This window comes from Argopecten irradians, chromosome 10 (genome assembly GCF_041381155.1).
Source record: "Argopecten irradians isolate NY chromosome 10, Ai_NY, whole genome shotgun sequence".
Lineage (NCBI taxonomy): Eukaryota > Metazoa > Mollusca > Bivalvia > Pectinida > Pectinidae > Argopecten > Argopecten irradians.
The window spans coordinates 41736608-41847972 of record NC_091143.1 but is presented as its reverse complement, the minus strand read 5'-3'; the positions used below and the strand labels follow the sequence as shown (position 1 = coordinate 41847972).

At 36.4% G+C, this 111365-nt stretch overlaps 4 protein-coding genes across 9 annotated transcripts; 2 read left to right on the top strand and 2 right to left on the bottom strand.

Annotated features, from left to right (window-relative positions):
* Positions 1-259: 259 nt before the first annotated feature.
* On the bottom strand, positions 260-18372 carry LOC138333939 (apoptosis regulator BAX-like). Of its 4 annotated transcripts, none has more exons than XM_069282621.1 (6): positions 18209-18372; positions 17712-18064; positions 12909-13208; positions 7914-8031; positions 6971-7058; positions 260-6228 (listed from the first exon to the last, which is right to left on the bottom strand). In XM_069282621.1, the coding sequence occupies exons 2-6, from the start codon at positions 17909-17911 to the stop codon at positions 6068-6070; spliced, it is 867 nt and encodes a 288-aa protein (XP_069138722.1). In that variant the 5' UTR covers positions 17912-18064; positions 18209-18372; the 3' UTR covers positions 260-6067. The 4 variants fall into 4 exon arrangements, with proteins under 4 accessions (XP_069138722.1, XP_069138720.1, XP_069138721.1 ...); XM_069282619.1 differs by having other exon boundaries at positions 6816-7058; positions 18209-18363; XM_069282620.1 differs by lacking the exon at positions 18209-18372 and having other exon boundaries at positions 6816-7058; positions 17712-18129.
* Positions 18373-20797: 2425 nt separating this feature from the next.
* LOC138333937 (protein rolling stone-like) lies at positions 20798-38275 on the bottom strand. 2 transcript variants are annotated; one of them, XM_069282615.1, is made up of 6 exons: positions 38257-38275; positions 34357-34436; positions 26130-26369; positions 25727-25937; positions 25102-25218; positions 20798-24469 (listed from the first exon to the last, which is right to left on the bottom strand). In XM_069282615.1, exons 3-6 carry the CDS (start codon positions 26340-26342, stop codon positions 24090-24092), a joined length of 921 nt encoding a protein of 306 aa, XP_069138716.1. In that variant the 5' UTR covers positions 26343-26369; positions 34357-34436; positions 38257-38275; the 3' UTR covers positions 20798-24089. The 2 variants fall into 2 exon arrangements, with proteins under 2 accessions (XP_069138716.1, XP_069138715.1); XM_069282614.1 differs by lacking the exons at positions 34357-34436; positions 38257-38275 and adding an exon at positions 27553-27709.
* On the top strand, positions 33823-61017 carry LOC138333938 (cation-dependent mannose-6-phosphate receptor-like). Of its 2 annotated transcripts, none has more exons than XM_069282617.1 (6): positions 33823-34029; positions 48437-48654; positions 49377-49579; positions 53752-53849; positions 56892-57015; positions 57241-61017. In XM_069282617.1, exons 1-6 carry the CDS (start codon positions 33854-33856, stop codon positions 57304-57306), a joined length of 885 nt encoding a protein of 294 aa, XP_069138718.1. In that variant the 5' UTR covers positions 33823-33853; the 3' UTR covers positions 57307-61017. The 2 variants fall into 2 exon arrangements, with proteins under 2 accessions (XP_069138718.1, XP_069138719.1); XM_069282618.1 differs by lacking the exon at positions 33823-34029 and adding an exon at positions 37303-38181.
* A 5457-nt stretch (positions 61018-66474) lies between these two features.
* LOC138333936 (lon protease homolog, mitochondrial-like) lies at positions 66475-111139 on the top strand. The gene is made up of 22 exons (XM_069282613.1): positions 66475-67001; positions 68895-68983; positions 69409-69528; positions 70533-70597; positions 71155-71513; positions 71907-71968; positions 73601-73671; positions 74161-74219; positions 74623-74706; positions 78320-78451; positions 78873-78961; positions 79274-79412; positions 81979-82101; positions 82983-83038; positions 83481-83568; positions 84356-84478; positions 86691-86807; positions 93302-93442; positions 93866-94031; positions 94445-94668; positions 95055-95219; positions 110016-111139. Exons 1-22 carry the CDS (start codon positions 66501-66503, stop codon positions 110223-110225), a joined length of 3183 nt encoding a protein of 1060 aa, XP_069138714.1. The 5' UTR covers positions 66475-66500; the 3' UTR covers positions 110226-111139.
* The last annotated feature ends 226 nt before the right edge of the window (positions 111140-111365 follow it).

Here is a 111365-nt window from a genome sequence, read left to right as displayed (position 1 = left end):
GCAAAGACTTCATTTGAAGAGAGTGATGCCTAACTTCAAAGACAGTCAATTACAGTGAACAATTATTCAATTCCTTTGATGTATGTCAAACGACCAAGCCGCACGAGCCTTCAATTTTGCTATGACATATACCAGCGGTGGATATAACGACATTGATAATAACCCCTGGAATTTTGAGGATGATAGTACCATGAATGAAGGTGATTTTGAAAATAACTGCTTAAAATATCTACTATCAAAAACAATTACAACAAATATCCGGTATCGTGAAAAATTTATTTCGATTTCAACATGTACAAACATGATATATTTCTTCCAAAATGAATCTTCCATTCATTAGGTAACAAGCATCAGTGTGATAATCACATTTATACATAAATAACTCAGAAACAATGAATGATTAGCTAAAATTTATACTGCATCCTAACAACTGATCTATGTTTTGTTTAAAGTTATAACACTTGTGTATAGAACAACTGATGAGCTTTCTTTTTTATGGCAATATTGGACAAGGGGGAGACATTACTTAGTACACCAAGTGCCTCTGAAGTAAGGGGCAGACATTACTTAGTACACCGAGTGCCTCTGAAGTAAGGGGCAGACATTACTTAGTACACCGAGTGCCTCTGAAGTAAGGGGCAGACATTACTTAGTACACCGAGTGCCTCTGAAGTAACATTTTTTCTTATGAAAATGAAAGATTGGTTAGGTATGATAAATTATCAATATATTATCATTTACTTGATTTATATATGTTTATATATAATACATTGTACATGTATTTCAAATAGTACATCTTAACCTATTACTATAAAGTAATCTTATAAGATACTTTCAAGAAACTGGATTGACTAGTAGTGAAAAATTATCTATCTAATGTCTTATATGTAAGTAGTGACAAATACTAAATTTTAAGGTTCCAAATTTTGCCTCAAATGTACAGGGTTTGGTAGTTGACAAAATATTGGACCACAATTTGTTTCATTTTATGTATATGTGTGCAAACATGTAAAACAGTAATGCATGTACATTTGTATATCTAATTACTCAAGCTTAATTATGGTGTAATTAATTAATAAGCAGTTCATCATTAACAAACATTTAAAGCAATAATTATGTGTATCTACATGGTATATAGGGACTGTATGTCAAAGAAGCTGCTACTTGAAAATCAAATATGAAACAAGCACAACTACATCATATGTATTGTCCTATCACATAGCCACTTCATAATCACATGATTTCAGTTAAAGATGCTCCACCGCTGACAAATGGTATTTTTTCTCTATCAAAAACAGGAGCAGACCATTTATTATTTTTCTTCGGTTGCAGAAGTTACTTACTTAACACCATTACCACCATTGAAAAGATAAAAATATTAAAAACAATTAATTGCTTCCCGAAAAAATTCCCTGGAAGTATGTCCTATATGGAATCAAGTACTGGTTGCGCATGCACAAAAAGCAAAATAAAATATTTTATATCATTTTTTGTGTTAATTAGACACATACACACACGATTTATTACCATTGTTAAAACGATGAGTACCGTTTATGCTCTGGTGGCGATGGAGCATATTTAAATGTCACATGACCAGCGTGGTATCACATGACCAATCTATTATCACATGGGTGGTGAAAAAATTAAGGATAAGACAATTAAAACTGATAATTTACATATTCCATAGGATTACTATCACGGTTGTTGTACCCCTAGACTATGTTATAGTAAAACTGAAGGTTCTGTGTGCGACTAAAGATGAGAGGTAATTTGATGTACATAAAACAAAATTGGTTGATCGAATATTGGTATTATGTATGGCTTTGAAATGCCTTCAGTTTTATTGATATAGTCGAGGTGAACTAGTTATATAAAGACAGTGATGATAACCCCTGGTATACTGAGGATGGAAACTGACTGAAGATTCTGAAAGTTGTTCATAAAGATGTAGGTACACAGTCAAGTACCAATACAAACACTGCGCTGCATGTCAGGAAAATGCAAATAAAATTTTCAAGTGAGACTACTACCTTCAGTAAGGAGTTAGGTGCCTACAAAAGGCATGAACATAATGTTGAAAGTTATGAAGAATAGTCAGTGATTTGTTTCTGTGAACTCTAGCTTTCCTATGCCATAAAAACCAGGCATATCCTTCATGACTATAGCTGTTCTCTTTGTTATACTGATGGTTCACAGACAAGCAATGTAAATAAGGAAACTAGTCATCATAGGGCACATCAGAAACATATATAATCATTTTTCTTCAATGAAATACTTTAATATAGAATGTTGATATCATAAACTACAAAATTTATATTACTTGAGCAAAAATAATATACCGGTATTTGAAAACTTCTATTTGGCCTCCTACCCACCTATATCACCCAGGAATTACAATCAACTTGCACACATTCTTCATATGGAAAGCATGAATGATGCCATATTGATGAACACTTTTCAATACAAGACATATGAAACATATTTTTTTCATATTCAAAAATAAAGTACTCCCCACCAAGTTGTATTTCAGTTGGGTTTTTTTTTGGGTTTTTTTTCAAATTTACATTGGTTGCATGCATTGGTTAATTCTTCTAAAGTCCTCTAAATAATAATCTGAGAACTTAACTCATTATATTCTATAACTAATATTAGACAAAAATTGAGCAATGAACACATAGTTTTGAGATCAATCTTGTGATAGGTTTACCCTTGTGCGTTGTTTTGTATTTAATACCTTAGTTCTCGTTCACTATAGCTTCTTCTATTGTTATTGTAATACTTTTCTAGTTTAAAGATTTATGGTTTTTGTCAACATAACCTCAAATAAATAATATGGGTATACTATAGTGCACACCATGAATATAATTCAGAAGTTAGACACAATTACATGTAACAATGACCTCCTGATCTGAACTATAACCTTTTCAACTGTCCAACAATGACCTCCAGATCTGAACTATGACCTTTTCAACTGTCCAAATCTTTACATATTCAAAGGACTCTGACTATATATATAACCCAAAATGTAAAACATGAAAAAATACAAATTTCAATTGTTTTAGTTTGCAAAACTGAACAGAGATCCCAGGGGGATCTTGGCGTCCACCAAAGAATGATCTATGTCTGACAATGGAAAGAGGGATCTTTTCCCTGCTTTTCAAACTTTTTCAAACACACTACATATAAAATTTGAGATAGATCGCTATAGTACTTTCTAAGAAATAGTGGTAACAAACTTCAACAATGAAATTCAAGATGGCGGCTGTGCAGCCATCTTGTTGACCTATCAGTTACAAAATGCAATATGCACAACTAGGGTCCTAGGGGAACCTACCTATGAAATTTGAGAAAGATCCCTTCAGCACTTTCTGAGAAATAGCAGTAACAAACTTTGATTATCAAAATCCAAGATGGCCGCCTGTTGATAATGTTTATTGTGCTCAATAAGTGTGTGTTTGCTATGAATCTTGTCATTTTTTGTATCCTTAATTTAGAGACTAATACTAATATGTTATCAATACTTGGTTTTTAATACCTCCATCTGCCAATATACATGTTCTAATGGAATACAATGTATTTATCTAAAGGTACTAATTGTATTCTGAGATCATTGATAATGTAACCGATTGTCTCAATTCACTCCTGCTTCCAGCAAATACTTTCATGGTAGACTATAAATACTGAAGAAGTAGACAGACAACCAACATACATACTGTATGTGTAATTAATATTGGTGGTCCTTTTTGACAAGAATGATTTTTGCAAAGAAATATACAAAATTTAATAAACATTTTGTACTAAGGAGAGACAATTCATTGTGATAAAATTTTATCAAAACACAACAAAATCATCAAAAATAAACAAAAACTATTGTTCAGTTATCAAATTTGGCCAAATTTATGTACAAATCACTTGTATTATCACTGTTTAAATGATTTTACAAAGTAAAAAAAAAAAACACAAAAAATATCTGGTAAATGAAAATATGTAATAATCTTTGCTAAAATACAATTCATTGTGATTATTTACTAAACTACAAGCAGGCTAGATTTTAAAGTTAAACCCAAATTAATTGACTATCACTGTTTAGATATACGGCTACCTTAACATTCATAATAATTAAAATACTTAAATCAGTCTAATGATATTCCCCAATTCAAAATTGTCCATAAGTACATAAAGTTTAAAAATCTTTAAGTACATGTACCTGTTGAAGATAGTATTGGACACAATGTATATGTGGTAGCAATTCAGTGTTCAGAGCTGATATACATGTATATGTACAAATTGACATTGACAACTAGCTACCTTGTATCATCTTTGAATCAATTCAGGAATGCGAACAATAGGGTAGTTGACATAACTTCAAACTGTGCACCAGGTACATGTATACCAAACTCAATACATGTGGTACCAACAGAAATTTGACATAACATTACAATCAAGCTTATTTATCGTATACACGTAGTTGTATATTTTCGCATTTACAGTGTATTTTGATATTTATATGCAGGAAAAATGTTTCCATATTCGTTAATTTCTAAAAGTAGGTTGTTTTACTGGTAAATCTTTCCATTTAATTATGAATATTTAAGTCCACAGAAATGAACTTGGCCTGAGAAAATTTAATTTCCCCACAAATAAAATCAGCATACAGGACCATCTGAATGACGAAGCACCAGACTGTCGTCTAAATTAGTAACTAATTACATACCACATACCTGGTTATTAATGTGGGGATGACATTTTCTAAATTTTACCATGGTTGTTAAAATTTGATCCACAAAATTTGAATTCATTAACATTTTAATTTTTCAGCTTGAGCTCAGAAATTGCTAAAAATTTAAAATTGGAATATTATATAATAATGGTGATTTTGTGTAATAATCTGTGATTAAATACAATGAAACTGAAAAATGTTTAGATTTTAGATGTGACATTCTATCATTAGAGCGATTACGGTATCTCACTATAAACTATAGCACTTCTGTCAAAATATAAGTTAATTTATATACATTTGTAAATACAAGATATTCTCAGTAAAACATGTTTTCATGCTTAACTGGATAGCATTTACCTTGCTAATTAATTAGTACCAAGTAAGGATTGATTATGGAAGTAATTTGCACAATCCCTGAAAATATCCCCCCCCCCCCCCACAAGTTTTGTTTTTCAAACTTGGCCCCCTTTCATACATATAGTATAAAATTATCTAGAGAAAACAAAAACTATAAATGTCAAATTTAAATTCTAGTATAAAATATAGCACGATGTCTGTGGTCATATTGAAAATATCCTAAAATAATTTTTCAAGTGAAAAAATAATGGAATTTACAATTCAAGTCCACTTTTTAAATGTGCAAAAATATATTCAAAAGTTGAACATCTAGCATTAATTTATTAAACATTCTAAAACACATCAATTTACCTTTCTGCAAACATGAAATCATTCAAAGTTGTTCTTTGTTAAATTTTGCTGATATGATAAAAAAAATTCTTTTCCATTTTAATGATATTTTAAAATTTACACAAAACAGTTACAGTCAAACCTGCTATAAAGGACACCTGTCTATAAAGGACACCTGTCTATAAAGGACTGATTCATCAACCTCCATTGGTGCAATTTATAATATATTTGACCTCTGTATAAAGGACACCTATCTATAAAGGATTGATTCATCAACCTCCATTGGTGCAATTTATAATATATTTGACCTCTGTATAAAGGACACCTATCTATAAAGGACTGATTCATCAACCCCCATTGGTGCAATTTATAATATATTTGACCTCTGTATAAAGGACACCTGTCCATAAAAGAACAATTGTTATGTTCCTTTGGTGTCCTTTATAGACAGGTTTCACTACCTGATATCATGATTTCGGAGATCCAGATTACATCAGAGACAAAAGCCAATTTCCACAAATCTCACTTTCCAATTCAATTTCTGTCGCTGGTTTGGCATTACTCGTTATCATAGGAGCAATTAAATATTCGTAAAAGTGATAAAGTGACAAAAATTGATCATCTTCATCTTTTCTAGTATTCATTAAGTGCACATGGTGTTTAGATGGTGAAATTGATGTGTAGTTTGACTTTCATAATTGTGTTGTCTATCCAGAATTCCTGCGGATGATCATCCTTCCAATGGTGAAGGCAAAAATACACACTGCACCCACCATTAATATATTGGTAAAGAGGCGTCCAGATGTTCTCATCACTGGGCCCTGAAAATTAAAAAACAGATTCGCTGATCAGAAATACCCAAGTACATGTATACATGTTTAGAAATTGTATTTCTTACCAAAAATTCAGTATATTACTGTCACTTTTACAAATTTTCGGCCTCTTCGCCATCCTCGGGCACCTGGGCCCAGTTTCATGGACATTTCTTAACTTTAAGGAATCCCTTAACTTAAAATTCTCCATAGGAAAGCAAATATTTTAAGGAAGGTTCCTTAATGGAGAATTTTAAGTTAAGGAATTCCTTAAGGTTAAGGAATGTTCATGAAACTGGACCCTAGAAACAAAAATCAGCTATGTAAAATCCATCTTCTTCATATTTCTTATAAACACATTGATTACGAAACAAGTTATACAACTTATGCTAATCACTCTCAATGGCCTGGATGTAAGCGCACGAAGGATTTTAGTGTGGGGGGAAACCAGAGTTCCCTGAGAAAACCCATGTGATCAGGCAGGTGACTCCTTTTCACATCTGTTCACTTCAGGTGAAAGGCGAGTGGCTTAACCACCACACCATCCAATCATCCTTCTTGATATGATGCTGTGGTTGTGAAAATTAAACTCTTACCCATCCACCTAGTCTCTCTATCCACTCAGCCACTTTACTGGTTATGAAGCGTGTTGACCACTCTATGAACCTTTTAAATAAGTCTGTGGCCTTGGCCTTAAGCGATCGGATCACAATATCAGAACAAAAAAAGAACAGGACTACAAGTCTCTCACGCGTTATAGCAGACGACATTCCTCCACTGAAAAACAGCTCTGATAACATATCACTGAAACTTTCATAGGTCGCTGAATCCATGTTCACCTGAAAATGAAAGAAATTATTGAAATTTTTTATAAGCTGATTATATATTAAAGAATATCATTCACCAAAACGTAACAATTTCTCTAAACATGATAATCTGATCATGATCAACTCCATTTTTTATTAAAGTTCCAGTTGTAAACCATTTTGTACATGCATCTATTGATCCAGTTATATATATATATACATTATAATTTGAGGTAGTGTAAAGTTCAGAGGTTTCATTATCTTTCAGGAAAGGCGGTACAACTGCAATTTCAGAGTTACTTTTCTATACTATCTGTATGCTATTTAATGTAATTTAGCCAAAACCAGGAGGTACCAAAGCCAGGTTTAACTGGCAAAATGTACTTAGTACTGCCCGATATTGAACACCCTGTGTAAATTTTGCATAATAAACATGAACCTAGCTAGCTAGTACCGTATCATGAAATTTATTGAATTATATACATTTTTAGTTACTCAAGTGAATTTATTCCTTTTAAATTACAGTAAGAAAATTTGAATCATGCTTGGACCAATGAAATAGCTCAAATATAAAGATAAAATACACAAGTTTTACTGAATACTATCAAATATGCATTATAGCATTGTTATTCCGTCTTTGCATATTACAGCGTTAGCTCCCTTACAGGTAGGTATCGATTGTTACTTCCTTATTTTGTTAGCACAATTCATGTTGTTTTCTCCGAAACGTATGACATTACGCTCGCAAAGATATGACGTCACAATCAATACCTATCCCAGCCCCGCAAGTGCAGATAACTCTGCAAATTTGGAATAGGAACTCGGAACAAAGTTAAAGAAGACCTTCCAATAAAACAATAAAATATTTCATAAAGAGAAAATACTGACGCCTCCAGCCCGATTCTTTATGCGCTGCCGTTCCTTGGTCTGAGCAAATTCGTCAGCCATGACTCGGAGTTCCCGGCCATATTTTGCCCAAGTTGGATTTTTATACCCTTGTGGGGTACTACAAAAAATCAAGTCATGAGCATAATTAGTAAGCAATTGGTCCTTCATCAAAGTAGGTACCTCAACGAATATTGTTCTAACAAGAAATTTCAACTGATCTGCAGATGCCAAATAATGATAAACTATGTTTTATTTTTGATTACCATATCTTTTTTTTTTGCATTTATAGGCAGTGCTTCAAAATGCTACTTTGTTGGCATTCAAAGGACAATGTATGGTCTGTGTCCTTATTGACCCCGAAAGCCATCAATTTCTTAACTAAATGGTAATATATAAGTAATGCTGTTGTGTCTAAATACCTAGGACATCCCTAGTACACCTATTGTGGGAGCTTTCTATCATTATAGTTCTAGTTTCCAATGGTTACCATCTTAAATATGCATAAGATTTGCCAAATTTGAAGTATTGCCATTTTTGCCCATTTTTGTTAGAGTTTTCTTTAAGAAAAAATTCAGTACAATCTTCAACAAATTTAAACTCAACATTTACTGTTGATCATCTGTTTATTTAGGAGAAATACAAAGTTTGTTCAAGGATCTGTCCTATGATTTAATTTCTAGAAATTTGATTAATTTATGCATATTTCGCATTATTTCGCATAGCTACCATGGCAACTACATCTGCAATGATACACAACTATATCGGGAATGAACTTGACATTTGAAATTCAATATTTCACTAAATAACAGGTTTGAAAATTTGATAGACGTAGGGGCTAAAAGGACCCAAACCATATAGTGTTTTTTAGAGAAATATTAGTATATTGCATTTCATAAATACCAAGAGATTCCATTAACCAATACAATTATAAAGAAATAGTTACAATACATCTAGGAATATATTCCAATACTCTGAACAGACATAACTTTTTTACCTTATCAATGTTGATGACATCAGATCATCAGGCACCTGTAGATGTTTACCTTATCAATGTTGATGACATAAGATCATCAGACACCTGTAGATGTTTACCTTATCATCAGGCAACTGTAGATGTTTACCTTATCAATGTTGATGACATAAGATCATCAGACACCTGTAGATGTTTACCTTATCAATGTTGATGACATCAGATCATCAGGCACCTGTAGATGTTTACCTTATCAATGTTGATGACATCAGATCATCAGGCACCTGTAGATGTTTACTTTATCAATGTTGATGACATCAGATCATCAGGCACCTGTAAATGTTTACCTTATCAATGTTGATGACATCAGATCATCAGGCACCTGTAGATGTTTACCTTATCAATGTTGATGACATCAGATCATCAGGCACCTGTAGATGTTTACCTTTATCAATGTTGATGACATCAGATCATCAGGCACCTGTAGATGTTTACCTTATCAATGTTGATGACATCAGATCATCAGGCACCTGTAGATGTTTACCTTATCAATGTTGATGACATCAGATCATCAGGCACCTGTAGATGTTTACCTTATCAATGTTGATGACATAAGATCATCAGGCACCTGTAGATGTTTACCTTATCAATGTTGATGACATAAGATCATCAGGCACCTGTAGATGTTTACCTTATCAATGTTGATGACATCAGATCATCAGGCACCTGTAGATGTTTACCTTATCAATGTTGATGACATTAGATCATCAGGCACCTGTAGATGTTTACTTTATCAATGTTGATGACATCAGATCATCAGGCACCTGTAAATGTTTACCTTATCAATGTTGATGACATCAGATCATCAGGCACCTGTAAATGTTTACCTTATCAATGTTGATGACATTAGATCATCAGGCACCTGTAGATGTTTACTTTATCAATGTTGATGACATCAGATCATCAGGCACCTGTAAATGTTTACCTTATCAATGTTGATGACATCAGATCATCAGGCACCTGTAGATGTTTACCTTATCAATGTTGATGACATAAGATCATCAGGCACCTGTAGATGTTTACCTTATCAATGTTGATGACATAAGATCATCAGGCACCTGTAGATGTTTACCTTATCAATGTTGATGACATAGGATCATCAGAGATCATCAGGCACCTGTAGATGTTTACTTTATCAATGTTGATGACATCAGATCATCAGGCACCTGTAAATGTTTACCTTATCAATGTTGATGACATCAGATCATCAGGCACCTGTAGATGTTTACCTTATCAATGTTGATGACATAAGATCATCAGGCACCTGTAGATGTTTACCTTATCAATGTTGATGACATAAGATCATCAGGCACCTGTAGATGTTTACCTTATCAATGTTGATGACATAAGATCATCAGGCACCTGTAGATGTTTACCTTATCAATGTTGATGACATTATCAGGCACCTGTAGATGTTTACCTTATCAATGTTGATGAATAGATCATCAGGCACAGATGTTTACCTTATCAATGTTGATGACATCATCAGGCACCTGTAGATGTTTACCTTATCAATGTTGATGACATCTCATCAGGCACCTGTAGATGTTTACCTTATCAATGTTGATGACATCAGATCATCAGGCACCTGTAGATGTTTACCTTATCAATGTTGATGACATAGGATCATCAGGCACCTGTAGATGTTTACCTTATCAATGTTGATGACATAGATCATCAGGCACCTGTAGATGTTTACCTTATCAATGTTGATGACATAGATCATCAGGCACCTGTAGATGTTTACTCATGTATGACATGTCAGCATGACCTATGAGACATTCATCAGGCACCTTAGATGTTTACCTTATCAATGTTGATGACATAGATCATCAGGCACCTGTAGATGTTTACCTTATCAATGTTGATGACATAGATCATCAGGCACCTGTAGATGTTTACCTTATCAATGTTGATGACATAGATCATCAGGCACCTGTAATATAACTTTTTTACCTTATCAATGTTGATGACATCAGATCATCAGGCACCTGTAGATGTTTACCTTATCAATGTTGATGACATCAGATCATCAGGCACCTGTAGATGTTTACCTTATCAATGTTGATGACATCAGATCATCAGGCACCTGTAGATGTTTACCTTATCAATGTTGATGACATCAGATCATCAGATGATCTCACCTGTAGATGTTTACCTTATCAATGTTGATGACATTAGATCATCAGGCACCTGTAGATGTTTACCTTATCAATGTTGATGACATCAGATCATCAGGCACCTGTAGATGTTTACCTTATCAATGTTGATGACATCAGATCATCAGGCACCTGTAGATGTTTACCTTATCAATGTTGATGACATAAGATCATCAGGCACCTGTAGATGTTTACCTTATCAATGTTGATGACATAAGATCATCAGGCACCTGTAGATGTTTACCTTATCAATGTTGATGACATAGATCATCAGGCACCTGTAGATGTTTACTTTATCAATGTTGATGACATCAGATCATCAGGCACCTGTAAATGTTTACCTTATCAATGTTGATGACATCAGATCATCAGGCACCTGTAGATGTTTACCTTATCAATGTTGATGACATCAGATCATCAGGCACCTGTAGATGTTTACCTTATCAATGTTGATGACATCAGATCATCAGGCACCTGTAGATGTTTACCTTATCAATGTTGATGACATCAGATCATCAGGCACCTGTAGATGTTTACCTTATCAATGTTGATGACATAAGATCATCAGGCACCTGTAGATGTTTACCTTATCAATGTTGATGACATAAGATCATCAGGCACCTGTAGATGTTTACCTTATCAATGTTGATGACATAGATCATCAGGCACCTGTAGATGTTTACCTTATCAATGTTGATGACATAGGATCATCAGGCACCTGTAGATGTTTACCTTATCAATGTTGATGACATAGATCATCAGGCACCTGTAGATGTTTACCTTATCAATGTTGATGACATAGATCATCAGGCACCTGTAGATGTTTACTTATCAATGTTGATGACATCAGATCATCAGGCACCTGTAATGTTTACCTTATCAATGTTGATGACATCAGATCATCAGGCACCTGTAAATGTTTACCTTATCAATGTTGATGACATTAGATCATCAGGCACCTGTAGATGTTTACTTTATCAATGTTGATGACATCAGATCATCAGGCACCTGTAAATGTTTACCTTATCAATGTTGATGACATCAGATCATCAGGCACCTGTAGATGTTTACCTTATCAATGTTGATGACATAAGATCATCAGGCACCTGTAGATGTTTACCTTATCAATGTTGATGACATAAGATCATCAGGCACCTGTAGATGTTTACCTTATCAATGTTAATGACAGTAGATCATCAGGCACCTGTAGATGTTTACCTTATCAATGTTGATGACATCAGATCATCAGGCACCTGTAGTTGTTTACCTTATCAATGTTGATGACATAAGATCATCAGACACCTGTAGATGTTTACCTTATCAATGTTGATGACATAGGATCATCAGGCACCTGTAGATTTTTACCTTATCAATGTTGATGACATCAGATCATCAGGCACCTGTAGATGTTTACCTTATCAATGTTGATGACATAGGATCATCAGACACCTGTAGTTGTTTACCTTATCAATGTTGATGACATAGGATCATCAGGCACCTGTAGATGTTTACCTTATCAATGTTGATGACATAAGATCATCAGGCACCTGTAGATGTTTACCTTATCAATGTTGATGACATAGGATCATCAGGCACCTGTAGATTTTTACCTTATCAATGTTGATGACATAAGATCATCAGGCACCTATAGATGTTTACCTTATCAATGTTGATGACATAGGATCATCAGGCACCTGTAGATGTTTACCTTATCAATGTTGATGACATCAGATCATCAGGCACCTGTAGATGTTTACCTTATCAATGTTGATGACATAGGATCATCAGACACCTGTAGATGTTTACCTTATCAATGTTGATGACATAAGATCATCAGGCACCTGTAGATGTTCCCTGCTGATTTCGTCATAAACAAAATGTTCAAACAGTTCTTTGCTTTCCTCCTTAATGTCCTCTTTTTTACCAAAGTGTGGAGGAAAACTAAATCCACTATATTCATTTCCTGGCATTACCAATGGAGTTAAGTTCATGGAATTCCGTCTTTTCTCTGTAAACGACCGGTGTCTCTTCCTCTGGCGGACCACAGAGCCATCCAGTGTGTCGTCGCTTTGCTGACCACCGTCTCCTTCTGTTTCCATATTCATCCTTGAAAACAAACAAAAAACATTTATGTTGGCATATCTGTTTAAAATCTTTGTATATATGTGTCAGTGATAGAATTCATACCTCCTTTAATGTTTTAAAATAAGCTTTGTTCCTTATATGATGCAAGTACATTATTCTGATTTGTGTGTTTGTGTGAACACAACAAAACAGGAGAAACAGATGGGTCTGATTTGTTGTGACTTTTTAGTTGCGATGAAGTAGCTCTGACAGAAGCTTTCTGACAGAAGATCAGTGTCGGGACTGGAGTGGAGGTAGGGTATATGATTTATTGCAGTTTGATGCATTTATATTTATATCTTGAGATTTCATCATAAAATTGCTATCAAAGGTAAATATTTATAAGCATTGAACTGAATTCAGGATCAGTTGGCAATTATATGGGAGTATGAATGTCAACTGGACAGCAGCATGAGCTGCCATTAAGCTGACATATCATTCATACAAAAATTGCCAACATCAAGTGGATATTGGACTGGTAAGGGTCACTCACTGCATGGTGACCATGCATTAGGTTCTGTGAGCTCAATTCCCTTATTGGTATAAAATGTGCATCTGGCCAGTGTTCAGAACTTCAGAAGTCCTGAGTTTGAACCCCAGTCTGGCTGCTACACGTTCTCCTGTCGCGAATTCAACCTGTTTCAAGCAAAATGTGAGCAAGTATGCTTATCAAAGACAGGGAGACACGTACTGTATCTTTAGTTTAAAATTGTATTTCTCGTGGCAAGACTTGAAGATAGTAGAAAGCTCGAGGAGTGCAGGAGAATTGGACTGAGTCGATCACCATTGACCAAGTTTAAGCTGTTCACTTGGTAGAACATGATCTATGCATTATGAGGTCCAGGGTTCAAGACCCTAGTCTGGCCACTAAATTTTCTCCTCTCTGATCGATGAGCAGGCCTGTTTTCATTTCATAACAATTTCAAGATTAGGTGGTCTAGAAGCCACATACTTAGTCCTAGCTGCTTCTGGTTAAGGTAGCTTTATCCTGTACAGAAAATCAGTCATAGAAATCTAATATGATATTGGCATAACTTCAACAGTTCAAATATCTTTATCAATTACTGTTTATATTGCCAGTTTGGTCTGAAAGTCACTTTTTAAAAAGCATACATCTTTTGACAGAACTTTAGACATATGTGCCATATCTGGATAAACTAACAGTTTGTAACCATTGTCCACTCCATATCCAAATCTGAACATTCGATTTTGATAATGAAAATACGTATGGGACCTCATGAACAATGGTGAAATGACGAATATCCATTTCACTTGTTTGACAGCGATAATGTATCACATATTGTACATAAAAATAACACACAAAATTTTCTAATCCCATATATCACACACTTCCACGAATCAGAGCTCTTCAAACAACCATACTCACTTCTTCAAACGAGTTTCCCCCTTTTCTTCGCACTTACAACTTTTCAATATGGCGCCCAAAACAATCTCCACTCAACTTGGCGGAAATCCCCATATTACATAAGCAATGTTTTGGTCTATAAATAGAATGGGTTATCACCATTGGAGTACATGTCTAAACAAGTATCATGATGTAATTAGGTCTGTTTTGCATTGCCCTGTATGCGTCTGAATACAGATGCTATAATAATATTTTATGGATCGATATCGTTTCAATGTGAATGCTAAATCGAGAAATGATGATAAAGGACACGGTTTAATTTAGTTCTCTTTACCTCCCTTGGCCTGCTGCAGCAGCCTACATTGAAAGTTGGCATGTTGCCAACAATTAACTGTTATAAGTTTCATTAGTCCGCTAAACTTGCCTATATTATTAGGCTTTTAAAAAAATTATCTAATATTTATACATATTAAAAAAGCCTAATAATATAGGCAGGTTTAGCGGACTGAAGTTTAATTTGCCTACTGTAGCTTAATTACTTTTTAAATAGTATCTATCCGTTATTTATAAAACAAACATAAGACAATGCATCCATACTCCCGTGCATCCACGACATTTTCATGTTAAGAATGAATTAATTAATCAGATAAAGTTTATACACAAAATCTGTGAGAAATGATCTTTTTACCTGCATCGCAAAGTACATGTATAGGGCTAGTCCGCTAAACCTGCCTATATTATTAGGCTTTTTTATTTATTTTTTTTGCCTAATATATTAGGCCAAAAAAATTAAATTAAAAAAGCCTAATAATATAGGCAGGTTTAGCGGACTAGTATAGGGCCATAGTATTGGGAATATGTTTTACACCAGAGATTTAAATAGTATATATTAATTATATTTAAATCTCTGTTTACACCAACTAAAGTTATTCATAGGCCTGATTTATATAATTAAGTGAGATATCATATACTGTACAACCTCATGATCAAATCAAAGGCAGTCATAAACAACATGAAGAAGGCATCCGCTAAAAAAATACGCCGATCGCCAAAATGTCTTCAAATGATGGGTACAGGCCTAGCTAGGTGAAATTCCTCACTGAATAATTTCTTGGCTTCATTATAGATGTACAAAAATACTATTATATATCATACGTTAGCGTTATTATGACTTTCTATTCTGTCCATTCGCATTCAGTTCCACGAATATCAGTTACGTGTAATTTTAAGCTTTAACATTTTTTTTCTTTGCAGATATTTAACGAGTATAAGAGGCATGTAACTCTACATGTGTGTAGGGGTCCTTATAAGAAAATCTTAAATCTGCCACCATAGCAATGTGTCAAATCTTCCAGATTGCAACACATCTATATAGCATAGCAACCATGAACCTGTTTCGTTGTCATGGACAATACAAACATCCCCGTGCCCAGGTGCCAAGTGTTTCATATCACAGGGACCTGGCACGATTTTTTTAAAACTAACAGTATATATATATACATATTATAGTATCAAGGGTATGAACTCGGCGGTCGAGAAAAACGGACCTATTTTTTTTAAAACCGTGATTATTTTAATAAATGGGTTCTATACAACATTGACGGATATCTTACCTTAAAGAGAAATAATTTATCTTTCCATTGAGTGCTTGATGAACAAAATTGGCCAAGTATTGACGAAGTTATGGCTTGATGAATCGGGAAATTTACGAAAAATATGCTAGGTAGACATTTCCCTGTCCGGTCGAAATGTCGTCTCGGCTCTAATGGGCACCTCAAAAACCAAGCCATAATCACGAAATCCGACAACGAAGAAACTATTCAAACAGATCGACTATGATATATTACTGGGGTGTACATATATCCCACCAAAAAATTCGAAATACTCGTCACCTGATGCATTTATGGAAATTGAGTCAGAAATGATCAACCATTGCAATAATAGCACAAAGGTAGCCTTAGTGGGAGACTTTAACGCGAAAACTGAACAGAAACAAGATTATATTGTACCAGATCTTCTTGATATTTTGAACATAACTGAAAATGATGATCTCCATAAAAGTATGTATGATTATGAAAAATTGATCAATAATGATATACCTTTACAACGTTCTAGTGAATGTACTTCGAAATCTAATAATTATGGTAATAAACTATTAGACTTCTGTAAAAACAATAATATGTATATAGCTAATGGTAGAATTGGGTATGACCGACAAACGGGAAGATTACTTGTCATGATTCCTCTTTGATTGATTATATGCTGATCACCTCAAACTTATTTAGAGTTATTGAAGACTTTAAAGTACTTGATTTTAACCCGGTACTGTCTGATGTACATAACAGAATAGAATTTAAATTTACTAGTGCGCAGGTTGAACAGAACGTTAATAATCATGATAAGGATAAAACCAGCAGTTATGTGAAGTGGAAGGAAGAACTGAAAAATTATTTCACTAATTTCATAACAACTGACGAAAATAATCAATTCTCTGAGTTAGAAGAATCTTTAAAAGATCTTAAAACTAAACAAACTAATCTCGTAACAAGCACAGAAATTGATAATATAACCAAAAATATTAGCGCCTTATTCACTGCCGCTGCTAACAAGTCATTTGGACGTAAACTAATACACAAAGTCAGAAGAAATAGTAATAATAAACCATGGTTTACGGCTTATTGTAAAACACTTCGTAAAGAATTTCATACGGAAGCCGTGAGGGGACATTCTGACTTTTGATTTCTTACTTCTAACTTCTTAACTAATTAACACAAAAAAAGTAATAAAAATAAATTTGGTGGATGCGTAATCAGTAGGTTCGTCATTCCATATATGGTACTAGTATATTGCTAAGGACTTTTTTGGGGGGATGCAGTTAATTAGTTTTTCATATTTATCTTCAATTCAATTCAAAATATTTTATTGAAAACAAAAGGATTGGATAACAGGCAGGTAGTGCCTAATAGACATACATTTACATGAAGTATCATGTATGCTCTGTTGGCGGTGGAGCATTTTTGGAAGTATTGATGTGAAAAAAAACTCTCAAAATATTAAAACAAAAAGAAAATCAAAGCTGAGGCATTTCACACGTCATTTTCTGCATGATTGCTTTGTACATTTGGCTTTTTTCTATGCTCTTTTCCTTTCCCGGTTTTTCTTGTCCGCTCTTGCTTTGCTTCCATATAGCGGTTTTGTTTAGTGGGGGAAGACGTCTCGAAGGAAGATTTCCGGACGGGAACGATGCCTGAGAGTATGTATACTGACTACCATATTCTGGGGCACCAGGTAGAATAGATGAGGGGGAGGGCTCTGACATATTGACAACAAAAGCCACACCCCCGCTGCCTTTCTTGGGATCGATGCCTTCAGCTTTCAGTTGACATTAAACTGTCTGTTGCGTCATGCGAACGCTGTTTTCAGCATATGATCCAAGGAAGTGTCCGGCTTTCTCTTCAGTGATAAACCTGACCTACAAGATAAGCATAAATAGATATAAACACGTGAATAACAAATGGCAATGTTTGTAATATTTTAAGAGAAGCTTTCTTCGCATTGTGAAAATTAAATATATTCGTCGTTCTGGAACACAAAAATAGACTTTCAGAATAACTACCTTGTACCGTTTTCTTCTGAACAGTAATCGTAAAGTTTCCTGTATGTTCTCTTCTCTTTTGGAATTGTTGCATCCCATTTTCTAACAAAATATAGGCGTGATCAGATCAATGTGGTTATGTTGCGACAATCTGCGCATAAATACGAATAGTATTATGACGTCATAAATATAATGTTTTCTGACGTCATAATCAGTTTTTAAAACAAGGCAATCTTGATAGAGCATTCGGGTATTGAAACTCTGTTGGTCATTAGGCAAGTGTAATCAAAGAACTTCTCGATTTGAAGACAAACCAATCAACAGATCATCGCAGGAATGGATACCACATCCTACTTATAAAACCTATATATCAGAACAATGTCGTCACTGTTGACAGAATGGTTCAAATTATTTAACATTTCATTAACAACATGTACAGTAAATGGCAAGATTGCAAAAAAGCCCAAATAGCTGGTTTTGTTTTATTATTCCATTCAACAATGTCGTCACTGTTGACAGAATGGTTCAAATTATTTAACATTTCATTAACAACATGTACAGTAAATGGCAAGATTGCAAAAAAGCCCAAATAGCTGGTTTTGTTTTATTATTCCATTCATACAGCGGCTATGATTTAGTTTGACGCCAATCGTTTGTGATTTTTTTGGAGATGGGTCAATGTTATTCAATTGATTGCATATTTATAGACTTGCACAAAGCATTCGATACAGATCCAAACAAGCGAAATATCGCCATACGAATCAATTATAAAACATGGAAACACTGAAGGGTAAACTATCTGGTGTGAGAATTCAGCAGGAGTTTTACAGGGATCTGTTCTATGGCCTGTTATAGTGAAAGATATGCAGTTTTGCTCAATTTTCATTTTCCATGTTTCATTCGATTAAATCAAATGTCTTCATTTCTGCATACTATACTCAGTATCATTTGTCTTTTCATGATTGCCGAGTTGTTTGCATAATTTTGACATAATGTCAGACACCTTTATCAATGGAAATAGGTCAAGGGCACACTTAGTCCGCTAAACCTGCCTATATCATTAGGCTTTTTTAATTTTTTTTTTTTTGCCTAATATATAGTCAGCTCGCGGTACCTCTTAAAAATGTGAAATCGTAGGCCAGATTTGGCCTACGCTACGTCAGCGGCATATTTCTAATATATCGTCCATGCAATGCCGGGAAAACGTACACATACCTTTATATTGGGATCTTATGTACTCCTTTGCCCCCATGTTACATCCCATTTATGAAATTAAACAACAGTGAACAATGAAATACTTCCGAGACCCTTCTATTTCACACATTTGTAATGGCCGCCGTATACACATTTAGTAGAGCAAACGGCAGCCAATCAACTTCGCTTCCGGTTTTATTTTTAAAAAACCACGTGTAGTTGAAAGATAAACAAAATGCTAGCCAGTTACAGTTTTTAAAGTAAAATCATGGTCGCGTACACGACATGTTGTCAAATATTCAAATTGAACACGACTATTGCTGGTACCGCATCACTTTCGCGATATTCACGTTGCATATACATGTAGCATATGCACGGTAGAATTTTGTTTATCTTTCAACTACACGTGGTTTTTTTAAAATAAAACCGGAAGCGAAGTTGATTGGCTGCCGTTTGCTCTACTAAATGTGTATACGGCGGCCATTACAAATGTGTGAAATAGAAGGGTCTCGGAAGTATTTCATTGTTCACTGTTGTTTAATTTCATAAATGGGATGTAACATGGGGGCAAAGGAGTACATAAGATCCCAATATAAAGGTATGTGTACGTTTTCCCGGCATTGCATGGACGATATATTAGAAATATGCCGCTGACGTAGCGTAGGCCAAATCTGGCCTACGATTTCACATTTTTAAGAGGTACCGCGAGCTGACTATATATTAGGCAAAAAAAAAAAAATTAAAAAAGCCTAATAATATAGGCAGGTTTAGCGGACTAGGGCACACTGACAATGGAATAGGTCAAGGGCACACTGACAATGGAAGTAGGTCAAGGGCACACTGACAATGGAATAGGTCAAGGGCACACTGACAATGGAATAGGTCAAGGGCACACTGACAATGAAATAGGTCAAGGGCACACGGACAATGGAATAGGTCAAGGGCACACTGACAATGGAATAGGTCAAGGGCACACTGACAATGGAATAGGTCAAGGGCACACTGACAATGGAAATAGGTCAAGGGCACACTGACAATGGAATAGGTCAAGTGCACACTGACAATGGAAATAGGTCAAGGGCACACTGACAATGGAAATAGGTCAAGGGCACACTGACAATGGAATAGGTCAAGTTTACAACGAATAATCATACCCTGCCTCCACTCTGACACCGACCATCTCAGAAAATTTCCGTGCGTCGTTCAGAGCTACTCATTGCAGCTACGTCAAGGTCAATGACAATAAAATAGTTCTAGGTCAAAAAGACAATGAAATGGCCAAGGTCAATTATTTGAAGGTACTTTGTAGCCTTTGGGCCAGTATCAGTAGATATGGCTTTATCTATGACAAAAGGCATACACAAGAAGTCACAAACGTTTTATCTCTGGCGAAGAAAAATATCAGAAACAAATCTATTTACTCATTTTACTTTTATTATTCCATTCCAATAAACATTTAAACATCATTGTTGTATTCTATAAATCAATACAATAGTCAATACAAGCACTGGTGGTAATTGTAATCAGCCAAATATACAAGGTTTGGCAATAGTTTACTGGCACGACTAGGACAATCTTTGTATCCTATATACACATATTTATGAAAGAACTGTATACATTGGCATGTACATGCTTACATTGATAATACTGTTGTATTATACTTCAATATGTGCGTAATTCACAAAAGATTGACACAAGTTCATAAATCACAGTTCATATGCACAGATAAAGGGAGGTAATTACCGGTAAAAGTCTTGTTCTCTATAGCTGATATACAGCTACTGCATACTTTTTTTTACTTGGTATCGTAATTTCAAAATGGTTATCACCGTATTCAACCCAAAAAGTGCCCCTACCCCTTGAGTTTCACTCACACGAAGACTGAAACTATGAAAACCTTATGTAAATTGAATAAAGGCTTACTCTGTGCAATCATTTTGTGAAATGTTAGCACCAACTTGGTCCAATTAATTATATATATATATATATATATAAGAACCCCTTCATTTTTTATAATCGCCCTAGGCACTTATTGGATCAAAAATTGTAGGAATACTTTTATTATCAAGACAGACTAAATGATTATTGTTACCCCTCTTTTGAATTGATTAACATTGCTAGCATCATTTAATGTTCCACATGTAATCTACACAATAATAAAATGCAGTGCTGGTTGATCAAGGTAATCTTCGTCATTATTTTTAAATTGCCAAAAAGGCTCGGTACAAATGCAGAGGGCTAACATTTATGGGTCATTTTGCAAAATATTTCAAGACAAAACATAAACAAAATATTTGCTTCAAAGACAAAAACACAGTTTTGTAGGCATTTACAAAATTCAGACAAAGAGATTCTACAAATACATGACCGATACACTACTGCGTATACATAGTGAAACCTCAACAATACCATTTTTTAAATAAGATGTGTAAAAGTACTAGAAAGGATTCAATAATCTGAACGTTTAGAATCTTTACAAAACTGCTGAATTTTTTTAACTGTCACCCCTGAAATTTCATAATGGGCTGTTCTAGTCTTTGATTTAGGAGAGTCTAAATATATCTTCAGGGGTGAATGAGCTAAAGCAGTTAAAGTAGGTTTTTTATTATTTTAACTTCATGTATAATTATGTTTTGATGTATTTGATTACATATATTGGGAACATTTTCATGCCATGGATTCAAATATAGAAATCTTTGTACACTTGCCAGAACAGTCTAGGCTCACAAATTTTTACAATAACAGCTGGATAAAATCCATCCAGACAGAGATGTAAATAATTGTGTGACAAAATGGAGCACTCCACAGTCAAATTAAACCATGTAAAAGTATATTTTGTTACAAATAGCACAGCAGTACACAGGGAAAAAATAATCTCAAATAATAAACATCTCAGACTTGACTAAATATGTTGCATTGATATGGCAAAAACACACTGAGTTGAGTAATATGGTACAATATATAGATTAGGATACAAAATAGGTATTTTAAGTTATAAGCTTTTCATAAACCACCATGAATACACAAATTTTCTGAAACCAAAAACATTCAGGAAACAAGCCAAAATAATACAGCTAACTTACCCTTTAAGATAACTTAAATTAGATATCGAAAAATTGAAATCAATCTAACATTAAGCAAAATACATACATATGCAAAAATTGTTTTCACATCAAAGTTGAAATGGGACGAATTTTAGCTTTGAGTTGATTCTAAGGTCCATGAATGAAGACATGTCTGAAGATATATGGTAAACAGTAGTTATATTTCATCTTAAATTCAGAATCCTCCTTTAATGCTGTTGAAATATCTCTAATATTTACTATGCAGTACCGGGATATAATAACAATATGCTTATCAAGATTAAAGAAACTGCAGTAGTCATATATATATGTAGTAATTATACATAAAATACTGAATGAATACAATTGTATATCTAAAGATTATATGCTTTTTGGAATTCATGTTAAGACAGATTTTTTTTCCTTTTAAATAAATGATATATTTAATGTATATATTTCCAATAAAATGATATTCTTTTCCTCTTTCACGCAGGTTAAAATATTTCCTAATTTATGTGGTCTTCATATCTTATATATTGTGTCTTTTATGTATATTATATGTGAATAACTCCTAATGCTATAGAAGTATATTTTAAATATGAATGTGTATCCATAGTAACATATAGATAATAGATAGTCTATTGTTCACAAATCAGTTTTCTGATTTTATATGTATGTTTTATAAACATACATGAAATGTTTTGAAGCTTGTTCCAACGATAGTGTGCCCTCAAATATTATGTATACACAGATGAAAGACAAAAATCACACAAATTCACATGAAGCTTTTACATCAAGTAACATTGTCAGTTACATATCAATATATCAAATGCACCAAATAAAACAGAAGGTAAACCTACCCCACAGCCTTGGGTAATACTGTATTTGCCATTATAAATGTCTCCCACCTATATAAAAGAAACACTCCCATCCCAGAAATTTCAATTTGTTGAAGCTAAGCTGACGTTTGTGTCTAAATTGCAAAATGTTTCACTCACAAAAATAAACCATCAATAGGGTATTGAAAGACTTTTTGTCCTATGCGTCGCTTCATTTTCGAAATTAACTTTTTTTTTATATTTGCAATGGCAAATACAGTGTGAACTCCATTATAATGGAATGTTATATACAGCTGCAGAACTCCATTACAATGGAATGTTATATACAGCTGCAGAACTCCATTATAATGGAATGTTATATACAGCTGCAGAACTCCATTATAATGGAATGTTATATACAGCTGCAGAACTCCATTATAATGGAATGTTATATACAGCTGCAGAACTCCATTATAATGGAATGTTATATACAGCTGCAGAACTCCATTGTAATGGAGTGTTATATACAGCTGCAGTTGATAGATTCACAACACAGCGAGTATCATGAGATTGATACACATCAAACATTTAAACGACTAAAGCACTAAGCTTCCAAATTCACTTGATGAAATTCAAGATGCCGTGGAAAAAAAAGAGCACGATGCACATTTAATATCCAAATATGGAATATTTACACAAGTACAAAAATAATGCTGCAAAAGCAAACTCAAAATAGGGAATCTCATTTGTTTGTTATATCAATCACCAATAGGCAAGAAAAATCAGAAAAGGGAAGTCAAAAATATACACCATATTTACCAATAACATTTAATTATTGACTTTTGTCATTGAATGACGTTTGTCCATGGTCCTCAAAAATCTATGAATGAATACCCTAAACCTATACAGGAAGAAGATCATGCTGTGTATGAGAGGGGCTACTAGCGCTGCTATAACGACGATGTAGGCCACGGCAACACCGGGTTTTTCGCCATAGTTTAATGGTTTATAAATGTATGGATGTCCTTGATGGCTTGTGCCGCCGGCGAGGAAGTATAGTACTGTAAAGAGGCTGTATATAGTGCCGTATATACCTAAGTATACAGATTGTAGGAGTCGGATAGGAGTCCTTGTAACTAACATATCTACTAACACAAACACAGCGTTTACACCATGGCTGTTCAGGTTAATCAAGGTGTACCCAGATCCTGCAAAATAAAATAAATTCAAGTAAGCATTAATACTAGTAAATATATTGCTAATCTAGCCTCCTCGGTAACTCTGGGTCAGAAATACATCATTTAATAGTTATAAATATTAGTGTACTAACTGCCTGGATTACCGAGGTGCACATCTCGGAGTCGTCCAAGACCAACTTGATTTGTAACATTCTACTTTTAGAATGTTTGTAGCTCTTTTGCCTCTGGAAGTTCATTATCACTTCTTTTTATGAACTGACTGATTATCTAATCATGAGGCTTCCCTTTTAAGATGAACACAAATCAAGTTGACCGTTGCATATGCATCAACACTGAATTATCTCCCTTGCCTAATGTTAGGTAGATAGTTTTATCATTCCTGAAGCCATCTTAAATGACATTTGGCTGTTAATAGAATGTTAGTTCCTGGGATTACTATCAAATATCAATGTTGATTTTATAGACAATACATGTTTTTCATTGTTTATTTCATTGTTATAATGTTATTTAAAGTGTGCATCATATTTGCAAAAATAAAGTATGACTTTAGTCTTCAGAAATGTATTGTTAGTGATAAAGTTCTTCTTATCGGCCAAGTCCTAAGTTTCCCATCCATTGTCAATATATATGAATATACTTACCATCATATGCTATAGTCCAAAACAAGATGGTCACTATTTGAGCAGAGCCAGCAGTTATAATGTGTAGTAGCCACTGGAGTTTGATGCGTGGTGTGTTCCGTAGTTCTGCATTTACATCTGTAAAGTGTGGCAAACCAACAGATGCATGTTAAAGTTTCATAATCAAAATATTAAAGTAAGGAAAATAAGTTGAAATGTTCAATTTAGATTACTTTATCATAGGTTTATTTATACATGAGTATTCTCTGGATTTTGAGTTCAAACTATGTTCACCAGGTACTCCAACTTTCCTGGAACTCCATGAGAGTCTCTAGGAGGAATTCCAATGTGGATAACCCAATTCATAGCCAGGGCCATTTGAAGGTGTGATAGGTTTAGGAGGTGGATGGAAGTTGGAGTACTTGGAGAATAACCACCAACCTATGGTCAGTATCTGGCAACTGATCCAACTAAAATCCCATAACCCTGAGAGATGAAGTACTAGCTACAATTACAGTTTGACAAATACATGTTCACTTCATATTGTATTGATAGCAATGACAAGTGCACTCCATTAAATTTATTAAGTGATATTTTCTTATGAACACTGTCAAAATGTTTTGAGTATTATCACCAAAGTTCTTACCTTTATTTTCCCTCTTTAAAGCGATATAATGCCAGACATTGACAGCACGGAGGATCTGACAGAAGGTGAGGATATAGAATGACCAGTACGTGAGCATGATGAAGATCTTCCAGCCGAGGTTACCACCAAACGCTGTGTAGAATACCATGAGGGAGAAATAGAAGGCCACAATGGTCCTGTATATAGCGTAAGGCACCGGGTTGTCACTCCACTGGAAACCGAAGATCAATATCAAGTACATTGTTAATATCATTTATCCTGCAACCACATAGATTTTTGCTGTATTTCGTATAGACAAAAACCAGCTGTATTTTAGAATTTTATTACCATTATTAAAATCTTGGGATAGACATACACATCATGTTATCAACACATGTTTGAAGACCTTTCTTTGCTAGTATACCTGTGATAGCACAAAATCTTCTGGACAGTCATGATCCAATCCGTAGCGAGGTTCGTACAGTTCTGAGGATCTTATCCCACTCTTTGACGAGGGTCTCCCTTTCTTATCTGTGAGCGAGTAGTATGCATAGCGAGTGTATGTGGTCAGAGCGCGGTGAGCCATCCGCATACCACCATTGGTAGCGTCAACAAACTTGGCAGTTATCTTAAACATCACTAGGCTTATGGCTAAACGCACCACCTACAACATAAAGAATACAAACATTCGAAAATTAGTCATGAAAATACAAATGTACATAAATTTGAGCAAAAGTTTTCTTTTCCACTACATGCCTTGGCAACATATTTTAATTGGTCAATGTTAACATATACCAAGATTTAGGCATATTTGTACACACCAAAGTATGGCATGGTTATATATGAATGATCATGATCAAGGGGTTGTAAAGGGCATGAAACCTATTATATGGATATATTTGTGGTTTTACAATCAATTACATTTGATGTCAAAACCAATTTCAAAGCATTTACATTTGATGTCAAATATTTTAACATCTGAAGTATGTATTGATCATGAGTTCTAAAATTTCTGTATCCGGCCAATAAATATATCTGAATCATTACATATGAATTATTTATGACCATAATATCTTTGCGGACATGAATATATATAGTGCTGGGCCAGGCTATACAACAAAAATTGATGAAATGTGGACTAAACAATCCATAAGAGGAGTATAAATGAAAGTGCTCAAGCTTAAGGTGTTTGAAACGGAATCTAGTAAAAAAAAAAAAATATCTTTATAGTCCAATGAAAAATATTTAGTGTAATCTTAACACATTTACACAATTTTTTTTCTGATATTGCAGTAAAACACAGGTAAGACCTTTCTTATATAAAGGCATTTGCTCTTACTATTTTTCCTGTGAACACCATCTTTAAAATCAAACATGGCTTCCAAATGTTTATCAAGATCAAACCAGGTTAAGTTCAAGAATCAGATTCTTAACTAGTTTTTCAAACAATAAACCGGAATTAGTATATTTGAAACAGATTTGTCCTAAATAGTGTACAATACACATTACAGCCAACAACTTAGTATCCATACTTTATGTGTAATACATGCAATTGTCGGTTCATTAAAAAAAACCAAAAGATGATTCACACATGTACACTGTCGACTACCAACAGTGAGAACATGATTACATGATCTTTTGTTCTTTTCCCCTTCTCAGTCATCAATTATCCTTTTCTGCCTCAAGCTTTTTTGAGGGATTAATAAAGAAAACAATTCCTCTTCAATTGATTTTAAACCTCGGTATAACATATACATTTGATACTAATGTATCACACAAATGTTTGTGATAAAATCTCACTTTAACGTCACTATATACCAGTATATTCTATCACAATATATACAAACCTTCTCCTTTTCTCCTTCCTGAATATCACTTCCTCTGTATATTACAGTTAAATGGTTAGGTGTACAAGAGAATGACATATCATAAACCTACACCACAGATTTTTGTCCAGGTATATATATACGTCGACAAAAACAATATGTACACTGCAGGCTTGTGACATTTCACCACTGACATCATTAAAATTTCCACAGCGGATGCAATTACACTTGATAAGATGATAGTGTACGTGAATGAATCACATATTGTACTTGGGTCAACAAAGTCAAGTGCCAGTTAATACACACGAGGATGCTATCATGGCAGAAAATGAGTTCAGGATAAACTCCTAGGCTATATATGTTGTCTTCTCTTGACTAGAGCTTCAATTTTTAAATGTCCTATTATTATTAACAGCCAGGGTCACTAAATTAAAGGACATGCAAGTTTCGTTGGTGGAGGAAAGCCAGAGTACCCAGAGAAAAACCACAGACCATGGTCAGTACGTACCTTGCAATTTCCCCACATGGGAACTCACAACTCATGATCAGAACTCGAGGTGGAGGGCTTGTGGTAAATACTGTTGGGACAACACTTACAAAGTTGTTTGTGTCAGGTTCCATTCATGCTAAAGGTCGAAAATGTCAACTTTTGTGGAAAAATAATGTAGCACTTTGAATTTGCAAGGTCCATATTTCGTGGTTTCCTTAACAGGGGTTAATTTTATAAGCACATGATATACCAAATTAAAGATGCTCCGCCGCCGACAGAGCATAAATGATACTCATCATTTGAACAATAATTGGGGTTTAATCATGTATATGTATATCAATTAAAACAAAAAATAATATAGAAATAATTTGTTTTGATTTTGGTGCATGCGCATTCAGTACTTCATTCCATATAGGATATAGTGTCAGGGAATTTTTTCGGGATGCAATTAATTCTTTTTTATATTCTAAACTTTAAGTAAAATTAGAAGCTCAACCTTTTCAATGGTGGAATTGGTGTAAAGTAAGTAACTTTTGTAACTGAAGAAAAATACCAAATCGTCTGCTTCTGTTTTTGATAGTGAAAAAATACCATTTGTCAGCCGTGGATCATCTTTAAGTATCTGTATGTTCTCCAAAATTAAACAAGAAATTTCTGTAAGTTATAACCGCACCTTTAAATATCATACATGTATCAAAGATTCCATAACGGGACATATATAATTAAACATGTATATCTATATACATATCCCAATATCATGATAAAAGCATAAAAAGATCTGTATTTGTATATTGTACTTACAGATGAATATTGTAGGTATCTTCTAGTGATCTTTATGTCTTCAATAACAAAAATATCACCAGAAAGGAGGAGACCAAGGAGTTAAAATACTGTCAATATTTACAGATCTAGAAAAACACTAGTACATATACTGTTAGCTTCCTACACCGAACCAATACAATGAAATGTCTTGATGTCAGAAAAAAGTGAATACGTCAATGGTTATACGAGTACTTACGGTGTCCTTTTGTTGACTGTGGTGGTGATCAATATTGTATACATACCAGCATACACACCTGAGTTTTACACCTGAGTTTTATGTCATAATACACTATAAAGCACATGTGTGTACAAATGAAACCTTTCTCTCGGTTTACCTAAGCTCTTTCTAAGCTAAAAACTACAATTGCCAACAATCCTATAATACAATTACATTGTTAGTTATTCAGGCCAACTGAGTACTATCAGGTTATTTTCAAGGAAGTATGTATACCTATTGTCTTATTTAATGATATTATAATCATTTATATTCAAACTTAAAATAACATGCTGTTAACAATGAAATATACAGGTATATATCATTTATATATATACATAATTTTGAAACATTTTCAAAAATTAAATTGACTTAGAATTAACTCATTACATTCTCTGAGGCCCCCTGAAAACGTATATACCGGGTATTTGGATTCTTCTTTTCGGTATAGAGGGAGAGTTCATTATAGACAAGGGGTGAGTGAGTTAGTTACCGTAAGTAAAAAATGTCAGTACCAGCTGCCGAAATTCTGACTGGAACATCATGTGGATTTCAAAGTCAAACCCCCAAATATAGGACCCCTCAACCACTTCATCACTGCAGCCTCAATAATTTGGAGACTGAGTTTTATATTCATGATCAGTGCACATGATATTGACTTGCTTTATACTATAAATTAGCCTTAATTATGTATTGGGTACACAGGTAGTTTGACCAATTGACCGAATTACATTATCCTGTTTGTAAACATAAAATTCTTTAATATTTTTTACATGGACTAAGACTAAGCCAGTATTTAACATATATTTTCCCAAAGTAAAGAATGCTTTCAATTGCCAAAAGATTACTGGTAAAATATAATAGACAAGAGGCCCAGAGGGCCTGTATCGCTCACCTGGTTTTTTGTTAGTAATTATCACAAGACTCTGAGTCTCTGACAATTGGAAAAATAAGCAAAATTGACTCCCAAAGTTTAATTTTGAATCACAACCATACAATGATGCTATTGATACCATACAAATATGCTATCCAATACATAGGTTCAGAGACAAAGTAATTTATATGAAAGTAGTAGCCTAATTGACCTTTTTGACCTCGCATAAATTAACCACTTTTGACCCCACCCTTCAGGCCCCCGGGGGGGTCAGCCCCATCATTTGCAAAATTTTGAATCCAAACCCTATAAGGATATAACCATTGCATTATGAGCGTAATCCCATGTTAAGTTGCAGAGAAAAAGTCATTTATATGGAAATTGACCACTTTTGACCCCGCCCCTCAGGCCCCCGGGGGTCAGCCCTATCATTTGCACAATTTGGAATCCCCACCCTATAAGGATGCTACCATTGCATTATGGGTGCTATACCATGCTTATTTGCAGAGAAGAAGTCATTTATATGGAAATAGCCAAATTGACCCCTTTTGACCCCGCCCCTCAGGCCCCCGGGGGGTCAGCCCTATCATTTGCACAATTTTGAATCCCCACACTATAAGGATGCTACCATTGTATTATGGGTGCTATACCATGCTTAGTTTCAGAGAAGAAGTCGTTTATATGGAAATAGCCAAATTGGCCCCTTTTGACCCCGCCCCTCAGGCCCCCGGGGGGTCAGCCCCATCATTTGTACAATTTTGAATCCCCACCCTATAAGGATGCTACCATTGCATTATGGGTGCTATCCCATGCTTGGTTTCAGAGAAGAAGTCGTTTATATGGAAATAGCCAAACTGACCCCTTTTGACCCCGCCCCTCAGGCCCCCCGGGGGTCAGCCCCATCATTTGTACAATTTTGAATCCCCACCCTATAACGATACTACCATTGCATTATGAGTGCTATCTCTTGCTTAGTTTCAGAGAAGAAGTCGTTTTATGGAAATAGCCAAATTGACCCCATTTGACCCCGCCCCTCAGGCCCCCGGGGGGTCAGCCCCATCATTTGTACAATTTTGAATCCCCACCCTATAAGGATGCTACCATTGCATTATGGGTGCTATCCCATGCTTGGTTTCAGAGAAGAAGTCGTTTATATGGAAATAGCCAAATTGACCCCTTTTTGCCCCGCCCCTCAGGTCCCCGGGGGATCAGCCCCATCATTTGTACAATTTTCAGTTAGTAGCCCATAAGGATGCTACCAGTCAAATTTTGTTGAAATCCGACCAGCGGTTATGGAGAAGAAGTCGATTGTTGACGGACGCCGGACGCCGCGGTATCCCATAAGCTCACCTCGGTCCTTCGGACCAGGTGAGCTAATAATAAGGAGTGATACTAGAAATATGTATGGTAGGAGTAGATCAATGCCCAGTGAGACCGGGGTTTGAATCCCAGGCAGACACTCTGAACAAACGATATACTAGATATACTACCATGAGCTACTTGGTCGTCAGCACTCTACGGTACCGAATCTACAATTGTACAAATTGGTCTTTAATGACTCAAACACAAAATTCAACCTAAGTTCAGGTATCCCTCTGTTAGCTATAGTGTATTTATTCCAATGCTTCAAACAGACACCAATTAAATGTAATAGAAGCAGAAAAATGACCTGTCATGAAAGAAGCTTATAAGCTTGATAGTGTTGTACTGATGATCGGCAAGAATCGATTAATTATTAGATGAACCTCAACTGATCCGATCATCGATTCAAATATTTCATAATCGATTAATCGGGTGATTAATAAAACTCATTGTAAATAAAGAAAATCCTCTTTAAAACAGTAAAATATAGTCTGATTGAATCACTCATGTCCTTAATTTAATCATTCCCTCAATATCTTGTCAAAATATGGAATGAAAAATTTGGTAAATTTTTTGCACAATCTTTTTACAGCCTAAGACTATGCCATGAAGAGCAAAATAAAATGAAAATCCAACTGATTAACTGAACCAATTATCGGATCAGATAAGTCATCCGATTCCAACTGATGATCGATTATGATTTTTTAGCCGATTATACAACACTAAAGCTTGATCAGGATTCGAACCAAGGATCTTCAATCACTAGCCAGACGCATATGTTAGACCCAGTCTTGCTACACTCCTCCCTCCTTTGAAATTTCTCAAAGTCTTCCCCCTCAATGGCACAGAAGCTCGAGAGCCTTATATATATATATACACCACATTGGGTATTTTGTTGGTGTCATTAGATTGTAATAGGAAAGGAGAAAATTAAGTAACCAGATAGACCGGTAGCTCAATAGTAAATTTTATACATTTTAGATCCCAAAATGATGTGGGTCAAGTTTAATGATAAGTCCCACTATCTGATAATTGTGATGTCATATTTTGACATAATTTAATTTGGTGACATCATATTATAAGCCATGGGACTATTTGAGAGTAAATCACACACTTATACCCACATCGTTTGGGGATCCAGATCTATAGCTAGAAACCCTGTGTATTACTAGAGCATCTATCTTTCTTATAGATAGTGTTGGAATTTCCACAGCTGAAGTATCGGAGTGTCTCGCCTTGTTCATATAGTAGGGGTAGGTTTGTAGCAGGATTGGACTGGGTGGATCATCAGTGGCCAGGTAGCTCAGTCGGTAGAGCACTCGGCTAGTGTTTGGAGGGTCCCAGGTTCGAATCCCGGTCTGGACGCTACATTTTCTCCTCTCCTGTTACAGAATTGGCGCCCAAATAAATAACCCATGGTGGTGGTGTTTGGAAGGGTCTCATATGTCTTCGAGGGCGAAGACTCCGTGAAAGTTGGGAGGAGTGTAGCGGGATTGGACTGGGTCGATCATCAGTGACCAGGTAGCTCAGTCGGTAGAGCACTAGCTAGGCTAGTGCTCTGAGGGTCCTGGGTTTGAATCCCGATCTGGCCGCTAGATTTTCTCCTCTCCTGTTACAAGTTATTATATTTTCATCAAACCAGAAGCAGACGCCTGTGCTGCGACGTCATATATGTTCAAATTTCAAAGAGGTCTATTCGGACTTGGCACTCTCTAAACAAAAGCATGTGGCACTCAAAGAGTTAAACAGAAACCTCTTATATAGGCCTTACGTTATACATATATACATTTGTATATGTATATACATAAAAAGAAAACACAACTATAAAACAGTTTTTTTCCTCCCTAGCGCTTTCTCGGCTCATGTAGGTCTTCAGGGGTTTGAATTCTTTTATTTGTAAAACATGATGTCATAGTACAATGACGTCATAGTAAGATTACGTCATAACATGGTACATAAAGATTTTGTGAATGGTTCTGGAAGAAACTAACAAAAACATGAGGACAAAATAAAAACTAATATGAAGTTCCTTTGTCCCGTTCTGAATTTAGCAGGAATGGAATTGAGAAAGAGAGTTACATTACACCGACAACAAACGAAAACAGACCATCTCAGATATTTAACAGTAAACGAACATTTTCATATGTCTGCTGTAATGATAACTTTTTTTTATTTTACCAATATATCAAATGTCTAATTCAGATCTTTTAAAAAGAGAAAATAAAGAAATGTATTTCATTCAACTTATGAAACCTGTGATAAATTCAGAACGGGACAAAGGAACTTCATATTAGTTTTTATTTTGTCCTCATGTTTTTGTTAGTTTCTTCCAGAACCATTCACAATATCTTTATATGTTTCTGCTTTAAACTGAATTGAATTAGGCTGCAATATCAAAGATTTTGTCAATTTTAGCGCAGAAGGTTATTTTGGCACAAAAATACAGCACATTAAGTCATTTAAGCTTTGATTATGCTAATATTGTCAATATTTAATACTCAACCAAAACTTTTTAAACATTCCCGCCTACATCGGTCACGAGACGGGGAACACATGACAAATGAAAATGGCTGCCAGGCGTCCAAGGCAATGGGAAGTGTGGACTGTCGTGTTTCTAGGTATCTGGGCATCGGGATGTGTATCAGCAACAACAGGCGATGTTGCTTATAAATTTAAAGCACAAGAAACATGCCAGCCCCCTGCCTTTGAGTTCGACATCCAGAATATCACAAACGGGTAATCATTCTTACATTCTCCGATTTAGTCGCGTATTTATTGTATTTTTGTTGTGTTATTTTGTTTTATAGAGATCAGAATGTAATTTCAGTAATGTTTGGCTGTAAAAACATCGAATTATGTATCGTCAATACAATTAGAAAATACATGAAACAGTTGTGTCTCGATATATGCAAATCAAAATGACGAAATATTTACAACAAATTGCCTGACAATGAACTGGGTCAGCGATGTTCAGGTCCGCAAAACGCCGTTTTATCTCTTGGACTGATGTTATTTAGATGTATTATGCTATAGTAAAGTAAATATGAACTAACACTGACTTACATAATGTATGAAGATGGTCCCTTTCCACGGAAATAGCTGTAGGGAATGAGGTCACACGACCCCAACTCGAGAATTTGTTGTAGTGAAACAGGGTTTGGTCGAGTTGTCTCAATTATCGGAATGCCGCTGTTATTCGGGATACCTCGGGTATCTGTGTGCGTCCGATAGGTAGTTGACAAATCTCGCCAGTCTTGAATCCAGCACCAGCCAGTTAACACGTGAATTACGTATATATTTAGTATTGACATTGACTATGACTTGTATTGACTATAGATGACATGTATGTTTATGCCTGTACTCGCCAAGAGCCACAGTTCCTGGTGAGTATACTTTTATTATCAGTGACCGTGTAGTTTCATGTGTGGCATTGCACGAGGTTTTACAACATTGGCGTCGTCGCAAATTACGGACCTGGCATTTTTGTCGAGTTTGAAAATCACGTGCATTGTCGCCATTTTGATTTTTCATGTGTCGCTGATAATTTTTGTGAAGTATACTGCTGTTGCAAATTTATTTCACTGTTTTGTTATTTTACAAACAGTGATATTTGAGGCTCATTTTTGTATGTAATTTTTGCTGTTTTTGTGCAGAAAATTTCGTCTGCATAACTTCATGTCTTGAGGCTATTTTTGTATTTTATTGAGTGAATTTCTTGGCATGTTTGTGATTGTCATTGTTTGACAATTTACATTTTGTTGGGTGTTCACTTAATTAATTGTAATTTAGCCCTTAAGATATTATATATTTGATATAAATGTTTGTTTACATAGCTTTTTCAGTAATATTTTTTCCAAAATTTGCTGATATTTTGTGAGAAATGCTAGTCAATCTTTGACAAGTTATTTTTCGCATTGCTGTGTAATTTCGTGTGTTCTAAAGTTCATTCTTTTGAGTAACACGATACGTTGTACTGAAATGACTGCCACATCAGAGTCTTTTCTTAGGGTAAGAGAGAAGGTAGTGGAGACTGAAGTGCCAAAGCAATTAATGGAGCTTGTGGACTTTGAGCCCAATCCTGACTATGATAATGAGATGGATGGTGCCGAGGAATACAGGTTTCAGCTCAGTATTAGTGAGGAGGAGAAGCCAGCTACAGCTGATAGGATGAACACTATTCCTGTCATGGCTAGCACTACACCTTATGGAAATGATGTGATACCACAAGTCTCGCACTTATCAACATCACCCATGCCCATACCGGTGAGTAGCTATCCATTAATGGCAACTCCTCAGCAGCCAACATCTATATACCCAGGCACTTACAGCGGTAACCAAGGATGTATGCCGGTGAGTAGCTATCCATTTTTGGCAACTCCTCAGCAGCCAACATCTATATACCCAGGCACTTACAGCGGTAACCAGGGATATATGCCACAGGGATATATGCCACAGGGACAGCACTTTCATCACGTTCCACCTGGAAATGGTATGTACCCGACTGACCCATTGAGCATGTCCAGGCCTAATGGCGTGTATGGTGGAATACAACCCCCATACATGTCACAACCACCACCAGGGTACTCTCATGGATACCAGATGTTCCCCAATGGATACTGGCCAGGTATGTACCCAAACTATGGATACCCCACGCCTCCACCACCAGGATATCCAACACCTAGTCCACCGCCTGGATATACAGCCCTGATGCCGCAAGGTCAAGTACTACCTCAAGGACAAGTTCTACCTCAAGGTCATCTTGGAGAACAACCCTATGATCACTTCCAAGGAAATCTTCAAGATGTACGTCCAGGACAACCCCAAGGTCAGGTTCCACCTGAAGGTCAAATTGGAGTACACTCTCAATGTCAGCACCAAGGGAAACTTGAAGCTGAATACCCAGGTCAGTGCCAATATCAGCCTGAAGGTCAGATGACTCCTGAACAAGATCAAGTGTCATCCCAAGGTGAACTACCAACCCAAGGTGAGCTACCAACCCAAGTTCAGGTACTACAGGAACATCAACCTGGAGAACAGTCAGTGAACCTGATACAAGGTCAGCCTGGATACAAACCAAGAGATCCAACCCAAGATCAGCATGTAGACCAAACACAAGATCAACCTCATGGGGAATTATATGATCAACTTGAGGGTCTTGTCCAATATCAACCTCAGCCAGCACCTGCACATGGACAGCAAGCCCCAGATGGGATTGATTCAGACTCTCTGGATGATACCCCTCCAAAAGGTTTAAAGTTCAACGGTGACGATTACTGGGTGGGCTTTAAATACAAGTTTATGAGGTATGCTGAGGCAAGAAACTGGACCCTCAACGAGATGAGAGACCAGCTATGTTGGAGCTTAGAAGGCAAAGCCAGCGACTTCTATGCTTCAGCAGTTCAACATGACGGGAGTCTTGGGTTCAATGCTCTGCTACAGAGGTTGGAGAAAAGGTTCGGAGGTCTGATGTCACCGGACACAGCACAAGACCAACTGTCAACTTCTCAGCAGAATGTTGGCGAATCCATTGATGACTGGACAGATAGGGTGATGCAGTTAGCATTACGAGCGTACCCTAACTTACCTGAAGAGTTTATGATGAGCCAGGCGATCAAACGTATCTGCCATGGTTGCATGGACAAAGACGCAGGACAATATGTTGCTAACCTCAATCTAGGTTCTGTCGAGCTGGTGGTAAACAAGCTAAAACAGTTTCAGTTTAACCATCAGTCGATTTATGGCATTAAAGACACAGAGATTTCTCTGTCCAGCAGCCAGGAATCAGACGGGGGAAGCAAGAGGATACCCACTGCTAACATCTGTCAACTAGACCAATCCAAGGATCCCACAATAGACAGACGAATAGACAGCCTGGATGAACGCCTGGAACACATGCAGGCTGATCTCCAATCTCTGCTGCGCCTTCTGGAGTCATTAAAATCAGAGCCCAGATCAGCAAGCAGCTAAAACCTCCCCCAAGAGACAAGACACCAGCATCAGTCCATGGTAAGATCATGATCAACATGACCCCAAACATTGAGTCAGATTTTACTCTTAATTCCTGATAAATAGTTTGGTCTACACAGGAATTTGATTTGCGCGGTGCTGGTGTGAAAGGTTGGGGCTATGTTTGCGGTTGTAATTACGGTAAGCAGGCTCCAATCATGTTAGAGAAGATCCATCTGACACCAATTTTGTGGGAGAGGGAGAAAGGCACTTGGAGAAAATGCTCGAATTCAGGATTATCTAAGTAGCAGCATTATCTCTAAAGTGTTAAAGCCAAAGACTCCATGCCACCTTCATGGATAATGGTATTGTAGAAAGCACCTGTTTCAAGAAATGAACTGTGCAACAACACAACAGAATTCCTGCTGGTCAGCAGAAGTCTTGGAGCATGCAATCTACAAAACCACATTATTGGTTAGCTTCATGCCGCTGTATAGTTGTGAGCTGAAGCTATACTTTTTTATGATGTCTCATGTCATTAGTTATCATCGTTATGCGCGGAGACATAATTATATATATGCGGACTGTCACAAGGTCAGAGGTCATACTCAATACTCCTGGATACAACATCTAACAGGCAATAACGTTGGGAGCTTATACTTAGCTTCCGATGAAGGAGGAACCTTAAAACGGGGAAGAGTGTAGTGAAACAGGGTTTGGTCGAGTTGTCTCAATTATCGGAATGCCGCTGTTATTCGGGATACCTCGGGTATCTGTGTGCGTCCGATAGGTAGTTGACAAATCTCGCCAGTCTTGAATCCAGCACCAGCCAGTTAACACGTGAATTACGTATATATTTAGTATTGACATTGACTATGACTTGTATTGACTATAGATGACATGTATGTTTATGCCTGTACTCGCCAAGAGCCACAGTTCCTGGTGAGTATACTTTTATTATCAGTGACCGTGTAGTTTCATGTGTGGCATTGCACGAGGTTTTACAACAATTTGTTGACAGAAAATGGTTTAGGTGATCACGTGGGACGACCAATTTTGTTGTAAGAGTTACCTCCCGTTGCTTACTATCATGTCCATAGATTTGATAAAATGATAGGCCTACTCAAAACTAAAATTGGTCATAACAACTAAAAATAACAAAAATATAATTAATTCAAGACAATAAATTGTATAGATGTTTCCTTTTCCTTGACAATACTTTTAATCTGGAATTTTGTGTATTTAATAAATCATCAGATTTTTCTAACATTAGATATTGCACTGTTTGTCATTTTTCCTTAATAGAATAGTTATATACCCATGTGATTTGATCCTTTGATGCACATTAAAATAGCTGTTTAACTGTACACTGTTGCTGAGCTGCCTCCAGTTTTACTAAGAGATAGTCCAGGGGTGGATTATGATGTTAGTGATAGTAATCCCTTGAGTATCAATCGTCTGGATGTATCATAATAGGAGATGAAGAACTGCAGCAGCCAGTCACCAGGATTTAAACTGGGAATGCTCTACCGATTGAGCTACCTGGTCACTGATGATTTACCCAGTACAATATGACTTTCTATGTTCACAAGTTTTCGGCCTTATTGACTAATATGCTAATCAGCTATTGATGATTCAACTAGTTCCTTCATTTATGAATTACTGGAATTATGTCACAACACTTGCACACCTGCTCATATTTAGACTAAAAGTATATATTTAAGGAATGATTTTTATTGTTTGTTGTTTACTGGTGTGTAAACTTCATTTTTTGTCCAGATATTTTAAAATGTTGAAATATCTGTACAAAAAATGCAGTTTACACACCAGTAAACAACAAACAATAACAATCATTCCTTATATTTACATTTCGACCGACCATTTTATTAATAATTAAGTGTTCAAATAGATAAAACTCTGTTTTTTCAATGGTATACGATTGTGGGAACAGCCGGTCAATTGATGGAATCCCGGAACAGCTGGCTTCAATTTGGCGGGAAATGTTGTCAAATTCAGAGAGTACACAAAATATAGTTCCACATTAACTTTATATTTTTTCATCCCATTTATACAATATTTGCTTAATATTTCATTTGCTGATATATAATTAAAGATTAACATTACATTCATACATGCAGTATATTGAATATTTTTCATACAGATACAATAGGCATAATCGGATGCGCATTCACACTACTTGCGGAAGTCAGTGTTATGGTGTGTGTATTCTTGCGCGGCAACCACTGCGTTTACGCAAGTGTAAACGATTTCGGAGTTGGTAAGGTTATATAGCAAAGAGAAAACGGAAATGTAAATATATACATGTATACTTTATTTACCGTGATTATTCCCCCTCCAGAAGGAGCTGAAGTTGTATATACCCCCCATCCCAGGGATTTAACAATGTTTTACAATGTGTGATATGTTCATTACAATGTGTGATATGTTCATTACAATGTGTGATATGTTCATTACAATGTGTGATATGTTCATTACAATGTGTGATATGTTCATTACAATGTGTGATATGTTCATTACAATGTGTGATATGTTCATTTCAATGTGTGATATGTTCATTACAATGTGTGATATGTTCATTACAATGTGTGATATGTTCATTACAAAGTGTGATATGTTCATTACAATGTGTGATATGTTCATTACAAAGTGTGATATGTTCATTACAATGTGTGATATGTTCATTACAATGTGTGATATGTTCATTACTAAGAATTCTATCCCAAATTATATAACATTCATGTTATGACATGTATAAAAACTTGTAAGTACTGAAATTAGTTAAAATATGGATGATTTTTTTGGTTGTTTTGTTGTCCACATCTTACATTTCAGACCCTAACATACATGTACCTAAAAAGTGGCTCCTGTGTTAAAATTTTCTTAGCACCGTGTCGCTTATTACAGCAATTATGAGAGTTATATTGGCCTACTGTCAATTTTGTAAGTGAAGAGATTTAATATTGTATGCTCGTATCTTTCATAGTTCAATAAACCCCAAGGGCCTGTAACAGAAGCCATATTTAAAAGTATTGGTAGCAATTATGTAAAGAACACGGTCATGATATAAAGGTCATACTACTCAAATGGCAGTTAATTCTGTAAAGATATAAGAATGTGGTAGTTTAGTAAGGAATGGACTGTATGCAGCATATCATAATTGTGATTACTTCTGTAATGGCACTATATGAGTTTTCAATTTACCTTAAAATATAATTACACACTAATTAAAATGTAAAGAACCTTTTAATTATGTTTGACACTATATTCTCATACTTAAATTATAACTTCATGAAAAATAAAAAATAAAAAAAAGAAATATGAAAACAATTGTTTTATTTATCATAATACATTGTTTCAGGCATGGAGATTTTATTGCAAATCATTTTTTCATAATAATCGACTATGCATAAATTCACATCACAATTAGATCTACAACTCTGTTGTGCTATCTGAGTAGCTCCAACAAATTCCTTTTATTGAATGCTTGAATGACTATTTGAATACATCATTTCATCCTGGGAAAAAAAATTACAAATAAGTGCATGATTTATATATATACTTACCTTTATCAGGAGGTGTATGATCATGGTAATTAAGTTGGTAGTTCAACCAGGGGTGTAGTAAGTTCAATATCACATGATTATAAAATCCAATATTTGCAGATTATTTTCCTAATTTCTTATAACTACTCTTTCTGCACTTGTCGTTTGTACCATTAAAAATAACAACAAAAAAGTGATTGATACAGCTGTCAGTAAAGGTATCTTAAAACATATATCAAAAAACGATATCCTTCTCCGAGTGGATCCCGACCACTAGGTTAACAGATCGCCACATTAGCTTTATATGTGTATGTCAGTTAGTCCCCAAAGTATATAGAGTGTTATGGGTAGATGTAATGGATAGTGGCCCGAGGGATATTTTCTAGCTTGTTACCAGGTAAGTTTAGACATTTCTTGTAATATATACATACAGAACCAAAGATCTTCAGAAACACATAGCTACCCTAACTGTATACATCGGTGATTCTATGTACAACTTCCTTGATGAGCTGTCATTCTGAAGGATAACACTCACCAAAAGTTGTGATGGATGTCCAGAAAATTACATAGTTCTCAAGAAAGTGAAAAGAAAAAAGTGCTCACCACAACCTAGAGGTGGAGGGCTAGTGGTAGAATGTCAGACACCTTAACCACTCAGCCACTGTGACCCAGAGGTGGAGGGCTAGTGGTAAAATATCAGACACCTTAACCACTCAGCCACTGTGACCCAGAGGTGGAGGGCTAATGGTAGAATGTCAGACACCTTAACCACTCAACCACTGTGACCCAGAGGTGGAGAGCTAGTGGTAGAATGTCAGACACATTAACCACTCAGCCACTGTGACCCAGAGGTGGAGAGCTAGTGGCAGAATGTCAGACACATTAACAACTCAGCCACTGTGACCCACAGTGGAGGTGGAGAGCTAGTGGTAGAATGTCAGACACATTGACCACTCAGCCACTGTGACCACTCAGCTACCACAACCTAGATGTGGAGGGCTAGTGGTAAAATATCAGACACCTTAACCACTCAGACACAACAACCTAGAGGTGGAGGGCTAGTGGTAGACTGTCAGACATCTTAACCACTCAGCTACCACCACCTAGAAGTGGAGGGCTAGTGGTAGAATGTCAGACACCTTAACCACTCAGCTACCACAACCTAGATGTGGAAGGCTAGTGGTAGAATATCAGACACCTTAACCACTCAGCTGCCGCAACCTAGAGGTGGAGGGCTAATGGTAGAATGTCAGACACCTTAACCACTCAACTACCACAAGCTAGAGGTGGAGGGCTAACGGTAGAATGTCAGACACCTTAACCACTCAGCTACCACAACCTATAGATGGAGGGCTAGTGGTAGACTGTTAGACACCTTAACCACTCAGCCACTGTGATCCAGAGGTGGAGGGCTAGTGGTAGAATGTCAGACAACTTAACAGCTCAGCTAAAACAACCTAAGTGTGGAGGGCTAGTGGTAGAATATCAGACACCTTAACCACTCAGCTGCCACAACCTAGAGGTGGAGGGCTAATGGTAGAATGTCAGACACCTTTACCACTCAACTACCACAACCTAGAGGTGGAGGGCTAATGGTAGAATGTCAGACACCTTAACCACTCAGCTACCACAACCTAGAGGTGGAGGGCTAGTGGTAGACTGTTAGACACCTTAACCACTCAGCCACTGTGACCCAGAGGTGGAGGGCTAGTGGTAGAATGTCAGACATCTTAACCACTCAGCTACCACAAGCTAAGTGTGGAGGGCTAGTGGTAGAATATCAGACATCTTAACCACTCAGACACCACAACCTAGAGGTGGAGGGCTAGTGATAGACTGTCAGACATCTTAACCACTCAGCTACCACAACCTAGAGGTGGAAGGCTAATGGTAGAATGTCAGACACCTTAACCACACAGCTACCACAACCTAGAGGTGGAAGGCTAATGGTAGAATGTCAGACACCTTAACCACTCAACTACCACAACCTAGGTGTGGAGGGCTAGTGGTAGAATGTCAGACATCTTAACCACTCAGCTACCACAACCTAGATGTGGAGGGCTAGTGGTAGAATATCAGACACCTTAACCACTCAGACACAACAACCTAGAGGTGGAGGGCTAGTGGTAGACTGTCAGACATCTTAACCACTCAGCTACCACCACCTAGAAGTGGAGGGCTAGTGGTAGAATGTCAGACACCTTAACCACTCAGCTACCACAACCTAGATGTGGAGGGCTAGTGGTAGAATATCAGACACCTTAACCACTCAGCTGCCGCAACCTAGAGGTGGAGGGCTAATGGTAGAATGTCAGACACCTTAACCACTCAACTACCACAAGCTAGAGGTGGAGGGCTAGTGGTAGAATGTCAGACACCTTAACCACTCAGACACAACAACCTAGACGTGGAGGGCTAGTGGTAGACTGTCAGACATCTTAACCACTCAGCTACCACCACTTAGAAGTGGAGGGCTAGTGGTAGAATATCAGACACCTTAACCACTCAGCTACCACAACCTAGATGTGGAAGGCTAGTGGTAGAATATCAGACACCTTAACCACTCAGCTGCCGCAACCTAGAGGTGGAGGGCTAATGGTAGAATGTCAGACACCTTAACCACTCAGCTACCACCACCTAGAGGTGGAGGGCTAATGGTAGAATGTCAGACACCTTAACCACTCAACTACCACAAGCTAGAGGTGGAGGGCTAACGGTAGAATGTCAGACACCTTAACCACTCAGCTACCACAACCTATAGATGGAGGGCTAGTGGTAGACTGTTAGACACCTTAACCACTCAGCCACTGTGATCCAGAGGTGGAGGGCTAGTGGTAGAATGTCAGACATCTTAACAGCTCAGCTAAAACAACCTAAGTGTGGAGGGCTAGTGGTAGAATATCAGACACCTTAACCACTCAGCTGCCACAACCTAGAGGTGGAGGGCTAATGGTAGAATGTCAGACACTTTAACCACACAGCTACCACAACCTAGATGTGTAGGGCTAGTGGTAGAATGTCAGAAACCTGAACCACTCCGCCACCACAATCTAAAGATGAGGGCTAGTGGTAGAATGTCAGACACCTTAACCGCTCAGACACCACAACCTAGAGTTGGAGGTATAGTGGTAGACTGCCAGACACCTTAACCACTCTACCACTGTGATCCAGAGGTGGAGGGCTAGTGGTAGAATGTCAGACATCTTAACCACTCAGCTACCACAACCTAGATGTGGAGGGCTAGTGGTAGAATATCAGACACCTTAACCACTCAGACACAGCAACCTAGAGGTGGAGGGCTAGTGGTAGACTGTCAGACATCTTAACCACTCAGCTACCACCACCTAGAAGTGGAGGGCTAGTGGTAGAATGTCAGACACCTTAACCACTCAGCTACCACAACCTAGATGTGGAAGGCTAGTGGTAGAATATCAGACACCTTAACCACTCAGCTGCCGCAACCTAGAGGTGGAGGGCTAATGGTAGAATGTCAGACACCTTAACCACTCAACTACCACAACCTAGAGGTGGAGGGCTAGTGGTAGAATGTCAGACACCTTAACCACTCAGCTACCACAACCTATAGATGGAGGGCTAGTGGTAGACTGTTAGACACCTTAACCACTCAGCCACTGTGATCCAGAGGTGGAGGGCTAGTGGTAGAATGTCAGACATCTTAACAGCTCAGCTAAAACAACCTAAGTGTGGAGGGCTAGTGGTAGAATATCAGACACCTTAACCACTCAGCTGACACAACCTAGAGGTGGAGGGCTAATGGTAGAATGTCAGACACCTTAACCACTCAACTACCACAAGCTAGAGGTGGAGGGCTAGTGGTAGAATGTCAGACATCTTAACCACTCAGCTACCACAACCTAGATGTGGAGGGCTAGTGGTAGAATATCAGACACCTTAACCACTCAGACACAACAACCTAGAGGTGGAGGGCTAGTGGTAGACTGTCAGACATCTTAACCACTCAGCTACCACCACCTAGAAGTGGAGGGCTAGTGGTAGAATGTCAGACACCTTAACCACTCAGCTACCACAAGCTAGAGGTGGAGGGCTAGTGGTAGAATGTCAGACACCTTAACCACTCAGCTGCCGCAACCTAGAGATGGAGGGCTAATGGTAGAATGTCAGACACCTTAACCACTCAACTACCACAAGCTAGAGGTGGAGGGCTAGTGGTAGAATGTCAGACATCTTAACCACTCAGCTACCACAACCTATAGATGGAGGGCTAGTGGTAGACTGTTAGACACCTTAACCACTCAGCCACTGTGATCCAGAGGTGGAGGGCTAGTGGTAGAATGTCAGACATCTTAACAGCTCAGCTAAAACAACCTAAGTGTGGAGGGCTAGTGGTAGAATATCAGACACCTTAACCACTCAGCTGCCACAACCTAGAGGTGGAGGGCTAATGGTAGAATGTCAGACACCTTTACCACTCAACTACCACAACCTAGAGGTGGAGGGCTAATGGTAGAATGTCAGACACCTTAACCACTCAGCTACCACAACCTAGAGGTGGAGGGCTAGTGGTAGACTGTTAGACACCTTAACCACTCAGCCACTGTGACCCAGAGGTGGAGGGCTAGTGGTAGAATGTCAGACATCTTAACCACTCAGCTACCACAAGCTAAGTGTGGAGGGCTAGTGGTAGAATATCAGACATCTTAGCCACTCAGACACCACAACCTAGAGGTGGAGGGCTAGTGTTAGACTGTCAGACATCTTAACCACTCAGCTACCACAACCTAGAGGTGGAAGGCTAATGGTTGAATGTCAGACACCTTAACCACACAGCTACCACAACCTAGAGGTGGTGGGCTAATGGTAGAATGTCAGACACCTTTACCACTCAACTACCACAACCTAGGTGTGGAGGGCTAGTGGTAGAATGTCAGACATCTTAACCACTCAGCTACCACAACCTAGATGTGGAGGGCTAGTGGTAGAATATCAGACACCTTAACCACTCAGACACAACAACCTAGAGGTGGAGGGCTAGTGGTAGACTGTCAGACATCTTAACCACTCAGCTACCACCACCTAGAAGTGGAGGGCTAGTGGTAGAATGTCAGACACCTTAACCACTCAGCTACCACAACCTAGATGTGGAGGGCTAGTGGTAGAATATCAGACACCTTAACCACTCAGCTGCCGCAACCTAGAGGTGGAGGGCTAATGGTAGAATGTCAGACACCTTAACCACTCTACTATCACAACCTAGAGGTGGAGGGCTAGTGGTAGAATGTCAGACACCTTAACCACTCAACTACCACAACCTAGAGGTGGAGGGCTAGTGGTAGAATGTCAGACACCTTAACCACTCAGCTACCACAACCTATAGATGGAAGGCTAGTGGTAGGCTGTTAGACACCTTAACCACTCAGCCACTGTGATCCAGAGGTGAAGGGCTAGTGGTAGAATGTCAGACATCTAAACCACTCAGCTAAAACAACCTAAGTGTGGAGGGCTAGTGGTAGAATATCAGACACCTTAACCACTCAGACACCACAACCTAGAGATGGAGGGCTAGTGATAGACTGTCAGACACCTTAACCACTCAGCTACCACAACCTAGAGGTGGAGGGCTAGTGGTAGAATGTCAGACACCTTAACCACTCAACTACCAAAACTAGATGTGGAGGGCTAGTGGTAGAATGTCAGACACTTTAACCACTCAGCTGCCACAACCTAGAGGTGGAGGGCTAATGGTAGAATGTCAGACACCTTAACCACTCAGCTACCACATCCTAGAGGTGGAGGGCTAATGGTAGAATGTCAGACACCTTAACCACTCAGCTACCACAACCTAGAGGTGGTGGGCTAATGGTAGAATGTCAGACACCTTTACCACTCAACTACCACAACCTAGAGGTGGAAGGCTAATGGTAGAATGTCAGACACCTTTACCACTCAACTACCACAACCTAGGTGTGGAGGGCTAGTGATAGAATGTCAGATACTTAACCACTCAGCTACCACAACCTAGAGGTGGAGGGCTAGTGGTAGAATGTCAGACACCTTAACCACTCAGACACCACAACCAAGAGGTAGAGGGCTAGTGGTAGACTGTCAGACACCTTAACCACTTAGTTACCACAACCTAGAGGTGGTTGGCTAATGGTAGAATGTCAGACACCTTAACCACTCAACTACCACAACCTAGATGTGGAGGGCTAGTGGTAGAATATCAGACACCTTAACCACTCAGACACCACAACCTAGAGGTGGAGGGCTAGTGATAGACTGTCAGACATCTTAACCACTCAGCTACCACAACCTAGAGGTGGAGGGCTAGTGGTAGAATATCAGACACCTTAACCACTCAGCTGCTGCAACCTAGAGGTGGAGGGCTAATGGTAGACTGTCAGACACCTTAACCACTCAACTACCACAACTAGATGTGGAGGGCTAATGGTAGAATGTCAGACACCTTAACCACTCAGACACCACAACCTAGAGGTGGAGGGCTAGTGGTAGACTGTCAGACATCTTAACCACTCAACTACCACAACTAGATGTGGAGGGCTAGTGGTAGAATATCAGACACCTTAACCACTCACCTACCACAACTAGATGTGGAGGGCTAGTGGTAGAATATCAGACACCTTAACCACTCAGCTGCTGCAACCTAGAGGTGGAGGGCTAATGGTAGAATGTCAGACACCTTAACCACTCAACTACCACAAGCTAGAGGTGGAGGGCTAATGGTAAAATGTCAGACACCTTAACCACTCAGCTACCACAACATAGATGTGGAGGGCTAATGGTAGAATGTCAGACACCTTAACCACTCAGCTACCACAACATAGAGGTGGAGGGCTAGTGGTAGAATGTCAGACACCTTAACCACTCATGCAGCTACCACAACCTAGATGTGGAGGGCTAGTGGTAGACTTTCAGACACCTTAACCACTTAGACACCACAACCTAGAGGTGGGGGGCTAATGGTAGAATGTCAGACACCTTAACCACTCAACTACCACAACCTAGAGGTGGGGGGCTAATGGTAGAATGTCAGACACCTTAACCATTCAGACACCAGAGCTCAGAGGTGGAGGGATAGTTGTAGAATGTCAGGCTCCTTAACCACTCAGCCATCACAGCCTAGAGGTTGATCATGAGGGATAGTGGTAGAATGTCAGACACCTTAACCACTCAGCTACCACATTCTAGAGGTGGGGGGCTAATGGTTCAATGTAGAATGTCAGACACCTTAACCACTCAGCTACCACAACCCAGATGTGGAGGCCTAGAACTGATGGTAAAGACCTGACACATTTTAAGTTTTTCATATGACCAGTGATGAAAGGCTAATAATATAGTTTTAAACATTTTAACCACTTATTCATTATCAAAAGATGAAGCCTTTAAAAGTTGTAGGGCCACTTTTCCACCATGATATATGACCCTTTCTGAGACAAGGGGATGGTTGGTCAGTGAAGGAGGTGGTGTGGTAGGAAGGAGGGCCCAGGGTGATGTTGTTAATTTGGGGTATTAAAAACAAAAATAAGAACAAGGTAAATAAGAACAAGGTAAAATCATAGGCATGTTAACATAGCGATATATATATTGTTTTTCATCTGTTCTCAATTTGTTCATGTGTCTCAATATCTGTTTAGGGTATGGACCTTTACAGAGACTGGACAGAACTGTGCAGGGACAGTGGACGGCCCTAACGGAACTCTCTCAAGCTGTACATATACCATGGCCTTCTGTCAGAAGTTGGCTAGCTGTAAGGATGCCAGTATGTGTGTAGATACCTTCAACGGAACGGGCAACAACCAAACCGTCACACGAGCCCAAGGAGGCTTCATAACTAATCCATTTAGAGTTACAGGTAAAAAATGTGCATTTTATTTGGTATTTACATATTACAGAGTTATCTGCTCATGTGGGTAGGTGTAACAGGAGAGGAGAAAATGTAGTGGCAAGTCTGGGATTCGAACCTGTGACCCTTCGAACACTAGCGGAGTGCTCTACTGACTGAGGTACCTGGTCACCGATGATCGACCCAGTCCAATCCCGCTAAATAGGTATTAATTGTTTCATCATTATTCTGGGAGTGACACATCAAATTCTTCAGTGAAAATGACGTAATTTTCACTCATAAAATAAGGGAGATAACTCTGTAATATTTAAATACTAAGATTTTAAGACACATAAATTCATAGCATTTTCAAAGAGATTAAGTTTTGCGTATTAAAAATCGAATGGAAATACATTTAAATTTCAATGTGCAATAATTATGGAAGATATATTTAATACTCCTCTGGGCCTGAATGCGGGGCCAAAAGGGATCAATTTGCCCATTTCCATAAAACCAACAATCTTCTCTTCAGCATTGGATAGCAATTATCTTACATTAGTAGCATTCTTGGTGATTAAAACTATACAGATAGTGTGGCTGACCTGAGGGGCGAGGCCAAAAGTAGTCATTTTGATATATTTCCAATTGTTTTTGCGATAAATACTAAATATACCAGTTGAGCAATACAGGCCCTCTGGGCCTGTTGTTTTATAATAAACTTTATACATACTTGATATATGTTATCTTAACAGACAAGTCCTCTCTCAATGGTGGATTTCTGGCCAATTTCACCAAGGGAGGTAACTACACCAAACCTGATGGATCATTTTGTCAGCTGTCAGCCGTCATCACATTTGAATGTAACCGAAACCAATACTGGATTCCCAATGGTAACACAACTGCTGTCCCAAAAGCTGCCTTAGTCAAAGTGACATTTGATAAAACAAAATGTCAAGTGAGTAAAATCTGAGTTTTAATTGAACACTTTATCATGATTACCGTATTCGACCCAATAAGTGCCCAGGGAGATTAAAACTTGGTTTAATGCTTAATAGCACCAAAGATAACATTTCACAAAAGTATCGCAAAAATACATTAACCAAACTTTGCAGAAGATATCAAATAGAGAAACATACAGTTTTCATAGTTTCAGTGTGTATTTAATTAGAGGTAAGTGATATGAAGGCCAAAGAAAGAGGAAGGAGCGCTTTCAGGGATATGGGTAGAACGAATATACGTACCTGGCCTAATATACCTTTCGGCCGGGTACGAAATGGTCCCTATATGTCTTAGTGGAACACTGCCTCAGAAAATCACTCGGGCACAATTTTCTATACTTTGTTGTAGGTTTCCAATTATTTTATGCGTATACATGCATTTATATAATACTTTTGTCCAAAACAAACATTTTTTGTAATTTTTTTATTTTTTGTCAAACAATACATCAGTTTTACATTAATCACATATTCATGAATTATTGATATAGTTATCTTCCATGCACATCTTTCACTCTGCCATTCTTTCATTCATCATTATAATTTCATTGTTTGATTTTTTTTATAGAGAGAGGGGAGGGAGAGAAAAAAAAATAAAAAAAGAACAAAGAATTGGGAAGGAAAGAAGGGATAATGGGATGAACTAGAAACGAGAGATCGTGAAGTATAATATTTAAATGTAGATATATTCTTATATGAAGAATAATGAATCAACTAAATGAAAACACGATTAAAAAAAAAAAAAAAAAAAAAAGAAGTAAAGAAAGAAAAAGAAAGAAAGAAGGGGAAAAAAAAGAAAAAAAAAGAAGAAGGAGGCAAGAAATTAGATAGTCATTCTATATTTGATAGTTACAATAATATTATTGAATTAAAAATTACTGCTCAACATCCTGATCAAAAGCAAGCATGACACATGTATGTATGACAACAAATAAATATATATTCTATTTTAATAAAAGATATGTGCAACTGTCAGGGATTTGTGAGTTCTATTAGCTTTATCCATTTTTTCCAATCTTTGGTAAATTTTTTAAAAGTTTTTTCTCCTTTTTTATAAGCTATATATCTTTGAACATAATAATAATCTTTAATACAGTTTAAAAAAGCCATCACATTTAAAGAACCATGTAAACATCTTGTTTTATAAATATAGTGTTTGATAAAAAGAACAATTTCATTATCGATTCTTTGATATATTCCGTTATGATTAAATTTTCCGAAAAGCATAGTTTCTTTATTAATTGCAAATGGTATAAACAGAATATCTAAAAGACTTTCAAAATTAGCTAAAAAATCCTGAACTTCAGAGCATTCCCAAAATAGATGAGTGATTGTCTCCCTTTCTAAAGCACATAACAAACAATAAGGATTATTAGAGAGACCAATTTTACAAAGATAAGTGTTAGTTGTTAGTATATAATGGGAGATTCGGAACTGAAGCCACTGAAGTTTAGTATTATTGGTAGAGATGAAGGTTATATTATATATATCTTTCCATGTTTCTTGATCGTAGTCAAAAGAGGTTCCCCATTTAGCTTGACCAGTTATTACAGTATTGTTTTTGACAAGTGCTCTATAAAAATCTTGGACTCCACAAATGTTTTTCAGTATAATTTCAAGACTAAAAGGAATAATTGGATAAAATAGTATTTCATTTGGTAAATTTATATTCTTCAGATACTTTTTAATGCTGGATATCAGTCCATTATATTGAAGATAATTACTTATTACACCATAACTATTACAAAATTCATCATATGTAAGGAATGAACATGGAGAAACACTTTGTAACAGGTCTTATATAATTGAAATTCCCTTTCTAAACCATGATTGGTAGAAAATCGTTTTATTTCCAACAGTAATGTTTTTATTGTACCAAATTGGTGTCTTAAGAACAGAGTGTTTTTCCGCTTCTAATTGATTATCCTTTATTCTTAGTTTGAACCATGCTGTAAATACATCCTTCCAAAAATCATTCTTACAATTAGATAAAATTTTATTCAGATATTCACTTCCACAGTTTGCCAGATAAAGAAAGTTTACTTTAGTTTTTAGAATCATTTGCCATTTACCATTTGATCTAAAAATTCTTCTTATCCACCCTATCTTTAACGAGTCTATAAACGATGAAAGATGAATCATTTTCAAACCTCCATCTATATAATTCTGGATAACTACATCTCGCTTAACTTTATCTGAGTTGCTATTCCAAAGAAAATTAAAAAGAACTGTGTTAAGATGTTTTACAAAATTTTCATCTGGATTTGGAAGTGAAATAAAAAGATGATTTAACTGAGAAATTAAGAGAGATTTTATGATACACACTCTACCAATAGGAGATATTTTCCTTTTATTCCATGTTTGTATTAAATTTTTTAGTTTACATAATTTTTTATCAAAGTTCATTTTTTGGTATTTTATTGAAGATCAACATAAAAGTCAATACCAAGAAGTGTAAATTTAGTAACTCCCCATTGTAAGTTCAAGCTCGGAATAAGTGTATCATTACTATACTTTTTACTGCCTATCCAAGTAACCTGTGATTTTCCTGTATTTATTTTAAGTCCTGAAATTTTGGCATAAATATTTAATTCTATAACAGCTGCCTTCAAAGAGTTTTCAGATCCATCAAGTATTAGAGAAGTGTCATCAGCATATTGAGAATTTAAAATACTACAATTTTCTATATTTATACCAACAATGTTTCTGTTATTTCTAATACGAATAGCTAAGACTTCCGCACAGATGATAAAAATATAAGGAGCGATTGGATCGCCTTGACGACAACAGCGCATAATATTAAAAAATGAAGACAAATTACCTCCTTGATTAATTGCAGAGCTAGCATTATGATGTAAAACTTTTATCCAATTTCTTAAACTATTTCCAAAATTAAAGTATTTCAGAGTTTTATCAATAAATTTCCAGGAAACGGAGTCAAAAGCTTTTTCGAAATCAATTATTAACAACATTCCAGGGATATCATACCAAAACAAACATAACAACCATTCTTAATATCTACCGTACAGCTCACAAGAGCACAATTTGTAGACTTGCCGCATATTTTTCCTTTGCAAAAGACCATCATAGTTATATGTAAAAAAATAATATCTTGCTGTGAATTTGATTTTTTTTTTGGTCAGTTTTATTGCCTAGAAGATAAGTGATATAAAACAAATTGGAAAAATGCATACAAACGTTTTAATAATGATATGCACGATCATTTCTTTGCTCCATTAGAAGTAATAGACACCCATTGTAGCTCTAAAGACGACACCATTATCTGTCTTTTAAGCTACAATATTGCAGCTAGGATATGGGGTGCCTATTGGCTCAATACGGTATGCAAATTATTTTCCTAACCCAGAATGGCTTTTATCTGGTAGTTATCGGCTCCTAAAGGTAAACATGGTTTATGTGAAGGGGAAATTTCTAAAAATTATGACATGGTCAAATGATTGCGAAAAATTTCCACGTTAATAACCATGAGAACATAAATGTGATCAAGGGCTTTTATGGACATTAGTGTACATTTTGTATTCATATACATGTACACTGTACAATCATTCACATGACATTTGACTTCGTGTTAAAGCTCTCTTACAAAACCACGTGAAAATTTGTATCATGCAAAAATAAAGTAGTTTATAGCAGGTATTTATCATTATTTTATTTAGTTTATGTGCAAAAGATGTTTTCCCTTAAAAAAAGGACTACCCGGTATATACCAGAACATAGTGACAAGGTGTTTGTAATTTACCACTGTGTATCCTTGCATCTCGATCTTCACTATAATTACTTTGAAATCATCATTTGTACATACCTGGTAATGTAAGGCAATGTGTTTAACTTGATCAGCCATAAAGCCATAATCCAATCTAATTAAATTGTAATTCAATTTCACTACGATATCCTAAATAGTCAATACAATGCTTGTATTAAACAAGTGTATCATAGAGCTTTGTACATGTAGTGGAGTGGAATCTGATTTTAATCAAATTGAGCCAAAAACAAATGTGTTTGTATCTATCTTAATGCATATAACATCAAGAGAAGAGTTATTTATTGTCTCATGAAAAGAATTTCATTTGACACAAGCTGATCTTGATATTGAAGAGAACTTTATTTACAGCTTCAAGCAACAATGACGTATGCGGGTGCCTGTATCACTCTAGCCCCAGCCACACCCATTCCTGAGAGTATGACTGCTGGTACAGTTCTCATTATCATGTGAGTGTATATGGACAAGTTTGGTATTGATAAGAACATGACTAAACAAAGTTTTAAGGTCATTTGACCGAAGGTCAGGATGACCTATTGTCATCGTGTTTCGTCCGTCGTCGTGCGCCGTGTGCCGTCCGCCGTCCGCCGTGCGCCATGCGTCGTGCGTAAGACTATTTATACAAAAGCCAACTCCTCCTTCATCCTTTGATGGATTTCATCCATATTTGGTTTGAAGCATCATTAGGGAAGGACAATCATATTTTATATAAATGAGCCTGGTCCGACCCCTAGGGGCTGAGGGGTGGGGCACCAAAAGGGCAAATTTTCTGATTTTAAGCTTTAAAATCCTACTCCTCCTTCATCCTTGGATGGATTTCATCCATATTTGGTGTGAAACTTCATTGGGGAAGGACAATCATATTTTATATAAATGAGCTTGGTCCGACCCCTAGGGTCAGAGGGGCAGGGCCTCAAAAGGGCAAATTTTCTTAATTTTAGCTTTAAAATCCTACTCCTCCTTCATCCTTGGATGGATTTCATCCATATTTGGTGTGAAACTTCATTAGGGAAGGACAATCATATTTTATATATAAATGAGCCTGGTCCGACCCCTAGGGTCAGAGGGGCGGGGCCACAAAAGGGCAAATTTTCTTAATTTTAGCTTTAAAATCCTACTCCTCCTTCATCCTTGGATGGATTTCATCCATATTTGGTTTGAAACATCATTGGGGAAGGACAATCATATTTTATATAAATGAGCCTGGTCCGACCCCTAGGGGCTGAGGGGTGTGGCCCCCAAAGGGCAAATTTTCTTATTTAAAGCTTTAAAATCCTACTCCTCCTTCATCCTTGGATGGATTTCATCCATATTTGGTGTGAAACATTATTGATGAAGGACAATCATATTTTATATAAATGAGCTTGGTCCGACCCCTAGGGGCTGAATGGTGGGGCCCCAAAAGGGCAAATTTTCTTAATTTTAGCTTTAAAAACCTACTCATCCTTGGATGGATTTCATCCATATTTGGTGTGAAACATCATTTGGGATGGACAATCATATTTTATATAAATGAGCCTGGTCCGACCCCTAGGGGCTGAGGGGTAGGGCCCCAAAAAGGCAAATTTTCTTAATTTTTAGCTTTAAAATCCTACTTCTCCTTCATCCTTGGATAGATTTCATCCATATTTAGTGTGAAACATTATTTGGGACGGACAATCATATTTTATATAAATGAGCGTGGTCCAACCCCTAGGGGCTGAGGGATGGGGCTCCCAAAGGGCAAATTTTCTTAATTTTAGCTTTAAAATCCTACTCCTCCTTCATCCTTGGATGGATTTCATCTATATTTAGTGTAAAACATCATTGGGGACGGACAATCATATTTGATATAAATGAGCCTGGTCCCACCCCTAGTGGCTGAGAGGTGGGGCCCCAAATGGGGAAATTTTCTAAATTTTAGCTTTAAAATCCTACTCCTCCTTCATCCTTGGATGGATTTCATCCATATTTGTTGTGAAACATCATTGGGGAAGGACAATCATATTACAAATGAGCCTGGTCCGACCCCTAGGGGCTGAGGGGTGGGGCCCCAAATGGGGAAATTTTCTTAATTTTAGCTTTAAAATCCTACTCCTCCTCCATCCTTGGATGAATTTTATCCATATTTGGTGTGAAGCATCATTGGGGAAACACAATTATATTTCATATAAATGAGTCTGGTCTGAACCCTAGGAACTGAGGGATGGGGCCCCAAAAGGGCAAATTTTCTTAATTTTAGCTGGCTCACTTCCTGTTTTAAGGTTTCAGTATCCGATCTCAATGAAAATTGGTCTATAGGGGTTTTAATTGATGCCGAACAACATGCAAACATTTTCGAAAAGATTTTGGTATTCCAAGATGGCCGCTGGCCCACTTCCTGTTTTAAGGTTTCAGTCTCTGATCTCAATGAAAATTGGTCTATAGGGGTTTTAATTGATGCCGAACAACATGCAAACATTTTCGTAAAGATTTTGGTATTCCAAGATGGTCGCTATCCCACTTCCTGTTTTAAAGTTTCAGTCTCCGATCTCAATGAAAATTGGTCTATAGGGGTTTTAATTGATGCCGAACAACATGCAAACATTTTCGTAAAGATTTTGGTATTCCAAGATGGTCGCTATCCCACTTCCTGTTTTAAGGTTTCAGTCTCCGATCTCAATGAAAATTGGTCTATAGTGGTTTTAATTGATTCAGAAGGGGGAACTTTAGGTAAGGACAATCATATTTTATAAAGGACCGAGGTAAGACCCATGGGGATAGTATGACCGAGGTCCAAAATGGGAGCTTTGTTGAAATTTGGCTTTAAAATCTGACTCCTCCTTATATTAATCCTTGAATGGGTTTCGACCATATTTGGATGAAGGGCTACCAAGTTTGTTCAACAAATGACATTTACCTTTTTCAGAAACTTACATATTCAACTAAGGAGTTCCTTGTATTGTTTATATTAATCGTTAACCAATACTTTATACTGTGACTTTGTTGTTTTGTGCCATGAGTCAGATGACCGTTAAGGCCCATGGGCCTCTTGTTTATGTCCTGATCTTCAAATGACATAGAGAGCTCAGTGCGGTACCCATCAATCTTTTTTCCATAATATCGCTTTTATTCCTAGGTGTCCGTCTCCACTTTGGTATATTGAGGCAGAAATTCATTTGTTGCATAGACATATATTCCTGGTTATTATGATTTTTGTAATAATTTTCTGAAAGTCACCATCCTCTTTGTTATTTCTAAATGCCTTTGGGTACATAAAAATAGTAACTCATTGACCTCTAAAATTTGATAATGGACTGGTTTAATCTTTGATTTGGAAGAGTCTAAATGTGTCTTCAGGGGTGAAGGAGTTAAGGTCGAAAAGAAATTTAGATACTGTATATCTTTTTTGACAGCAAATGTTTAATTTGCACTCAGATTTGAATTTAACTTTAGTTTGGCTGCAAATGCTATAAAATTTTTAAAACAGCTGACCAGTCTTGTACACATGACATTTTCATTATTTGTTGTAGATTCTTTGTTGCATTAAGTGTCTATTTTACCTGTGGAATCCTGATCAATCTGGTACGAGGATTCCGTGGCAAAGATGTTCTACCTCAGTCAGAGTTCTGGACCGACCTCCCTGTTCTTATTGCTGTAAGTGTGAACTTGTCAGATTCAAATTTTATAATATTAACAGTTTATACCATACATGCTTAGCAGCCAGGAGGGTTGTGCATTTAAGCCTTACCAACCATGAAAATGGATTGGATTCATGTAAACAGGTTTATTTTTGCATTTGATTAGATAGCGTCTTTTGCATGTGATTAGAATTTGCAAATAAAGATTCCAAAATCTACTGTTTGCTTTTTGTTCTTACAGGATGGATGCCTTTTCACGTGTCGATGTGGAGCTGAAACAGAAAAAACGGGTTATGATAGTATATGATATTTCCGATAGTTTCTGAACTGGAGCATAACATCTATAGCGCATATCTCTATGCTGTTAAATGATCAAAGAACGGAAAATCAAATGAGGATAACCGAGGGATTTTCCAAGAAATGTGTGGATTTCTAGAAACGATCTATCAAGAGTTACTTCCCTTTGTTTGATTTCATTAGTACTGACAGAGTGAAACAAAGGGAAGTAAAGTAAGGGCATCAAAAAGCATGTACATCAAACTATTTTTCTATGCAAATTTTCTCCACAATTTTATTTAAAAACACCCACTGAAATAATTGCATAATATCATAGAAATATTTGATGAAAGTACCCATTTGTTTTGTGACGGAGCCCAAACCATGGGAGCGTTCACCTATTGTAGAACAGGTTGGACTCGATGTTTCTACACTACGGTAAATAGATGCCAAAGCTCATCCCGGAAAGCAGGCTGACGGACTTTACGGTTAATATCCTTGTATTGTCATAGTTTGATAGCCAGGTTGAGGGGTTTTACTTTCTGCTAGTTCATATTCTAGCAATTTGTTTAAAATATTATTAATCAAAATTATATGTGCACCATGTTTTTTGAATAATTCTATGATTGAAATGGTTGTAAACAAATATTTATACAGTCTGTTACTCTTTTAAGAAAATATCACATTTTATTTAAATTATCAAGCACACATTTAGTACAGTGAATAACTGCAAATGTAATCAAAATACGGTTTAGTATTTCTTTTTTGTACAGTACTTGTGATTCTAATTAATAGCCACTCTATGGGGATAACAATGAATAATTCTATTGTTTCTGACCTTAAACAGTGGATAACATTGGGGATATATGACAGGTTGAGGTCTGTGAAAGTTTAAATCTATATGACCATAGGATGTAAATTGTTCTATCTGTTATTTAAATTAAACCATTGATAATGTCAGATATGTGGTTGACAATTACTGTGTCAGATACAAACTTGTAGGCAGTAACATTGTAGTTTTGAAAGGCTAAAGTAAAGATACAGGTCGTTTGGGCCTCTTGTTTACTTATTGTATTACATACTGTATATGTTTATATGAACAAATCAGATAAAAAACAGGTTGTTTTGCTTTCAATATTACGTTATGATATTGTTTTAAATAATTGAAAATACATGTACTATAGTCAAATTTTGTATTTTAACTCTTGCTCAATTTCCACAAATGGGTTGTTGAATATCAGGTACTGAACTTCATATAAAATGTTATTTTATGCAGAAAAATATTAAGAGAATCTCAACCAGAAAATAATTGAAATAATATCAATACATACATGTAGAACATTTAAATTGAAACCAGAAATAATTTCTCAAAGTCTTTGGCCTCGAAGACACACAAGATCCCAGGAGTATTTAGTTGAGTTGGGCACCAATTCTCTAACAGAAGAGGACAAAATGTAGTGGCCAGACCAGGGTTCGAATTCTAGACCTTCAAACACTAGCCGGATGCTCTAATATATATGAGCTACCTGCATGTTCACTGACAATCAACCCCAACACCAGTCCTGCTCCCCCACTCCCTCCTTTCTAAAAGGATTTTGCCTTAAAGACCAAGCTTACCATGTACAACCACGGTGCACTGTGGTATTCAAACCCAAGACCTTACGAACACATAGCCAGATACTCTATAAATTGATCTACAAAATGTACCTGGTCACCAGGGATCGCTCTTGGAGCTCAGTCCTGCTGTACTTTTAACATCTGTGATATTATATTTATCAGAAGTAATTAATACACTTGTTAATCAACTTGTCAATATATATATTTAAACAGTGAAAACTGCATAATTTGAAATTAATTACAATCCCTGTTCATACATATCCATAGTCTTTCTCCTTGGTTACATTGAAATCTGAATCATTTGAAAAGATTTACCATTCCCCGTTGACTTCAATATAACCAGGTCCCACTGTATGCATGTGGAATCAAAGTTAAAAACCAATGTTCAATTATTAAAATCAAGTTGTTTTTCATGATTTTATTAAAATATAATCAGGCTTTACAGACTTATATCTCTATACTCCGTCTTTGCATATTAGATTTAGCTCCCTTGAGGGTAGGTATCCATTGTAACGTCATTATTTTGATGGTGCAATTTATGTTGTTTTCTTTGAAAAATATGATGTTAGGCTCACAAACACATGACATCACAATATCTACCGGCAAGGGTAGATAACTATGTAATATGCAAATACAGACTACTTTATAATGAATTTTTGTTTATTCATATTATAAGATCATTATTACATGTAGAGAAATATCTCAGAATATATCAAACATTTTTTTATTTTTTTGTTATGGTCTTTTGGACATGAAACAGAACTACAAACAATTGTAGTACGTATGTGCATTTAGCAATGTTATGACTATTTACAACCTTTTAGTTAAATGTATGGTCCTAGTCTGCTAAACCTGTCTTTATTATTAGGCTATTTTAATTTTTTGCCTAATAGACACACAAAAAAAACATGAAAAAAGCCTAATTATATAGGCAGGTTTAGCGGACTAAAATGTTCCATGTTTTGGATTGTAGCAAATAGAATAATTTCTAATGCTTACATTAACATTTTACTACTTGAATCAATTAAACACTTTTAAAGAGAATGTATGTACACAGTCTATGTTAAAACAATTTATTCAGAACTATTAAAACTATTTCATGATATAGCCATTAAAACAGCTAGCCTACAAAACAGGAAATGATGTCACACAGCAAGACTGATAACATAATATGTAAATCATTCCACACACATGTATTATGGTTCCACAGAATTCATGTCTTTCTAATCCTATATAGTGGTATATACTGTATAACGGGGATTTTTATATAAAAACCACGAATATAAAAAAAATTAATCATGATATTTCTACCCACGAAATGATTTGAGAGCTCCAAGCCAGGAAAGAAAGTTCATACCGTATTTAACCCAATAAGCGTCCAGGACGTTAAAAAGTTTGAAAAATAAAATGGACGAAATTATTACAAAACGATATAGTTTTGACAGTTTTGGTCTTATGCCCAGCATTTGAAATGAGGCCCCAAAAAGGGGAGGGGCGCTTATAGGGATATGGGCGCTTATTGGGTCGAATACGGTATGTGTACTCAAGAATATTTCATGTTGTACAATATTGCATATAGCAAGTGTATAAAGTTGTATATTCTGTACAAACTATTGCTGTACTTAAATATAAATAAGGCATGAGTGTTATATAGTCAAACCTGTAATAACCGACACCTTTACATAGCAAATACCTGTCCATAATGGACTTAAAGGACACCTTGACCTTGTCTCTTGTGTGTCCTTTATACACAGGTTTTGACTGTATTTTATTACAGGTTTTGACTGTATTTTATATACAGGTTTTGACTGTATTTTATACACAGGTTTTGACTGTATATATCAAGTATATGAAGAGTTTTCTCCTCTCCTCCCTGTTGTAGCAATTGCCCTAAACCAGACAAAGTCTAACTCGGGCATTAGTGTCAGAGGAAACTCAGACTATACTACTGTGAGTGTGATTTTCTTGAAATTGTGTACCATAACCTGAGGTAGAAATTTAACTTGTGATGAGGTATATTTGTGAGGTGTGCAGGGTAAGAGTTGTTAATCTTTAAGATGCTACACTATAAATACATTCCATATCAATAATCATCAATAAAATTGATACATTATACAAAACTTAATTTTTTTGTCTTTATTTTAGGTAAGGCTGGCTCAAAAATTTACCTAGCTATTCTCTTTTCAAAAGCCTTTAATTACAAAACCTAAATGGTTTACCAAGCTATTGAAATAAAAAAATGTAATTTATGACCTTGGCCTACTCAAAATGTTATTTGAACCATCAAAAAATCTTTAGGCTCACTATTTTTTTGACACAAAATTAAAAGTTTCTTGTAAACAATAAAAACATACGAAAATGTATATTGATGACCTAAGATGAGGTTACAACATAAATGATAGATTCCATCCACAATCTTTGTTAACAGTGAATATTCAATTCGCAGTATTATGTGGTATGGCGCAGTGATAGTCAACTGATCATGCCATGCCGTAATTAGAATGACGACAGGAAACATAATACGACCCACGTTATGAAAATTAATATTTATTTTATTTGAATTTAATTGTTTTGAAGGTGATGACAGGTGTAGTATTAACGGTAAGCTAATAAAATTTGCGACTCTACAAATTTATCGATCTTGTTTCACATTCCAATTTTAAAATTCGAAAAAAGGTTTCGGAAAGGTAGTGGGCATTATAGATAAAAACGGCCAGGATCATGATGATATCGGTATTAGCGTATATATATCTGGGTAAGTGGATGGAGTAACTACTAAAGTTTGTTAACATTATTCAATATTCATGACCTTGACCTCCTCTCATCATAAATCTTCTTTTATAGAACCATATATGCCCAGTTTCATGATGATAACTCGCAGACTCGATGGTTTGTTTTGTATAATTTTCTTCCCCATCAACATTTATAATTCTTTTTAAAAAACGTTTAGATTTGTCTCGGAAAGGTAGTGGGCCTTTAACCACAGTATTTAAGGCTTACCGTCCTGTAACTTCCTGGTTTACATCTAAAACTAACTATAAATAAAAACATATTTAAAAACAACTGTTATTTGAGTTTCTTCAACCTTTTGACATACTGTTCATATTCTTTATTAGATGTTGAATAATTTTCATAATTCTATCAATCGTGACGACATTGTTCTGATATTTATTTTAAATGAGGATGTGGCGTCCATTCCTGTGGTTATATTCTGCCTTCAAATCGAGAAGTTAATTCTTTGAATACACATAATCCTGATGGCCAACAAATTCAGAATGCCCTATCAAGATTGCCTCATTTTAGAAATTGATTGCGACGTCAGAAAATATTTTCATTTATGACGTTATAATACATTTCGTATCTATGCGCAGTTTGCCGCAACATAACCACATTGATCTGATTCACACGCCTATATTTTGCAAGAAAATGGGATGCAACAATTCCAAAAGAGAAGAAAACATACAAGAAACTTTACGATTACTGTTCAGAAGAAAACGGAACAAGGTAATTTTTGTCTAGAAGTCTATTTTTATTCCAGAACGATGTATGTTTATGATATGCAATTATCTCAATGCAAAGAAAACCTTTCGTAGGATGTCCTATCTTGCTGTTTACAAAGTCATTTTTGGCGATGGCATTACCAATGCAAATAAGGTGGTTTTGGTGATGACTTGATAATGTAATCATGGAATTATACTTTTGAATAACACCGACTAAGAAGAATCGGTATTCACGTTAAAGCTAAAAGATAGGCAACATGTTTTGTCAAAGTTATTTTGACTTCAAAAAATCACACAAAAAACACATTTATTTTGAAGACCACCTTTAGTACTTGATTATCCGTGTGTTTTTATCTAGTTATGCTTATCTTGTAGGTCAGACCTATTACTGAAGAGAAAGTCGGACACTTCCTTGGGTCATATGCTGAAAACAGCGTTCGCAAGACGCAACAGACAGTTTTATGTCAACTGAATGCTGAGGGCATCGTTCCCAAGAAAGGCAACGGGGGTGTGGCTTTTGTTGTCAATATGTCAGAGCCCTCCCCCTCATCTATTCTACCTGGTGCCCCAGAATATGGTAGTCAGTATACATACTCTCAGGCATTGTTCCCGTCCGGAAATCTTCCTTCGAGACGTCTTCCCCCACTGAACAAAGCCGCTATGGGAGCAAAGCAACAGCGGGCAAGGAAAAACCGGGAAAGGAAAAGAGCAGAGAAAAAAGCCAAATGTACAAAGCAATCATACAGAAAATGACTAATAAAATACCTTAAGTTTAGCTTTTTTTAAATAAATGTCTATACTTAGTAAATATATTTTGAGTGTTTTGTTATTTCATCAGAATTTTTAAAAGATTGAGGAAAATGAAATATCAAAGGACTTCTCTGAAATTACATTTCTAAGTTATCGCTCACATTTCATATGTACCCTTGAACAAATTGTTTAGCTTACCCACAAAATTATTGGTAAGCCAAATGGGTATATTTGATTATCGACCTAAAACATCATATTTCAAACCAAGTAACTATATAGAAATCACCCATGTTTGGTTGGTAGCATCGTTCTAGTGTGTGGATATAAAGATGTACATTTGTACAATTACTACACTGACCTACTGGGGCTATTTTGAAATAAGAGGCTTGACAGGGATGGGTGGGTTTATAGCGTCCTAACAGTCATGGTCATTTATGGATGGCCTCCCACTTGTCTGTAACTTTTTGGGAGGCTGCGGTATAATCGTGTTGTGTCTCCTTCTGATAGTAGAACTTTTGTTCTTTTTTATAGTGTTATCTTACTGAAGCATGCCACCGAAGAAACTGAACAAACACACGTCACCATACCACATTAAACTGACAACAAACGAACCAGTCGTCCCACTTCCTTAATGCTGAATGCTAAGCAGGAACATTAAGATCTATCACTTTTTAGGGAATGGTGTGTTTCGGAAGGGGATAGAACACAAACCCTTCCTCAAATTTATAGAACCACATTAGCCCTGTTTCATGATGATAACTCGAAGACTCGATGGTTTGTTTTGTATAATTTAATGTCATATTAAAAGTCGGGAAATGTGCCCATGGTCACTGAGGGATGTACCAGTTTAAAGATATGGAGGAAAAACAAACGAACCAGTCGTCTCACTTCCTTAATGCTGAAGACTAAGCAAGAGCATAAATCACTTTTAAGGGTATGGTGTGCTTCCTCACAAGGGCAAGCGCTCAACTGAAGTCCAAAAGTGATGTGGTATTAACTTAGGTATCAGTTCGAATCAAAGACCCTTTGTTAATTTATAACCTGCATTTAAAGTAAAAAATGCTTAAATCTTTGGATTTCTCTTTTAAATCTTGAATTATACCAGATGACTGGGGGATTGATATTTAGTGTATCATTTAAGATCATATTTAGTAATCAAGTGCCTTAATACGTCAGATTCTCTTAACCACTTATTCACGCACATGGTAGATAATTTGATACCATGAACTTGACCTTTATTCATGCATCATCGCAATGTCTTATATCCGTGTCAAAGCTTTAAATCTATAGAGTCTATCTTGATAACCAAACTAATTAAGAGGGCTATTCAAATCGCATTGCGTCCGTCGTCCGTCGTCCGTCCGTAAACAATGCTTGTTATCACTATTTCTTAAAAACTGCCGCAGGGATTTTGTTCAAACTTCACATGGAGGGTCCCCTTGGTCCATAGTTGTGCCATACAGATTTTGAGGCTGACCGAAAAAACAAGATGGCCGCCAGGCAGCCATCTTTGATTTCGGCAGTTGAAGTTTTTTATCGATATTTCTTGTGAACTACCAAAGGGATTTTGTTCAAACTTCACATAGAGGGTACCCTTGGTCCCTAGTTGTGCCATACAGATTTTGAGGCTGATCGAAAAAAAAGATGGTCGCCAGGCAGCCATCTTTGATTTTGGCAGTTGAAGTTTGTTATCGATATTTCTTGTGAACTACAAAAGGGATTTTGTTCAAACTTCACATGGAGGGTCCCCTTGGTCCCTAGTTGTGCCATACAGATTTTGAGGCTGACCGAAAAAACAAGATGGCCGCCAGGCAGCCATCTTTGATTTTGGCAGTTGAAGTTTTTTATTGATATTTCTTGTGAGCTACCAAAGGGATTTTGTTCAAACTTCACATGGAGGGTACCCTTGGTCCCTAGTTGTGCCATACAGATTTTGAGGCTGATCGGAAAAACAAGATAGCTGCCTAGCAGACATCTTGGATTTGGGCAGTTGAAGTTTGTTATCGATATTTCTTGACAACCATTTAAGGAATTTTATTCAAACTTCACATGGAGGATTCCATTGGTCCCTAGTTGTGCCATATAGATTTTGAGGCTGATCGGCCAGGCGGCCATCTTGGATTTTGATAGTTAAGGTTTGTTATCACTATTTCTCAGAAAGTGCTGAAGGGATGTTTCTCAAATTTAATATGTAGGTTTCCCTAGGGCCCTCGTTGTGCATATTGCATATTTGGACCAATCGGTGATCAAGATGGCCGCCAGGCCGCCATCTTGGATTTTGATAGTTAAAGTTTGTTATCGCTATTTCTCAGATAGTACTGAAGGGATCTGTCTCAAAATTCATTTGTAGGTTCCCCTAGGGACCTTGTTGTGCATATTGCGTTTTGGGACCGTTCGGTCAACAAGATTGCCGCCAGGCAGCCATCTTAAAATTTGATATTCAAAGTTTGTTACTCCCAGAAAGTATTGAATGGATCTTTCTCAAATTTCACAGGTAGGTTCCCCTAGGGCCCTAGTTGTGCATAGTATGATTTGGGACCGATTGATCAACAAGATGGCCGCCAAGGAGCCATCTTGGATTTTGATAGTTAAAAGTTTGATATCGCTATATTGCTTTTTCTCAGAAAGTATTGAATGGATCTTTCTCAAATTTCACAGGTAGGTTCCCCTAGGGCCCTAGTTGTGCATAGTATGATTTGGGGCCGATTGATCAACAAGATGGCCGCCAAGGAGCCATTTTGGATTTTGATAGTTGAAGTTTGTTACTGCTATTTCTCAAGAGGTACTGAAGCGATCTGTCTCAAATTTTATGTGTAGTTTGTTTAAAAAAGTTTAAAAAGTAGAGAAAAGATCCATCTTTCCATTGTCAGACATAGATCATTCTTTGGTGAACGCCAAGATCCCTCTGGGATCTCTTGTTTATTTTTTTTTTAATCCTGGAGTGAATGTATACCTAGTTTGTTCAAATAAATGTCATTGACCTTCAAGAAATATCCCGGATGTGGTAATGTTGTCTTATACTGAGAGACGTTTGACTGGAAAGTCGAAGATAGGGCTAGGTAAAGTAAAATAGAAATGTCATAGTTAGAAATTGACAAGCGACTATGATTTTTTTAAGTGGTTGATGATGATATCGACCACTCTGTAGGCTTGATGTCATTATGATTAGGTTAACTTAAAAATTGTTAATAACACAAGCAGTTAACGAAAGCATATATTATTATTTAAGGACACGGAAAAGATTATAATGAAAGAAGAAGAAAAAGTGCACACATTCCATTTCTAAGTATTCCGGATATTGCAATATCCGTTATTTCCATCAATATTTAGAAACTTACCGGAAGTAGAAAAAATAAAGATGGCTGCCTTGGTCAGAAATTTCGGCACGTGTGCTTTAAAACAGTCAAATAATGGCCTACTGGTGAAATTAGGAGGGATCCCTACAGGTTTGACTAATGGAAGATACAAGAGTTACATTTGTGCAAGTAAATCACTGAGATGCATCGAAACACAAACGCTTTGTGGGGGCAAAAGGGCCGCCGTAGCTCAATGTCGATTACATCATTCTTGTCGGTCACCGACGACACACACCTACAGAAATTTAGTGTCGTCAGATAAACGGCATGTTTTGACTTCAAACATTATACGACATGGTAAAAGAACATCGAGTGTTCAGCACAGGCACTTTTGCAGCAGCACTGACACTGAAGAAAAGGAAGTCTTCCAAGAAGAAGAAAATCAAAACAAGGCACCATTGCGAGCACTTGCACCAATTGTGATACCGGACGTATATCCTAAAGTACCAGTGATAGCCGTCAGTCGACAACCAGTGTTTCCACGTTTTGTGAAATTAATTGAAGTTAGTACTTGACATTTTAATAGAGTTTTCTGATCGACACACCCACCAAGTTAGGAAACACTCCTGTATTTACATATAATGTCCACAGGTCTGCAATTATGTAACTGTCTTGGAAACGTGTACCAAGCAAAATATCCTGTATATGCGTATAGCAGGTTTTAATTGCAAATGCTGTTCATAGTGTCATAGCGATATGTAACAAATCCATAATTCAATTGGGGTATAATACTATAGTTTGCGTATAATATGCAAGTTAGTGGTTTTCCCCGACCTGTTTAAAATAGCTCAGTCGGTACTGAGTAGTGGATGAGACCATTCATAAGCCCTGGGTCACAGTTTGATATCTGCACACTACTCTTACCCTCTTACATGCATAACCATGCAAATGTTTTCATTTTGATACAATACTACCGTATTTATTCCATTAGAAGCCCCGGGGGCGTGAAATTTTTCAAAGAGGGGGCTTTTAATAGAACACAAAATTTCAGACTCAAAAATGTGTCAGAAAAACCGCATCAAATGCACCTATACTGCCAACAATATTGTAAGTTCATTTTTGAAACATTGTTTAACAAATAAAAATAATATCTAACTGGTCTGAATTTTTGAAAACAATTTCACTTGATCATGAACATTGTATCATAAAGTTTAACTCGATAACTTGCTGACATGTGTAGAAAACGACACAAGGTCAACCTCGGTCCCACGATCCTGACAATTTCTGGCTAGACTAAATTTTGATAAGGTCATGACTGTCAGTTCTCCCATATCTCTAGGATTTTGCCACAAAATGTGCAATTAAATCATTAGTCATTTAATTCATAATTTATCACTACCTTAGCTTGCAATCAGCGTGTCAGAGGCCATGCATTTCGATAACAAAGCCACCATTATTGTTTACACTCGATACCCGGGGCAGTGCATCATGGGATCTAGAGCACATGTGTGAAGAGTGTCACAGTGCATTCGTATAGGCCTAGGCTAGCAGACACAAGAAATACTTCATACAGTGTCTTATTGCAGTTTATATTACATATATATTTGAAACTTTATCAAGATAGTTCACTACATTGATAACAATACCAGAAAAATTATCAAGCACATTTTGGCCCACTGAACACATGGCTTCGTAATTTGTCACCCGATGCCCTAACCTTTAGCCTGCAAGTTGACCCTTTGAAGTTTAATCACAATCGTAAGCTTGTATCGCTAAAGACAAATATTTTGTTATGATTTTGAAACTGATTCTCTGTTGATCTATTATCTTTACAGTGTGAACTTTTGACATTTTGATGGGAAGTTTTGTAATTACGGTTGGAAAATTTGACATTTTGAGGGAAAGTTTTGTGGCTTAGGATAGAAAAATAACTAAGAAAATAGGTGGGGGCGTTTATTAGAGACGAGGCTTCTAATGGAATAAATACGGTACACATTGTTGCAGCATGCATATGGATAGAGCCAAATGAGCACTTGAGAAACGGTCATGTTTATATATCTTCCCTCAGCATCACTTTAGGGCATATGTATATTTGTATTCTGTAAATAAATATTATATTGTAATATAAAATGCAGGGCCATAATATATAAATGGGAGTTTATCCAACCTGATATCGATGAGTAATGTCTTTTAGCATAAAAATTCATACCTGGGACACTTTCCATTATTTTTTCCATTGATATCATGTGTATTTATTTATCTGAAGGGCACTCGATTTATCCAATCTACTAAAGATTTTATGTAATAATATAAATTGGCTCACTGACCAACCACTGTTTCAAGCATTTGGGTAAAAGCTTTAGCAGACTTAAAACCAAAGTTTATTATTATGGTTTCGGGGTAAAAATTGAAGAAATGAATGTTTTTAAATTGTTCTGTACATGGCTTAATTTCAGATTAAGGATGAAGAACTAAAACAAATTATACGCAGGAAACTCCGATTGAACCAACCGTATGCTGGTGTGTTTCTGAAGAAAGATGACAAGTGAGTATATATAATTTAATCACTTTATCAATTACAATTACACAGAAAATATGACGCGTAATAATATTTTAGTATAGTATTACTGGTATGAAAAGTCTTAAAATGTGTTTTTATATTAAAATTCCATGTAAAGGTTGGTTACATATGTTGGTTTTATTTGTTTATACGATAATTATAATTAAATTATGTTTAAATATAGAGAAACAGTATGTTTTAAATTTGATAAATGAAAATAAACCCAACCCCTCCATCCCCTGGTAGCATGTACATGTACTTTAATACCATTGATTGTCTGTCCTATGTAATGTCATGCATCATGTATTTTGATCTCACAAAATTAAAATAGCAAACCTATATATATGCATGTATTGTATAGTAATATCATTGGTTGTCTGTTCTATATATATAATGCCTCCATTTTTCAGCAATGAAGATGATGTGGTGAAGGATCTGGATGACCTCCACTCTATAGGGACCTTTGTACAGATAACCAGTGTCCAGGAATTTGATGGCAAACTTAGACTCATGCTCCTGGCTCACAGAAGGTTAGTACAATAAATATCTGACCTCGTGATCATGACAGACTCATGAAGACGATAGAGATAATTTGCATACAGCTGAATTTATAATTTCTTTCTCATAAGTAGCCGCTTTAAATATACTCACTACATAACAGAATAATAAATTTTTCTTTGTTTTCATCCTAAATCTGGCTTTCTGATATGTAATATTCTTTTTTTTATTCCATGATAAAAAGAATCTGAAAATGGCATGGAAACACGACGTTATTGTGACGTCTGGAAAATTAGTTATAAGCACTGATGTCACTTTTTCTTAATTTCATCGGGTTATGACATAAAATTTTGTTGGCAAACTTTTGTGAGAATCCGCTATGGGGATTCACACAGTTTGCAAACAAAATTTCTTCCATACACCAATGAAATTAAAAAATAGTGACAACTTAATTGAAAGTTGGCCCTGATGACTAATTCTGGGCTTGGTGGCTTAGTGGTTAAGGTGTCTTTATGTTCAACTCTTATAAGCCTTTCTGACTCTATCCCTTTAAATATCTAATTAAAAGATGGAGAAATTACATATTTTCTTTCTGAAAATCTAAAATGTATCATATACTAAAACAATTATATAACATTGTATTACTCAACGTTTGCTCAAAACTGCCCTCTCTCTCGGCCATGCTTGTTTTGTTTACTATACGGGTATCGAACATATATGTATACACGAGGTATTTTTAACTATGCAAATCAACTCGTTCTATTTTAAGAATTCTTTACTAATTGATTATTGCGTAATTATCTTTATTAGAAAGAAACCAAATGAAGAACCTTTCATAAGGAATGTTTTATGTATATTTTAGCAAAGTTTGGTGAAAGCATAATGGGACTTTAACTAATGCATGGTGATTAAAGCAACATCAATCCTGTTTCACATATCCATTTTAAAAATGAAGAACTGTCTTGGAATGGAAGTGGGACTTTCAGGAGCGTCTTTTTTCGTAAATTAATGACATGTTTATTGTTATTTTTATCAGAATCAAGATAACAGCCTTGGGTACAGACAGTGTTGAGGAGGACAAGAAGGAGGCAGAAAACTTTGGTACGTCTATCAAAATGCTTTAAAAATTAGTCTCTTTATAAATAATGCAAGTGGGCATAATAACAGATTGTTCTGTGTCATCAGAAAGATTTCTTACCTATGCTATGATGTTTTAAAAATATCTCAGTCAATATTAATTATAAATAATGTACAGAAGAGCCAGATGCTTTCATTTATAGCTTTACATAGGAAAAGAAAAACCTTAGCAACCACCTCTGTATAAAGACCACCTGCTTAATAAGACCACTTTTCTAGAGTCCTAAATGGGGAATTTCAACACAATTTGACCTGTTATTAAAGACGGCCTGGCTATAAAGACTATTTTCCTCTGTTCCTTGATACACACAGGTTTGACTTCATAGAAGCATACTATAAGTTTAGGGACAATATATCAGAAGTTATTGTCCCTAAAATAGCCTATAGTCTGAAGTACCTGAAGATTTCTCTGTTCATTTTAAGAAACAAACAAAAAAGTGAAAACTCTCAAAACCTCCGTCAACTTTACTTTATCTTAGTGATGTTCTATTTCATAACTTGTATTAATATTATATTAACAGAAGTTATATCTAAAAACAAAACGAATGGAACTAGAAGACAAGAAAGAAGGAGAAGAAAGAAGAATGCTGAGTTAGAAGGGGCAGCAGCAGGTACAGATATCGAGGTAGAAGGTACAGACGATGCTTCGCCATTGGCAGACAACGCTTCGCCGTTGGCAGACGACGTCCTACCATTATCAGATGACACGGAGCCAGTCTCTGATGAAAATGAGGCACCTAATGTTGTGACACCAAATTCCTACAGTAAAATGAGTGAGGAGGATGTAAAAGTGGTTGGGTCTGGCGCCGCTGACCGAGTCATTTTCGTAGAAGTGGAAAATATTGAACATGAACCTTTCTCTCGTAACGATGAAGTCAAGGTAGGTCAAAAAGGTATATTAATTCTTAACTGGACACAAATTTTGATATCAGAATATTTCATAATTTTGATACATTGCACATGTAACTTTTGAAAATGATGTCACATTACATTTATAAAAATGAATTAACTTGTTTTGAATCAACAACATACCTCTCATGTTATGATACACTTTGTGTAGGCATCTATATATATAGCTAGAGCACAAGAAATTTCGCCACTATAAATAGTTATGTTGTTTTGGACATTTTATTCTTAAAGTAAAATTTGGGCATTATACCTTTCTGAGAAAAGTATTCATTTATATATAGATGCATGATATCCTAGCCCATGATTCTTAAAAAAACATTTCATATATAGTTTTGATAAAGACAATATTTTATCTGTATTGCAGGCAGTCACATCTGAGATTGTGAAAACCATACAAGATGTCATCAGTATGAATCCAGTTTACAGGTGAGAATTATTGTTATAGTTTAAATAAGATAATACAAACCTATTTTTCTATTTATGCTGTTGTATTATATATACATTACTGTATATATGCCGTCAGTTTCACTGTGAGCTGTGGTGACCAAATGGTTAATTAAGATAAGATGTCCTGACATATCACCATAAGCCCTCAATCTCTGGATGCCAAGTTCGAATTCCATGTGGTCGATGGATGTTTTCCAGGTACTCCAGGTTCCCTCTATCTTTTAACCTGGCATGTCCTTAAATGACCTTGGCTGTTACAGCCAATAAAATTGAAGTGTGAACGATCAAACATATAAACAAAGGTACCGCCTGTCGAGTGAGCAGAATACCTGTGTATAACATTTGAACCCGCTAACCTCGACTAACAAGCATTCTGATTGGTTGGGGGCGGAGCTACACTTGTACAGAGAATTCGGCAACCAAATCTAGACCGACCACGTGCATTGACATTATAACTAACGTTACGCACGTGGTATTTGTTTACATTAATGTAGATCGATGTTCAATCAAATAAAACAATAAATTCTTTTCTTATTGGGTTGCTTTCTTACTTATTATCAATACAGCATTTTATTATTGAGTTTTTCTGTTATCCATTATGTTATAATTATCGGTGTTGCATCGGTCGAGTCTTCTTTCGAAGTATGTTCGAAACAGAAACATTTACACATATGTATATATGTTTCTGGTTTGAACACAGCAAGTCAATCTCCACATTACACGTATCCACACTGGCTGAAATACTGTGAGGTCTGACGATTCGGAATGTCGGCAAGGTCAATAATGATATCAGGTTCGGTGAACTTGGACGTGAATGACGTATTTGCCTGTAGTCGACATCGCATGGCCTGAAATACACATTCGGTGACGTTTTACTGCGGAGAGTAAGGCGGCTAGAACACTAGCCTCATATCATGGGGGTCAAACAAGGCCCTTAACATCCTTTCACCCCTGTGGTGGTGAAATCCACAGTTATCAAGTATTACAACATCGCATCGGGCACATAAACTGGGTTTCCAAAATCATTTCGTTGGTGCAGGGCTTTATCAAAAAAGTTCACCATCTCCAATGCGTTAGATGCACCTGGGATAACGCCAAAGTAATGCAAACCGAAATACTAGCCAGTACACACATTCGCTGTATATATGTTAGATTTTTCAGCTAGAACATGTGCTCGTTTGTATCACATGAGCGCTTATATTTAGACTAGTTCCCTGCTGCTGCCAATACATGAGCAACGATAGATCTCACACAGGCACGCATGCACGCACGCACGCACACGCGTGCACATACACACACACACACACACGTGATTTATGCAAATTTTTGTCAGGGACCGTGTCAGCCTGTTTACCCATCAGCCAATCAAAACACGCGTATCAAATCAGCATAAGATTGTTTTAGCCGGTGTTTGAGTGAAATGATGTGTGGTACACATGTATGATTGTTTGATCCTTAACACTTGAATTTTGTTCTCTGTAATAGGACGTTAAACCAATGCAATCTAACCAAATGCTAGTGGTTAATGAAATATTTTTGATATTGAATATAGGAAATGAAAATGTGAACTCTTAATCTCAATATTGAATATACTTATTTCATCCTTTCCAGAGAAGCACTGGCTCAACTATTACAGTCGGACACACGAGTGATTGACAACCCAGTATACCTGTCAGATTTAGGTAAGTTAAACCAAACGTTATCAAGGCCACTTTCAAAGCCAATTATCATCAAAATATAATCTATTTTCAGAAACCGGTAGTCATCTTTCCATACTCAGTCCATCTGTTATTTTCAATAGACTGAAACAAATTGAAATATCTGCAGTGAAGCGTGCTAATTCGGGTTTTGATAGTCCAGAAAACTCACAATCAGGGCAAAATATCTGTGAACAAATTTGATTTTTGACTAACTCTGGATTGTCTGGGCTAATGACGCAAGTGTTTGTATTATTGAGGGTCCATTGTTCATTGTATTCAATATGTAATGTGAAGAAATTACACTTATAATTCTGCTCCATTACTCCAATGCTCTAACAAAAACAACTCCCTGTTCGGGGTCACATCAGCATGAAGTACAATAGAGCATCGTAGTGGTGCGGAATCACAAGTCTGATTTTAAGTAGATTGCATTGTTTTCAATCTTATAAAAAATCTTGTTTGTGTTTTCAGGTTGTGCGATGACTGGAGCAGACTCTGCAGATTTACAGACTGTCATGGAGGAAACTGATGTAAGTCATGTCATTGGAGCTTCAAATTGTTACTTTTGTGTATTAAAGCTCATCGGGTATACACCATGATTTCACTACAAACTATTTGAGCCTAAAAGAATAAAAGTTCAAATTTTTGTTCTTGGACTAATAGTTATAAACAATTCTGAAAAATCTGCAAAAGTTTGAAATTTGGAGGAAAATTCATAAGAGAACTATCTGATCCAATAACAATTAACATTAATATAGTGTGTTTATGTTAATATATTTACTTCCAGTTTAATGAATCTTTATTTCATATTATGTGCTGGCATCTGCAGATAATGCCTATTTTGTAATTTGATATATTAAAACAACTCTATCTGACGTTGTCATTACTGAAAAAGGTGTGAACATTTGCTGATAGTACCTTTTATGATTTTAGATATTAAAACGACTCCATCTGACGCTGTCCTTATTGAAAAAGGAATTACAGATGATTAAATTACAGAAAAGTATACGGGAACAGGTAAGATAGGTTTAAAAGTTATTGTCAACTGATTTATTGTTAAGAAAAAAAATATATTTACAGACTTTGAAAATTGTCAATTAGTGTCTTTCATTATTTATTTGAATGCTTATAATTTAGATATTGCTAGCTGAAAATAAAAAATGTGTTTACAACTTAAATTTGCAGATCCATCCAAATTCTCAATATCTAATACCTCGTGAAATATGATAAATGTAATGATAAATAGTTTTAAATATCATAGCATGCCATGTGAATGACATTTTCAAAGGCTACAAAGACAATTCCAAAGATAAGCCCCCACAAATAAGTTTCAAACAGTATATCATGAAATTTTACACTAGAAAAACTTACAAACTATGGTACCAAAGGTCCTTTTTAAAAACCCAAAGCTTAATATCATATACAATAAACATTTCATAATTTATGATTTTTACAGTTTACTGCTATATGTTTTAACAATACACTGTATATTGACTGTAAGAATACATTGTATATTGTCTGTAACAATACATTATATATTGATTGTAACAAAACATTATATATTGTCTGTAACAATACATTATATATTGTCTGTAGCAATACATTGTATATTGTCTGTAGCAATACATTGTATACTGTCTGTAACAATACATTGTATATTGTCTGTAACAATACATTATATATTGTCTGTAACAATACATTATATATTGTCTGTAACAATACATTGTATATTGTCTGTAACAATACATTGTATATTGTCTGTAACAATACATTGTATATTGTCTGTAACAATACATTATATATTGTCTGTAACAATACATTATAAATTATTGTCTGTAACAATACATTGTATATTGTCTGTAACAGTACATTGTATATTGTCTGTAACAATTCATGTATATTGTCCGTAATAATACATTATATATTGTCTGTAACAATACATTATATATTGTCTGTAACAGTACATTGTATATTGTCTGTAACAATACATTATATATTGTCCGTAACAATGCATTATATATTGTCTGTAACAATACATTGTATATTGTATATAACAATACATTATATATTGTCTGTAACAATACATTGTTTATTGTATATAACAATACATTATATATTGTCTGTAACAATACATTGTATATTGTCTAACAATACATTATATATTGTCTGTAACAATACATTATATATTGTCTGTAACAGTACATTATATATTGTCTGTAACAATACATTGTATATTGTCTAACAATACATTATATATTGTCTGTAACAATACATTATATATTGTCTGTAACAGTACATTATATATTGTCTGTAACAGTACATTATATATTGTCTGTAACAATACATTATATATTGTCTGTAACAATACATTGTATATTGTCTGTAATAATACATTGTTTATTGTATATAACAATACATTATATATTGTCTGTAACAATACATTGTATATTGTCTAACAATACATTATATATTGTCTGTAACAATACATTATATATTGTCTGTAACAGTACATTATATATTGTCTGTAACAGTACATTGTATATTGTCTGTAACAATACATTATATATTGTCTGTAACAGTACATTGTATATTGTCTGTAACAATACATTATATATTGTCTGTAACAATACATTATATATTGTCTGTAACAATACATTATATATTGTCTATAACAATACATTGTATATTGTTGGTAACAATACATTGTATATTGTCTGTAACAATACATTATATATTGTCTGTAACAGTACATTATATATTGTCTGTAACAATACATTATATATTGTCTGTAACAATACATTATATATTGTCTGTAACAATACATTGTATATTGTCTGTAACAATACATTGTATACTGTCTGTAACAATACATTGTATATTGTCTGTATCAATACGTTATAAATTGTCTGTAACAGTACATTGTATATTGTCTGTAACAATGCATTATATATTGTCTGTAACAATACATTGTATATTGTCGGTAACAATACATCATATATTTTCTGTAACAGTACAGTATATTGTCCGTAACAATACATCATATATTGTCTGTAACAGTACAGTATATTGTCCGTAACAATACATTATATATTGTCCGTAACAATACATTGTATATTGTCTGTAACAATACATTATATATTGTCTGTAACAATACATTGTATATTGTCTGTAACAATACATTGTATACTGTCTGTAACAATACATTGTATATTGTCTGTAACAATACATTATATATTGTCTATAACAATACATTGTATATTGTCTGTAACAATACATTATATATTGTCTGTAACAATACATTATATATTGTCTGTAACAATACATTATATATTGTCTGTAACAATACATTATATATTGTCTGTGACAATACATCATATATTGTCTGTAACAGTACAGTATATTGTCCGTAACAATACATCATATATTGTCTGTAACAGTACATTGTATATTGTCTGTAACAATACATTATATATTGTCTGTAACAATACATTATATATTGTCTGTAACAATACATTATATATTGTCTATAACAATACATTGTATATTGTTGGTAACAATACATTGTATATTGTCTGTAACAATACATTATATATTGTCTGTAACAGTACATTATATATTGTCTGTAACAATACATTATATATTGTCTGTAACAATACATTATATATTGTCCGTAAGAATACATTGTATATTGTCTGTAACAATACATTATATATTGTCTGTAACAATACATTATATATTGTCTGTGACAATACATCATATATTGTCTGTAACATAACAGTATATTGTCTGTGACAATACATCATATATTGTCTGCAACAGTACAGTATATTGTCCGTAACAATACATCATGTATTGTCTGTAACAGTACAGTATATTGTCCGTAACAATACATTGTATATTGTCTGTAACAATACATTGTATATTGTCTGTAACAATACATTGTTTATTGTATATAACAATACATTATATATTGTCTGTAACAATACATTGTATATTGTCTATAACAATACATTGTATATTGTCCATAACAATACATTGTATATTGTCGGTAACAATACATTGTATATTGTCGGTAACAATACATTGTATATTGTCTGTAACAATACATTATATATTGTCCGTAACAATACATTATATATTTTCCGTAACAATACATTGTATATTGTCTGTAGCAATACATTATATATTGTGTATAACAATACATTATATATTGTCCATAACAATACATTGTATATTGTCCATAACAATGCATTATATATTGTCCGTAACAATACATTGTATATTGTCTGTAGCTATATATTGTCTGTAACAATACATTGTATATGGTCGGTAACAATACATTGTATATTGTCGGTAACAATACATTGTATATTGTCTGTAACAATACATTGTATATTGTCGGTAACAATACATTGTATATTGTCTGTAACAATACATTGTATATTGTCTGTAACAATACATTATATATTGCCTGTAACAATGCATTGTATATTGTCTGTAACAATACATTATATATTGTCTGTAACAATACATTGTATATTGTCTGTAACAATGCATTGTATATTGTCTGTAACAATACATTATATATTGTCTGTAACAATACATTATATATTGTTTGTATCTTACTTAGGTGGAGGAGAAGGTCAGAAAACAACACATGGAGTATATGTTGAGAGAACAACTCAAACACATCAAGAAGAGTCTAGGCATGGAGAAAGACGATAAAGATACAATAGAGGAGAAATTCAGAGAGAGGCTCAAGGTCAGAACAAGGGCAGTCTGTAATGCATCGTAGATTGTCTGATAACTATCGTTTAAATCTTGAATTACATGTATTCAAAAAATCTAACACATCCTTGGAATATTAAAATCATCATTGATAATTGTTGTACTTATTTGCCCTTATAATCTGTAATATTAATATTTATATTAATTTATCTTTGGTGCAGTCCATATGGAACTGTTGAAAATATTCAAAACATTTTTAGTCCCTGCTAATATTAGTCAATTATCAATTTGCATTAAAATTATGGGTGATTGTCAAAGCACCAATTCCAAGTAATCAAGACTTCAGAATATGTAGAATTGTTAACATCTGAACTTGTCAGTAAAGTAAAGTTTCCTTCAGTTGGATTTCTTCATGCTTGCACACATTTACTCAGTAAATTACACTTGTTCTCCAGGATTTGGTGATACCAGAACATGTTAAGACCCTTATCGATGAAGAAATGGCCAAGTTTAGCTTCCTGGATTACCATTCTGCAGAATTTAAGTGAGTATATGGTACCATGGCATACTTGATCTGATACAAGGTAGCATATTTGGCTGGTATAGCCAGTTTCCAGATTATGCAGGTTTTTGTTACATCAGTTATGTCAGAATAGACATGAATCCTGATTAGACAATGGCCGGTTTTGACAATTTATGCTGTATTAGAATTAAGATAATCTAGAATCTGGAAAGGACATACCTATATATTATTATGCTGACTTTTTCTGTATGTCAGAAAGAAAAAAAATGTGTGCATCATTTTGACATTTCTTTTTCTCTAGGATTATTATAAACTTTGTGTTGATATTTGTAGTGTTACAAGGAATTATCTTGATTGGTTGACGTCTCTACCCTGGGGAAAACATACAGAAGAAAACTTAGACTTGACTAGGGCAAAGACGATTCTGGAAGAAGACCATTATGGGATGGAAGATGTGAAAAACAGAATCCTGGTAAAAATTTTAAACAGCTTATGGTTGAAAAGTGTTTATAGGTAAATGGAGAAAAATATTCTTGCTTTATAAGACCGTATTCTTGGAGTCACTTTTGGTTGAATTCAACAAAATTTAACCTATGCAAAAAATACCTCATGGCTATAAAGACCATATTTGTCCCTTGAGTAATCTTTATAGACAGGTTTGACTGTTGGTATCTACCAGATGCCATTTAAAAATTGATGGTGTCTAATTGGGTTTAAATTTACACCTGTCCAATGACCTATTAGCTTCTATTATTATCCCCTGCCCATCGAAGTTGGCGGGGGATATACAAATGGGTTCCGTCCATCCGTCTGTCCGTCCATCTGTCCGTCCTTCTGTCCGGAGCATAACTCTAAAACCAGAAGAGATATTTCCACGAAACTTCATTGACACAATGGTCTTATGGTCTAGTAGTGCCTTTTGCTATTTTAAGGTTTTCACTGCTGAAAATGGCAGATTTTTGTGTAAGAATCGTTTCCGGAGCACAACTCTAAAACCAGCAGAGATATTTCCATGAAACTTCATTGACACATTGTTCTTATGGTCTAGTAGTGCCTTTTGCTATTTTTAGGTTTTCACTTTTTGTACTTTTTTCTGTAACCATGGAAACATTGCTGAAAATGGCAGATTTTTGTGTAAGAATTGTTTCCGGAGCACAACTCTAAAACCAGCAGAGATATTTCCATGAAACTTCATAGACATATTCTTTTTATGGTCTAGTAGTACCTTTTGCTATTTTTAGGTTTTCATTTTTTGCACATTTTCTGTTACCATGGAAACATTGCTGAAAATATCATGGTAAATGGTAAATGTTGCTTTGCAAAACTCCACCCATTTTTAGCCCACCATCATCAGATGGTGGGCTATTCAAATCGCTTTTTGTCCGTGGTCCGTCCGTCCTTCCGTCCGTCCTTCCGTCCGTCCGTCCGTTAACAATTCTTGTTATCGCTATTTCTCAGAAAGTACTGAAGGGATCTGTCTCGTATTTCATATGTAGGTTCCCCTAGGGCCCTAGTTGTGCATATTGAATTTTGGGACCAATCGGTCAACAAGATGGCCGCCAGGCAGCCATCTTGGATTTTGATACTTAAAGTTTGTTATCGCTATTTCTCAGAAAGTACTGAAGGGATCTGTCTCAAATTTCATATGTAGGTTCCCCTAGGGCCCTAGTTGTGCATATTGCATTTTGGGACCAATCGGTCAACAAGATGGCCGCCAGGCAGCCATCTTGGATTTTGATAGTTAAAGTTTGTTATCGCTATTTCTCAGAAAGTACTGACGGGATCTGTCTCAAATTTCATATATAGGTTCCCCTAGGGTCCTAGTTGTGCATGTTGTGTTTTGGGACCGATCGGTCAACAAGATGGCCGCCAGGCAGCCATCTTGGATTTTGATAGTTAAAATTTGTTGTCGCTATTTCTCAGAAAGTACTGAAGGGATCTGTCTCAAATTTTATATATAGGTTCCCCTAGGGTCCTAGTTGTGCATGTTGCGTTTTGGGACCGTCGGTCAACAAGATGGCCGCCAGGCAGCCATCTTGGATTTTGATAGTTAAAGATTGTTATCGCTATATCTCACAAAGTACTGAAGGGATCTTTCTCAAATTTCATATGTAGGTTCCCCTAGGGCTCTAGTTGTGCATAATGCGTTTTTGGATCGATCGGTCAACAAAATGGCCGCCAGGCTGCCATCTTGGATTTTGATAGTTAAGATTGTTATCGCTATTTCTCAGAAAGTATTGAATGAATCTGTCTCAAATTTCATATATAGGTTCCCCTAGGGCCCTAGTTGTGCATATTTCGATTTGGGACCGATCAATCATCAAGATGGCCGCCAAGGAGCCATCTTGGATTTTGATAGTTGAAGTTTGTTACTGCTGTTTCTCAGGAAGTACTGAAGATCTGTGACCTGTCTCAAATTTTATATATAGTATGTTTGCAAAAGTTTGAAAAGCAGAGAAAAGATCCCTCTTTCCATTGTCAGACATAGATCATTCTTTGGTGGGCGCCAAGATCCCTCTGGGATCTCTTGTTGTATATATATAGTCTAATATAAATGTCAAGGCTGTATACCTGATTCAATAATTGCAGCCCCGCTCTACTTGAATTATACTCCATCTTTCTTTAGCTCAACTTCCTTTTTCCTGTTTTTTTTCATACACAGTCTCCACTATCAAACTTACTTCAGCTTTGATATCTCCATTGGCGGGGGATCTGAATGACTATGTCCTTGTTAAAATATAAATGATTTAAATGGTAACCTTTAAAAAATGCTTGAAGCCCTGAAACAAAGTTTCTGCTTGCAGAGTAAGAGTTGTTTCTCTTTTATTGCTCTGAGTCTAAACTCAGTTAGCCCTCTACTATTTCTAGAATACAACTTCTAATCACTTGATTCTTAGCTCTTCTGCTTCTGGAAGCTCCTCCATCTATGAGGTGGAAGATCTTCTTAGAAGACTTCTCTTTTTAAAAGAGCGCAAATTAATTTGACCTCAGGAAAGCCCATTGTTTTAATATCAATTTAATCCCATATTGTATTACAGGAGTTTATTGCCGTCAGTCAACTGAAGGGAGGGACCCAAGGAAAGATCCTGTGTTTCTATGGCCCTCCAGGGGTAGGGAAGACAAGCATAGCCAAGTCTATAGCTCGGGCATTAAATAGAGAGGTAAGATTGGTGACGTGAGGATTTCAATATTTGAGTTCTGATTTGTGTAGTAAGGAAAGTGTTTTTATTCAAAGGCTGTGAATGGGTGCTCAACATGAATTTTATGAAACATGTGTAAGGTATGAAGTGACTTTTAAAATAAATGTCTTCAAAGTATAAATACATGTATTGCAAAAAAATCAAATCAGATGATTCAGAAATAATTTTGAAATTCTTAAAGTATAGTTATCATAGACTTTCTCTGCTATACCTGATATGTCACCTCTCCCGAATTTCTGGCATTTAAATCTAACTACTTATTGGATATTTGAAATTTAATATTTATTGATTATGGTACGACAGATATACTACAAAAAATGGCAAAACAATCTTTAGTGTGTTTATAGTTAAATTATTTTTTTAAAACCTATAATTACAGTTAAAGAAACAAACACTTCCAGGTAGCAAACACAATGCCAGTAGAATGTTGCTGCATTGAAATTAAAAACTGGAACAAAAATAAGAGATGACTTTTAACACATTCAGTTTACAGGATTGAAAATTGATAAAAAGTCATGACAACACACTTCTATATGATTTTACTTTCCTGTCTATAATATATTGAAACTGCACTTTGTGCAATTTCAGATTGTCGATCTTTTAATTATTACCTCACCTAGCCTAAAGATGAAAGGTTTCCTTTTAAGAGTAATATTGAATAAAAAAGTAAATTCTTTATATAATCATTACAATATCCAGGGGAGGTATACAGGCCCACTGGGCATTTTGTTCCTGATTTGTCTTAAATTTCTTTGTTAAGTTCTTTTGAATTTTAAGAAATTGAAACACAAATGATACTTTAGTGACACAATATTAACATTAAAGTTTTTCATGTTTTACAGTACTTTAGGTTCAGTGTGGGTGGAATGACTGATGTTGCTGAAATCAAAGGTCACAGGTAAGTCATATTTCTCACTCTAAGATTTTCCTCAAAGAAAACAAATACATGCATGGTCAAATTGATAATACAGTAAAACCTGCCTTAGGAAATACCTCTGTATAAAGACCACCTGCTTAATAAAACCACATACTCAGGGTCTGAAATGACCAATTCAGCCTGTGTATAACGGCCATCTGGCTATGAAGGCACTTTCCCTTTGTCCCTTTGGTGGTCGTTATTGACAGGTTTGACTGTAGTTCAACTCTCAACTCAATAAAAAAATAACAAGAAGTCAGAGCAGAATGTTTGGATACAAAGTCCTGAATATCTCTGGAGACCAGTACTAATTAAAGTAATTATAATTAGTGTCTTCGAATTAATTCTTGAGGTAGGTGAAAAAAGTCAATGAAAAATAAAACTGATTTTATTTTTTCCATAAACTACAATATAATGTTTACAGGAGAACGTATGTAGGAGCCATGCCTGGGAAAATGATCCAGTGTCTAAAGACAACAAAGACAGAAAATCCATTGGTGCTTATTGATGAGGTAAGACGGAAATTATTAGGATGGTCTATGGAATGGATAAGGATTTTCATGTGGTGAAAGTGTTTTGTTATAGATCCTGGAATCTTTTTAAAATACATTTGAATAACATATTTCTTTTGGTTTTAGGTGGTACTTTTATTAAAGGGACAATTCAGTCTAAGAGAACATTAAAATTTGTACATATATCGGGAAAAACCAGTTCTAATTGAAATGTGATCAGTCGGTTTTACTATGATATGCCTGAAAAGCCCATGGTGGTGACATGTGTGTAGATGTTCAAACTCACTCGCTGTCCGCCATGACACATTGTGGTCGAAATTCTTGTATGCCGAACCCTGTACCTTGCTTGTAAAGTAATGCAACTTTTGTCTAGAACTGCTCAAATTGCTCTGTCAGTAGTGTGTTTACCTTATTAGGTGAATTGTCTTGTCTAAAAATTATTTTATCACCTTCTCAGTGGTTATGTAGTTTATTTGTTTAACGTGCGTGACTTTGGCTCAGGTATGGGTACAGCGTCCATATTGTACCTGATTAAATGTTAAATGATTAACGATTTGATATTTCAACAATATTAATTAAATATATTAAATTTTACGTTATATGTTTCATAAGAAATGTAGAACAATACATTTATGTTATATTTTGCTTCTTGGTTATGTAAAAGAATTAGCCTGAGTGAATTGTCTCTTTAAATGCATTGATAACTTTTGTGTTCATTTTTTTAGAACTTCACTTCAATTTCAGAAATGTTATTTTGTGTTGAAGTTCCCATATTTTGTCATTGTAGGTGGATAAATTAGGTCGGAGTTGGCAGGGTGACCCATCCTCAGCATTGTTAGAACTGCTCGACCCTGAACAAAATGCCAATTTCCTAGATCACTACTTAGACGTCACAGTGGATATGTCAAAGGTAACACATTTCTTATTTTCATTCTCTCCATGATAAATCTATAACTCATTTAGCCCTGAATTTTCAAAATGAACTGGAAGATTCCAATGATATCCTCAGGGGTTAATGGGTTGATTAGTTTAGTTAAGCATGACTGAGTACAAACTATTGATAGCTTAACTAAAGCATCAATCAAAACTTTATTTGAACTTTTTTTATGCTCCTTGCATGCAGTTGAGGGACATAAAATGTTACTTGTGTCAAGTCCCCTGTTCCGTCGTAATTTCACACGGAGGCAGGGCCATTTATGTCTTAGACATTTTCTAGTGTTATTTATTTCATGTGAGTTTCGTATAATTGGTTCAATCATGGTTGACTGATTAATTTGTTATGAGTTTGATGAAACTTTAGTGATTAACATATCCTTCAGCCTCTGGCTAAGGTTCAATGACTTTGACCTGTAAATATCTGGTTAAGGTTGAGTGATTCCCTCCTACTTGGCTACAATAAGGTGACTTTGACCCGTAAATATCTGGTTAAGGTTGAGTGATTCCCTCCTACTTGGCTACAATAAGGTGACTTTGACCTGTAAATTTCTGGTTATGGTTGAGTGATTCCCTCCTACTTGGCTACAATAAGGTGACTTTGACCCGTAAATATCTGGTTATGGTTGAGTGATTCCCTCCTACTTGGCTACAATAAGGTGACTTTGACCCGTAAATATATGGTTATGGTTGAGTGATTCCCTCCTTCTTGGCTACAATAAGGTGACTTTGACCCGTAAATATCTGGTTATGGTTGAGTGATTCCCTCCTACTTGGCTACAATAAGGTGACTTTGACCTGTAAATTTCTGGTTATGGTTGAGTGATTCCCTCCTACTTGGCTACAATAAGGTGACTTTGACCCGTAAATATCTGGTTAAGGTTGAGTGATTCCCACTACTTGGCTACAATAAGGTGACTTTGACCCGTAAATATCTGGTTAAGGTTGAGTGATTCCCTCCTACTTGGCTACAATAAGGTGACTTTGACCTGTAAATATCTGGTTATGTTTGAGTGATTCCCTCCTACTTGGCTACAATAAGGTGACTTTGACCCGTAAATATTTGGTTATGGTTGAGTGATTCCCTCCTACTTGGCTACAATAAGGTGACTTTGACCTGTAAATTTCTGGTTATGGTTGAGTGATTCCCTCCTACTTGGCTACAATAAGGTGACTTTGACCCGTAAATATCTGGTTAAGGTTGAGTGATTCCCACTACTTGGCTACAATAAGGTGACTTTGAACCGTAAATATCTGGTTAAGGTTGAGTGATTCCCTCCTACTTGGCTACAATAAGGTGACTTTGACCTGTAAATATCTGGTTATGGTTGAGTGATTCCCTCCTACTTGGCTACAATAAGGTGACTTTGACCCGTAAATATCTGGTTATGGTTGAGTGATTCCCTCCTACTTGGCTACAATAAGGTGACTTTGACCTGTAAATTTCTGGTTATGGCTGAGTGATTCCCTCCTACTTGGCTACAATAAGGTGACTTTGACCCGTAAATATCTGGTTAAGGTTGAGTGATTCCCACTACTTGGCTACAATAAGGTGACTTTGAACCGTAAATATCTGGTTAAGGTTGAGTGATTCCCTCCTACTTGGCTACAATAAGGTGACTTTGACCTGTAAATATCTGGTTATGGTTGAGTGATTCCCTCCTACTTGGCTACAATAAGGTGACTTTGACCCGTAAATATTTGGTTATGGTTGAGTGATTCCCTCCTACTTGGCTACAATAAGGTGACTTTGACCTGTAAATATTTGGTTATGGTTGAGTGATTCCCTCCTACTTGGCTTCAATAAGGTGACTTTGACCCGTAAATATTTGGTTATGGTTGAGTGATTCCCTCCTACTTGGCTACAATAAGGTGACTTTGACCTGTAAATATCTGGTTATGGTTGGAGTGATTCCCTCCTACTTGGCTACAATAAGGTGACTTTGACCTGTAAATATCTGGTTATGGTTGAGTGATTCCCTCCTACTTGGCTACAATAAGGTGACTTTGACCTGTAAATATCTGGTTATGGTTGAGTGATTCCCTCCTACTTGGCTACAATAAGGTGACTTTGACCTGTAAATATCTGGTTATGGTTGAGTGATTCCCTCCTACTTGGCTACAATATGGTGACTTTGACCCGTAAATATCTGGTTGAGGTTGAGTGATTCCTTCCTTCTTTGTTCCAGGTTTTGTTTATCTGTACTGCCAATGTAACAGACACCATTCCAGAGCCACTGAAAGACCGAATGGAAATTATCGATGTCTCTGGCTATGTAGCAGAAGAAAAACTAGCCATTGCACAGGTAGAAGAATATTTTCTTTATTGATATTCACCAATGAATCAAAGTTTAGAATATATAATAATGCACGCAGCATTCATTGTAGAATATACATACTTTGGTTTGCTTTAACTCCTTTGAGGACAGAGGGGTAGGAAGAAGGCTTCAACTTGTAAATGATTCTTGCTGAGTCCTTGCTTTATCACCAACATTAACAGTTACTGTAAATTTCACTCCAACTATTGCAGGGGTTACTATCACCCCTGGAATATTTCATATCAAAATGAAGGCTCTGTGTTCAACTACAAATGAGAGGGTAATTTGGTCCTTTGATGCGTATCAATAAAATTGAATTATAATATTTACACTATGATTGGCTTTTAGCTTTGAAGTTGAGCTTCATTCTCGAGCTCTCTGTAATCTTCAAAGGAAGTCTTTGCTGGCCTATCATTGATAAGTTTTTCTCTCCTAAACTGCCTTCTGTTTTGATATTAAATATTCCAAGAATGGATATGAGTGGAGTTGATTTACAGTATTTATTAGCTCATCTGGCCCGAAGGGCCGGTAAGCTTATGTCATGGCGCGGCGTCTGTAGTCCGTCCGTTGTCCGTCGTCCGTCCGTCAACATTTCCTTTAAATCGCTACTAGTCATAAAGTTCTGCATGGATTGTAACCAAATTTGGCCACAAACATCCTTGGGGGAGGGGGAACAGAACTTGTATAAATTTTGGCTCTGACCCCCCTGGGGCAGGAGGGGTGGGGCCCAATAGGGGAAATAAAGGTAAATCCTATAAATCGCTACTTGTCCTAGAGTTCTGCATGGATTGTAACCAAATTTGGCCAGAAACATCCTTAGGAGAAGGGGAACAGAACTTGTATAAATTTTGGCTCTGACCCTCCGGAGGCAGGAGATGCAGGGCCCAATAGGGGAAATAGAGGTAAATCCTATAAAACGCTACTTGTCCTAGAGTTCTGCATGGATTGTAACCAAATTTGGCCAGAAACATCCTTAGGAGAAGGGGAACAGAACTTGTATTAATTTTGGCTCTGACCCTCCGGAGGCAGGAGATGCAGGGCCCAATAGGGGAAATAGAGGTAAATCCTATAAAACGCTACTTGTCCTAGAGTTCTGCATGGAATGTAACCAAATTTGGCCAAAAACATCCTTAGGGGAAGGGGAACAGAACTTGTATAAATTTTGGCTCTGACCCCCCGGGGGCAGGAGGGGCGGGGCCCAAAAGGGGAAATGGAGGTAAATCCTATAAATTGCTACTTGTCGTAGAGTTCTGCATGGATTGTAACCAAATTTGGCCAGAAACATCCTTAGGGGAAGGGGAACAGAACTTGTATAACTTTTGGCTCTGACCCCCCCCCCCCCCCCCCCCCCCCGGGGCAGGAGGGGCAGGGCCCAAAGGGGAAATAGAGGTAAATCCTATAAAACGCTACTTGTCCTAGAGTTCTGCATGGATTGTAACATAATTTGACCACAAACTTTCTTGGGGGAAGGGAAACAGAATTTGTATAGATTTTGGCTCTGACCCCCCTGGGGCAGGAGGGGCGGGGCCCGAAAGGGGAAATAGAGGTAAATCCTATAAATTGGTACTTGTCGTACAATTCTGCATGGATTGTAACCAAATTTGGCCACAAACATCCTTGGGGGAAGGGGAACAGAACATGTATAAATTTTGGCTCTGATCCCTTGGGGGGCAGGAAGGGCAGAGCCCAATAAGGGAAATAAAGCTAAGGTAAATCCTATAAATTGCTACTTGTTCTGGAGTTCTGCATGGATTGTAACCAAATTTGGCCACAAACATTCTTGGGGGAAGGGGAACCAGACTTGTATAAATTTTGGCTCAGACCCCCGGGGGCAGGAGGGGCGGGGCCCAAAAGGGGAAATGGAGGTAAATCCTATAAATCGCTACTTGTCATAGAGTTCTGCATGGATTGTAACCAAATTTGGCCAGAAACATCCTTGGGGGAAGGGGAACAGAACTTGTATAAATTTTGGCTCTGACCCCCTGGGGACAGGAGGGTGGGCCCAATAAGGGAAATGGAAGTAAATCTTATAAAACGCTACTTGTCCTAGAGTTCTGCATGGATTGTAACCAAATTTGGCCAGAAACATCCTTGGGGGAAGGGGAACAGAACTTGTATAACTTTTGGCTCTGACCCCCCGGGGGCAGGAGGGGCGAGGCCCAATAGGGGAAATAGAGGTAAATCCTATAAATTGCTACTTGTTCTGGAGTTTTGCATGGATTGTAACCAAATTTGACCACAAACATCCTTGGGGGAATGGGAATAGGGCCTCTTGTATAAATTTTGGCTCCGACACTCTGGGGCAGGAGGGGCGGGGCCCAATATGAGAAATAGCGGTAAATCCTGTGTGAATTGCTAATAGTCATATAGTTCTGCTTGGATTTTAACCAAATTTGGCCCAGAAACATCCTTGGGGTTAACAGAACTTGTATAAATTTGGCTTTGACCCCCTGGAGCAGAAAGAATGGGGCCCAATAGGAGAATAAGAGGTAAATATTCGAATTCCTTCAAAAAAGAAACAATGAACCTGTATTCAGAACATTCCTAGACATTACAAATCAGGTGAGCGATACAGGCCCTCTGGGCCTCTTGTTTTATGCCTGTCTTCTTTTCCACATGTGCCTTGGTGCATATGTACTTATGTTAAATAAGGCATAATCTTCTTGCTGGTCACATCTGGTCTATAAATATCCATATTCTCACAAAAGGACTTGACCGAGGTCAGTACTGACAGTAACTGATAATTGCCAGGCTAAATTAGTCAATAAATTGTCTAACCATTTTGTGCTAATGCTACTATTCTTGGCCAAAGAGCAGTCCCTATCGCTGCTGAAAAGTCCATGCAGATTACTTAATTGATGTGGAAGCCAAGTAATTAAAGTGTCTGATAATCTATATAGCTACCACGTGCACTTGTACTTTACCTGACTATGTGTTTTTTGTGTGAATTTGGCTGAATTTTAAAGTCTACCACCAAATAAACACAAAGATCATAACCATAAAAAAATTAAAGGAAACTTGCAAAGAAATGTTGAAATTAGTGATTCTTGGATAATTGGGATGGATGGTAATTCTGTGTAAGATAAGAGTTGTTGCATATGGTATTTTTTTGTGTTATTGAGTTGTAATAATCATTTTGAATGTTTTACTCCACATCCTACTGAAATGTTGTATTTGGATCATTGATTTAGTTAGATAATTCAGTATGGCATATGTATCAAAAGTAGGTCACTGTGACTCATAGGCTTGTTCTACATCAAAAAGCTCTATTTTCTATACTGCTTAATGCTTTTATAATCAGAGCCTAAACTTTCCTGGGCTTGATGATGCTCTCCTACTTACATACAAATTAGATTTTACTGGAAACTCATAATTCAGTCCTGTGTCCACCTGTCTTATTAACAAAAAGTAGGTCACTGTGACCAACATTTTCATATGGTGGTGGTGGGGTGGGGGGGGGGTTGTTGATAGAAAGTGTGTGAGTGGGGTATCATTTTGTGGTATTTTGTCATCAGAGTATGGTACAGCATGATTTCCAGTACAGTACAACCAATGTGGATCTCTTCATCAATCTCAAGTGACAGTTTCTATAGCCCACTCCTACACTTTCCCTGCCTACAGCGATATCGCATATACACCGTGTAGCACTCAACCGATGATCAATACTCCAACACAAAAATGTAATCTCTTCTCCAAAATATGGCCAAGATTGCTTCATAGATTCTGAGTTATTAAAACGGTGTTGTGTTGTAATTCATTGAGTGAGAAAGATATTTTTAGATGAGGAAATCTCTGTAGAAATATGGTTTAAGGGCCTAAAGGCGCTAACCGATATTCTCTTGTACAGAGAGGAGTGGTTTGATTTGAGAAGATTTCATCTTCCCCTTGTAACATTTTTGGTTTAGCTATTGAATATTGTCAACGTCATATCTATAAGAATATACATAAATGATTTACAGATGTACGTATTACATGGTTTTATACCTAAGTTATGGGCAGAAAATAAGTTATTAATAATGGGGTTGTGAAAGTTATTAATAATGGGGTTGTGAAAGTTATTAATAACGGGGTTGTGAAAGTTATTAATAATGGGGTTGTGAAATGGAATACTTAATACTAGTTACTTTAATTTCGCTTCTGGAAAATTATCTAATGCATTTATGTACTGTAAAACTAATTGTCATGCATAAGTTTTCTATTGGTTTTTCATAATCAAAATTAAATGATTTCAAAATACATTGTTGCTTCAATTATACCAGTAAGTACAGGAGACATTTTACATTTAAATACTTCCATTTTCCTGTACATTTGTTGACACAAATCTGTGATTTTTATTGAGAAACTCTGACCTTCTTTCCAGGCATTGGCACAATTACTTCACAATGTAATTAATTAATAATCGATTACTTGGGTGAAAATGCTGTAATCGATTATTAATCGATTACAGGTACAATTGGACTGTAATCATACTTTTAAAAATTAGAAGAAGTTATTGAAATTACTTTCAATTACTCTCGATTACATATTAAGTTAATTTTCTATCAAAATATTTTAATTTGAAGAAGTTCTCTCAGATCTAAAACCTGCCATGTCCTCATGATCAAATGTCAATAGCTATAAATTGAACAGGATGTTTAATACAGTGAAAGAAACATTACAAAATATATATAAGCGTGTGCTAGATCATGTAACAGATAAAAAAAGGGATGTGCTTGCCTCATTATTGCCTTTGAAATCTTGAAAATGCCGCCTAATAAGGTGGTTCTAAAGATCAAACACAACAATGTGGGCGCGAGGCTTTGGTAGAAATACACCAGAACATTAATTTGTCTGTGAAATAGAAAGTAGTTGTGTCTTAAAGCATTTATCAGGAACTTGGGGAATATTATGTAATACAGTATGCTTGGCACAATCTGCTATTGGCATTCTGTTAAAGAAAATATGATTCTACAGTCCTGCTTCTGTATAAAAGGCTTACTTTATGAATCAATAAGGCTCCTATTGACGTCTGCCAGCGTTCCTCTGGAGACCGGATCACAAGAATCGCTACTGTCTGAAGTGTTGTATAGAATCTTCAAGTAGAAGCAGAGAATAAAGAAATGTTGTATTAGATATTAGTGTCTACTTGAAACATTCTGGGAGGTATTATTCGAGAAAATAGGTTATGTGGGTGTTGTCTCATAGTGTCCACTACACAAAGGACAAGGAACTTCTCAGTGTCTTTATAACAGAATTCTGTATGATAGTTCCTTCATTCTCTCATTGTTGGCCATGGCTGATGGGTAATGGGATAGTCTTCTGCTTTATATCAATAAGATATTGGACAAGTTCAGAATATTAAAATTTTGGGTGGGTTCAGAATTAATAAGATATTGGATGAGTTCAGAACATTAAGATATTGGAGGAGGTCAAATCTAGACTCTGGACCAATTTGATGGCTTCAGTCTTATAGAGTTATTGCCCTTTGTAATATTATGGCTATTTGACCTGGTGAATTATTGAATATGAAAATTAAAATCACTGTTAGTCTGGTCTAAGCTTTAAAGTCATTTGGATTAGGTTTCACAAAAAATCAATAAGAAAAGAAAGAAAAATCATATCTTCATATATATGTACCATGTTAGTCTCAAAATGGTGTAGTTAATGTCTCGAGTCACAGTACAGCATGTATCTGGTAGTTATTTCGGACTTGTCATCATGCTGTCCTATTATGTTATCATTTACAGCTTGTCAAACAGAGAAAGTTTAGTAAAGAATACACAAGTCTCAAACAAATGATGATGGATTTTAAAGTCAGAATATTTCACCTAGTACCCTTCCCCCTATAAGCAGGATACCCCTCCCTTTCTTCTGACGGAGTTGTAGTTGTATAAAAGCTGAGGGGTATAAAGCCGACCCCCTCACTCCTCACCCCAGCTCCCGTATATCCTATGTATCAAACGATGTTTTACAACTGTGTGATGCTTAAATTTATACCAAATTACATGAAATTCATGTTATAGCATTTGTAAGAACTTTGACATGTGAATTACAACAAAATATTCTCTCTCAAAGAAGAAAGCCATTTCAATGTTTTCTATGACAGATTAATGTACCATGAGTACAGAAAGGGTTAAAATATATATGACTGACTTTTTTTAGAGTTTTTTCATTCACAGCTACAATTGGTTACAATTCATAAGAACCATGGTCACTAATTACGGCAAATACGTGTATTTTATTTGATGCACATGCCCTTGCTAGGTAATAGGGGAAATTAATAAAGTAGTATTCATTTCTCTTGCCCTGTCAGCTGCTGTCATATTGTTTCTCATTTGAGCTGAGAGCATTCATGTCGTTTTATGCATTCACTCCTGAAAATTCATAATGGACTAGCTGGTCTAAACTTTGCTAGAGCCTATAAGTGTCCTTGGGGTGAATGAGTTAAAATTACATTTCTAAAATGTATTTTAGTTCAATGTCTGTGTTTATTTTGCTTACAGAAATACTTGGTGCCGCAGACACAGAAACAGACCGGGGTAACAGATGAACAAATCAACATCACAGACGATGCCATGACAACATTAATTAAGTCGTACTGTCGGGAGAGTGGTGTCCGAAATCTTCAGAAACAGATAGAAAAGGTAATTAATTATCTGTGTGATATGTAACTCATTTGTCCCTGTAATTGCTTAATGAACTGTTCCAGCTCCAGTTTTAGAAGAGTCCATTTGTATGTTCAGGGGAGAATATTTTGACTATGTCTGGTCAAGAAATACATTTTAATTTCTCCATATTATGACAATGTGTAATTAGCTATTTTTAGAAAATCAGACATATGGCCTAGCCATTTATGCTTCTTTGCATGTGTGTTTACCTTTGTTAAAAATATCATTACAATGGTACTTAATTTGAAATTTTAAGAAATGCTCTTTTGATCAGTCTGTAAAAAGTCCTTTAAAACCTTTCACCGTTTATAAGCTTTAGTTACAACCAAAAACATAGGAATATTTACAGCGTGAGTTACTTGAGTAAATCCTTGGAAATATTTTGTTATGATTTTATAGATATATAGGAAAGCAGCCTTGAAGATTATCACTGAGTCCCCTGAACATTTAGTCGTCGATATAGATTCTCTAAAAGACTATGCTGGAAAACCAATATTTACGTCGGACAGGATGTACGAATACAACCCTCCCGGAGTCGTCACTGGACTAGCATGGACTGCTATGGGTAGGTTTAGTCAGCTTTTCAGGTAGTTCATGATCGCCCTTCTGCAAACAACAGAATTTGGTCTTTGACACAATCTAGAAAAAAAAATGGAATATTTGTATGCATATGTCTAACTTTCAATCAACTATTTGTTCTGTCATTCTAAATTTATGTTATAATTTCAATATTTCCAAAATACTTTTGCTAAATGTCATTGATTTCTTTCTACTTACAATGATCAGAAAAAATGAAATGTCTGTGCACTGCTTTACGTTGATGCAATGACATAGCTCTGGACATGATGCGTTCAGCTTTTGATGGACGGTCATTTCCAGAATATACTGGGTAGTTTAGCAATCTAAAAATTTGTTCTACAATAGCTGAGCTTTAGTAGATATGTATTAAAATGCTGTTTTGAACTTGTGTGTTTTCAGGTGGGTCGACCCTTTTTATTGAGACGGTACTGAAACGGCCGCTGGACAGCCCTAGTACTGGTGACAAGCCAGAGACAGGAAGTATAGAAGTTACTGGTAACCTTGGTAATGTAATGAAGGAGAGTGTACAACTAGCCTACACCTTTGCTAAGTCCTACATGGTATCCAACCTCTCCAATAACGACTTCCTCCAGAAAGCGCTAGTTCATCTACATTTACCCGAGGTAAGAGATCTGATAAAGAGTTATCTGCCCTTGTGGGGAGGTATTCATTCAGAATGTAACATGAATATTTTTGAGAGAGAAAAGGCGTGCATGGACACATTTTTACTTTTTGCCAATCATTTGCTCTACGATAAAAGTTAAGGATTCAGTACTGGTTTAATATTGTACATGTGCACGAGTTGTTGTCCTTGTGTGAAATCTCATGTATCCCTAATAGAATTCCTTTGAAGCCATGTATAAAGAGTAGAAGGTTCTTTAAACATTACTTAAGAAAAATAACAAATTTTTAGCCCAGCTGAATAAATATTTTTAATCACCACACCTTACTTGTAATGGTTAGCTTTCTTCTTTGAATGTCTCTCAAGAGTATTAAAATTACATTACAGGGTGCCGTACCTAAGGATGGACCCAGTGCCGGATGTACCATCGTGACAGCTCTGTTGTCGCTGGCCATGGGGAAACCCGTCAGGCACAATCTGGCCATGACAGGAGAGATTTCCTTAACAGGCAAAGTGTTACCAGTAGGGGGTATTAAGGAAAAGACAATAGCGGTAAGACTATAACACTCTATAGATCTTACAGATTTATTGTATTGTGTGTGATGGTTATGAGTGTCTTCTTCTTGGTGGAGCTGTTCAAAGTTTCTATATAGTATCTGCAGACTCAGAAAAGGGCCTCAGTGGTCGAGTGGTTAAAATGTCCTGACATATTACCACAAGCCCTCCACCTCAGGGTTTGGAGTTTGAATATAGCCAAGTGGTATTTATAAACATGTTGAATTGTCTTGAATTTTGTCTTTTGGAACCCTAGAAAAGTGGTCATATTAAACAGAGGTTGCTAAAGCAGACGACTTTGTACTGTACATGCTGTTGGTTGGTAATTGTGACCTTGACAGCAAGGTCATTGTCATGTCAGTGTAAGTTTTCCAATAATTTTTGACAATATCTAAGTTGTTTTTAGCCATATTACTAAAATTTGTAGTACATGTTCTACAGAATTACATGTGGAACATGTCCATTTCACTGTCATCAGGTCAGCCATGACTAAACAGGTCAGGGGTCAATAACGTCTGTTTCAAATCTTCAAAGGTGTTTGTCAAGGCTATCTTATTTGTCTTAAATTCTTCTCTATTGAAAAAGGATTTTCTATTTTTGTTCACAAGAAAAAAGAAAAAAAAGTGTTTAGTATTGATTTACCAGCTGTGTTCATCATGTTATTTCAATGGAGTGATTACATAATGCTAACCAATCCAACTGATGTCTTTAATGAAAAAATCAGCATTGCCTTCCAGCAAACAATATAGTTTAAAAATGATCTCAGGAAATTCATTTTTTTAAATATTTTGATAAAAGCAAATTTATATAATGTAGTGTACTGGGATATAGAAATATGAAAATTTTTAAGAATAATACATTAAACTTCAAAAGAAATCTGTGCTTGGAACATTTTAAAGAATAATGCATTAGACTTCAAAAGAAATCTTTTATCTGATGCACCTTCCCAGGAATAATGTACGTAAATGAAAGTGCTCCAGATTGATTTTGTTTTTGAAGTTATGTTTTGTTTACATGAATTTAGATAATTTCTATAGTGAGTTTATGTGTTGGCGGAAAGTGCAGAATCCTCCGGGATCTCTCGTCTCATATATAGAATGGGTTTGACCTGATCCCATTCCCCCCTGAAATTTTATAATGGGTTGTCCCAGGTCTTGAAGAGGAAGAGTGCAAATGGGTCCTCAGGGGTGAATATGTTAATATAAAATTATTATTTCTATTATCTCATATATAGAATAAGTTTTAGTGATTTCCCTGAAATATTAAAATGGCCTCTCCCACGTCTGGAAGTGGAAGAATCCAAATATGTCTTTTTGGGTGAATTAGTTAAAAAGAAAATGGAGGAGTAAGTAATGTTGTAAGGGGAAAATCTATTGCCCACATAGGAATTTACATGAATGTAGTTGTCCATAGAGTCTGTATAAGTCATCACATGTTTATTTGACATCTTTGCCTCTGTCTGACAGCGGTGAGTGGTGTTGGCTCTGGCCGTCAATTCAGTGGCTGAAAACCAGACATAATTGCCCTAATTTGGCATGAAGCTCTTTCGGGATGACATAGAAGGATTACATGTTAGTAGAACATGTTCTTGTGGGGGTCCTTGAGTGATTTGTTGTCAGAATAAATCCTCCTTTATATTCATATTTTACTGGATTCGACATGATCTTGTTTGACGAGTCGTAATATCTTTGTATGTCCCAAGAGATGGCAAGTTAAGGGCTTCTCAGAGACTGACCTAGTGTTTCTGACCTTAGTATTGGGTCACAGCCTTTTCTCATGGAAACATAGAGCCATACATTTAAGATGATGTCTTCTGATAATATACGAATCCAAATGTTTAGATGGAGCCTTATGATCAGTTTGATTTCTTCATGGTTGTAGGCAACAGTTTTGATTTCCCTTGATCAAAGTGAACTTGATCAGTTATGAAATCTGATTTTTGTCGACTGTGCTAGACTAGAGAATAGAGTGGGTCTGAGCCAGTTGGAAGTCTGATACCAACTACCAAATGAAAGCTACTGTATATGACCTGTGATAGGATCTCATTGAAAAACATTTGACATTTTGAATATGTAACACGGTGTAGGATTTACAATAAATTTCATACCTACCTCTGACAGGGATTACTAGTTTGACGCTCAACCGATTAAGCTATAGAGAAGTTCTCTATAGCCGAGCGATACATAAAGGCTAGTATTGACCAGGGTTACAAATAAAAAAAATATGAACATGTAAAATTCTGAAAACATTAAAATGACTTGTTGTCACCATACAAGGATTTGTATGGTGACAAAGAATAGCTTGATTGATAAAGAAATAGTAATTTCTTGAGATCTTCACATTAAACATAATTTTGTGTTTGACTTGCATTCATTGGGATGTGAAGCATTTTAGATGTTCACAGTTTAGTTTACATCATGGTAGTCATATACCCTGCAATACACAGATGGGGGCTTTTAGGTTCTCCAAAATCAAAGACTAGACCAGTCCATTATGAAATTTCAGGGGTCATAAATGAGTCAAAGCCTCTTAGCTAGAAAAAAGCACTATGAGCATTACTACAACATCTGGTTACGGTATAAGCACTGTGAGCATTACTACAACATCTGGTTACGGTATATCCACTGTGAGCATTACTACAACATCTGGTTACGGTATAAGCACTGTGAGCATTACTACAACATCTGGTTACGGTATATCCACTGTGAGCATTACTACAACATCTGGTTACGGTATAAGCACTGTGAGCATTACTACAACATCTGGTTACGGTATAAGCACTGTGAGCATTACTACAACATCTGGTTACGGTATAAGCACTGTGAGCATTACTACAACATCTGGTTACGGTATAAGCACTGTGAGCATTACTACAACATCTGGTTACGGTATAAGCACTGTGAGCATTACTACAACATCTGGTTACGGTATAAGCACTGTGAGCATTACTACAACATCTGGTTACGGTATAAGCACTGTGAGCATTACTACAACATCTGGTTACGGTATAAGTACTGTGGGCATTACTACAACATCTGGTTACGGTATAAGCACTGTGAGCATTACTACAACATCTGGTTACGGTATAAGCACTGTGAGCATTACTACAACATCTGGTTACGGTATATCCACTGTGAGCATTACTACAACATCTGGTTACGGTATAAGCACTGTGAGCATTACTACAACATCTGGTTACGGTTTATCCTTTCTCTGAGTTTATGTTCTCTAACCGACCTGATATATACACCGTGTTTGACCCAATAAGTACCCAGGATGCTTAAACTATTGAAAAATGAAGTGGCACGTAATTGATAGATGTTATTGCACAGAGTAAGCCATTAATCATGCTGCATAAGATATCAAATAGAGAAACATGCACAGTTTTCATAGGTTCAGTCTGTATTTAATTGAGGTATTAGCGCAATTGAGGTCTCAAACGAGGAGAAGCATTTATAAGGGTGGGGTGTATTTATAAGGACGGGTTGTATGGTGTATTTATAAGGACGGGTTGTTTTTATAAGGATGGGGTGTATTTATAAGGACAGGGTGTTTTTATAAGGGTGGGGTGTATTTATAAGGACGGGGTATATTTATAAGGGTGGGGTGTATTTATAAGGATGGGGTGTATGGTGTATTTATAAGGACAGGGTGTATTTATAAGGGTGGGGTGTATTTATAAGGGTGGGGTGTATTTATAAGGATGGGGTGTATTTATAAGGGTGGGGTCTATTTATAAGGGTGGGGTGTATTTATAAGGGTGGGGTGTATTTATAAGGATGGGGTGTATTTATAAGGATGGGGTGTATTTATAAGGGTGGGGTGTATTTATAAGGGTGGGGTGTATTGATAAGGATGGGGTGTATTGATAAGGACAAGGACAGAGTGTATGGTGTATTTATAAGGACGGGGTGTATGTATGGTGTATTTATAAGGACAGGGTGTTTTTATAAGGATGGGGTTGGGGGTGTATTTATAAGGGGGGGTGTATTTATAAGCACGGGGTGTATGGTGTATTTATAAGGACAGGGTGTTTTTTATAAGGGCGGGGTGTATTTATAAGGGTGGGGTGTATTTATAAGGATGGGGTGTATTTATAAGGGTGGGGTGTTTTTATAAGGGCGGGGTGTATTTATAAGGATGGAGTGTATTTATAAGGGCGGGGTGTATTTATAAGGGTGGGGTGTATTTATAAGGGTGGGGTGTATTTATAAGGACGGGTTGTATGGTGTATTTTATAAGGACAGGGTGTTTTTATAAGGGCGGGGTGTTTTTATTAGGACGGGTTGTATGGTGTATTTATAAGGACAGGGTGTTTTTATAAGGGCGGGGTGTATTTATAAGGGTGGGGTGTATTTATAAGGATGGGGTGTATTTATAAGGGTGAGGTGTTTTTATAAGGGTGGGGTGTATTTATAAGGATGGGGTGTATTTATAAGGGTGGGTGTATTTTATAAGGGTGGGGTGTATTTATAAGGGTGGGGTGTATTTATAAGGACGGGTTGTATGGTGTATTTATAAGGACAGGGTGTTTTTATAAGGGCGGGGTGTATTTATAAGGGCGGGGTGTTTTTATAAGGGTGGGGTGTATCTATAAGGACAGGGTGTATTTATAAGGGTATGGTGTATTTATAAGGACGGGTTGTATGGTGTATTTATAAGGACAGGGTGTTTTTATAAGGGCGGGGTGTTTTTATAAGGGCTGGGTGTTTTTATAAGGGTGGGGTGTATTTATAAGGACAGGGTGTTTTTATAAGGGTGGGGTGTTTTTATAAGGGCGGGGTGTTTTTATAAGGGTGGGGTGTATTTATAAGGATGGGGTGTATATATAAGGGTGGGGTGTTTTTATAAGGGTGGGGTGTATTTATAAGGATGGGGTGTATTTATAAGGGCGGGGTGTATTTATAAGGGTGGGGTGTATTTATAAGGGTGGGGTGTATTTATAAGGACGGGGTGTATTTATAAGGACGGGGTATGGTGTATTTATAAGGACAGGTGTTTTTATAAGGGCGGGGTGTTTTTATAAGGGCGGGGTGTATGGTGTATTTATAAGGGGGGGTGTTTATAAGGGTGGGTGTATTTATAAGGGTGGGGTGTATTTATAAGGACGGGTGTATGGTGTATTTATAAGGGCGGGGTGTATTTATAAGGACGGGTGATATGGTGTTTTTATAAGGGTGTATGGTGTATTTATAAGGGTGGGGTATTTATAAGGACAGGGTGTATGGTGTATTTATAAGGACGGGGTGTTTTTATAAGGGCGGGGTGTTTTTATAAGGGTGGGTTGTATTTATAAGGACAGGACGTATGGTGTATTTATAAGGAAGGGTTGTATTTATAAGGACAGGGTGTTATTATAAGGGCGGGGTGTTTTTATAAGGGCGGGGTGTTTTTATAAGGGTGGGGTGTATTTATAAGGACAGGGTGTATGGTGTATTTATAAGGACAGGGTGTTTTTATAAGGGTGGGGTGTATTTATAATTACGGGGAGGTTTCTATAAGGGTGGGGTGTATTTATAAGGACGGGGTGTATGGTGTATTTATAAGGGCGGGGTGTATGGTGTATTTATAAGGGCGGGGTGTATTTATAAGGTTGGGGTGTTTTTATAAGGGTGGGGTGTATTTATAAGGACAGGGTGTATTTATAAGGACAGGGTGTATGGTGTATTTATAAGAACAGGGTGTATTTATAAGGGTGGGGTGTATTTATAAGGTGGGGTGTATTTATAAGGGTGGGTTATTTATAAGGGGGGTGTATTTATAAGGGTGGGGTGTATTTATAAGGAGGGGTGTATTTTATAGGATGGGGTGTATTTATAAGGGTGGGGTGTATTTATAAGGATGGGGTGTATTTATAAGGATGGGGGTGTATTGTATAAAGGAGTGTATTTATAAGGGGGGTGTATTTTATAAGGGTGGGGTGTATTTATAAGGATGGATGGGGTGTATTTATAAGGACGGGGGTGTATTTATATAAGGACGGGGTGTATGGTGTATTTATAAGGACAGGGTGTTTTTATAAGGGGGGTGTATTTATAAGGGGGGGTGTATTTATAAGGACGGGGTGTATGGTGTATTTATAAGGGACAGGGTGTTTTTTATAAGGGCGGGGTGTATTTATAAGGGTGGGGTGTATTTATAAGGGCGGGGTGTATTTATAAGGGTGGGGTGTATTTTATAAGGGTGGGGTGTATTTATAAGGACGGGTGTATTTATAAGGGCGGGGTGTATTTATAAGGGTGGGTGTGTATTTATAAGGGTGGGGTGTATTTATAAGGACGGGTTGTATGGTGTATTTATAAGGACAGGGTGTTTTTATAAGGGCGGGGTGTTTTTATAATTATAAGGCGGGGTGTATTTATAAGGGTGGGGTGTATTTATAAGGGTGGGGTGTATTTATAAGGAGGGGTGTATTTATAAGGGTGAGGTGTTTTATAAGGGTGGGGTGTATTTATAAGGATGGGGTGTATTTATAAGGGCTGGGTGTATTTATAAGGGTGGGGTGTATTTATAAGGGTGGGGTGTATTTATAAGGACGGGTTGTATGGTGTATTTATAAGGACAGGGTGTTTTTTTATAAGGGCGGGGTGTATTTATAAGGGCGGGGTGTTTTTATAAGGGTGGGGTGTATCTATAAGGACAGGGTGTGTTTTATAGGGTATGGTGTATTTATAAGGACGGGTTGTATGGTGTATTTATAAGGACAGGGTGTTTTTATAAGGGCGGGGTGTTTTTATAAGGGCTGGGTGTTTTTTATAAAGGGTGGGGTGGTATTTATAAGGACAGGGTGTTTTTATAAGGGTGGGGTGTTTTTATAAGGGCGGGGTGTTTTTATAAGGGTGGGGTGTATTTATAAGGATGGGGTGTATTTATAAGGGCTGGGTGTATTTATAAGGGTGGGGTGTATTTATAAGGGTGGGGTGTATTTATAAGGACGGGGTGTATTTATAAGGACGGGTTGTATGGTGTATTTATAAGGACAGGGTGTTTTTATAAGGGCGGGGTGTTTTTATAAGGGCGGGGTGTATGGTGTATTTATAAGGGTGGGGTGTATTTATAAGGGTGGGGTGTATTTATAAGGGCGGGGTGTTTTTATAAGGGACAGGGTGTATGGTGTATTTATAAGGGTGGGGAGTATTTATAAGGACAGGGTGTATGGTGTATTTATAAGGACGGGGTGTTTTTATAAGGGCGGGGTGTTTTTATAAGGGTGGGTTGTATTTATAAGGACAGGACGTATGGTGTATTTATAAGGAAGGGTTGTATTTATAAGGACAGGGTGTTATTATAAGGGCGGGGTGTTTTTATAAGGGCGGGGTGTTTTTATAAGGGTGGGGTGTATTTATAAGGACAGGGTGTATGGTGTATTTATAAGGACAGGGTGTTTTTATAAGGGTGGGGTGTATTTATAATTACGGGGAGGTTTCTATAAGGGTGGGGTGTATTTATAAGGATGGGGTGTATGGTGTATTTATAAGGACGGGGTGTGGTGATTTATAAGGGCGGGGTGTATGGTGTATTTATAAGGGCGGGGTGTATTTATAAGGTTGGGGTGTTTTTTATAAGGGTGGGGTGTAATTATAAGGGACAGGATGTATTTATAAGGACAGGGTGTATGGTGTATTTATAAGAACAGGGTGTATTTATTAGGGTGGGGTGTATTTATAAGGATGGGTGTATTTAAAGGGTGGTGTATTTATAAGGGGTATTTATTTAAAGGACGGGTGTATTGTATTTATAAGGACAGGGTGTTTTTATAAGGGCGGGGGTGTTTTTATAAGGGTGGGGTGTATTTATAAGGGTGGGGTGTATTTATAAGGACAGGGTGTATGGTGTATTTATAAGGACAGGGTGTATGGTGTATTTATAGGGACGGAGTGTATGGTGTATTTATAAGGACGGGGTGTTTTTTATAAGGATGGGGTGTATTTATAAGGACAGGGTGTTTTTATAAGGGCGGGGTGTATTTATAAGGACAGGGTGTTTTTTAGGGTGTATTTATAAGGACAGGGTTTTTATAGGTGGGTGTATTTATAAGGACAGGGTGTTTTTTATAAGGGTGGGGGTGTATTTATAAGGACAGGGTGTATGGTGTATTTATAAGGGCAGGATGTTTGGTGTATTTATAAGGATGGGGTATATGGTGTATTTATAAGGACGGGGTGTTTTTATAAGGATGGGGTGTATTTATAAGGACAGGGTGTTTTTATAAGGGCGGGGTGTTTTTATAAGGGCGGGGTGTATTTATAAGGGTGGGGTGCATTTATAAGGATGGGGTGTATTTATAAGGACAGGGTGTTTTTTATAAGGGCGGGGTGTATTTATAAGGACAGGGTGTTTTTATAAGGGCGGGGTGTTTTTATAAGGGTGGGGTGTATTTGGGTGTATTTATAAGGGTGGGGTGTATTTATAAGGACGCGGTGTATTTATAAGGGTGGGGTGTATTTATAAGGACGCGGTGTATTTATAAGGGCGGGGTGTATTTATAAGGACAGGGTGTATGGTATATTTATAAGGACGGGGTGTATGGTGTATTTATAAGGATGGGGTGTATGGTGTATTTATAAGGACGCGGTGTATTTATAAGGGCGGGGTGTTTTTATAAGAACAGAGTGTATGGTGTATTTATAAGGACGGGGTGTATTTATAAGGGCGGACAATGAAACCTATCAATATAAAGATGGCTTCAGAAAGTAACACGTAGTGACTTTTGATTTTTTTGTGCAATATATATTCTACAACACTATATAAATAATATTTTGTTTGACACTTCTTTCAAATGAGGATTCTTTTCCGATATTAATGCCATCAAAAGTATTGATTTTTGTATTTTGCTCTTTACAGGAAAACATTAGAGATATTTAGGTAATTTTCTATAGTAGAATCTTCCTATAATCATACCGTAGACTAAGGATCGTAGCCGGTGGTACAAAGCTTACATTTCACAGTCTAATTTTAGGGAGATCAATACCATATTTTTATCTGTCAGTAATTTCCTTGATGGGGATTACATTGACTGTCTAGGTCTGAACAGGCCTCGGGGCCGATAATAGGTTTTGTGTCAGCATAATAAACATGTTTACAGTTTTCACATGAAATGTTTGCTGTGAATCAATTTTGTGATCGAGGTCGCAGAGACTAAAACCGTTTCTTACAGATAATGTATATTTCATGTCACTCTGCCTTCTAGTTTGTGTAATATGTTCAAAGGGAAAAATCATTTTTCATTTCCTTTTAGAATACACATCCACTTTATATTCACATCAGATAAAATCAATATGTTACTTAACAGGAAAGTTTTGTCAGTTTGTTTGCTGTAGATACATAATAGTGCCGTTGCAATTGCTTAGAATGAACATTGAATTTTGACTTTTACACCCCTGAAGACAAATTTGGACTCTTTTACCTCAAGATCTGGAACAGCCCAATATGAAATTTCAGGGGTGAATGTGTTATGTTCCATTGGAAACTGAGTGACTTTCCATTTTGATAATTTTTAGGTCATCTGACCCGAAGGGTCAGGATGACCTATAGTCATCATGTTTCGTCCGTCGTCGTCCGTCGTCCGCCGTCCGCCGTCCGCCGTGCGCCGTCCGCCGTGCGTTAACTTTTCACATTTTGAACTTCTTCTCAAGTTCTACCGGTGCAATTTGGCTGAAACTTGCATGAAATGATCCTGACATGGTCCCGACAAAGTGTTGTTATTTTTCGGGTCAATCCGAAATCCAAGATGGCTGCCACAGCCGCCATCTTGAAAACACATTTTGAACTTCTTCTCAAGTTCTACCGTTGCGATTTGACTGAAACTTGCATGATATGATCCTGACATGGTCCCGACAAAGTGTTGTTATTTTTCGGGTCGATCCGATATCCAAGATGGCCGCCACAGCCACCATCTTGAAAACACATTTTGAACTTCTTCTCAAGTTCTACCGGTGCGATTGGGCTGAAACTTGCATGAAATGATCCTGACATGGTCCCGACAAAGTGTTGTTATTTTTCGGGTCAATCCGAAATCCAAGATGGCTGCCACAGCCGCCATCTTGAAAAACACATTTTGAACTTCTTCTCAAGTTCTACCAGTGCGATTGGGCTGAAACTTGCATGAAATGATCCTGACATGGTCCCGACAAAGTGTTGTTATTTTTCGGGTCGATCCGATATCCAAGATGGCCGCCACAGCCGCCATCTTGAAAACACATTTTGAACTTCTTCTCAAGTTCTACCGGTGCGATTTGGCTGAAACTTTCATGAAATGATCCTGACATGGTCCCGACAAAGTGTTGTTATTTTTCGGGTCGATCCGAAATCCAAGATGGCCGCCAGAGCCGCCATCTTGAAAACACATTTTGAACTTCTTCTCAAGTTCTACCGGTGCGATTTGGCTGAAACTTGCATGAAATGATCCTGACATGGTCCTGACAAAGTGTTGTTATTTTTTGGTTGATCCGAAACCCAAGATGGCCGCCACAGCCGCCATCTTGAAAACACATTTTGAACTTCTTCTCAAGTTCTACCGGTGCGATTTGACTGAAACTTGCATGAAATGATCCTAACATGGTCCTGACAAAGTGTTGTTATTTTTTTGGTTGATCCGAAACCCAAGATGGCAGCCACAGCCGCCATCTTGAAAACACATTTTGAACTTCTTCTCAAGTTCTACCGGTGCGATTAGACTGAAACTTGCATGAAATGATCCTGACATGGTCCTGACAAAGTGTTGTTATTTTTTAGGTTGATCCGAAATCCAAGATGGCCGCCACAGCCGCCATCTTGAAAACATATTTCGAACTTCTTATCAAGTTTTACCGGTGCGATTTGGTTGAAACTTGCATGAAATGATCCTCACTTGGTCCTGATAAAGTGTTGTTATTTTTCGGGTTGATCTGAAATCCAAGATGGCTGCCACAGCGGCCATCTTGAAAACACATTTTGAACTTCTTATCAAGTTCTACCGGTGCGATTTGGCTGAAACTTGCATGAAATGATCCTGACATGGTCCCGACAAAGTATTGTTACATCTCTGGTTGATCACAAATCGAAGATGGCTACCATGACACTATATCTAATTAATTTCCTATATGTTAAGGCCCTTGGGCCTCTTGTTTGAAATAAAATTTGTTGAAAGAAATTGAAAATGATCCTGACATGGTCCTGACAAAGTGACACCATATATAATTAATTTTACTATTGCCAAGGTAGTCAGATGACCGTTAAGGCCCTTTGGGCCTCTTGTTGAATCTTAGGAAGATGAGAAACGCTCTGGTCTGTGTTGTTGTATGTTTGTCATCTGGCAGAACACAAAAGCATAACTTATTACAGAGAAGGAAATGAGCCTACACAACACTTTTTTTTCAGAAATATGCAGGATTGACATTTAGTCATCTTCTCATAATTTTATATTATGTTCATTTATATTTGCACAAATAATTTCTTATTTGGTATTGTGAACATGTTGTCTTAAGTAAATATGAGCTCAGCTTCATGAAACTTTGTATTTAGACTAAAATTGGAAAGATCTCGGACAAGTATGAAAATTGGCCTGATTCAACTGTAATTCAAGGAGTTATTGCCCTTTGCACTAATAATTATGATTGGACCTTTTAAACACAATAACTTGAGTAAATATGCACCAAGCTTAATTTAAACTTTGTATGTAGATTATCATTGGAAAGATCTCGAATGAAAATCAAAAATCAGCCTGATCCTACTCGAACTTAATTACAGAGTTATTGCCCTTTGTAATAATAATTATTGAACCTTTTGAACATGATAATTTGAGTTAATATGCACTATGCTTAATGATAATGTGAGTTGATATGCACCAAGCTTAATGATAATGTGAGTTAATATGCACCAAGCTTAATGATAATATGAGTTGATATGCTCCAAGCTTAATGATAATATGAGTTGATATGCACCAAGCTTAATGATAATGCGAGTTGATATGCACCAAGCTTAATGATAATGTGAGTTGATATGCACCAAGCTTAATGATAATGTGAGTTGATATGCACCAAGCTTAATGATAATATGAGTTAATATGCTCCAAGCTTAATGATAATATGATTTGATATGCTCCAAGCTTAATGATAATGTGAGTTGATATGCACCAAGCTTAATGATAATGTGAGTTGATATGCACCAAGCTTAATGATAATGTGAGTCGATATGCACCAAGCTTAATGATAATGTGAGTTGATATGCACCAAGCTTAATGATAATGTGAGTTGATATGCACCAAGCTTAATGATAATGTGAGTTGATATGCACCAAGCTTAATGATAATGTGAGTTGATATGCACCAAGCTTAATGATAATATGAGTTGATATGCACCAAGCTTAATGATAATGTGAGTCGATATGCACCAAGCTTAATGATAATGTGAGTCGATATGCACCAAGCTTAATGATAATGTGAGTCGATATGCACCAAGCTTAATGATAATGTGAGTCGATATGCACCAAGCTTAATGAAATTTGTATGTAGGCCTATAAGATCTCTGTTCCTATTTCGTGGACAAAAGACATCAGTTGGCTAGTAAATGACATAACTAATTTGTATCAAATATCAGATGACCGTTAAAGCCCATTGGCCTCTTGTTTTTTTCTTCCCCCTCCTTCTAAACACTTATTGTATGGTGAAGAAGCCACAAGCTACTACAATATTCCCTGGCTGTTTACAGAGTAACCTAACAGAAATCTATTCCTAACATGATGAAGTGACACTAAATGATAATTTTAAAAAATATACCGAGTAACTGGTCTTATCTTAGCAGTTACAGAGTTGCCATAAGTGGAAAGCTTTAAATATACAAAGTGCTAAATTTGAATTCATGTTTTGTTTTTCACTATTATTTCCAAGATTTACTAACTGTTTCCATACTGAATTGCCAATTTCAGGACCAGAGCCACCATAAAAGTATAAAAAGATTTAACATCGAAAGTGCTCAAAGCGATTTTCATGAATTGATTTACACTGATTTACACAGTCTATTATCAACAAGATTCTTCACCCCTGAAATTACATAATGGACTGGTCTAGTGTTTGATTTAGAAGAATCTAAATGTGTCTTCAGGCATTGCCAACCACTTGGCTACTGTAACATTATCACAGACAACTTTATGATTTTCAGTTTTATATCGCTTTGGCACGGTGCTCTGTATTGCTAAATTTGATTCCCCGAATCCAAATAACTGGTGGGGAAGGATGACAGTAATGGCCGTTGTAGGTTTCTGAGGTACTTAGGTTTAACATGTGGCACGTAAATCTCCTGGTAAATCCCCTACCTCCTGTCACGTGAGGTGCCGCAGGGGACATTTATCTGACTGGACCGCGAAAAGATTATCTCAAATCAGCTTCATTTCCTCCGTCATGAATATTAATTATATTGATTATATGCACTTTGTGCTTTAGCGATTATTTGTTGGGTCAAGGTTATTTATTTCTGCTTAACCCATTGACCGACACAGTCAATCAGGAGTGGATTAGTTTAAGCTGCTGCAGTGGGCCCACATGCAATAATCTGGATGCAGTTAGTCCGAAAAATTTGCATTCTGGGAAATGGATTTGATGACTTACTAAATAAACAGATCTGTATCGAGTAGTCCGGAAAGTTCTGAATCTGAAGGGTTAAATCTGAGGGTGTTAATGTTTGGTTTATCATGGGCCCACTTTGTTGTTATGCTTAATTAACATCTGTAAATTAACCTTACACAGGAAAGCCATACTGTCAAGGTCATTTGTTTATCTCTCTTCTATGAATGTTTAGGGTAATTGATTTGATTCTTCATATAATGATTCTTTCAATTAAAAAAATACAAACCCTTTTAAAAATTACTTAGATGTAAAGAAGAGGAATATTTTAAACAATTAGTTGTGTTTGAGAATTTTGATCAAGATGTCAAGGTAATGGCTGCTAAAATGTGATTTATAGCTACAATATTTTTTGTTTAATGTTTGCTGATGTTTAATAATTCTTGTGAAATAATTCGCGATTTATTTAGAGTTAATCCTTAAATAAGTGTTATGCGGTCAAATTTATCAAAGTTTTTTAGCTCATGGGATTAATTCATGTACGACGTGATACCAGATAATGTTTGTGCGGGACTAGTATCTCCAGTCATTTGTGCGGGACTAGTATCTCCAGTCGTTTGTGCGGGACTAGTATCTCCAGTCATTTGTGCGGGACTAGTATCTCCAGTCATTTGTGCGGGACTAGTATCTCCAGTCGTTTGTGCGGGACTAGTATCTCCAGTCGTTTGTGCGGGACTAGTATCTCCAGTGGGGATGCCAATGTAACTCTTTGTAATTTCCATGCTGAAATGACATTAGCTCGGGATATTATCTTTTGACATCATTCCATCACCAATAGAAACAGTAGTCCCGCACTAATGATATCAGGTATCATGTGATATGTGAATTATCCCAATGGAATTGTAAAGGTCAAGGTCAAAAGATGAAATGTCAAGGTCACAGATGTACACAAAGCAGAATCCACTTCAGCCAAGGCCTATCTAGTTATCATGTGTCCTTCAATATGATGAATTCTAATTAATGATTAACAATTAATCTGTGAATTTGCAACGAAACACTGACAAAGACAGCATTTATGATATCTAAGGTTAAAGAATATTTTTGTGAAATTCATTTTGATTGAAAATGACTATGAACCAAAATAAGATTGTACCAAAATAACATTGTATCTAAAAAATAGTTGATGAGGATCAATTTGATAAGTATGATTTTTGTTGATTTACTTTAAATTTATTGCTTGAACTTTGTGTTGACAGGCCAAAAGGTCAGGGGTCACCTGTATAATACTGCCAGCGGAGAACAAACGAGATTATACTGACCTGCCTGACTTTATCACCAAGGACCTAGAAGTCCATTACGCCAGTAATTACCAGGATGTGTACGATATCGCATTCGGGGAACCGGCAACAGAAATGCTACGACAGGAAGCTGAGGCAACAGAATCAAAATATAATTACAAAATGTGATAAATAACTGTCCTGATTTCTGTAAACAGACTTAATTCCGTGGTGACTTAATTTCAGACATTTTTGTGGAGATTTGATATCGCGATCAAGACTTCTGGAGTCCTACTTTACACTATTTGTAATATATTTGCTGAGATTTCTTTTTGTGAATTCTCCAAAAATTGGGAATTATGGTGATAGGAAGTTGTAGTTGAGCGGGTCATGAATTTGAAGTGAAGGAGCTGATATTTTGAAGAGTGAAATTGATAATGTTACAAGAATTTTAGAGATAGAATTTTCTGAGAGAAGAAAATTATTTGACGGAATTGCGATGAATTAAGTAGCCATATGTATATGATATTCTTGTTTCTGATTGTTGTTTTCTGAACTGTTGATGTTGACAATTATTTTATTATTTAATTAATATGATAGCCATATTTATGCTCTCTCCCCTCTTCCCCCATTTAATTTAGTTGGATCTTTTTGTCAAAATTGCTGATAGAGTTTTGGTATAAAGTATCTTTGATTTGTTCCTAGCTTTTAACAAACTTTGTAATTGCATGGTTTTCCTATGTTACCAAAATTAAAAGAAAAATAACAAAGGATTTCTTTATAAAAAGCACTCTTTCATTATTTTTGCTATGTTTTATCTCCCTTCAGATAAAAGTAATCTAGTAGCACACAATAGTTTGTTTACAGAAAACAGTTCTTATCCATGCAACTTGATAGCTTTGTCTAAAATTGCAGTTTACAAGTTCTTGTTTATTTATCCATATTGTTCATTTTTTTCTTTGAAGTCACTATTGCCTTAACTGTATATGTGTTTGGAGTTTCAGTATATATGTATTTAATTTATTGTTAGATGAATGAAAGTTGAAACATAAACAAATCATTAACAAAGACAATGGACTAGAAATGAATATTCTGGGCCATGGTGACCACTGTGGTCGGTCAAATGGTGTCTGATGTTTGACTGCTTGCCCTCCACCTCTGAACCATGGCGGCTGAATGGTCAAGGTGTCTGACATTTGACCTCTCCACCTCTCTGGACCATGGCGGCTGAATGGTCAACGTGTCTGACATTTGACCTCTCCACCTCTCGAATGGTCAACGTGTCTGACATTTGACCTCTCCACCTCTCTGGACCATGGCGGCTGAATG

Bases quoted from the DNA above. Each gene is read 5' to 3' on its own strand.
- LOC138333937 (XM_069282614.1), bottom strand. From the start codon at position 27,630: ATGTCATTCTCTTGTACACCTAACCATTTAACTGTAATATACAGAGGA. The intron at 25,938-26,129 runs GTATACTAGCAA...TTCGGTTTCCAG, and splicing joins AAGATTTTGTGCTATCACAG to TGGAGTGACAACCCGGTGCC. The intron at 24,470-25,101 runs GTAAGTATATTC...TTTATTTTGCAG, and splicing joins TTGGACTATAGCATATGATG to GATCTGGGTACACCTTGATT.
- LOC138333938 (XM_069282617.1), top strand. From the start codon at position 33,854: ATGAAAATGGCTGCCAGGCGTCCAAGGCAATGGGAAGTGTGGACTGTC. The intron at 48,655-49,376 runs GTAAAAAATGTG...TTATCTTAACAG, and splicing joins TAATCCATTTAGAGTTACAG to ACAAGTCCTCTCTCAATGGT. The intron at 53,850-56,891 runs GTGAGTGTATAT...TATTTGTTGTAG, and splicing joins GGTACAGTTCTCATTATCAT to ATTCTTTGTTGCATTAAGTG.
- LOC138333936 (XM_069282613.1), top strand. From the start codon at position 66,501: ATGGCTGCCTTGGTCAGAAATTTCGGCACGTGTGCTTTAAAACAGTCA. The intron at 67,002-68,894 runs GTTAGTACTTGA...GCTTAATTTCAG, and splicing joins GTTTTGTGAAATTAATTGAA to ATTAAGGATGAAGAACTAAA. The intron at 86,808-93,301 runs GTAGAAGAATAT...TTTTGCTTACAG, and splicing joins AAAAACTAGCCATTGCACAG to AAATACTTGGTGCCGCAGAC.
- LOC138333939 (XM_069282619.1), bottom strand. From the start codon at position 17,911: ATGTCAGAGCCCTCCCCCTCATCTATTCTACCTGGTGCCCCAGAATAT. The intron at 13,209-17,711 runs GTACAAAGCAAT...TTTGTTTTCAAG, and splicing joins AGCATAGAAAAAAGCCAAAT to GATGAATATGGAAACAGAAG. The intron at 7,059-7,913 runs GTCAGTATTTTC...TTTCATTTTCAG, and splicing joins TAAAGAATCGGGCTGGAGGC to GTGAACATGGATTCAGCGAC.